Source organism: Euphorbia lathyris, chromosome 2, assembly GCF_963576675.1.
Source record: "Euphorbia lathyris chromosome 2, ddEupLath1.1, whole genome shotgun sequence".
NCBI classification, from domain to species: domain Eukaryota; kingdom Viridiplantae; phylum Streptophyta; class Magnoliopsida; order Malpighiales; family Euphorbiaceae; genus Euphorbia; species Euphorbia lathyris.
Window position 1 is genome coordinate 61,563,470 of NC_088911.1, and position 143,774 is coordinate 61,707,243.

General features: G+C 37.7%; 8 protein-coding genes, 1 non-coding gene and 1 pseudogene across 15 annotated transcripts; 4 read left to right on the forward strand and 6 right to left on the reverse strand.

The window, feature by feature from the left end:
- The first annotated feature begins 41,417 nt into the window (after positions 1-41,417).
- Positions 41,418-47,641, forward strand: LOC136218411 (E3 ubiquitin-protein ligase RFI2). Its single transcript, XM_066005265.1, has 6 exons — positions 41,418-41,763; positions 42,340-42,512; positions 45,056-45,114; positions 46,027-46,052; positions 46,142-46,517; positions 46,942-47,641. The coding sequence occupies exons 1-6, from the start codon at positions 41,553-41,555 to the stop codon at positions 47,390-47,392; spliced, it is 1,296 nt and encodes a 431-aa protein (XP_065861337.1). The 5' UTR covers positions 41,418-41,552; the 3' UTR covers positions 47,393-47,641.
- An 812-nt stretch (positions 47,642-48,453) lies between these two features.
- On the reverse strand, positions 48,454-51,045 carry LOC136218412 (beta-glucosidase 10-like). The gene is made up of 12 exons (XM_066005266.1): positions 50,830-51,045; positions 50,680-50,743; positions 50,574-50,611; positions 50,425-50,500; positions 50,276-50,347; positions 50,111-50,198; positions 49,651-50,022; positions 49,363-49,583; positions 49,234-49,271; positions 49,074-49,161; positions 48,899-48,989; positions 48,454-48,817 (listed from the first exon to the last, which is right to left on the reverse strand). The coding sequence occupies exons 1-12, from the start codon at positions 50,947-50,949 to the stop codon at positions 48,592-48,594; spliced, it is 1,494 nt and encodes a 497-aa protein (XP_065861338.1). The 5' UTR covers positions 50,950-51,045; the 3' UTR covers positions 48,454-48,591.
- A 9,063-nt stretch (positions 51,046-60,108) lies between these two features.
- Positions 60,109-63,462, reverse strand: LOC136218415 (beta-glucosidase 11-like). Of its 2 annotated transcripts, none has more exons than XM_066005269.1 (13): positions 62,598-63,462; positions 62,454-62,517; positions 62,317-62,372; positions 62,172-62,247; positions 62,014-62,085; positions 61,851-61,938; positions 61,494-61,749; positions 61,291-61,406; positions 60,981-61,201; positions 60,862-60,887; positions 60,668-60,755; positions 60,511-60,601; positions 60,109-60,417 (listed from the first exon to the last, which is right to left on the reverse strand). In XM_066005269.1, the coding sequence occupies exons 1-13, from the start codon at positions 62,727-62,729 to the stop codon at positions 60,222-60,224; spliced, it is 1,482 nt and encodes a 493-aa protein (XP_065861341.1). In that variant the 5' UTR covers positions 62,730-63,462; the 3' UTR covers positions 60,109-60,221. The 2 variants fall into 2 exon arrangements, with proteins under 2 accessions (XP_065861341.1, XP_065861342.1); XM_066005270.1 differs by having other exon boundaries at positions 62,454-62,513; positions 62,598-62,718.
- A 123-nt stretch (positions 63,463-63,585) lies between these two features.
- Positions 63,586-66,427, reverse strand: LOC136218413 (beta-glucosidase 11-like). Of its 2 annotated transcripts, none has more exons than XM_066005268.1 (12): positions 66,014-66,427; positions 65,867-65,922; positions 65,711-65,786; positions 65,566-65,637; positions 65,385-65,472; positions 65,054-65,309; positions 64,837-64,952; positions 64,534-64,754; positions 64,426-64,454; positions 64,249-64,336; positions 64,074-64,164; positions 63,586-63,985 (listed from the first exon to the last, which is right to left on the reverse strand). In XM_066005268.1, the coding sequence occupies exons 1-12, from the start codon at positions 66,171-66,173 to the stop codon at positions 63,730-63,732; spliced, it is 1,509 nt and encodes a 502-aa protein (XP_065861340.1). In that variant the 5' UTR covers positions 66,174-66,427; the 3' UTR covers positions 63,586-63,729. The 2 variants fall into 2 exon arrangements, with proteins under 2 accessions (XP_065861340.1, XP_065861339.1); XM_066005267.1 differs by having other exon boundaries at positions 65,987-66,426.
- A 17,711-nt stretch (positions 66,428-84,138) lies between these two features.
- On the forward strand, positions 84,139-88,461 carry LOC136218418 (uncharacterized; annotated as a pseudogene).
- Positions 88,423-95,916, forward strand: LOC136218416 (long chain acyl-CoA synthetase 8). Of its 2 annotated transcripts, none has more exons than XM_066005272.1 (12): positions 88,423-88,557; positions 90,716-91,227; positions 91,298-91,378; positions 91,465-91,734; positions 92,271-92,402; positions 92,477-92,650; positions 92,823-93,052; positions 94,118-94,235; positions 94,448-94,579; positions 94,715-94,849; positions 94,935-95,141; positions 95,491-95,916. In XM_066005272.1, exons 1-12 carry the CDS (start codon positions 88,551-88,553, stop codon positions 95,653-95,655), a joined length of 2,163 nt encoding a protein of 720 aa, XP_065861344.1. In that variant the 5' UTR covers positions 88,423-88,550; the 3' UTR covers positions 95,656-95,916. The 2 variants fall into 2 exon arrangements, with proteins under 2 accessions (XP_065861344.1, XP_065861343.1); XM_066005271.1 differs by lacking the exon at positions 88,423-88,557 and adding an exon at positions 88,569-90,613.
- A 3,047-nt stretch (positions 95,917-98,963) lies between these two features.
- LOC136218421 (uncharacterized) lies at positions 98,964-101,639 on the reverse strand. Its single transcript, XM_066005278.1, has 6 exons — positions 101,189-101,639; positions 100,926-101,071; positions 100,597-100,765; positions 99,803-99,901; positions 99,582-99,664; positions 98,964-99,489 (listed from the first exon to the last, which is right to left on the reverse strand). The coding sequence occupies exons 1-6, from the start codon at positions 101,564-101,566 to the stop codon at positions 99,372-99,374; spliced, it is 993 nt and encodes a 330-aa protein (XP_065861350.1). The 5' UTR covers positions 101,567-101,639; the 3' UTR covers positions 98,964-99,371.
- Positions 101,640-101,823: 184 nt separating this feature from the next.
- LOC136218420 (ribulose-1,5 bisphosphate carboxylase/oxygenase large subunit N-methyltransferase, chloroplastic) lies at positions 101,824-106,301 on the forward strand. The gene is made up of 12 exons (XM_066005277.1): positions 101,824-102,231; positions 102,612-102,775; positions 102,897-102,980; positions 103,136-103,193; positions 103,487-103,540; positions 103,953-104,024; positions 104,115-104,195; positions 104,659-104,831; positions 105,086-105,188; positions 105,268-105,399; positions 105,686-105,808; positions 105,986-106,301. The coding sequence occupies exons 1-12, from the start codon at positions 101,881-101,883 to the stop codon at positions 106,070-106,072; spliced, it is 1,482 nt and encodes a 493-aa protein (XP_065861349.1). The 5' UTR covers positions 101,824-101,880; the 3' UTR covers positions 106,073-106,301.
- A 222-nt stretch (positions 106,302-106,523) lies between these two features.
- LOC136218419 (beta-glucosidase 11-like) lies at positions 106,524-109,473 on the reverse strand. 4 transcript variants are annotated; one of them, XM_066005274.1, is made up of 13 exons: positions 109,212-109,461; positions 109,071-109,134; positions 108,925-108,980; positions 108,769-108,844; positions 108,603-108,674; positions 108,428-108,515; positions 108,087-108,342; positions 107,866-107,981; positions 107,566-107,783; positions 107,356-107,384; positions 107,146-107,233; positions 106,984-107,074; positions 106,524-106,902 (listed from the first exon to the last, which is right to left on the reverse strand). In XM_066005274.1, exons 1-13 carry the CDS (start codon positions 109,350-109,352, stop codon positions 106,680-106,682), a joined length of 1,518 nt encoding a protein of 505 aa, XP_065861346.1. In that variant the 5' UTR covers positions 109,353-109,461; the 3' UTR covers positions 106,524-106,679. The 4 variants fall into 4 exon arrangements, with proteins under 4 accessions (XP_065861346.1, XP_065861345.1, XP_065861348.1 ...); XM_066005273.1 differs by having other exon boundaries at positions 107,866-108,342; positions 109,212-109,464; XM_066005276.1 differs by lacking the exon at positions 107,356-107,384 and having other exon boundaries at positions 107,516-107,783; positions 109,212-109,463.
- Positions 109,474-123,752: 14,279 nt separating this feature from the next.
- Positions 123,753-123,859, reverse strand: LOC136221021 (small nucleolar RNA R71). The gene has a single exon (XR_010684814.1). It is a non-coding gene; the product is annotated as a small nucleolar RNA R71 (small nucleolar RNA).
- Positions 123,860-143,774: the final 19,915 nt, after the last annotated feature.

Below are 143,774 nucleotides of genomic sequence, written 5' to 3' on the forward strand. Positions count from 1 at the left end.
AAGAAACATGAGTAGGCACAATGTTACCAGCATTAACTTGATCTCGCACATAATGACAGTCAATTTCGATGTGCTTTGTGCGTTCATGAAGCACAGGATTGGCTGCAATAGCGATGGCAGCTTGATTGTCACATTTGAGAATGGTAGGAGGCAGATTTTTGAGTCCAAAATCTTTAAGGAGAGCAGACAGCCATGTCACTTCACATGTGGTAAGAGCCATGGCCCTGTATTCAGCTTCAGCTGATGATCTTGCCACAACTGACTGCTTTTTGGCTTTCCATGAGATTGGAGAAGCACCAAGAAATATGCAAAAACCTGTAGTGGATCTTCTAGAGATAGGACAGCTTGCCTAGTCACTATCACAGTATGCTGTTAACTGAGCTGCTGATGAAGAAGCAAGGAGAATGCCTTGAGATGAAGTCCCCAATAGGTACCTCAAGATCCGTTTTCCAGCTTGCATATGCACAGACGTAGGCTTTTGCAGGAATTGAGTCAAGAGCTGCACTGGAAAAGCAATGTCTGGTCTTGTTATGGTAAGATAGATTAATTTGCCAAGTAACCTTTGATAAGGAGTTGGATCAGGCAGCACAACTCCTTGATCAGGGGTAAACTTAACATGATTCTCCATAGGCAGCTTCAACGGTTTAGAATGCATCATTCCAAACTCTTTGAGAATGTCTAATGTATATTTTCTCTGAGATATGAAGAAACCTGAAACTGATCTGTCTATCTCAAGGCCTAGGAAGTACCTCAATGATCCCAGGTCTTTCATGTGGAATAATTGAGACAACAAATTCTTCAGAGTGTTTATGGATTTCATACAATTTCCTGCAATAAGAAGGTCATCAACATAGACCAGCACAGTTGTGATTGTGACTTCAATTTGACAGATGAACAAGCTATAGTCCGACTTAGACTGAATAAATCCCATGGAGAGAAGAGATGAAGATAGTTTTGAGAACCATTGTCTGGGGGCCTGCTTAAGCCCATATAGAGATTTCTTCAGTTTGCATACTAAAGAAGACTTAGTATGTGAAGAAGGCAGAGAACCAGTTTGAGTAGCAATTCTGCATCCGAGATGAGTGTATCCTTGAGGCATTTGCATATACACATCCTCATTCAGGTCACCATGCAGAAATGCATTAGTGACATCCATCTGCACTGCATGCCAGTCACACATGGCTGCCACTGCCAGTAAAGCTCTCACTGTTGTCATCCTTGCAACTGGAGCAAAAGTCTCTGAGTAATCCTCCCCATACTTTTGTCTGCAGCCTAAAATTACCAGCCTTGCCCTATATCTCTCAACAGATCCATCTGGATTATACTTAGTTTTGAACAACCATTTGCATCCAATGGCATGTTTTCCTAAGGGCAGATACATAACCTCCCAAGTATCATTAGATTCCAAGGCATTAAGCTCAAGATTCATGGCAGCAATCCAGTGTTCTTGAGAAACTGCATCTTTGAAATATACAGGATCACAGTTGCCAACAAGAGAAGTCATAAAGCAAAAGAAATTTGGTTCAGTGTCTGTAAAAGCAAGATTAGATATGCAAGTGGTATCAAAATCTTTCAACCATTGAGGAGGTACATGAGTTCTGGTTGACCTTCTTGGAGGCAAAAGCACGGGAGATGGTAACTGGTTGTTTGTTTGAGGTGCAAGGGATTTTGGTGACTGCAAAGAAGGTTGGGTGTCCTGAGCTTTATCAACATTAGGGTGAGATGGGTCATTTTGTTGTGTGGAAGATGAGCTGTGAGTCAGGTAAATCTCATCAAACATAGATGAGTTTGGAGAAGCAGATTCAAGGGAAGGAATAGGGTGCATATAAGAATCTGATGAATTTGGATGAAAAGGGAAAATTGTTTCATGAAATGCAACATCTCTTGATATGAATGTTTGAGACGTGGTGAGGTTCAACAATCTATACCCTTTTTGTGTAGAGGGATATCCCAGCAATACACATGGCACACCCCTAGGGCACAACTTATCTGAGGGGAATTCTGGATTGTAGGCAAAGGTCAAACACCCAAAAACTTTCAAGTGTGCATAAGTGGGTGATTTTTGATAGAGCATTTCATATGGTGTTTTGTTGTTAAGGATAGGTGTTGGCAATCTGTTTATTATATGCATTGCTGTGAGAACACAGTCTCCCCAATAGGCGATAGGCAGTCCTGCTTGAAATCTAAGAGCTCTGGCAATCTCAAGTATATGCCTGTGCTTTCTCTCAACTCTGGCATTTTGTTGAGGTCTTTTGACACAAGACGTTTGATGCACAATACCATGTTTTGAAAAAAGTGACCTACACTGAGTATCATCAAACTCTAGAGCATTATCCGACCGTAAATGTTTAATGCTCGCATTGAAATGATTTTTTATGTAGTGAATGAATTCCTCAAGAATGGACATGGTCTCAGATTTGAATTTAATAAGGTATACCCAGGTATTTCTGGAGTTGTCATCCACAATTGTGAGGAAATATCTGTATTTTCCTCTAGTTTGAACTTTGTAAGGACCCCATATGTCAATGTGAATCAGTTCAAAAAGAGCAGATGCATGTGATGAGCTTAAAGTGAATGGCTGTTTGGTGAATTTAGACAAAGGGCAAGTGATGCACAATTTTGTTTGGTCATGTATGAGAGGTTTCACACAAGGAATGTGTTTCAATTTGGTGACAGGTGCATGTCCCAGTCTATTATGCCATAACTCTAAGCTATTTGAATCACCTGCACTGGAATCAGCAGTCATACAAAGAGGTTTTTGAGGCACAGATAACCATTCATCGGGTACATGCATGTTTAGATGATTCAGCAAGTAGTACAAACCATTTCTAGCCTTACCCACACCAACAATTCTTTTAGACACACTATCAATGATCAAACAATGAGTAGGATAGAAGGACACCTCAGATTGAGAGTCTTGAATGATCCTTTGCACAGACAGGAGATTGTATTTGAAGTGAGGAATGCACAGAGCTTTCTGCAATTTCAAGCCAGTAGGAAGAACAATAGTGCCCGTATGAGATACAGTTGCAGTATTTCCATCTGGCAAGTTGATCTTAGGAGTATTGACAACAGGAAATGATTGAGCAAATTTGTTCAAATGTGGAGTCATGTGATTAGATGCACCTGAGTCTATTATCCATTCATCTGAATATTCTGCAACAGAGAAACATGATATCATCCCTGAAAAATGACTGTCCAGTTCTTCATCAGTTTCAGAGCCCTTATATTGCTGCTGTTGTAGTTGTGGTAGGAGTTTTGACAGCTGTTCCAGTTGTTGAGGAGAGAACAGCAGCCCTGTTTGATCTCCTCCATTAATGTGAGCTGCAGCTGCAATTTTTGGGGTGTACGTGCCAGTTTTGGAATTAGAGGAGCTAGCATTCCATTTAGATGGTGAGGTGAAGGTGGGATTTGTGGTGTAGGATGATGCAGCAGGGGATTTGGGTTTGTTTTTGTGCTTGGAATGCCATTTGGGGTACCCAACTATAGTCCAACACTTATCCATAGAGTGCCCTTTGTTTCCACAAGCACCACAAGCCTGAGATTTATCTATTTGGCCTTTGCTATACATGGCTGAAATATCTGCATCAATCTTTGAACAAGCCAGCACCTCTCTCTGAGCTTCTTCCTGTTGCAGAGCAGCAGCTGCTGCTTCCACAGTTGGTAAAGGTGTCTGCAATAGCAGTTGACTTCTCTGTGCATTATATGACTCATTCAATCCATTCAGGAATTGAAACAATTTTGCCTCCTCTCGTTGGAGATTAATAGCTGCCAACAATGCTTTAACTTCATCAGTAGGATTAGCAACAGCAGGCAACAAATTTATTGATTCCAACTCTAGCCAAATCGTTTTCATAGCAGTATAATACTCATTTATGCTCTGATTATTTTGTTTTTCTTCAAACAACTCCCTATTCAATCTGTATTTTCTAGTTCCATTGACAAGTGAAAACCTTTTTTTGTAAATCATCCCAGATTTCACTTGCAGCAGACATATACATCACAGATCTTTTAATAGTAGGAGAAACATTATGAGTCAACCAACCTATCACCATGTCGTTGCAGGTATTCCACATGTCTGTCTTTGTAGGATCGCCTGTGGGTTTTTTTACTGTTCCATTGACAAAACCAAGCTTTCGCTTTGCTGAGAGATTTATTTCCATAGATCTGCGCCAAGATCTATAGTCTGAGTATCCTTGAAGTTTGTCAACAATAATGGAACTGGCACCTTCAGATGGATGCAGAAACAGTGGATTCAACATATCCATGGAGGTTATTTTATCATTCGACATGATGAAGAAAAACAGAGCAAAGTAGATAGTAGAAGGAAGGAGAATACAGAAAAGAAGAGAAATTTGTAGAGAATTTTTTTTTTATGATGACTGATTTACAGAGACACTCTTATTCCTTTTCGCGATGACCTGAGCTCTGATACCATAAACAGCAAATACCCAGAAAACAAAGCAAAGGAATTTCAGAAAAAGAGCTCTGTAATCATGTATTTCATTAATTCATCATGTCCCAAAGGAGCAACAAAACATGGCTATAAAAGACACAGCAAAAGCAACAAGACAAAATAGGATAACCACCTCACCATGACCATACACGTGTCTAGTGATGAAACAAAGCAACAACGGTACAAAAGGGAAAAGGTAAATACAGAAATTAACATCACTGTAAAATAACCAGGATGCTCCTTAACAATTATCTATATGAGTGAGGCTATAGAGAGGGATTCCCTCACTTTTTATTCTAAGGGAAGAATAGCCTTATTCCAATTATCAAACAATATCCTCCTAATTTAATTAACCAATTTTAATTTAATTAAAATCCTAACCACTCTCTTTCTCTCTCCTTCCCTGAAACCGATTCACACGGTTCTTTCTCTTTGATATTTCTGATTCACGACTCTCTCTCTCTCTCTCTGATTGAAGGTGCCTATAGATATATCACTAAGATAATATTTCTGTCAAGATCTCTGTCCAAATTGGGTGATTCGCCAATTAAAATAAATTATATAAAATTTACTTATCTCACCGCACCCATGTCTTATATTTTTTTTTTAAAATGCAGTTTGCGGCATCTGCATCCGCACCCGCACCATGTCTGCACCCGAGTTGGTGCTTTCATAGCACTGAGAGTATCCAAATCCATCTCTTGGTGCAATTGTATAACTTTAATGAGGTGGAAAAATATTTTAATGCATGAAAATAAGAGTAATATGCATTTTGTAATTTTAATTATTGAACATCTGTGGTGAAATAAAAAGGAAAAAGAAGAACAAAGAAAGAGGCCTTTTCTCAGTTGCAGTCTGTTACTGAAACTTTTTGAGCAAAGGCAATCAATATGGTAATTAAGCAATCATACAAGCCAAGACATAGGCCGTAGAAAATCGCATATATACATTACAAAAGGAAGGTGTAGAAAATCAAGAAGAAATGGAAGCCGTGGAAAAAGCAGCACTTGTGAATCAGTTTCAGGGAAGGAGAGAGAAAGAGAGTGGTTAGGATTTTAATTAAATTAAAATTGGTTAATTAAATTAGGAGGATATTGTTTGGTAATTAGAATAAGGCTATTCTTCCCTTAGAATAAAAAGTGAGGGAATCCCTCTCTATAACCTCACTCTTATTTATATATATATATATATATATATATATATATATATATATATATATATATATATATATATATATATTCTGAATTAAATGCACTTATGATCATTAAATGAAAAGTTTTTTATAAAATATTCGGTTCGACTCTTATCAGACACTTTTTAGATAGATTCCCTTCTAATTAATTTTTTTTTGTATACACTAGGACTCGAACTCGAGATTAAAAAGTTAATTATTTATACATCAGCGGTTACTAAAGCTAGTTTTGTGTCAATTAAGGAAGCATTTGTTTTGAGGTTTCAGGTAAGGGTAAGGGAAAATGGAGATTTCATTCAGTTTGTTGGTGTTTGTTTTCTTGATTCAATCATTCCTTTACCCTTTTTTAGTTTTGGGTTTACCTCTAACTCCTCTAATCCCATTCACAAACCCCTAAGATTTTCTATTCATTTTCTCTTTTTTTACTAACTTGAACTTCTATCTTCCTTATAAAATTCTATTTTGCTCTTCATCTTACTTTTTAATTTTTATTTTGGTCCATATATTTATTTATTTATTTTTTTATTCTTGGATTAATTTCACGTTTGATTCTTGTATTTATATATTTTTAATTTTTTTCCTCAAAATATATTTTTAACTAAAATTTACTTTTTGATATTTGTATTTATTTATTTATACTTTTTTTTATCCCTAGAATACTTTTGATCCCTATACTTAATATTTTTACTTTTTTATCCTGAAAAATAATTTTGACCAAATTTTTTTCATTTGTCATATTAGTCAGTTTTAATATTTATTTTTAATTATATTAAAATAATTATTTTCTTTTTAAAGTAGAATGTGAATTTTCTTTGATTAATTTTATTTTAGTTTCCTCAATTTTATCATATTTTGATTTTAATGGTTAAATTAATATGAACCAAATAGATAAGGGAATCCAGGGTCATTCCATTCATTTCTCATTGTTTCTATTTCTTGATTCCATTCTATTACACTTGCACGAACCAAACACCCCCTAAGTATAAATTGTTAAGAATAAAGTTATAAATTTAGTATTGTGTTTATTAGGATAAAGTTGATTTAGTCTCTAGGTAGAAAACAATGTAATTTTAAGCATAATATAATTTTAAACGTAAGATTTACGTTTATGCAATTTTATACTTAATCGATTTTTTTTCAATAAAAAAAAAGGTTTGAAATTACACATTAAAGTTTGCGAAACTTTCACTAGTCAAAGAACTAAATAACAATTAATTATAAAGTGTTTTTCCTAATGGAGTGTTTTTTTGTTTTCTCCATTAAGTTAATTTATAAACTAAAACTCTCTATTCATCATCAATGTTAATTCCCCTATTTTTTAAATTTCTTTTCATTGTTTGAGACAATTTCCTACTTTTGTTCCATTCCTTTTCTAAAAAAATTCGTCCATTTTCTTCTTGAAACATTCTATCAACTAATATCATAATTCTTCTTTTTCCCTTTCCTTTTTTTGAAAAATTTCGTTCCCTTTCACCTTCAATTGACAAAAAACCATAATTCATGAAATTGCTCGGTTATGATGGATAAAGGCAAATGTGTTTTGGAAATTTATGTCAGACTTTGTTTAAAAGACAACAACGACCATGGATTGATCCTAGGTGAAGAGCATATACAGACCCCATAGAGCCTTCTTCATTGTCGGTCAATTCTAGGCATCAAACACAATACACTTTGATAGTATGAAGATGACTCTCGCAGCTATATGGCGACCGGTTAAAGGGCTAACATTTACATAATCTGAAGTGGAAGGTCGATATTTGTTTCAATTTTATTATTAGTTAGATGCATGTAGAGTGCTCAATGATGGTTCATGGACGTTCAATCAAAATCTCATCATTGTTAAAAAAAAAACTCGGCATCACAGAGTAGATATTCCAAATAGAATTACATGATTTGATTATCTAGGTTCATATATCAGACCTTCTAATAAGATTTCAAACTGAATCAACTTGTAGAGCATTGAGAAATCAAATTGGAAAGTACATTGAATCAGACTCGAAAAACTTTGAAGGTTCTAGACGCAGCTATTTGCGTATTAAAGTCACTATTTAGGTATGCTAAGCCAAAACCACTACTATCGAAACTGTACTTAAGAACAATCTGCACGAACAGGAAGGTAGGAGTAGCATTTCAATAGGAATCAATCTAAGCCGAGATGTCAAACTTGTTATGGATCCTAAATGGCCACATCGTGAAGAAAACATCATGGATATTGACAAAGATATCCTCTAAAAAATGGACATAAGACGCGACCTACCAATCTGGCCCGCCTAGGATTATGCGTCTCCTAAGTTGGAACTGTCGTGGACTCGGCAATCCATGAATAGTTAATGTTCTACTAGACTTGGTCAAATTCCACAAGCCTTTGGTCATCTTCCATATGGAAAAAAGTTTTGTTCAAAAAAAGTTCGTATCGTAAACTTTTTTTGGCTTCGACAACGTTTTTATAGTTGACTGTGTGGGTCAAGTGGGTGGTCTGGCACTGATGTGGAAGGAATCAATCACAGTTAATTTTCACTTCTTCTTAGAATTACATCAAAGTTATTGCTCAGGCCTTCTTACCCCATCGCCAATCACTCTGGACCGGGTCGTTACAGGCCCACCAACTTCCACCTGGTTCGTCCCCTAACCACACATCGTACGTGGAGAGTCGGCTCTAATACCAATTGTAACATCCTGTCCTAATACACTGTAGATATTGTCCGCTTTGGCCCAAATCCAACACTTTGGGTCTCACGGCTTTAAAATGCGTCTGCATGTATTGGATTCACACCTTACTAATAAGCCCCAATCACTCCCTCTCCATTTTTGATGTGGGATTCAGTTCATTCCTGCCCCATCGCTATCCCTTAGGGCCGCTCCTTGCTCAGGCCTTCTTACCCCGGTGCCACCCACTTCGGACCGGGTCGTTACATTCAAGGTCACCAATATATCTGGGAAGTTAGTCAAGGCTTTTATCGATGGATACAAGAAAGACTTGATAGAGCTCTAGTGAATTGTCATTGGCAAGTGTTTTCTTCAGGGATGACCGAATGACAGGAGTTCAAAACTTTTCAAGCTGGTTTGTCACGATTCTCTTTACAATCTTAAATGGGCAAAATTTCAGATATTATGGTGATCATTTGGGATAGAAATCGTTCACCAACGGCTATTATTCTCGCTTCATCTCTCCAGGAACAATGCTAGTGGAGTATGGCTCAGTCTCAACGTTTGAAGTATATAAATCAGCAAGTTCGTCCAACACTATCGAAATGGAGGAAACCTTCTCTTGGACTTCTTATTTGCAATATAGATTTAGGTGTATTTGCCGACGGTGGATACATCTCTTTTGGCTTTCTCATTCGTGACGAATTCGGATATTGTAGGTATGCCAGTTATGGTATCCTTTTTCGTCATTCATGACCAATTCTAGGGCATTTGGGATCCTTTTCATCATCATCCTCTATATCAGAGTCTTCCAAGAAATTGGTCTCAATGTTTGAATCGCCACTATTACCTAGTAGAGTAGCTTAAAAGGATGATTTATTAAGAGAGGATGTATGAAAATTCTATTGAGAATATTAGGGATGGCGTCTGGATATGGTTCAGGCCGTTCGCTTTCTTTGTGCACTGCATCTCATCAAATTGGAATCTTCACTAGGAAGGGCTAGTATTTTTTCCATAGCACTTTTTATCTTAGTATTCTGCTTGCATCTTCACTTCTAATCTATCTGTATGACCCTTACGACTAAAAAAGGGAAGTGTATTATGTATGGCTATTTAACGTGCATGTTAAAATAATTCTCACTTTCTTCAACTGCAATACAATGCCCAATTTGTCAAAGGAATAAATTAAATGAGAAAATAAAATACAATTAAAGTATAAAATTGTAGTTCATAAAATGATGGATATGGAATTCTTTGTTATCTACAACAAATCCAACAATTTGAACATAAAATTTTAGATCATTTGTGTCAATCTCATTAGTTAATGCAGTAATTCTCCAATTCAGTCATGGTTCTTTTCTTTTCTTATTCAAAGCATATAATCTCAGAAGCATAAGGCCTTGAAAATTCATTAGATCACATACTCCATCTTCTTTCTTTTCCAATCTCCTTGTGACCCAGGAATTATTGGAACCAAATGTTGAATCTTATCTTACTCTTAAAACGCAAAACCCAGATCCATAAACCCTTTCACCTATTCAAATTCTGACTTGACAAACCAGACATGAAGCTCTTATTTTTCTTATCCTCCTTGAATTTGGGGATATAGGATCAAACCAAAACCCGATGATCTTGAGAAAAAAATGGAGCTGACATAGAAGGACGATGAGATGGTGAAAGAGAAGGAAATAATCAGTGGTTTTGGTCAGTGAGGAATGAACAGATGATCAAATGAGATTCGGTGGTGGTGGTTGTGAGAGACGAAATTTTAGGGGTGGTTTTGGAAGGTGGAAACAATGTAATAATTTTAAAAAAATTAGCTTACTAACTAGTGGACAAATTTTCTAATCTTATTTGGCATACCAGATTCTAATGTTAAACATACCGTATAATTTCCCCTTTATCAGAAGAAGAGCAATGGTGAGTTAATAACCTATACAGATAGTGACTATGCACATGAAAAGAACATCATGTTATGTGTTTCTACTCAGTAAAAAAGTTATCTCATGGGTCTCTAAAAAACATGTGGTAATTCTATCTACTATTGAGCTAGAATTTGTAGCAACTATTTCTTCTGCATGTAAAGGTGTATGTTGTCATTCACAAAATAAGTGCATTATAGTACTATGCGATGATAGTTCTACAATTAAATTGTCCAAGGGTCCAGTCTTGCATGGACGCATCAAGCACATTGATTTTAGATTCCATTTCTTGTGCGACCCCAATCAAAGATGGGGTAGTTGAACTTAAGCATTGTGGCACTCAAGATCAAATATATGGAAAAACTACTTAATCTTGATGCATTCTTAAATATGTGTGATTTATTGGGTTTATGTGTGGTACTATAAATAAATTGAATGGAGTGCTGTGCTGTGCTGTGCTGCAATCAATTGAAGGGAGGAATTGTTAGGATTTGCTGTTAGGATTTCATTTAACTAATAATCCATGTTTTTTTGGGACATGTAGGTAGTGTCTATTATTTTCTAACTACTTCCTATGTTCTTAGAATGTGCAAAACGTGAGCTGCTATTTATCCTTTTTATTGTAAGACTTATTTAAGCCATGAGTTGCTTTTGAATTCCATAACACAAGATAAATTTTTTTTGAGTGATTCTATCTTGTGAGTAGATAATTTTACGGATACAGTATATAAATATCACCAAACTATTGAGTCTACCATCTATTTTTATTTTTATATATATGACTCTAACCTTGTTAAAAGGGCGGCCCGGTCGCATTACGCGTCCCCGCTGAGCGAGGGTCCGGGGAGGGGTCCCACCACAAGGGTGTATTGGGGGCAAGCCTTCCCTTGCCAATTTAATTGGCAAGAGGCCGCTCCTAAGACTCGAACCCGTGACCTCTGGTCACACGGCAACAACGTTTTACCGTTGCGCCAAGGCTCGCCCTCTCAATGTTTGCCATCGTTATGGATGAACTAACAAGTTCACTTCAAGATGGTATACCATGGTGCATTCTGTTTGCAGATGATATTGTGTTGGTTGATGAGACGAAAGAAGGAGTGGAGATGAAGTTGGAACTATGGAGGCAAACTCTAGAATCTAGAGGCTTTAAGTTGAGTCGAAGTAAGACAGAATATTTGGAGTGTAAGTTTAGCGGCCGTAGGAGTAGGGAGGTAGGGGCAATCACCCTAGATGGGAGAGTTGTTCAGGCCTCGGATTGCTTCCGGTATTTAGGATCTATTATCCAAACGGATGGAGAAGTAGATGGAGATGTTGCTCATAGGATTAAAGCTGGTTGGTCGAAGTGGAAGAGTGCTACGGGTTTCCTTTGTGATCCCGGCATGCCTAATAGATTGAAGGGAAAATTCTACCGGACGGCAATTAGACCAGCATTGTTATATGGTACGGAGCATTGTTATATGGTACGGAGTGTTGGGCAGTGAAACACTGCCACATCCATAAGATGTCGGTGGCGGAGATGCGTATGTTGAGATGGATGTGTGGTCACACGAGAAAGGACCGGGTGCGTAATGAAATAATTAGGACAAAAGTAGGGGTCACATCTATTGAGAATAAAATGAGAGAAAACCGACTAAGGTGGTTTGGCCATGTGAGACGTAGAGCTCTTGATGCGTCGGTTAGGAGAACCGAAGAGTGGCAAAGGGATGTAGTGGTGAGGGGTAGGGGAAGACCTAAGCAAACTTGGAGGAGGGTGATCGAGAGTGATATGAGTTTATTGGGAATTGAGGAAAATATGGTAGTGGATAGGACGGAGTGGAGGGAGCGAATCTGTGTCGCTGACACGACTTGATTTTCACGGTTTTATATGATGGTTCATATTAGCCGACCCCGAATCATTTCGGGACTAAGGCTTTGTTGTTGTTGTTGTTGACTCTAACCTTGTTAGGCCAAAAATAGGAGTGTGTTATATATGGCTATTTTTTTAGTAAAAGCTAGAATCACCATACATAACATAACATGCATGTTGAAATAATTCTCATGTTCTTCACTTACAATACAATATCCAATTAGTTAAAGGAATTCATTCCTTTTCACTTTACTAAATTTAATTTCTTTTTTCTGTTTCTTATTTCTGAAATAATAATATTAATATGACTACAGTAATAAAATAAGAAATTTGAGTTTTCTTAACCCTTATACGAGAGAAAGTTAATGGAAATAAATGACAGTAATGAAATGTAAAACATCATATTAACTTTGTTTGAAAATTGTTTTTAGAGAGTAAATGAAGGTTAATCAAAGTTAAATTTTTAATTTATTTAAACTCCAAATTCTAACCTCCAAATTGAGGGTTAATGGAAGTAACGGAAAATTCATTAAAAAATTTGTCTTCGGAGAGTAAATTTTAACTTTCATTCCCATTCATATTTAAACTTATAAATGAAGTTAAACTTTTAATTCTCGTTTATATTCTATAAACTCCCAAATAATTTTACTTTTTAATTTTTTTATTTCCATCAATTTCCTTCTCTTTCCATTATCTAGAGGTGTTCAACGGTCGGTTCGGTTTTCAGACCGAATAACCACTAAAAACAAGAGTGAACCTAACTGAATAAAAATTAAGAATTTGGTCGATTGGGTTAAGTTGTTCGGTTTCAACACTTTTTTTAATAAATTAAAATAAACTATAAATACAAGTTTTCAGCGAGTATTTATCCATGTGTTAAGGCTCAAATTGTTAGGAGGAATTTGCAATAGTAGTTTGGAATTGTGACATTAAATGTGAGAATGTTTCTTTTCTTCTTTTTTTTTTTTGGTAGGAAAGGAAAAGAAAAACAAAGAAACAAAAAACCGCTCAACCCGGGATCAGCCTAGGAAAACTGACCTCCACCACATCCTCCAAGATCAAAGAAGAGATGAGGACCGACGGAGAAGAAAAGGTAGAAAGACCCAACAAACTAGAGTGCCCTTCCATCGCAAGACGATCCGCAACGCGGTTCTGCTCCCTATAAATATGAGCAAACTTAATAGACTCAAAGGAGGAACCAATCCTTTTAATGCCTTTAATAATGTTCAGGCTATTCCGACAAACAGTATTGCCCTCAGAAATCATTTTAACCGCTTCTTGGTTATCTGACTCAACAAGAAGCTTCTTCACCCCTAGATCCTTAGAAAGCTTCAGGCCAGAGAAAATCCCCCAAAGCTCTGCAGAAAATGAAGAACCAATACCCAAATTCTGAGAGAAGCCAGAAACCCACCTGCCACCATCGTCTCTAAGGACCCCTCCTGCGGAAATTCTCCCGTCTCTTAGACAAGAACCATCAGTGTTGAGCTTAACCACACCTTCACTCGGCCTACACCAGCCTAAAAGATTGACCTCATTCCTCTGAACATCCCTAGCTAAGGTGTCTTCAACAAAACTCTCAACCAAAGTACTAATCTTCTTAGAAAAGAAATCAAAGACATTTGGCTGAGAAACCACTCCTCCTCCAAAGATCTCCTCGTTCCGCCATCTCCAAATCTGATGGAAAACCACCATAAAAAGAAGAACACCTTGATTCCCAGGCAAAAGAATCTCATTAATTCCATCTACAAACCAATCATTTTCAGAATGGGCTAAAAAGGAAGGAAGCACATCCTTAGGGAGAATTCTCTTCCAAACCTCTATACTTTTCTCACAATCCCTGAGAGCATGGCACAAAGTCTCCTCAAACCCTCTGCATCTGCCACAGGCTCTAGAATCCACCAGGTGCCTCCTTTTTCTATCCGAATTAGTAAGCAACCTATTCCTAGCCCCAAGCCACAAGAAGCTCCTAATACGGTACGACACTTTTAAGGCCCAAATCGTCTTCCACACCCCAGGGGAAGAAGAATCCAAACCCTGATAGAACGCCTGAAAAGCAGATTTACACGAATATGCCCCATTGTTTCTCAGCGCCCAACAGTAACTATCCTTATCATCAATTTGATTACTAATGTGAACACCTCTAATAGTAAGGAGCGATTCCAGACTGAGGTAGGAATCAAATTTATCCCAAATCCACTCACCCTCAGAATCCACCACATCAGCAATCCTCCAGTCCTGAACGTCCAACGGAGGCAAGGAAGTACAAACCTCCAATAAAGGCTTCTTACCTATCCAAATATCCTTCCAGAAACTGATGGACCTGCCATTACCCACATTCCACCCAATCCCAGAACAAAATTCAGCAAAAACTGCACTAATGCCTTTCTAAAGAAAGGAACAATTAACCACTCTATCCTTTAGCCCCCCAAACACCTTATCCTTCCGGTACTTCCCGCATAAGAGCTGGACCCACAGACCTGAAGGAAACTGCCACATCCGCCACAGGAGTTTCATTAATAAGACTTTATTATTATCTTTGGCTTTCCTAATGCTCAGACCTCCTAAATCTTTAGGCTGACAAACCTCACTCCAAGGAACAAGATGGATCTTTCTCCCATCCTCAGCTTCCCCCCACAGGAACCTACGGTTAATTTTATCAAGATCTTTAAGCACAGGTTCAGGAAGATGACAAGCCTGCATAATGTGATTGGGAGTCGCACAATTAACAGATTGAATTAACGTAAGACGACCAGCGAGAGAGAGAGTCTTAGCTTTCCACGTGGCACACTTTATATTAGCTTTATCCAAAGTATCTTTAAAAGACGCTTTAGACACTCTCTCACTGTGGAGGGGAATACCCAGATACTTCCCGAGAGAGCTAGTCAGAGGAATACCCGACAGATCATTTAACCTTTTACAGACTCTCTGGTTCATATTTTTAGAGCACATCATCCTAGACTTTTAGACATTAAGCTTCTGACCAGAGGCCGAACAGAAACAATCAAGAATATCCATAATAATACTCAACTACTCCTCATTACCTTCCAGAAAGATCAGAACATCATCTGTAAAGAATAAGTGAGTAACCTGAGGACAGAAACTATTGATAGCCACTGGGTGGAAATTCCCATTATCAATAGCATATTGGATCAGATGAGACAGCCTCTCCATTGCAATAACGAAAAGGAAGGGTCTCATTGGGTCACCTTGATGGATACCCCGGCCCGGAGAGAATTCCTCCGACATATCCCTATTAATCATAACTTGAAAAACAGGAGAAGAGATAGAAACCTTAATTAACCTTCTCCAACTGTCAGGGATCCTCGCTCTTTCCAGACTCTCCATCAGGAAACTCCAGTTGATGCGATTATACGCTTTCTCCAAATCTAACTTAAGAGCCACAATGCCTTTCTTCCCCTTCCTGATCTTCATAGTGTGGACCATCTCTTGGGCAATCACCACATTATCCATCATTTGTCTACCAGGCACAAAACTTCCCTGATTCTAACAGATGATCTCAGGAAGAATGCAGCGGATTCTATTAGCCACAATCTTTGTAACAGTCTTATAAAGAACATTACAAAGACTGATAGGCCTCATATGCAAAAAGGAAGAAGGCTTCTCAATTTTAGGAATCAGAACCATTAAAAACACCTATGATAAAGTTATAGATACCTTCCTTCATAACCTCCCAGTGCTTATGGTAAAAACCAGCAGGCAGACCATCAATCCCAGGAGCTTTAGTAGCCCCAATACTAAAAATGACTTGGTCAATTTCCTTCAGGGAAATACGATGGAAGGCATCCAGAATGCTATCCTCTCCAACCATAGGAAAGGTAGCAACAGAGTGAGCCCTCTCCAGATGAACAGGCTCCTCTTTAAACAGATCCTTATAGAACTCCAGGGCCAATCTCCGAATATCCTCATCCTCATACACCCAATCACCATTAGAGTTCTTAATAGCATCAATTTTATTCCGCTGCCTTCTAATAATGGTAGAGAGATGAAAATACCTGGTATTACGATCCCCATCTCTGATCCAGGACTTCCTAGATTTTTGAAACCAAAGAAGCTCCTCCTGCCTGAGCACAGCTTCCAGCTCCTTCTGAAGGGTTCTGAGAAGGTCATCCAAACCGTGATCAAACCTAACCTCCAACCTACGCTGAATGCCCTCCATCCTATTCAATAATTTATTCTTCCTCCTAATAATATGCCCAAAGACATTTTTATTCCACCCTAGCACATTATTCCTGAATCCTTCAGCAGCTTGAAGGACATTCGAGTGAGGTTTCCAATTATCATGAACGAATTCCTTAAACTTAGGATGAGACTCCCAAGCCAACTGATAACGGAACGGTCTCTCACCCCTAGGACGATTGCCTCTCATCAGCCTAAATAAAATAGGACAGTGATCCGAATGACGGAACGGGAGATTTAACACAGAACTTTCAGGGAAAGTAGTCTGAGAAAAACAATAGCGTAAACTTTATCCAAACGAACAAAGGTACTGTTGCGCTTCCAAGTGAACTTATGACCAGAGGCCCCAAGATAAGAAAGCCCACATAAATCCATACTATTCTTGTGGTGAAGGCAACGATTAACATAATGATGCGAACCCCTCTCTGATCACTCATAAAAGCAATATCATTAAAGTCACCAGCCACAAACCAAGGCTCAGATATGCTGACACTCATAGAGTAAAGAACCTCCCAAAGCCGTTTCCGATTGGCTAAAATAGGGTCAGCATACACCAAGGTAATTAAAAAAGGTTTATTACCAGAGACACTCACTTTACAATGAATAAACTGCTTATCCATGCCAATAATATCGAGATGAACCTGATCTGGCTTCCAGAAAAGCCAAATCCCACCAGCTCGGCCAGTAGCCTCCGATCTAACACAGTTCCAGTTCCTAAACTTTTTAACCACCTCATCTGCTTTATCTCCACTAATCTTAGTTTCCATTAAAGCAAAACAAGATGGGTTAAATTGTTTAATTAGATCATTAACATGGATACGGGTAGCCTTGCTAGCCGCACCCCTAACATTCCAACACAACAAATCCATAGAAAGGAGGATAACTGACCGCACCAACACACCTAAGCCAGGTATTTATTAGGGGCTCCTAAGAGCCTCGCCGAGGTACCCGTAGGCCCCCTCTTCTCTGGTAAAGCCATAGTGTTCTGGACACTTTTTTGCTTTCCCTTTAGCTTTTTCATACTAGTTTTACTAACTCCCATAGACTTCCCAATCCCAGGATCACCACAAAGAATAGGAATACTAACCTCATTTATCTTCTTCATCCTTCGTGCAGCCAGGGCCAGGGTCCCCCCCTGGGCTTCATCTTTGGACACAAAAAGGGGGTTAACAGATTCAACCACCTTCTCGGATGGTTCAACAGACTCCAAACCTGGCATGCTTTGATCAATATGCTCATCGCCCTGGTCAGAATCTTGAACTTCCTCAATCGTCAGGGCCCCAAATCTCGATCCTGACGTGAAAGCTGAAGCGGCTCCAGACTCCTCCCTTGCTTTGGGGATAGGCTTCTCCTTGACACTTGGAAAAGCAATACGCTTAGATAGGGAAGACTTCAAATTAATGTTAATATCAGGAGGACGATTTTGAACAACTGAAGGTTGTGTTCTACGTCTAGCAGACCTTTTTGCCACCATCCAGGGTCCAAAATTCCCTCCATTCCCCTGGCTCCCTTCAGTTCTCCCCACACCACCCTCAATAATCTCTTTTACAACCTTCTCCCTTTTAGGGCACCCCTCCTGAGAATGACCATACATGCCACAATCATAACAAATGTTATGTAAACCTTCATACTCAATAAAAAACACCTTGTTACGAACACAGAATTTTGACAACAAAGGTTTTGCAAGATCAACATCAATACAAACCCTTGCAAACTTGCCCCTAATGGCACCAATTGTAGTTTTGTCCACGTGGTGGACCTTCCCAACCAGACCTCCTATTTTACTGAGAAAATTTTCACTATAATACTCAATGTCAAAGAGAAGTGGAATGTGTCTTTAATAGTTACAGTGCTTGGGAAGAGAATTAGCTTTAACTATTTTGCCCAAAGGATCCAAGCTCAGTGGGCTAGGAAAGGGAAAGTCAGTATTACTGACCTGGAAAATGACTACTATATCATTAAATTTACCCGGGTTGAGGATTATAATACTGTGATCAATGGGGGCCCGTATATTATTTCCAACCATGTTTTGGCCTTACGGCCTTGGGTTCCTAATTTTAATCCTCATGATTGTTCGGTTAACAGGATTTTGACTTGGGTTAGGTTCCCGGGTCTTCCCATTAAATATGAGAATGTTTCTAATAATGTTGATACAGCATGTTTATGAGCTGTTTGTTTTTTTTTATACAAAGGTTAATATTAAGTGCTTCTTGCTTATTTTGATGATTAATAAAATTTATATTAGTAAAACGTTAACGAACATATGCTGAGTTGAGTAATCTGAGAGCTGAGTTCAGGAATAGACTTAAGTGTTATCTCCTGACTCACGGTAGAAACAGTTTTAGTTAGCAGTTGACTAAATCCGCCTCTAACCTTACCCAACATTGCTGTGCTAAAAGACTTAGTAAAAGTCTTAGTTCTAAATATAAGTCAGCCTCACGTGATTTTTTTTTAAATAGTTCCTAACCCCCCCTTGGAACTAATCTTGTCACGTTACACGGGACCAACACTCACTTTCGACGGCAGCTCCGTTCCGGTGCTTGGCGAGCCAGTATCCGCCCATGTCCGGTTTCACCAGCTAAAAGTAGAAGTATTAAGTTAAAAGCAGTAAAAAAAAAGGAAAAATAGAAGTTGTCTAACCTCTCCAAAAGAAGGCAGAAAGTAGTTCACCTTGGGTTTCACAGCTTTGGCGGCAACCGCCATCAACTTTACCCCCCCATTAGGAGCTGTTTTTGTCTTCTTATCAATGGGAAGAGCAGTTTCCTCATGAGGGCGTTTCCCATCCTTTTTCTCCACCGCCATCTCGACCTTTTTCTTAGCCTCCAGTTTGTTCATCTTCCTCCGCCTCTCTGCAATTGCAATATCGACATCAGACATCTCCCTGCCAAGGGAACAAGAAAAAGTCAAGCTCACGAGGTAAGATTAATACCTTTTACAAGCTGAGGATATGTATTGTAGCTGATTAATGCCCCCTCACGGTGGACTAGCGGAATCCCATGGGCTACAAATTCAAGAGCTTGTGCATACGACCAAAAATTCATCTTAATAGCTCTCAAGATGGCAGCCACATTCTCTTCGACGGGAGTCAGAGTAATGGTATCCCCAGCCATATGGCGGGGGTTATGATTCCAGTATGAAGGGAAACTAAGTGATTAGTCCTCTGTCGATTTAACAAAGAAAAACTTGTCACTCTAGTTATGGATGTTGGACATTTTGTCCCTAAAAGGCGAATAACCCCTCGACTTGGCGAATGTTATATGATCTTCTATTTTTCGTTTGGTGGGCGTATGAAGGGACGAAAAGACTCATAGGTTCAAGACCACTCTTAAATTCACCGTCAGATAAACATCCAGCACTAAATCCAGCCAATCGTTTGGATGTAACTGGCAGACAGTGACCCCAAAATAATCCAAGATTTCCCCAATCACTTTGGGGACCGAAAAAGTAAAACCCCTCTCAACATGACTCTTATAAACTGAAAAATATCCCTTAGGTGGCGCATCAGGACGATGAGTCTCATCCGCCAACAACAAATCCACACTCTTCATCCAGGGGTAAAGACCCGCCAGAGCATTAAGGTCCCCGAAGCTCATGCAGGATGGAGTAATTTCTACTCGAGGACCTTTCATCTTCTTCTTATAAGGAGTTGAAGAGGTAGCCTCCATTCCAGAAGCAATCCTAGAAATCGCCGCCGTCACAATCGGAGCAACAACAATGAAAGAATCCTAGGTTTCTAAAAACCCAAGTTGACAGACTTTGCGATTATCTAAAGCACTGCTGTTAGACGAGGTGCCGCGGCCTAATCTCCCGAGCGAACCGGGGGGTGGACAACCTCATGGCGACGTAAGCGGTGATTGGCGCCGAAAGCAACCAATCGTGGAATCAAGCTGCTCGGCAGGACCGGAGCTCGGAGATATGGACCCACGAATGGGAAAATAAACACCGATCCCTTGCGGGAGACCGGTGTGGGTTCGGGAAACTTAGGTACGAGACGAGAAGGCTAGCTCCTTTCCGGAGAAAGGCTACTAGGCACCCCGACATCGCCCGGTTATAAACCACCGGCCTCCTACTCAGCATGTTAGGCGATAACGGACTAATCGTATACTTCTTTAAGTTTAAAATTCATTTGAAACCCTTTTCTTTCTCTTTTTAGAAACCGTTTTGAGCATATATTATTGAAAAGCCACATCAGTAAAGAATCACCCATTTATGTTTATACATACACATAGAGGGGGAAGAAAGAAGTGATTTATTTACACCCGTATTAAATGTGATGTTGTGTGTTCATTCTACATTAACTTATTTTCCCCAAAACGAGTTCATTTACATGGTTCGCACCTTAATCGCCGTTGGAACGATTTAGGTGCGTTTTAAAACCCCGTTTGATGAAATTTACCCGAATCGCCGTTGGAACGACTCGAGTATTTGAAAACGTTTGAGATAAAAACCTTTTAATGAGAAAACATGGTTTAAACATACAAGTCAATTTTATTTTGTACAAATTCTTTGAGAAAATGATTCAAAACTCTATTATTCACAAAGGAAACGATTTTAATTACAATGATCATTTAATCCACCTTTGGAACGGATTAAGGTTTTAAAACGTGGTGTTTTGAGAAACGATTTGGAATATTAACAAGAATGACTCTATTTATTTACATTAGAAATCTAAAAACTCATTAGTTTAAATAATTCAATTGAAAACTCTCTTTTTGTGATTTATTTTCCGCACTTATTTAATGGACTCTTTACTAATTATAATTACCATAATAAACCCATTTAAACCACCATCCATACTCAAACAAAGTCCACTTGAAACATGGACCCATGATTAAGCCCAAAAGAATAAAGAAAGCAATTCTAACATATATATATATATATTTAAATCAAAAATAGAATATGAAAATAAAAGTTAATGCAAAAGGAACTATATGTATATAAAAATAATAGGTGCAATATATCTATACTTTGAAAATGTGAAAATAGTAAATAAATCCTATAACTAAGAAAATACATTTACCCAAAAATAATTTCATTCAATAATCAAGATAACCCAAATATCCCAAAACTATATATATGTATACATAACTAGTATAGTTTTAAATATAAAAAATGACACATACTAATATTTATCCATTATTTCTCAAATATCAAGTAACTAATATTCAAAACATAGCCTAAATCAATAAAAAGGAAATACATATATATATACTTATACTCATATTGTAAAATAGAATAAAAATGATATACAAATATTCTAAAATAAATATATATGCTAAAGTTCTAAAATAATTTAAAAAAACATATATTACGTAATTATACATATATATACTAAGGATCAAAAGCTTAAAAGTTAAGAAAAAGGGACTGAAATGGCATTTTTTACATTTTGGCAGATTTACCGACGGAAAATCGTTGGTAAACAGCATTTAGTGACAGAATTGGTAAATTACATCAGCACTCCTAAATGTTTCCAGATTTATTCAACAGCTTTAAATTAAATCTAATTCAATCGTTTTGGATTTCCGAACTACCAAAAATGGATCATAGTCGAAAACGGAAGTTCCTAAAACGACGTTTTTATTTTAAAACATTATCTGGAAATTTCTTTTAAATTAAAATGTTATAATTACAACGTTTTTGATACCCGAACTACCTTTTTATCGGATCACGGTTCGTATTGGGATATCAAAACGAGGTTTTTTATTTTAAAACAAAACCGAATTTTATTCAACACGAAACGAAAATTAAATAAATACGCTAATTAAATAAAATGTGACAAAATAAATAAATGACTAAATGAATAAAAACTATAGTATATAAAAAAAACTAAATAGGAGAAGAGAATAAATTAAATAAAATAAAGAGTCTAGTCCTCGGATAATACCTTGAATTCGGTATCTGACAGTCGAAGCCGATTGATTCCACGAACCGCGAGCTTCCGTTTTTTTATGAAAAATTTAGTAAAAATTGAACTTAGGGAATTTGGAGATTTTCAATTTTTAGGAAAAAAAATGTTTTCTCCTAAAAAAATCAACTTCTTCTCTCTAGAAAAAATATTCTAGTGTGAGAAGCTCTCCCTTCCTCCCCCTTTTTTCTTTTTTTCTTTTTTTTCATGGGGATCCGTGCCTTTTATAGGCAAACGGGTCCCCAGACCAATGGGCGACGCCCAAAAGAAATTGGGCGTCGCCCATTGGGGTTGGGCGGCCGCCCAACCTTGTTGGGCGATCGCCCAACAATCGTTGGGCGAGCGCCCAACGCTAGGTTGGGCGTTCGCCTGACGCGGTTGGGCGTTCGCCTGACGCGGTTGGGCGCCCGCCCGACGACCCTCGGGGTGTGCCTCGAGCCATCGGGCGTGCGCACCCCGCGGCCGCCGAGCTAGCGTCCCGCGCCGCCGGACGCTCACACGTCGCGGCCGCCGAACGCGCGCTTCGCGCTACCGGGCACGTGCGCTCAGCGGCCCACGAGAGCGCGCCCTGTGCCACCGGACCCGGGCATTGCTCGGACGTCGAGAGCGTGCCACTTGCGGTGCGTTCGACGGACGCCGAGCGCACGTCCCACACCGCCGAGAGGGCGTTCGACCATTGTCGTCCGCGTGCCGGATGCCGCTAAGCACCCGCGCCGTGCCGCTAATTTTCCTTCGCTTATTATTCTTTATATATTTTTCAAAACTTCCGGAATCAATCGCTTCAACCGTCTTGTTTTCAGGTTTTCGTCACAGGTCCTCCGACTCAGTGTCTACAGTTGCCCCTACTTTTCTATTTTGACAGTGATGTGTGTGTTTCGAAAACGTTTTTTTGCTAACGTAACACATGCAATGTAAAACATATAAAAGTAAAAGACACGTAAAGAGTAGGAGGGAGCATACCTGACCTTCGCGCTGCGCGCTCTGGTGTCGTTCTCTGATTCCTTCCATCCTCGCCTCTGAATCGTCCGTCGGTGGATGTTTTTCTCTCGAAATCTAGCGTACGTTGACTATGGGTAAGAATGGCTCGAAAGCAACCTCGGTCGTGGACCGTAGGTAAGATGGCTAAAAAGCTACCTCGGTCGTGAACCGTAGGTAAGATGGCTAAAAAACTACCTCGGTCGTGAACCGTAGGTAAGATGGCTAAAAAGCTACCTCGGCCGTGAACCGTAGGTAAGATGGCTAAAAAGCTACCTCGGCCGTGAACCGTAGGTAAGATGGCTAAAAAGCTACCTCGGTCGTGAACCGTAGGTAAGATGGCTAAAAAGCTACCTCGGTCGTGAACCGTAGGTAAGATGGCTAAAAAGCTACCTCGGTCGTGAACCGTAGGTAAGATGGCTAAAAAGCTACCTCGGTCGTGAACCGTAGGTAAGATGGCTAAAAAGCTACCTCGGTCGTGAACCGTAGGTAAGATGGCTAAAAAGCTACATCGGTCGTGAACCGCATGTAAGATGGCTAAAAAGCTACCTCGGTCGTGAACCGCAGGTAACATGGCTAAAGAGCTACCTCGGTCGTGAACCGTAGGTAAGATGGCTAAAAAGCTACCTCGGTCGTGAACCGCAGGTAAGATGGCTAAAGAGCTACCTCGGTCGTGAACCGTAGGTAAGATGGTAAAAAAGCTACCTCGGTCGTGAACCGTAGGTAAGATGGCTAAGAAGCTACCTCGGTCGTGAACCGTAGATAAGATGGCTCAAGGGCAGCAAAGTTCTTTCTAACGATTCTGAATTCTTTTAAAACACCATTGTCTGGAGCTAGTGTCTCGGAGGTTTAATGGGAACGTGTTTTGGTTTGGAATGATATAGACTAACGATTGTTTTTCTGTTGACTGTCGTCTGTAGTTTGACTGGTGTCACTGTTCTGTAAAAATTGGCTGTTGTCTGGAGTTCATATCTTGACAGTATTGGTTGCTGTCTGAGAGAAATGCAGGCGGAAACGGACTGCAAATCGGAGGTCTGTGCACCTAGTAATTAATTATTTACTTTTTACCTTTATGTCAAATCGTACTTTTTTCACTATTTACGGGAATGCCATTCCCTTTTCCTATATAAGGTGGTGGGGTTTCATTTCAACCCCACACCTTCTCTCTCCTCTTTCTCTCACTAGACTTCAATTTGGATTATTCTCGGGATGGATTTAGATGAATGGGATGGCACTAGAGGCATGGACGAGGTTTATGTAAACCTGGATAGAGTGGATACCTTTCACAACCCTACGACGCATTTGAGCAGGACACGCTGCAACGAGGTAAGTAATTTCTCACTTTTATTCGATTCGAACTCTAGGCTTTAGCATTCCTATACGAACATGATTTGCATGCTAACCCTTAGACTGCCTTAGAGGACTTTAGCTAGAAAACGTGAATTCCTTTATTTACAAGTAACACCTGTTTATTTTTGTAAGAATGCGCGCTATATGCATGTGAATAGTGACACTACGAATTTATGCATGCTAACAGTAAAAACGACGTGAATAGTGAAGACGTGAATAGGGAAAACGCGAATAGTGCAAATGAATAGTAAAAACGTGAATAGTAAAGACTTAGCTAATGCACGTGAATAGTAAGAAACGTGAATAGTGCACGTGAATAGTGAAAACGCGAATAGTAAAAACGTGAATAGTAAAAACTTAGCTAATGCACGTGAATAGTAAAAACGTGAATAGTGCACGTGAATAGTAAACGTAAATAGTAAAAACGTGAATAGTGCACGTGAACAATGAAAACGTGAATAGTAAAAACTTAGCTAATGCACGTGAATAGTAAAAACATGAATAGTACATATGAATAGTAAGCACGTGAATAGTAAACCTTAGCTAATGCACGTGAATAGTAAAAATGTAAATAGTGCACGTGAATAGTAAAACGTGAACAGTGAAAACGTGAATAGTAAAAACTTAACTAATGCACGTGAATAGTAAAGCCTAATCTATGCTCCTCGTCACCGCAGACGAGGGTGGATCAAAGAATTGACTAAACCTTACGTGAATAACCCTACAGGAGAGATTTTTACAGAAAATTGGTCCTAACTGACCGGATGTCTCTAGGTTAGAAAATGAAAGAATACCTAGTCTTAACGCGTTCTTATCAATTGCATGCTTTAGGAGCTGTATTTAAATTTCCTTATCTTGTTCCTTTTTAGTTCATTGAGATTTTGGGGACCACCGCCGAGGTTCATTCGTGGTATGATAGGCTAGGCGCCGCGGTGAGAGCCCGCGTGCGTGAGTTGGGCTTCGAGCCTTTTATTGCAGCGCTGCCCCGCACCAACGGGGTATGCGATCCTTTTGGCCTACGGGCCTTGTGTGAGCGGTGGGTTGATTCGACCCACACCTTCCACCTTTCCTTTGGGGAGATGACTATCTCGCCTCGAGATTTTTCGCTATTGACCGGATTGCGAGGGAGCAACACTCCCGTCCCTTTCCATTTTGGTATGATGCGACCGCGGGTCGACCCTGCTAGGCTTGCTGCCTTGATTGGACCGGGAGTTCGTCTATGCGCCAAGTCTACTCCGACGAAGTTTGTTTCCACCGCGAGCCTCTTGAGTAGACGAGATTTTTGCGAGACTGACGATACCGACTTGGCGGTTCATAGCTTCTTGGTATATGCTCTGAGTGAGACGATTTTCTGCACGAAGGGCGGGAAGGTACATGCGGGCCTCATTCAGGCACTCAGCGATTTGGATACAGCGGCTTCCTACGATTGGGCGGGGGCAGGCTTAGCCTTTCTTTACAAGTTTTTAGATCTGACTTGCCGGAAGCGCAAGGACTTCGGTGGTTATACCTTTGCTCTGCTGGTACGTGATGCCTTCTTGACTTATCCGTCTTATCTTCTTCGCATTTTTCACACCCCTAGTCCTTATTTTTACCGCAGGTGTGGGCGTATGAGAGACGCATCCTTCCCAGCCGGTCTCGATCTCGACCGAGAGTACTGAGGCCGCCTTTCATGACTCAGTGGAGGGATTTTGACTTGAGCGCCGAGAGGAGTCGGACAGTGTCGCGGCTTCTGGATCGGATCGACTCGCTGACCCTCACACAGGTAGATTTTGCCTAATCATGCTTGGTTTTTTGTTTGAGTCTTTCTGACTTTCTCTTTGTGCATTTTTTAGATTAAGTTTCGATGGGACGACCTCGACTTCGGCCCTGGTTATACATATGTATCGATGATCCAGGAGCAGCAGTGTGTGCTCACCGGCCCCTGCATGCGGGCGTGGTATTTAGGGGATCGAGGCATCACCGGAGTTAGGGACGCTCACTGGACGCCGGGCGAGATCCCCGTCTCTATGTTCGCGGTGTGGACCCTGCCACTATCGGTCATTCGTCGGGACCTGACCCATCGGTATGTTGGTAGAGCGGTGTGGATTCACGCCGGGGGCCGTGAGCCTTACTTGTCTACTTTGCTGAGCGCGAGGGATGCCCCGGCGGCGGCGATGGAGGTGGATCCAGTGGCGGATGTATTTTCGAGGGAGGCTGTCACGGCAGTCTTTGGTAAGGAGGAGGTCCCGGTAAGTGATTCCATTCCCTTTTTAATTTACCCCTTTTATTCATGAGATGTTCAGAGGTTTTATGGTGTGTTTTGTTTGCAGGAGGGATCCTGGAGGAGCGCCCACTTATCTGATTTCTTCGACGGCACTCGGGCTCAGACGCCAGTGTGCGAGCAGCCCTACTACGTTGGCGAGTCCTCCAGCGCTGCCCGACCGGAGAGGTCTTCCCTAGGCGTGCCTATACCAGACTATGGGAGAGATTATGCTACGATCTGCTATGACGAGTCCGGGGCACCTTACGCGGGATTTGAGGCAGCCCCTCCTATCTTCTCCTCGAGGGTCCCGTTTGATCCCTCGGACGCTTCTCTGACCATGAGAGAGACTTGTACGGATTACGTGGGGCTGTCTGGTTATCTCCGAGACCGCCTCAGCTTGCGCTGCACCGATCACCTGGTATGTATCATTACTGTACTTTAGTGTAGTGAAATGTATGCATGTATGTATGATTTATGTTTTTGCCTATGCTGCCTTTTATCTGTTTTTTTTTCTTTTTCTGTAAAGTGATCTGCATGCCCACGAGCGGAGACAGAGCGAGCTAGTGCGGGAAGCTGATGCCCGAGTTGGTCATGTGTATCAAGAGAGGAACGACCACTGGCCGGGGATGATGCGACGGGAGACTGAGGGTCGCCTTGCCGTCGAGGAGAGGGCGCGCGATGAGTCGATCGGACGCCTTGCTGCAGAGGAGAGAGCACGAGCTGCTGATGAGAGAGCATGGGTTTCTAATGAGAGAGCGCGAGTTTCTGATGAGAGAGCGTGTGCTGCCGAGGAGGCACTATCTGCGGAGCGGGCATCACACCTGAGAGATTTTGAGAACTATTGGGACTTCCCTCCGTATTAGGCTCGTTATGTATTGCTTTGTAGCTTTTATTAGAGTTTCCCCGATGTATAGCTGATGTATAGGGAGTGGGGTGGATAGTAGGTAGGCTTTTTGTGAAAAGTAGGATAGGAAATGTATAACCCGTGATTCATATTACCATGCATTCGGTAGATTATAATGATTCCAATCATTCTCGTCAAGTATATTCATGCCTTTATTTATTGACAACCAACAGAAATACTTAGTCTCTTATACATTGTTTTTGTAATTGCTCAAGTTATAACTATTGTTACCAGGACCCGCCTTTCGGTTTTCGGATCCTGGCGATTTTTCTCCTCCCCTTTTACTATCCCGGAATTTTTAAATGAGTGCCCTTTCGGGTTTTCACCCATTGGGATTTCCCTTATTGTTGCATAGGTCGCCCTTTGCGGGTTTTCAACCCATCGGGAATTTTTTTTTTTTTTTTTTTTACGAAAAGTATTTCTTAAGCCTATCCAGGTTGGTAGGTTCGGAGAATTCCATGCCGTCCATTGTGGTTAACTTCACCGCTCCTTTGCTTAGTATCTTCTTTACGACGAATGGTCCTTCCCAGTTAGGCCTGAACTTCCCCCTCGGGTCGGTGTGCGTCACACGGATCTGTTTCAGCACCAAATTTCCTTCTTTGATAGGGCGGGTCTTGACTTTTTTATTGAAAGCCCGAGCCATCCTTCTTTGATATAACTGTACATGGTAAAGCGCTTCCATCCTTTTTTCGTCAACTAGAGCCAACTGCTCACATCGCTTCTTCGCCCATTCCGCCTCGGGAATTTCTGCCTCCACTGCGATTCTCAACGATCGCTTTTCGATCTCAATCGGCAGGACTGCTTCTGTTCCGTATACCAAGGAGAATGGCGTTGCCCCAGTCGAGGTTCTGATTGTCGTGCGATAAGCCCACAACGCGAGTGGGAGGTGCTCATGCCAGTTCCGATGTGATTCCACCGTCTTTACGAGAATCCTTTTAAGGTTCTTATTAGCTGCTTCTACTGCCCCATTAGCCTGTGGACGGTATGGAGAAGACCTGTGATGTTCAATGCCATATTCTCAGAAAAGATTCCTTACTTCCCCCTGAAACTGGACTCCGTTATCCGTGATCATGTGATGAGGCACTCCGAACCTGGTGATCAAGTGTTTTTCAAGGAACTTTCTCATCTGCTTGGATCCCAGTTTGCTAAACGACTCTGCTTCTACCCATTTGGTGAAATAATCGATGGCGACTGCAATAAACTTATGTCCATTTGAAGCATTAGGCCTTACTTCGCCGATGATGTCAATGCCCCAGGCAGCGAATGGCCAAATAAGTGCTAGCACATGTAGTTCCATGGCCGGAAGATGACTGCAATCGCCGTGGATTTGACAATCGTGACATTTCTTTGCATACTCGTTACAATCTCTTTCCATGGTGAGCCAATAGAAGCCTTGTCTGATAATTTTCTTAGCTAGTACTGCTCCTCCCATATGGGCTCCACAAATTCCCGAATGTACTGATTCCATTGCCTCGCGGGCTTCTCCCGCATCCAAGCATCTGAGTTGTAATCCATCAACGTGCCTTTTGTAAAGCAAGTCGTTGTGGATGACGAACTGACGAGCTAGCCTTCTAATCACAGCTTGATCCCTAGGTTCTGACTCTGCCGGATATGTCCCATCTTTCATGAAGTTCACGATATCAAAATACCATGGTTTTTCATCTGTCCCTAACAGCATTACGTCCTCGTAACATGGTTTGTGAGATCTTCTCAATACCAACGGCTTCGAAGCAAGGTTTCGGGGGTTGTCCCAAACTGACACCAAAGTAGCCAAGGCATCCGCCGCCTGGTTCTGTGCTCGAGGAATATGATAGAAACGACATTCCTTGAATCTTTGTGCCAACCCTTCTAGCTGATCTAGATATGGACGTAGTCTTTCTTCTCTGACCTCCCAGTTTCCTTGTGCCTGTTCAATGATCAACTTTGAGTCCCCCCAGATTTTGACATATGACGCTCCCAGTGCCGCTAATGACTCTAAGCCATAAATGCACGCTTCATACTCAGCCATATTATTGGTGAGAGGGAAGGATAACTTCTTGGCCATCGGGATCTTTTCTCCTTCCGACGAGGTAAGTAGTACTCCTACTCCGGCTCCATTCGAATTAACTGCTCCGTCGAAGAACATTTTCCACGGTATAACTTCGATTGCGTTCAAGTGCTCATCGGGGAAATCATAACTTATCTCTTCTTCCTCTGCATTCAGGGGTTGGTTGGCCAGAAATTCTGCCACGACCCTCCCTTTGATAACCTTCTTCGTCACATATTCAATGTCAAACTCGGACAGAAGCAACAACCATCGGCCTAACTTCCCCGTCAAGGATGGAGTTCAGTACAAATACTTCACGGGGTCCATCCGAGAAATAATGATCACTTTATATGATTGAAAATAGTGTCGCAGTTTCTTTGTCAACCATACTACTGCCACACATGTCTTTCGATCATGTTGTACTTGAGCTCATACTCCAGGAACTTCTTACTCAAATAATACACCGCGTGCTCCACACCAGTGTCTCCCTCTTGAGCCAACATTGCCCCAATAGATCGCTCCTCAATCGCTACATAGAGGAGAAGCGACTTTCCTAGATTAGGCGGTCTCAGCACTGGCGGATTAGACAAATAGCTCCAGACGCTCTCCAAAGCTTGCTGACACTTATCATTCCAAACAGCGGGTTGGTCTTTCCTTAGCAACTTAAAGATTGGCTCGCAGATTGCGGTGAGTCTTGCTATGAACCGACTGATATACTGAACCTGCCCCAGAAACCCTCTCACTTCCTTCTCATTTCTCGGCGCCGGCATCTCCTGTATGGCCTTCACTTTATCAGGATCCACCTTGATTCCCTTATTTCCGATTACATAGCCTAAGATTTTCCCCGACGAAACGCCGAAAAAGCACTTTTTCGAGTTTAGCCTTAGCTTGAATTCTGCGATTCGGGCCAAAAACTTCTCGAGCGCGGCAAAATGCCCTTCTCTTGTCTCTGATTTGACCATCATATCACCCACGTAGACTTCTACCTCCTTGTGTATCATATCATGGAACAGTGCTGTGGCCATTCTCTGGTAAGTTGCCCCGGCGTTTTTCAAACCAAACGGCATTACCCTGTAACAGTATGTCCCCCACTCAGTTGTGAACGAGGTTTTCGCTTTGTGCTTTTCGGCCATCTGAACTTGCATGTAGCCCATGAAACCGTCCACATTCGTGTGTAATACACTTGACGCTGCGCTGTCGATCAATACGTCGATATGAGGTAATGCGAACTCATCCTTGGGGCATGCCTTGTTAAGATCTCTGTAATCAACGCACATTCTCACTTTGCCGTCCTTCTTTGCGATGGGCACCACATTCGCGACCCAAGGGGGATAGTCAATTACTTCGATGAATCTTGCTTCTAACTGTTTCTTCACCTCCTCTCTGATCTTATCTGCCCATTCTGGTCTCATACGTCGGAGCTTCTGCTTTACGGGCTTCGCTTCGGGGTAAGTTGGAATGTGGTGGGTTACGATTGATTGATCAATTCCAGGCATGTCTTCGTATGTCCAAGCGAATACAATTTCGTATTTTTTAATTATTCTCTCAAATTCTTTTCTCTCTTCAATAGTTAATGCTTGAGCAATTTGTATAAGTTTAGGATTTTCATCCGTACCAAGATTGAAAGTTGACATTTCTATTGCATTGATTTCAAATGTAGGCATGTTATATGAATGAGAATGCATGGAATGATCATGATCAACATCAAGCAAGTAAGCAAAATCAGAATTCATTTCATTGATAGCATGGGTGATTACACCATCTGATTCAAACAAAGCAGTAATACAATTTTCATCATCGAGGTCCTCGGGTACTAGGCTCATCTCCCGCTCCCGCAGTCGCTTCGATGGTGATGACCTGCTCCTCGGCATTTAAATCCAGCATCATGATCTCCTCGACAAAGCAGCTCGCCTTTCCTTTGCCCCAGTTGGCAACATCATTGAAGATTTCGAACCCTGGCAGAATCTTCCCTTCCGTGCTAGTCCATGTCTCGGGGGTTCCTGAATATGCCTTCCCATGCCCCTCGCTCACAAAATACTTCCTCAAGCCTACTTTTCCTTCAGCACTCGCATTGGACGAACTCCCCTGCTCATATCCCAAACCTCTCCGGGTTTTCTGACTCTTAAAGTCCGGAAACTCTGGCAGCCCCTGATGGTATGCTCCTAAACCCATTCCCGGGATGAAACCTCCCTTCATCATTTTCACCACATCGGTGGTCATGCTCGACTCGTAAATCCCGGAGACTTGGAATCTAGAGAAAAGTTGAGGCTCAATTCCCAGTGCTGCCACCGAGCTCAATTTCTCAGCTCTAATTGTTACTATCTCCTCCCCGAAGGGGAACTTAATCATTTGGTGGAGCGTGGAGGGCACACCTCCTAACTTATGGAACCAAAGGCATCCCAACAGCACAGCAAAAGTTACCGGGATATCCAACACCGTGAACTCAGTTTCTTCCTCGTACGGCCCCACTTTCAACTTGGCCTAGAAGACTCCCTCAATGTGCCTACGGCTGTCGTCATATGCTCTAATCACAGTTTCAGAGACTGTCAGGTCTCCTCTCTCCACTCCCAACTTCGACAAGAGTTTCAACGGACAAACATTAATGGCCGATCCATCATCGACCATCACACAGCTAGTCTTCTTCCCGTTAATTTCCGCTCGGATATACAATGGCTTATTATGAGCCTTCCCCTCTTCTGGGAGATCCTCGTCAGTAAATGTGATCTCAGTCTTCTTTCGGGCCATAATTGCCCCTACTAGCGCTGCCGGCTCAGTATCGGTGGAAATAACCAAATTCTGCAACTCCTTCATCAGGTTCTCACGATGGTACTTAGAATGGCATAAAACTTCCCAGACCGTAGACTTAGCTTGCGTCTTCTTCAACTACTCAAGAACTTGGTCATCGGGCTTAGGAGCCGACCCTTCTCCAATCTCAGTCTCTACCATTGGTGCCTTTCCCTCGGCCACACGACCTGATCTCGTCATTACCGCAATTTCCGGCTCATCATCCGATTCGTCCCAAATGTTAATAGGAACCCTTCGATTGGCATCCTCCTCGTCCGAGGAACTCTCCCAAATGTCCACGACCATTAAATCCATGACGTGAGGAACACTCGGATTCAGGAAAAAGGGATTCGCCGATCCGTACAAAGCCCAACCTATCAACTCATCATAGTCACGGAGGGACACCCGACTCATCCTCCTTGCGGCCAACGGAATAGCACCTCGTTGTATGCACATAAGCTGCACCTTATCGCTCATTGTCTCATTACACTGCTCATAACGGTGCCTCCACCTTCTAGCATAATCCACAAAATGTTCCTCGGGGAATTGCCTAATCCTGTCCAGATCATCCAGGGATCCCGTCCATGGAATGTACATTTCATATCTCGCCACAAAGGCATTTCGGAGCGGTATCCAATGACCCATCTCCTCCTCTAATAGACCCTGATGCCACAATAAGGCTTCACCCATCAAGGTTTCCGGAAAATGTTCATGCAACTCACACTGCGGAAATCCGGCGTCATACATATGATTGCGAAATATCCTCGTATGCTCCACAGGATCCTGGTATCCACCATACCTAGGCATTGCTAACACCGCATCAGGTGTTTGGTAAGACGGGGAGTCAGGGGTTTGCTCTGCCAGCATCCATACTGTATACTCCTTGATAAATCTTTTCGTCATTGCTGCCCAATCGGTCTTAACATACATCGGCAGCGACATGTACCACATTAACGGTTCACCCATCAACGAATTACAAAACAAGCTAGTGATCTCTTCTTCTTTAAAACCCAAGGGTGCCATAGCTGACAAGTAAAAATGAAGGTGTTCCATAGGATCCTTATTGCCATTATACTTGCTAACCCTAGGCAACAGACGCTTGATAGGTCCAATCTGCATTGCGAAGCGCTCCGCAGTCCTGTCCTCAACTCTCTGGTACTTTTCTAGAAACAAATCCGACAACCGATCCCAATCATGCTTGCAAGAGCCTGGTAATGAATGGAACCATTCCAGACGCTCGCCTACCAGCGAATGGTGGAACCACTGGGCAATTTCATCTACTCCGAAGGATTCAATGAACATGTCATGCATATATTCACGCAAGTGCACCTCGGGATTTCCCCCTCCACTAAACAGACCCAATTTCGGCACAATAATTCGAGACGACCCTTCTCTTGTCTCTTCGGCGCTATCCAAGTCATATGGTGCTCCACCATCCGATCCTTCTCCCATTGGTTCATCCTCTTGTTCTTCACCAAGGAAGGACACATACAGACCATTTCCCACATTGTTCTTTTCGACGGAGTCCAACAACTCCTCTACATCTTCCTTAAAGGATTCCATCACTACAGTTTCTGTCAAACCAGCTCCGATCACGCTCACCCTATGATTAGGCAATGGATTGCGCCTAACGGAAGGGTTTGCTGACGAAGGATCAGCTATCTTCTTCTCCTCAATCAAATCTTGGATTTCGTGTTTCGGCCTCTCGCAATTCTCGATCGTATGTCCATAACTGCTGTGGAACTCACAGTACCCTCTAGCCTGAATTTGCGGAGTAGGTTGAGCTTTGTTATACGGGGTAAGGGCTTTCAACAATCCCTTTTTCTGCAGACGCTCGAAAACTTTAGCATAGGTCTGATCGAACTTGGCGAACCGCCTCTTTTCAATAGCATTAAGATCAACCACTTTCACTGCTGCGGATTCCGTACTCGCGCTAGGCCCTCCGGCACTATATCCAGACTTCGTCCACTTGGTATAAGCTTTCTTCGGCTCCCCATCACCTTCGACAGTCAAGGCACAACTATACATCTGATTGAAATCCGTAAACGGCATATACCGCAACTCATTCTTGATATACGGCAACGTGTTGCCAACCACCATTCGGATCTGATCCTGCTCGAGCGGCTTTTGTTTCATCACTGCGGCCTTAGCCCTCCATCTTTTCACAAAATCGGAAAAGGATTCCCCAGCCTGCTGCTTAGTGCTCTCTAACTCCTTCAAAGTGACCTCCAGCATGGTGTTAAAGCTATACTGAGCGATGAATGACTTCGCTAATTCTTTCCAATCCCTCTTTGTCACCATTGGTAACGCATGAAACCATGTGAGGGCAGCCCCCTCTAGGTAAGTGTTAAACAGCCCCAAGACTTGATCCTCAGTCAGGATCGTGTGCTTCATCACAGCAACATACTGATTCATGTGAGCGGTGGGATCTCCGGTTCCATCGAACTTTTTCATATCGGGGAGACGAAATTTCAGAGGCAAAGCTGTTGCCGACAAACAATTCTTCAAGTTATAGAAGTCATGATTCCCGGAACTTCCCCCGCGCAAGTCCTGCACTTCCTGTGTGATGTGTTGCTTCCACTCCTCTTCCTTAGCTTTCTCTTTCTCTAACTGTTTTCGGACATAATCCTGATAATCCTCCTCGTTCCCAAAGCGAGGGCCATCGTTCACCTCATTCTCAGCACGCTTACTACCACTCTTGTTGTCCTTCAGTGCTAACTCAGCTAACTGGGCCAAGATCGCGGCCAGCTGATCATTGATATTGTTCACAGAATTCTCCAATTCAGCCACTTTCTCGTCGGTCGCAGACATACTGACGGAAGACTGAGTATACCCAGACGAAGATGATTCAGAAGCCACAACTACTGATTCCGAACTGTCTACTCGTAGCTGATCAAACTGTCTGACAAGCCGATTACTCTCGCGAAACCACAACCGTTTAATGATGACGTCTGCGCGAACGGTATCCATTAGTATGTATGCATGATTTTTATATGCATGATTCGTGGTGTGTGCGTTTATTTATTTATGATTATAAGATAAGAAGAACAAACGTTAGTTCTATTTACATGTATCACAACATCTCTCTTCCACCCTTATTCCTCCACACACTCGTCGGTCCAGGTCTCTTTTCTAGGATTTTGGTTTTTTGGCTCACATTACGGTCCAGGGGACGCGTGATGTCGTCGATTATTGCAGGAAATTAAATCATTCATCAGACAACACAGTGCGTTTTGACGTATCCACGTTTGGTGACTAAGAAATTGACCAAGTTGGATTGTCCTTTCGGGTTTTGACTCCCTTTGAGCGCATCTCAGTTTTTAGACGTGGTTCGAGTTATTCTTCTAGTTCAATCGTTCGTTATTGTCGATGACTCGTTCCCTTTTGTTCGCGTGGGTTCATGTCTCGATTTTGGATTACAACGGGATCTTTTGGATCTATCGAGAGACGTAACCACATGTTTATTTAGTGATGGAATCACTTTTGGATTTTATTTTAGGGAACGGACTCATCGCGTAACGCGTTTGTTCTTAGCGTCGAGGATCCGTTTGCTCATTTTAGCTACGTGAAAAAGGCGGCGAGTCTTATTTTGAGCGCACGGTAACCTTTCGACTAGCAACAGTTCGTTGTTCTTCCCAATCCACGGGATATATCATCTTAGTGTGGTTATAGAAAATCAACGTTTCGTTGAATCGCATGCTTATTCAAAGCGAGGACATCACCGTTCTCTTTCCTTTAGGCACGATTTAAGCAAACACGTACATCGGGCCATATTTCTTGCAGTTTTGGTAACGGTCGAAATGATCGAGTCGTTAGTCAAAACCCGCAGTCTCGTCCATATGGCGCAATTATATGGTTTGGCTTAATTCGGCTTCGAGATTTTAAACGGGGTATACACTCGTCCGAGGCACATATTCAACGACATTGGTTTATTTTCTTTAACAACTCTCGGTATTGATATATATCGTAGATTCGGAATGATTTTGGTCGTTTAGTTCATTTTTCTCTTCTTTATTTTCTTAGTCATCTGTACGGACACATCCATTTCTCTTAAGAACGACACGAGGCATAACGTAAAAGCTCGTCTTTCATTCGGAAGGGACGGGCTACTTGTGCGAAACTTTTCGCGTTATGACAGGGTCGTTCAGGACAGAAATGTTCTTCGTTTTCGTTTCGTCTTGATCTGGTTTTATCCCAATTTATTTAAAGAATTTGAATAACGACTATTGTTAATATAGTCTTTTGTATCGAAATGTAATTATCCTTAACACCGAACCGATTCATACTAATACGTGCTTACGTCATAACGCATTTCCTGAACACGTGCCTTCATCGGGACACCGAAAGGGACAAGGCGGGTCGCACATGTTCATTCATATGAGATGACTAAGTCGTCTTTAGTTCAAATCGTTTCGATGTTTTAGGGTAATTAGTATGTCGATTCATGAGTATATATTAACGCATCGTCTCATTTTCTTTATATAATTTAGGATTAGACACGTATCATGGCGGTTTGAAAACACGAACTGATTCATTTATCACATCAAAAATAGTAACGGGTAATCCTATGGAAACTTCTAAGGCTACTATATGCTGACACGGCTGACCGCGGGACCTCACAGGACCGCACAGATTCGCCCCTAATGAATGGATGGGGACCCTCTGGCGCCTTACTGTAAGGGGGAACTTACGCTAGCCTCTTTCGAGCGACGAATGGACTCTCGCTAGAGGTTTCGCGGAAATTACCCAAAGGGTTTGCAATAATGCACATGAATGCATACGAAAAGAAGTAAAACGATCTGTCCCCGTTAAGGGCTTAATACACGCCTTCCGGAATCAAATTTCTCGCTTCCCCAGTAGAGTCGCCACTTGTTAGACGAGGTGCCGCGGCCTAATCTCCCGGGCGGACCGGGGGGTGGACAACCTCATGGCGACGTAAGCGGTGATTGGCGCCGAAAGCAACCAATCGTGGAATCAAGCTGCTCGGCAGGACCAGAGCTCGGAGATATGGAAGAGTCGCCACCCACGAATGGGAAAATGAACACCGATCCCTTGCGGGAGACCGGTGTAGGTTCGGGAAACTTAGGTACGAGACGAGAAGGCTAGCTCCTTTCCGGAGAAAGGCTACTAGGCACCCCGACATCGCCCGGTTATGAACCACCGGCCTCCTACTCAGCATGTTAGGCGATAACAGACTAATCGTATACTTCTTTAAGTTTAAAATTCATTTGAAACCCTTTTCTTTCTTTTTTTAGAAACCGTTTTGAGCATATGTTATTGAAAAGCCACATCAGTAAAGAATCACCCATTTATGTTTATACATACACAGAGAGGGGGAAGAAAGAAGTGATTTATTTACACCCGTATTAAATGTGATGTTGTGTGTTCATTCTACATTAACTTATTTTCCCCAAAATGAGTTCATTTACATGGTTCGCACCTTAATCGCCGTTGGAACGATTTAGGTGCGTTTTAAAACCCCGTTTGATGAAATTTACCCGAATCGCCGTTGGAACGACTCGAGTATTTGAAAACGTTTGAGATAAAAACCTTTTAATGAGAAAACATGGTTTAAACATACAAGTCAATTTTATTTTGTACAAATTCTTTGAGAAAATGATTCAAAACTCTATTATTCACAAAGGAAACGATTTTAATTACAATGATCATTTAATCCACCTTTGGAACGGATTAAGGTTTTAAAACGTGGTGTTTTGAGAAACGATTTGGAATATTAACAAGAATGACTCTATTTATTTACATTAGAAATCTAAAAACTCATTAGTTTAAATAATTCAATTGAAAACTCTCTTTTTGTGATTTATTTTCCCCACTTATTTAATGGACTCTTTACTAATTATAATTACCATAATAAACCCATTTAAACCACCATCCATACTCAAACAAAGTCCACTTGAAACATGGACCCATTATTAAGCCCAAAAGGATAAAGAAAGCAATTCTAACATATATATATATTTAAATCAAAAATAGAATATGAAAATAAAAGTTAATACAAAATGAACTATATGTATATAAAAATAATAGGTACAATATATCTATACTTTGAAAATGTGAAAATAGTAAGTAAATCCTATGACTAAGAAAATAACATTTACCCAAAAATAATTTCATTCAATAATCAAGATAACCCAAATATCCCAAAACTATATATATGTATACATAACTAGTATAGTTTTAAATATCAAAAATGACACATACTAATATTTACCCATTATTTCTCAAAATATCAAGTAACTAATATTCAAAACATAGCCTAAATCAATAAAAAGGAAATACATATATATATACTTATACTCATATTGTAAAATAGAATAAAAATGATATACAAATATTCTAAAATAAATATATATGCTAAAGTTCTAAAATAATTTAAAAAAACATATATTACGTAATTATACATATATATACTAAGGATCAAAAGCTTAAAAGTTAAGAAAAAGAGACTGAAATGGCATTTTTTACATTATGGCAGATTTACCGACGGAAAATCCGTTGGTAAACAGCATTTAGTGACAGAATTGGTAAATTACAGCAGCACTCCTAAATGTTTCCAGATTTATTCAACAGCTTTAAATTAAATCTAATTCAATCGTTTTGGATTTCCGAACTACCAAAAATGGATCATAGTCGAAAACGGAAGTTCCTAAAACGACGTTTTTATTTTAAAACATTATCTGGAAATTTCTTTTAAATTAAAATGTTATAATTACAACGTTTTTGATACCCGAACTACCTTTTTATCGGATCACGGTTCGTATTGGGATATCAAAACGAGGTTTTTTATTTTAAAACAAAACCGAATTTTATTCAACACGAAACGAAAATTAAATAAATACGCTAATTAAATAAAATGTGACAAAATAAATAAATGACTAAATGAATAAAAACTATAGTATATAAAAAAAACTAAATAGGAGAAGAAAATAAATTAAATAAAATAAAGAGTCTAGTCCTCGGATAATACCTTGAATTCGGTATCTGACAGTCGAAGCCGATTGATTCCACGAACCGCGAGCTTCCGTTTTTTTATGAAAAATTTAGTAAAAATTGAACTTAGGGAATTTGGAGATTTTCAATTTTTAGGAAAAAAAATGTTTTCTCCTAAAAAAATCAACTTCTTCTCTCTAGAAAAAATATTCTAGTGTGAGAAGCTCTCCCTTCCTCCCCCTTTTTTTCTTTTTTTTGCATGGGGATCCGTGCCTTTTATAGGCAAACGGGTCCCCGGACCAATGGGCGACGCCCAAAAGAAATTGGGCGTCGCCCATTGGGGTTGGGCGGCCGCCCAACCTAGTGTTGGGCGATCGCCCAACCTTCGTCGGGCGTTCGCCCGACGCGGTTGGACGCCCGCCCGACGACCCTCGGGGCGTGCCTCGAGCCATCGGGCGTGCGCACCCCGCGGCCGCCGAGCGCGCGTCCCGCGCCGCCGGACGCTCACACGTCGCGGCCGCCGAACGCGCGCTTCGCGCTACCGGGCACGTGCGCTCAGCGGCCCACGAGAGCGCGCCCCGTGCCACCGGACCCGGGCATTGATCGGACGTCGAGAGCGTGCCACTTGCGGTGCGTCCGACGGACGCCGAGCGCACGTCCCGCGCCGCCGAGAGGGCGTTTGACCATTGTCGTCTGCGTGCCGGATGCCGCTAAGCACCCGCGCCGTGCCGCTAATTTTTCTTCGCTTATTATTCTTTATATATTTTTCAAAACTTCCGGAATCAATCGCTTCAACCTTCTTGTTTTCAGGTTTTCATCACAGGTCCTCCGACTCAGTGTCTACAACTGCGCAAATTCGAAAAATCGCAGCTCTGAGTACTCGCAGAAGACCCCTCACTTGAAGAACTTAAGCCAAAAAGCTCAAAAATCGAACTCATAAAAACGAAAAGATAGAGAAAGAAAAAGGGGGGTCAGACGAACTTACACAAAAAATGAGGTCGAAGATGAAAACAATGAGGGCATTCGATGACCGATTCTGGACAAAAGGAACGATTCCGAGAAAGCTTGGAGAAGACGAGAGCTTGAGAAGAGGAAAACTATGAACAACAAAGTAAAAATTCAAAAAGGAGAGAGAAAAGCTTAAAAAGGAAGGGACTCTGACATCATCTTCTCGGTACCCACGTTTTATGGCATGAGACAGAGTGCCCATCAATAGGCTGCCTATTGATAGCACACGAAGAAGTACAAAAGCCCTAAATGACTTTATCGTCACTTTTAGGAGGGCTTCTGATAACATCCAGATATTATCCAAGGACCAAAAGGGGAATTAACCAAATGACAGTGACCAGGAGATACGCCACAATGATGGCGTACGAAGCAAGCTGTAGATATGACAGATCGATAGAGTCCTTGATACGCCTCAGATAGTCAAATGCCATAAAGAGGCTTGTAATCACCGCCTCTTGGGAGATTCGCCATCAGATATCGATACGCCCGTAGAATGTTAGCGTCGTCTTTCTATAAGAAAACCGCCATCATTAAAGGGAAGTAATAACCCATTAATGAGCTAACGACAATACTTGAATGAACTCAGTAACCGCCATTAATGATGCATTAATGGAGACTTTCTGGTTACCAAATCGAGGGTTACAGCTAAACCTAGTATAAATAGACTTGCATCCCAAGCTATTGAGGTACACATTCCAATACCATTCTTCGTGCTTTTGTTCTATTATTTTCTATACGTGACTGATTTTAGCATTGGCGTCCCTCCGACCGAACCCAACAGCGCTCCCCACAGGTGGAGCTCCAACGGGGAATCAACCCGAAAAAAAAAAAACGAAAATATTGTTGTAGAATAAAATGAAATAAATAAGTAAATAGTAAAAAGAAGGAAGAATAATTTCGTAGATTCCGTGTCAGGACAAGAGAGTCAAGAACCACGTATATGACAGGTCGGAGAGAGATAAATAGATAGATACATACATACAGATAGATAGAGTTGTATATCTATTCTATTCTATACCCACCCAATTTACCAGAATAATTACAACCAAAAAAAAAAAGCAAGGGTTTCAGATTTGTCGCCTTCCTGCCATTTCCAACTTCTCGCTTTCTATTTTATCTTTTCCTTTTTCTCATGGGAGGAGCTAATGGTGGGCTCAACGAACATTGCCTCTGATTCTCTCCATCATCAATTTCATAATCAACTCATGGACGCTGATCATTGCCACCACCCTCATCTTCTCGATGACGATGATCCTTCTTCTTCTGGGGTTTCCTGCTCGATTTGCCTCGATACTGTCACCGATAATGGCACCAGATCCAGAGCTAAGCTCCAATGCGGCCATGAATTCCATTTAGGTAATTTCTCCTCCGTCTTTCTCTGTTTTTTTTTTTTTTTTTTTTTTTTTTGATCTATTTCTTAATTTTATCCAATAGTTTGAACCTGCGGCGATTTTATGGTAACTCAGCAACATAATTATGGATGTTCTGGTTTTGATATGCCAATCAAGTTTAGCTGGCTTTTATCCCTTTGCTTTCCGAGGCTATGCATGTACAATGCACATACATATTTGGGCGAGTAACATAATGAAGTTATACATATACTTTGTAAAACTTTTCTGAGCACTTAACCTATAATCTGCACCGTTACTTTTTTTTGGGCTGGAATTCTTCTGACTATAAAAATGAATCACAACTGTTGACTTTGAATCTCGTTGGAGTTTAGCTGGATTATTGAATGTACCTATACTAGTCAGCAGAATCTCCAAGATTCTTTCTCTAGTTCTAGGAGTGGAAATTGTATTGCTTCACTTATTTTTGTTGTCTTGCATATCCTCATGCATTTTATGTATTTAAGAGTGCACAAGATCTCGAGTATATATTACATAGCAACATCTTTAGTCATTCTTATGATTTTCTTTTTGTGCCATGCAGATTGCATTGGTTCGGCCTTTAATATGAAAGGAGCAATGCAATGCCCAAATTGCAGAAAAGTTGAAAAAGGCCAATGGCTCTATGCAAACGGCTCTACTCGTACTGTACCAGAGATAAGCATGGATGACTGGATACCTGATGAAGATTTTTATGATCTAGGTTATTCTGAAATGGTAAAAGGCAGTTGCTTCCCGTACTCTAGACTATTTTCCTGTTAGTTATATAGCAAGTGAATTTTGGTAAATGCATGAAGTATGCTATAGTATCAACTTTATGATCCCACTGAATTAAATTGATTTTTGTTCTTTGAATGAGGCAGAATGCAACTCTGTCTCGTATTCTTATCCATTATTTCTCAATGGAAGTTATGTGTTCTTTTGCATTTTATCATCTCACAAATTCCTGCTTCTCTAGGCTCTATATGGTTAAAAAATTTGAGAATTGAACAGTTCACCAGGACATCAATATAGCACCTCATAATTTTTTGTTAATATCTTAATGCTAACCTAGAGCTAGAGGGCGAGCCTTGGCGCAACGGTAAAACGTTGTTGTCCTGTGACCGAAGGTCACGGGTTCGAGTCTTAGGAGCGGCCTCTTGCCAAAAAAATTGGCAAGGGAAGGGTTGCCCCCAGTACACCCTTGTGGTGGGACCCCTCCCCGGACCCTCGCTTAGCGGGGACGCATAATGCACCGGGCCGCCCCTTTATCTTAATGCTAACCTAAGAATGCTGCAAATGCATAAGCCATAGGAAAGAAAGAGGGAGAGGAGTTCTTGGGGTTCTCTTTGCTTTTAATTATCCTCGATTGATTGTTCTTTTTCTGTAACATATACCCTTAAGTGTCTTTTTCTGTGCTCTATATTTTGTTTACGAGTCATCGTGAATCATGGGAAGAAATCTAATTTGGTTTTGTTTGATATGGCTGTGATATCATATAGTTTGTTGAGTTCTATTGAAATGCAAATTACCTAGCGCGATGAGTTTTAGCTTTGCTGTCTGTCATCGGATTCGCCACACTTCATTAAGCATTAGGTTGATCTAGTTACGTGGGGGATATCCATTGAATTGCTCAGTGCTCTTAAAAGTGACAGAGGTGCTCGTCTAGCTGCGTAGGCAAGGGGTAGCGCCTCCCAACACCTTGGGTGAGCACCTTACTTTCAATAAAGCTGCCTAGGCAAGCACCTTCATGGAAAAGCATCTTAGCCCAGGTGTTAGGCTATAAAAGGCTTGTCTTCAGTATATTTTGTCCTTTTCTTTTATGAAAGCGTAAATGCTATTTTAAAAAGGAAACATCATTAATGAAAAGGAGCATTGGAAATGGAAGATTCATTTTAAGGTAACTACATCTTAGATAATGTTTTGGTATTCAAAATAATGTTCGGTTTCCAAATAAATTAAGCCTGTTTCAGATGATACAGATTGTAAAAATTTGTTTGAAGTACAGTACAGTTGCTAAGGGAAAGTTTACGTGTTTGACCCATTAAAAAATAGGCATCTTTCTCTTTGAAAGAAAAGAGACTGCACTCCTGATATGTTGCAAGCTTTGATGCTGGCCCTTGTGCTATAGAGAGAATTGGAAAACACAAGAAATAGAAAAAGTAACATCCAGCTTTTATAAGAAAAAGAAAATGACTAAAACTTGAAGAAGATAAAATGAAGAAGAATTCTACTTGCAGAAGAAGAGTTCCACTTGATAATCATAATTTAAAAGATCCTATGTTTCATTATGAATCAAATGTTGTATTTTTGTGTTCATCTTTTTCTTAAGGAGAGGTTCACTTTGCTCTGATGAGCGCCTAGAACCTTGGCAATTTGAGGTCTTATCGTCTTAAATGGTCTTAGAAGAATTCGTATAAGGTAAAGCAGGTAGTGCGTTCTACTTAGAATTAACATCTTCTTAATCTAGCAACTTTTTGTCAGACGTGGTTCTTTCCGGGTTGGAGTCAAAATCATATTCAGCCTAGGGCTGATGGTTCGGACATAGTGTGATTTGTTGCTTAGCTAGAAGGTTCTATGACAAGTATTGAATTTTGCATAATTTCTCAGTGTTTGGACTGACCTTCTAGATGTAATGACCTTGCTTGCTCTCAAGATGTTATTTCACAATTTTGCAATAACTTACCGATCTTTGGATTATATTTTGGCATCTTGAAAAGCTGTGAATAATATGAGTGAATTGAAATCGAGCTAGGTTGGATTGCATCTTGCTTCCTTGATCCTTCGTGGAATAGAAATTGAAATAAATTGTTTTTGGCTGATTCTCATTTAGCTCAATGGTGACCTCAGTCTGATTTGAGCTGGCTGGGGGCAAAAGTTTATCATTACTTTATATATACTGGAATTGGTGACAGCATTTTGAGGAACAAAGTTAGCTGGTATAGACTTTTAACACTTGATTTATAGCCCACTTTAGATTCAGAGTCCACTGTGTTGTTTCAGCTATATTTTAGGTGGATATTTATTATTATTTGATGCAATTCATTTCCTCAATTATCAGATCAAATGATATAGCAACGAGTTGTATGCGGAAAATATTAGGTATTTTAACTTATCATGGAAAGTCTAAAAGTGCAATAACCTGCACATGGTGTGTATATGACTTTTACGTTTCCGGCTTTCCTTTTAGCATGAGGAAGTTGTTAGTTACCAAAACTTCTTGACGTTCATGTCACATGCAATATACATTCTGATGGTGATTTTCTTGTTCTCTCTTTCAGCCTTACAGATTTCATTGGTGTCCATATGGGGAACTGGCACGTGTTGGTTCATCTTTTGAGTATGATCTCTTTCCAATGGTTTTGAACTTGCCTTATTTTATAATGGATTCCCTGGTGATATGATCTTTTTTTGAGCTCATTTTAACATCACGTGTATTAAAGGATAAATTCTTTTATTATATAGTATTTTTCCTTTTGTGCTGGACCTTTCGTACTATTTAAAGTTCTAGGACTTTGCGTTTATTCATCTCTTTTAGTTTAATTGTATTAAGTTCAGTAATTTATTGAAAAAAAAAAGATTTCTAGTTAGTTAGAATAAGTACTTTTTGTTTTTGTTTTCAGTAGTATCTTTATTTGACCATTTTTTCTTGTCCTTGGAAAACAATTGCATTTCTGGAATGTGTGTGCAATCTAGTTTTATGAAGGAAGTTTTTCCTTGAGTTTGTTGTTTATTGGAATTACTTGTATTGCTTCGAATTTTCATATTTGGGGCTGTTGCTTTTGCTTTTTGGTGTGTTAAGTATCCAGCATTCGCTGTGTATAAAGACAACATGTCATTTATGAGAGTAAATTAGCGCCATCTAGTCTAACCTTCGGCCATCCATTTGTTGGATCACACGCTAATGTTAAGTCATGCAAACTTCATGCTCCAGATGTTCAGCCCTGAGTGTGAGAGGTGTGTGTTAAGTATCTGATATTGGCTAGCTATAAAGACAATATGTCATTTATAAGCGTGTGCCAATCCTTCCCCTTCAAGATGTCTTTTGGGGTGAAGTTAGGTCCAAGTTCAACATGCTGGACTTGTCTTTGTCTCTATTAAAATTGTTAAGACAATTATAAAAAAGGAAGCAGCTGGGAAGGCATTTACATGTCTTATTCTCTAGTATTTTTGTTTCCGTGATAATGTTGGGTAGTTTCTGGTGGAAGCATTCTTATGCTGTACTGATGAATTGATTCTTTATGTAATCCAGGGAAGTGGAATCTCCATCAACCACCTGTAAGTGTTCTAATTAATAGATGTCTCACGAAAATTTATGTTGGCTAAATGGCAGTATAGGATAAGAAAGAATTTCCTTCATGTGTTAGATCATGACTTAAGGGGGCACCATTCTGCATATGCTGAACACACTGCTGCATCATCGGTTGCTCATTCCTATGTAGCACTAGTTGGACCTATTCCTCCGAACTCGTCAAGATCTAATGATAGCGTTGATGATCCTAACTTCAATCAGCATTGGAATGGCCTATCTGGACGCCAAGAAATCTTTAGTACACATGCTTTTCCTGCCATTAATATTCCATACAACGGTTGGGGCCGCCGTTCCCCTCCTTACTCTCTTTCTAGTGGTCACATAAATGGTGTTGACCCAGCTGTTCCTCTGACATTCAGATCTTCTAATGGTGAAACAGATGCAAGAACGAGGTCCACACCTTTTCCACATCCAGTTCTTTTTGGTCATGGGTAAGCATTGCACAATATTTACTGCTAGCTTTCAATTAATTAATTCTCTTGCATCTGGAGTTGATAAAAAATGGAAATTGGCTTTTCATCCTTAGGTATGCTATTTGATGGCAATTGCCATTTGTGATTCATGAGTCGGTAAAAAACCATGCTTTGTGATGCTAACCTGTAAGAAATACTGGTCCCTTCATCAACATTCCAAATGATCATCTCATCCCATATATTGAATTGCATGAAATTTTCCGTATTTTCTGTGCTAAAATCTACAAATGACATTATGTTGAAATTGGCTCATTATGAAACAGAAAAGACCTGTTTTCTTCAGCTTATTTTCTGTCAATTATGGGATCCGTTTTTATGGTGCCCTTAATCTTGTGAGCTACAAAGGGCATAATATTGAACAAATCGACCTCTCTTTCTATAGGTCTGGTCCTATAGCTGGGAGCTCGTTTGTCTCTTCGATTGTTCCTCGCCATCCTGGCAGCGGTGCTCGGATCCATGACAGGATCCAGATTTCCCATGCTTTCCATCATCGTCAACAAGCTAGCAATTCACCTGGTGTTCCATCACCAATCATCCACGGTGTGAGGAGATATGATGGACCCAGGGGTTTACCTGCACTAGTGCCAGCACCTCCTCAACATGATCGTAGTGGTGGCTTCTTAATCATTCCTCCAAATTCATCAGGTCAAACTCCACAAGAAGCAGAAAATCCTTTGCCAAATCATTTTCATGCATGGGAAAGAGAGCCTTTGCCTCATCTGCAACATGTTTCGTTCGAAAGGGATTCAAATTGGGGATCATTTCATCATAATGGCGGTGGCCCAAACCCTGGCAACCGAACCACCAGCTTTTGGCATAGGCACTCTTCTTAAGGAACCTATCTGTGCACTGTGTTTATTCCAAAAGCTTATGGATGAAACTTGCCTTGTTTATTGGAAACATTTATTTATATGGCAGTCAAATGGCTCGAACCAAATGTAATATATCATAATTCACGCTGCTGTCAATTTTTTTTTCTTTTTGTAAATTTTGTCTAACTTAGAATCTTGTGGCTTCTGAAACTGTAAATTTATTCTGTTGAAAGTGTGGTAAAAGGATGGAATGCGCTGCATTTTTTTTTTTTCTGGGAAGATCAATTTTGGATGTTTTGTTAGTATAGTGAAGCACACAACATTTGTGGTGGATGTAGAAAGTAATTTGATATTGCATAGAAGTAAGTTAAGATGCAAAAGAAAAGAAAGAGATGTGAAGCATGAATTTATCAACTTTATACGTAGTAAACTAGATGAGGCTATACTCAACAGACAGACATCTCTAGTTAAAGTTGAAGTGTTGAATTTTGTGGAGGATGAAGCTTAAAGTATTTAATTCATTTACTTTCAAAACACAAAACACATATACTTAATTCAATCTATTCACTATTACACCCCTTGGTTTTCTTTTTCATAAAATAAAACATAAACTAAAAATTGAGATATGAGTATTCTAAAGCACACATATACTATTACATAAAATTTAAATATAAATAATTCAAAATGTAATCCTTATATTCTCCTAAAGAACTTTTTTAAAGAAAGGTTTTACATAATTTTTTAAACAAATCTCCAACAAGACCTGAATCAGATATGATGCAGATAATAATTGCATCCACAACTTCCAAAGCAAATTCATCACAAGGTAATATATTAGTATTTTATTATGTTTTTCTTTTTCGGTTGCATTCATTATTTGTTTCTAAATAGTCAAACACAAAATGATTGAAATTTACGTAGAATGGCTTTGTTTTTCGTGACAGAAAGCAATACCTCCTATCCTATCCTATCCTATCATTGTCTGTCGCATATATAGTGTTTACAACTAAAAATAGAAAACAATATTAGAGATGAAAACAGTACAAATTGGACAATGTTTTCTCTAGAAGAAGAAGAAGGTATTATGGCCAGACAGACATTTGTCTTCAATTAAGTGGTTACTGATGACAACAAAATTACAAAAAAATACAAGCCAAATTGAAAGTGAAGCGGCACAACTTGTTATTAGTGAAAGTGAGAATAGAAATACATAATCATAATCAATAGACTGAAACAAGTGTTGGTGGTGAGCAAGAGTTGAGAGTTTGTTTGTTTCCTCCTTTTAACAAGTGAGAGTACCATTTTGCAGATTGCTTTGGTTTTCTTGTCAACTCTGGATCATCATAATCTACGTAATACATCCCAAAGCTTGATTTGTAGCTGAACAGTAACTCGTATAGATCTATAAACGACCATACGAAATACCCTCTTGTATTTGATCCATCCCTTCACCATTCATTTTCAAATTCAATTATTAACTATACCAACAACAACTTAATCTTTATATATACAATACAATTCAGATACCTTATTGCATCAACCAAACTTCCAATGTATGCCTCCAGATACTCCACCCTCAAAGTGTCTTCAACCGAAGAGTTATGTCCCATCACTTGACCTGCCAAACGAACCTATTTCCTTCATTTTCCTTAATTTCATACAAAAACACATGTAATGTAATCTAATGTAAACAAAGACACACCATTTTCATGGATGTAGACAGGAGGATTTCCATAACTTTGCTTTATATACTCCAATAGTCCTTTCAGACCCCATGGCCATAAAGGATACTGATTCAGACAGACATAACTCGTTAATAATTACTAACTAGTTAAACAACAAACTAGCAAAATGCTTCTTACATGATCTGGCGTTATTGTAAAAGGTTTTTCTGGATCCACTGTCACAAGTTAACATGAAATTAATTAATTAATTCCTTCACTTATAGTGTTATACTAGTACAACTGATTTAGTAGTAGTTAACAACATACTAAACATATATACTTCCATATCTGAATTGTAATCTCGAGTTTCCGATTTCAGATTCTTGGAATTGTCCGTCACATAATTTACGCTATAGTGTATGAGACCTATGAAGTCAAATGCTCCTTTGATCAACTGGGATTCTTGACTAGTCAGAAGTGGAAGCCTGGATTGTGCATTCTTCTTCATTATCTCAGGATAATCACCGTAAACCAATGGATTTAGAAACCTGTATAACAATTAGTGAAGTTGCAGATTTAAAAAAGAAAGATGGAATTTGAGTGTTTTTAACTTACCAACCATAGGTGAAATCTCTTGCTCTTTGAGTAGCAAGTATATCCTGAGTAGAGTTAGTTAGAGGGACAAGCCAAATGGCAAAGAGGGTGAGTCCGATAGTTCCATGTTGCTTCTCCTGGTATTTTGTCCTGTAGAGTCTGACAGTTGATGCGTGCGCCAACAACATATGATGAGCAGCTAAATATGGTTCGTAGGAAGAATTTCCTTTGAAGCAGTTGAAACCAAATGGGTAAGAGCATCGTCCAGGCGGTGTCATCCCATAGTCATAACCTCCTGGTGCTGCAATGTTGGGTTCATTTATAGTAGTCCAAGATGTAACTCTGTCCCCAAATTCTCTGAAGCACACTTGTGCATATGCTGTGAAGTCTTCCCTACAATTAACATTTGGTCATTCATTTTTGTCCTGATGATGCACAATTTTAAAGAGAAGAAGAATCTACTAGTATATTATATATATACACAATCTTTCTGCTAATCCATCCTGCATATTCATCTTCAAGTGCCTGTGGATAATCATAATTGTACAAGGAAACGTGTGCTTCGATGCCTGATTATTCAACAAAGGAAAGCAACATCAATCATATAAATAGAAAAAGAAAAAGATAGTCTTGAAATGAAGCTGACCATGGCTAACAAGTTCATTGATGAGGTTGTTGTAATACTGTAAGCCCTTTGGATTCACTGCCCCTCTTCCTTCTATCAAACACAACACAGCATAATTAATGAAATTGAATAGAGTAGAAAATGCTCATATATGACATTGAGAGACATACTAGGGATGAGTCTTGACCAGGAGATGGAAAATCGATAGGCATCTAATCCAGTTTCTGCCATAAGTTGAACATCCTCCTGCAACAAAAATATGAGAGAAGAAGCCAAGAAAACTTGTTTGACATTCATTAATAAAAATGCTTGTTCATACTTTGTATTTGTGATAGCCGTCAACTGCCACTTCTCCAGCTGCAATTAATGTTAATCAGAAAACTTAATCATCTGGTCATTAATTAGAACAAGAGACAGATACATACCCCCATTAGTAAAGGTATCCCAGACGCTAGGAGTCCTCCCATCCTGATTGGCTGCTCCTTCCACCTTTCAATTCAAGGAAGGATAACCCATAAGATTAGACCTATATATAATATATAGAGAGAGAGAGTATATGTTTGATAAAAACAGACCTGATAAGCAGAGGTAGCAGAACCAAAAATAAAGTGAGCAGGGAAATCATGCCTGCTATATTCAACAGCTGCTGAATTTACAATCAAAATTAACAAACAACAACAAAGGGGAATCCACATTTTGTTTCAGCCAACCTCAAAGCTAATAACCATGTTTTTATACTAGTCTACTCTACTGTAGAAAGCGATATGCACCAATCATTTTCTACCCACGAAAAGGCTGACGCTTGTTTATTTAGAATCTACACAACATTTCATTGCCGTCTACCCTTTGATTTATATTCATAAATTGCCAATTTTCCTAAATATCAACATCTCTATGCTCTTTCTCATAACTCATTTTTTATTACTTAATAATTTCATGCTTTCTTTCTTTTTGTATTCAGTGCCTGGTTGCCTTAGTTACTTCTGGTTCTTAATGAAGTTATTGTTTTCCTAAAAAAAATTGTAATTTCATGCATAATTGATTTTAATTATACTCATTTTATTCCTTTTCAATTCTTTTCTTTATGATTCCATTACAATATTTTTTCTCATTTTAGGTATTAATTAGTAGAATTTTTAAAGTTTGGGAATTTATTTATGACTTAAAGAATACAACAGCCAACTTCAACCAGTCTAAAGCCTAATAGTTTTACTAGAAATATGAATCCTGCAAATTCTAAAAGAATTTTAAATTAGCTATTCGGAATGTATTAAATATTTCTTATTGAATTTGAAGATTTAATTCAAGAATGATTTCTATCTTATTAAAGAAGAGTTAAATAAGAAGTACAATTAAAATATCTCAAAAAAAAAAAAAAGATCAACAATATTGTTAAGTAACGTGTCTTCTTGTTTGAAGTAGTCTTTGCTGTTAACAATAAGTTCCTAGAAACTAGGAATAAGTTAGAGTTTGATTTGGTCTTTGCTGTAATCACGTTTCCTGTATATGTGGGATACGTTAGTTTCTGTTTTTGGATTTCTGTTCACTGTAAAGCTATTTAAAGCTTCCTCAGTTTACATTCTAAATAACAAATACTCTTTGCATTGTGTTGCAATTTGTCTATTGTGTTCAATATTTATCATTTGGTATCAGAGCCAGAACAGGCCTGATTGAGAGAGAAGAGTGTGAGAGAAACACGAGAGAAGAGTGTGAAGAGATGGCAGAAAGCAACAATAATGGTTTTGTGCAACCAGCTATCCCAAAATTTGATGGCTTCTATGAACATTGGGCAAAATTGATGGAGAATTTCCTTCGAGCAAAGGAATTCTGGAGCCTAGTAGAAGACGGAATAACAGAGATTCCAGCAGGAAGAGAGCCATCAGAAGCAGAGTCTAAAGTTATTGCAGAACAGCAATTGAAAGACAAGAAGGTGAAGAATTATCTCTATCAAGCCATTGACAGAGAAATTATGGAAACCATTCTGAACGATGATACATCCAAGCAGATTTGGGACTCGATGAAGCAGAAATTTAAAGGGTCAACAAGGGTTAAAAGAGCACAACTTCGAACCCTAAAAACTGAATTCGAAATTCTGAAGATGAAAGAAGGGGAAAGTGTCAATGCCTATTTTGGAAGAACACTCTCAATTGCCAAAAGGATGAAATCATGTGGTGAAAGTGTCAAAGAAGCTGATATCACAGGAAAGATTCTTCGATCCTTAGTTCCAAAATTCAACTACGTGGTATGTTCAATTGAAGAATCAAATAATGTTGATGTTTTAACTGTGGATGAACTACAAAGCAGCCTTTTAATTCACGAACAAAGGATGAAAGGATCTGTAGAAGAAGATCAAGTATTGAAAGTTACACATGAAGACCGAAGTGGACGAGGCAAAGGCACTTTTAGAGGTCGAGGAAGAGGCAGAGGCAGATCGTTCTTTGACAAATCTGCTATTAAATGCTATAAATGTCACAATTTGGGACATTTTCAGCATGAATGTCAAAATTCAGAGAAACGGGCTCACTATGCCGAGATTGATGATGAAGATGAGATGTTGTTAATGGCGCAAGTTGATCCCAAGCAAGATAAAAGGAAAGGGATCTGGTTTCTTGATTCTAGATGTTCGAACCACATGTCAGGAAACAAAGAGTGGTTCACACGACTTGATGAAGTTTTTAAGCATTCTGTTAAACTTGGGAATGATTCCAAGCTGACGGTGATTGGGAAAGGGAGTATCAAGCTCGAAGTTGGAGGCCAAATCCAAATTGTGAGTGATGTTTTTTATGTACCTGAATTGCGTAATAACTTGCTGAGTATAGGTCAATTACAAGAACGAGGAATCACCATTCTTATCAAACATGGAGTGTGTAAGTTATATCATCTGACCCGTGGTGTTATAATGAAAAGCGAAATGACAGCAAACAAAATGTTTGTAGTTATTGCAAACATTCTCATAAAATCACCTTCTTGCTTCAACGCACAAATTGAAGAATCGAGTGAAATTTGGCATCAAAGATTTGGGCATCTGAGCTATAAAAATCTAACATTGCTGCACAACAAAGAGATGGTTCGAGGGCTGCCAAACATCAAAACCCCAACGAAAAAATGTACAAGTTGCATAATGGGAAAACAACACAGAGTAGCCATTTCAAAGAAGAGTAATTGGAGAGCCACAAAGAAATTACAGCTCATACACTCAGAAATTTGCGGTCCTATTTCGCCTGCCTCCTACAGTCAAAAGAGGTACATATTAACATTCATAGATGACTTTAGTCGAAAGCTCTGGGTTTATTTTCTGAACGAAAAGAGTGAAGCTTTTGTGACTTTCAAAAATTTCAAAATAATGGTGGAGAAAGAGTGTGGTCTATCAATGTGCATCTTAAGAACAGATAGAGGAGGAGAATTCAACTCCAAAGAATTTTCAGAATTTTGCAAAACACAAGGCATAAGAAGACAGCTTACTACAGCGTATACGCCTCAGCAAAACGGAGTTGCGGAGCGTAAAAACCGTACAATCCTCAATATGGTGAGATGCTTGCTTGAAGAAAAACAAATGCCCAAAATGCTTTGGCCAGATGCTGCGAAGTGGACATGTCACATTCTCAATCGGAGTCCCACTGCCTCTGTGAAAAATAAAACTCCAGAAGAATGTTGGAGCGATTTGAAACCTAACATTGAATATTTCAGGGTCTTTGGCTGCATTGGAAATGTTCATGTACCTGATGCTAAGAGATTGAAGTTAGATGCAAAAAGTCAGAAATTAGTCCTAATCGGCTACAGTGTGGAGTCCAAAGGATATAAGCTGATTAATCCTTTCACAAAGAAAGTAACCATCAGCAGAGATGTCATCTTTGAAGAAGATGAAAGATGAGATTGGGCAAAAACAAAAGAGGAGACTACTGATGTACTTGATTTGAAGAAGATGAAAGATGGGATTGGGCAAAAACAAAAGAGGAGACTACTGATGTACTTGATTGGGGAGAAGAATATGAAGAAGCCCACAATCAAGGAGATGAAAGTGAAGAAGAAGCAAATTTAGATAAAGAAAATACAGCAGATGTAGATGAAGACATCACCTCCAATGACGCAGAAAATTCAAGCTCCAACAGTGATGTTCCAAATTCAGCAAGTTCCAGCTCTAACTCACTGAATTCCAGCCCCAACAATACCTCAAACTCATCTTTCTCAATCAGAGAACGAAGAGCTCCTGCCTACTTAGAAGATTACATAAGTGGAGAAGGATTCTCTGAAGATGAGGTACAAAACTTTGCTCTATGTATATCTGCTGATCCCATTTTTTATGAACAAGCAGCAAAATTGAAGAAATGGAGGGATGCAATGGATCTTAAAATCGAAGCAATAAAGAAAAATCAAACTTGGGAACTTGTAAAGGATCCTTTGGAAGTGAAGGTGATAGGTGTCAAGTGGGTGTATCGAACCAAGCTGAACGAAAATGGAGAGATTGACAAATGTGAAGCACGCCTCGTGGCAAAAGGGTATGCTCAAGAAAAGGGAATTGACTATAATGAGGTCTTTGCACCAGTAGCACGATGGGAGACTATTCGCATGGTAATTGCAGTAGCAGCGAAAAATGGTTGGAAGCTGTTTCAACTAGACGTTAAAAGCGCATTTCTGCACGGAGAACTCAAAGAAGATGTCTACGTCGCTCAGCCACAAGGCTATGAAGTTAAGGGAGAGGAGAACAAAGTATACAAACTAAACAAAGCTCTTTATAGCTTAAAGAAAGCTCCAAGGGCGTGGTTTAGTAGAATTGAAGGATACTTCGTCAAAGAAGGGTTCGAAAGAAGCTGCTGTGATCCTACCTTGTTTGTAAAACAGGAGAGCAACAAGATTCTAATTATAAGTCTCTATGTTGATGATCTTGTTTTTACATGCAATGATTTGATTATGATACAAAATTTCAAAAACTCTATGAAGAATGAGTTCGAGATGACTGATCTAGGAGAAATGAAGTATTTCTTGGGAGTGGAAGTTCATCAAGGAGTAAATGGCATTTTCATCCGCCAGAAGAAATATGCCAGTGAAATGCTTGAAAAATTTGGGATGAAAGGGTGCAATGGAGTCAGAAATCCAATTGTTCCAGGAAACAAACTATCAAAGGAGGAGGAAGGCACTCAAGTAAATGGAACCTTGTTCAAGCAGATTGTTGGAAGCTTGCTATATATGACTGTCACAAGACCAGATTTGATGTACAGTGTATGTCTCATAAACAGATTTATGTCAAAACCAATGGAGATACATATGTTAGCAGCTAAGAGAATCTTGAGATATATTCAAAGTACTGCTAACGAGGCTGCACAACTGAGTTAATGGCATATACGGACAGTGATTATGCTGGTGATATAGATGATCGAAAGAGTACATCAGGATATGCTTTCGTATTAAGTGGAGGAGCTGTAGCTTGGGCGTCCAAGAAGCAACCTGTAGTGAGTCTGTCAACTACAGAGGCAGAATATATAGCTGCTGCCTCATGTGCGTGTCAATGTGTCTGGATGCAGAGAATTCTGAAACAGATTGAAGGTGCAAAAATTGACTATGTGAAGGTTCTCTGTGACAATTCTTCTACTATTAAACTTGCAAAGAATCCGATACTTCATGGGAGAAGCAAACATATTGATGTACGATTTCATTTTTTAAGAAATCTTGTAAATGATGGGTCAATTAAAATGGAATATTGTGGCACGAATGATCAAGTTGCAGATATCATGACAAAACCGTTAAAGCTTGATCAATTTGAGAAGCTTAGAGAAGCACTTGGTGGTCGAAGCAGCTTGGGTATAAACTAACTTGCTGTAAGCAAGTTTAGTTTAAGGGAGAGTTTTGTTAAGTAACGTGTCTTCTTGTTTGAAGTAGTCTTTGCTGTTAACAATAAGTTCCTAGAAACTAGGAATAAGTTAGAGTTTGATTTGGTCTTTGCTGTAATCACGTTTCCTGTATATGTGGGATACGTTAGTTTCTGTTTTTGGATTTCGGTTCACTGTAAAGCTATTTAAAGCTTCCTCAGTTTACATTCTAAATAACAAATACTCTTTGCATTGTGTTGCAATTTGTCTATTGTGTTCAATATTTATCAAATATTTCTAATTATATCAGGATTGCACTAGCTATTCATAGCTTTTATTAGGCAACTAGGGGCTAGGCCCCACAAACAAAAAGCAAATCCCAAAAAAACAATCCTATTAAAGTAATAGTAATCATTCAAACAAAATATCTTAGATGCATCATCACATGAGCATTTTTAACAATGGTTGCTTTAAAGAGTATTAAAACTTAACACATCCTATTAAAATAACACTTTATTAATTTATTGATCCACATCATTTTTTATAACTGTTGTTATAAAATGGTCTAATAGTAAATAACTTTAAAAATTATTCCAATGGTCCCACAAATCATTACTTTATATATAATTTATTTTAATTATAAATATTGTCAGTCGACAGTGAAAAAAGAGAGAGACTCGTCAAAATGTGCACCAATACTAATCAAGTAAATCATTTTTTTATATTAAAAAAAGTTTAGCAATCTTAAAGTAATGTTGCCAAAAATTAGCAATATTCTTTAGCATCCACCATCACTCCAATAATATGTATCCTTTAAAAGTTGTCAAATCCAATATCACATCATTTGACATTCTTTTAAGCACCTTCTATTGAAGATGCTCTAAGAAGAGAGAATCTGCGTAAGTCGATAGTCAAAACAGATATTCTAATCTTTATCACGAACTCTCTATAATTATTGACCAACCAAGCAAAAGAGTGAGTAGATGGAGAATTAGCCTTCATGAAGCCCAAATGGAACCTCTAAATATATCTCAACAATTACCCTCATGAAGCCTTCTGCCAAGCGAGAACCAAACCAAAATATAACTCCCAGAGCTTGACCAAAAGAGCAGAGCAAATACCAATGTTAACAACGAAATCTCCATGCCAAGCACCGAGACTATCCTTCAGAAGACCCCATATGGAAGCATAACCCGTAAGAGTTTTACACGAATGTGAGCATCACGATTTTATTCAAAATCTTATCAATATTATTCATGAGAAGATTCACGACCATGAATTCAGGCTCGAGTGAATGACTTATAAATGGTAGGTGAGGGTCGAAGCCTTAACTATAGGCTCGAGCGTCAAGACGTGGATGTAGACCACAAATTGAGGTGGGGTATGTGCTCTTGAGAGAAGAGAGAAATGGAGGAGATCTTTATTCTAGATTCCTATAGAGGTGACCCAATTTGAGACATATGTAGAGATCTAGATTTGATTTTGAGCCACGAGTTCATCTCGGGTGAATGAGACCTTAAAGGTTCAAGGGAGTATTTTGGCTACAATTTCTTGAGACCGATGAGGTTGAGATCTTGAGTTTCAAAGGTTTGGGTAGACTAGAACTGGACTGCCTTTAGCTTGTGTGAGTCTGATCACTAACTCTGAGACCAGACAGGTGCTAAACCGTAACTCTAGATTCAAGAAAGTACTTACTTAGTGATTTAGACTTAGATGTATTTTCGTTTCTTGACCGGCGTTTTTCTAAACAAAATCTTTTTCCCTTCGATAAAAAAATGTAATGACTTATTTCTATTGCCCCTTAATTAGAGGGAATATCCAGCATTTCTGAGCTTTTGATAAATTAGTTTACCTAGAAATTACTTGGATGGATAATTTTTTCAAGAAATGAGTTTTTTTTTTAAAATAAAACGTTACAGGTGATTTTTTTCCAATAAAATGTCATGGATTATTTTTCCAATGATTTAATTTTTGTGAATGAAATGTCATGGATGATTTTTTTCTGTAAGCATGATGAAGTGAGTTAGGCATGCTCGCTCAAAAAGAAACGAGATTGACGTGCTTAACATCCCAATCCTCCAAAGGGCGAATGGAAGGATCCCAACCCCAAGTCTTTAGTTGTGGATATGTTTGCGCATAGCTTTATCAGGTAGGCCCAACTCACGAGCGTTCGTAGGAGGATCCTTATTTTGGTTTGGGGTTCGGGGAGGAGATCCCACTTCGCTTCCAACTCGAATCTCACTCCATTTCCAAACTCATAAGTGCTTATCCTTCGATTTGTATGCTTTCAAATTTGTTCGAAATGCATGAATATGGATGAAATTAGATTTTAAATTTCGTTTCTTTAGCAAGAATAAGCGCAGGAAATATGTTCAAGCCATCCGAAACAGGGTCGAGACGGCTTAAAAATCACCAATCGGAGTCATTGCGGCCCGTCCCATGTCTAAGGAGGGATTTTTGTGGAATTTTTAGGGGTTTAAAGGACTCCAAATTGACCCGTAAGAGTGAAATCTCCCGATTTTGAGCTGATTTTTTGACTAAAAAGATGACGTGATTAAATTTTGGATAGACAAAGGGGTAGATTCGGCTAAATGAAGGATGAGTATGGGTGAAATGAAAAAGGTTAGTAATTTAAATGAATGTGTAAAGCGAATAATTTAGATCTATTTACCATTCTACCATTTAACCACTTCGCCACACCTTACCTCTAGTACTTTCTTTATGAAATATAACCCTAGTTAGGATATTATAGTCTTTTGTATTTAAACTAGAGGAGGTATTTAAATCCCAACTTTTGTAAGGTTGTTTATCTTTTTCAATTATAATAAAAAACTTCTTAGAAAGAACAAGGTTCAAAGCTCTCTATATGAGATTTACTCATTCTAGTTAAGTTAGAGAAGAAAATCTTTGTTAGTTTACAATCAAAGGTAATTGTTCGTTATTAATTCGTATGAGTATGTAAGTTGCTTTAAGTATATAGATAGATTTGAGTCAAAATCCTAGACACTTCGGAGATAGGGATGAGATATCTTGTGAAATTTGAAGATTCACTTGAGATGGTGACGGTTACGGTGTAGGTGTGGAATGAGAAACAATTATGTAGGAAGAGAGAGTGAGGTAGAGAAAGAAACGAAGTCGTGCAGTAGGTGAGAGGATGCCAAACGTGTGAGAATGTAAATTGAGAGATGGCTGAAAAAATGTAACAATTCTCATAAAATGAACAAATTGAATGGATACCACATCAACAGCATGTAAGCTGCTTTTTAATATATAGATACATTTCAATTCTGCAACTTCCACTCCAATTATGTAGTTTTGTTACGCAAATTACGTGATTTTCATCATAATTATTATTCCCACTTTCACATTATAAGAAATCAATAAAAACTAAACAAAAGAAAAAGAGAATTAAACAATTTCTCTGTATTGATTTTTTTTATGAATGATTGTGATTAGGAAAGTTTCTATAACAGCACTAAGGACCTAAAGCAGATTTTTTTTCTCAATCCTTGAGTCCGTTGTCAATCGTTCTATTAGAAAGCCACATCTTTAGGTGCAATTTATTTCATTACATCCGTTTAATCATTGAGAATCAACTTTTCTTCCCACACGTGTCAAGGTTAACAATTTTGCCACGCCTAATGACACCAAGATATTCAATTATCTTGTTTTTTTTCGTGTCTTGTTTCGTGTCATCGAGTAGGTCCTTAGACTTCACAATACCATTTTTGTTTTATCATCCCACTTCACTACCACCAAAATTTATTTGGCTAACGCTAACAATTTTGGCATAAACAGTAGGACTTAAGAATTCAGTCATTCTGTTTTTGTTTCGTATCTCATTTTTTACAAATAATTTATAGAAACTTCTGTTGTTTCACGCAAATAGTTTTTGCGATTTTTACCGTCGAAAACACCGTGACAGATTCGTCCCAAATCCTGTGTAGTCACTACTTACCTTCCATTTAATGTTTCCATCACAGATGTTATCTCTTTATATGAAATTCCAAATTCCATAAGCACCCAATTTTAGTGTATATGAAAAAGTTTAATGGAGAAGAAAAAAGAAATGTTTGTTAAGAAGTAGTAGTAGTAGGAAGGCAATTATAGCAATAAGACATGATAGTAAACATGAAATTACATAAGTGAAAGTGAACATGGGATTATTTGGAAGGTGAAGTAACAATTCCTCCTTTGAGAAAGTGAGAGTACCAATTTGCAGAAAGTTTAGGAATCCTTTTCAATTGAGGGTCCTTCATATCTACATGATAAAGACCAAAGCATTTCTTGTATCCACTCAATAATTCAAATACATCCAAGAAAGACCACGTAAAATACCCTCTTGTGTTTGATCCATTCCTTCAATTTTCCAACAAATTAATTTATTAATTAATAGAATACCTAATAGCAAAGTTTATTTATTTGTTCATATTAAAGCAAAGGAAAGCAAACCTAATAGCATCAAGCACACTTCCAATGTATGCCTGCATATATTCCACCCTTGAACTGTCATTCAATGACCAACTATGTTCACTTACCTGCCCTGCAATGCAACCAAATCAACAGCAAATAAATGAATTAATGAACAAAAACCACCAGAGATACCAACCATTTTCATGAATATAAATAACAGGGTTTCCGTATTCTTCCTTCAAGTACTCCAGTGCTGCTTGCATACCCCATGGATTTCTAGGATACTGACTTTCAAACATCACATCACATATATCATTTTAAGCTGTTACTCAATTACTCAGATGCATTTCAAGTACTCCAGTGCTTCAATTACTCAATTTGAAGTCTCACCTCAGATGCATTTGTCATATCAGGAGCTGCATCACCAAGATATTATAAAAAAAACCCATAATTATCAGGCTGGCTCAACAGATGCAGATGCTAAGAAACATAATATTGTATGAGCTTACCAATCATTTCTATTGCCATGTCTGCTACAAGATCTCGATGCTCCCAATTCAGGCTATCAGAATTGTCTTTGATCTGTACTGACACATAATGGTTTACTCCCACGAAGTCAAATGAGCCTTTAACTCCATAGGATTCCTCATTAGTGAAGGCCGGTAGTCTTAAGCCTGCATTTCTCTTTACACTTTCAGGATACTCCCCCATTACCAGAGGCTGCATAAACCTGGAATTTCCAAAATCATAATATGGCAGTCAGAGTAAGCTTCAATAAGCATTGGTAATTTTACGCTAATCACTAGTCTTCTAACTCACAAGCCAACCCAAAAGTCATTTGCTCTTCGAGTTGCAAGCACATCCTCGGTTGAGTTTGTCAGTGGAGAAGTCCCAAACAAAAATAAATTAATTCCAATAAATCCGAGCTGCTTGGCCTGTAAGTGTCACATTAAAGGAAACAAACACTGAAACTCACACCTATTCAAACAATTTGATAAAATTTCAAATGTATTGGGTAAGACCTGATAGTGATTCCTGTACAATCCCACAGCTGAAGCATGTGCCAGAAGGATATGATGAGCAACCAAGTATGGCTCAAACGAGGAGTTGCCTTTGGTGCAATTGATTCCGAAAGGGGGAGAGCATCGACCAGGGGGCAATAATCCCTCATCATAACCCATAATTGGAATGATATTGGGCTCGTTCAGAGTGGTCCAGTATAAAATTCTATCACCGAACTCTCTGAAACACACCTCTGCATATGCTGTGAAGTCCTTCCTGCATCCACAGATAGATATTAGATACACATTCAATTATATTCTTTTAGTAATAGTAGGTAGGGGGAAACTGATTCTAAAAAAGGAAGTCGAGCACTATACACAATTCTTCGGCTAAGCCATCCTCCATACCGATCTTCAAGCACCTGTGGGTGATCAAAATGGTATAGTGTGATATGTGGCTGGATGCCTGTTTTATCAACAAATATGTAAAACAATCAGAACGTATATAGAATTACTTTGGATGTTTTGGTAGTAACCTAACCATGGCTGATAAGCTCATTGATGAGGTTGTTGTAATACTGCAAGCCCTTTGGATTCACAGGTCCTCTTCCATCTGGTGGTACAAACAAATTAATACAAGTACGAGACATAATTTTACTTTGGTCATCCTTCAACAGTTAACACAAAGTCTTATCTTACTCGGAATAAGTCTCGACCATGAGATAGAAAATCTATAGGCATCTAACCCAGTTTCAACCATGAGTTTGACATCTTCCTGAAGGAAATGGATGATCAGAATAAAAGTGCAACTACTACTTTGAATTTCATGGCATAAAATATTCACCTTGTATTTGTGATACTGATCAACTGACACATCTCCAGTTTCCCCGCCCATCTTCCCTGGAAAATCATTGGAAAGCTATTTAACAAAAAGAAGAAAATATAATCACACATATAAAAGAAAAGAAGAAGAATTCTGACCAGCATGTGCATAGATATCCCAAATGCCAGGACTCCTCCCATCCTCATTTGCTGCCCCTTCTACCTTTTAAACATACAAGTAACATCTCTTTCTAATTATACATATGGAAGTAGAAAAAAAAACTAAAAACTTTATAAACATACCTGATAAGCAGAAGTGCCAGAACCGAATATGAATCCAGGAGGAAAATCATCTCTGCTGTATTCAGAAGCAGAGAAGATTGGCACTGCTAAATTTACCAAAAGAATTAGCAGGTAAAAAAACCTTGACATCATGATTCCAAACTCCTAGTCCTTACTAGGAGGAGCTAATTAAGTAGAGAGGGTAGGTAGTTGAGGTTTTCTCTGATTAGTGCTGTGCTGTGCTGTCCACTTATCTTCATGTCTCACTTGCCAATAAGACACAGACAAAATAGAAATACACTGCACTTGTTGAATTGATTAATTTGTGTAATTGTGAATCAACAGTTCAAAAACAAAGCAGACAATGTCGTAATCAAGCAAGAAAAGGCCGGCTTATAATTGTTATTAAAATTGCAGGGACAATAATCAAAAAGGAAATGGAAGATGAGCTTTTTGTCCAAACCATTTGTTTTTGTCACCAGTCAACAACACACGGAACAAAACAATTAAAATCTTTGTTGAAATCACCTCTTTCCTTTTATTTTTATGTGTGTGTTTTTCTCTGGTTTGTTATGGAATGAATGAGAGGCCAATTTTTATTTTTATTTTTCTTTTTAAAATGCTTTGGTTTGGCATCATAAGAATGATACCAAGAATATATGATTGCCATTAGTCAAAATATAGATTCTCAAGAGGAAAAGTTTGACACGTTGTGGTTAGAAATTCCTCTTAAGCAAAGTTTAGATTCGAGTCTTACAAACAATTGTTGAGAGAGTTTAACCTTGTGATGGTCCTTCCTGGCTTGAACCAGATTGTTAAAACGAAAAGAAGTAACCCAAGCTTGAATCAGAGTGTCCTCACATGGCTATCATATAGTCTTTATTATTGATGATTGTAAAGCTTTAGGCTAGCTACTACTTTTGTGGTTAGAAAATTTATTTTTGTTAGACGAAAAGCAATGCCCATATTTTAGCTCAGGCTTGTAAATCTGATACTGAGATTGGAGAAAGAAGGAACAAAATGCTTTGTTTTTATTAAACATTATATGGAAACGGCTAACTACACAAAGATAAGATATTATAAAAATGAAGAAGAAATACAAATGAAAACAGGAGATGTTACAGATAAATATGTATCTCATTCAGTAGGCTACTCACTTAATCAAGTGAGTGAGAGACAAGGGTGATAAGTTATTTGGAAGCTGGATTAGTCCATCTGAACTTGAACCAGTAACAATTCCTCCTTTCAAAAAGTGAGAGTACCAATGGGCAGAAAGCTTAGGAACTCTTTTCAGTTCTGGGTCCTCCAAATCTACATAATAAAGACCATAGCACATATCGTATCCACCGAAGAATTCGAATACGTCTAACAAGGCCCATGTAAAATAACCTCTGGTGTTTGATCCATTCCTTCCAATTTCAAGAACAACAAAAAATATATTATACTATAAACAAGTTTTTATTATATCTATTAAACTTAGAAAGAGAAAAAGCAAACCTAATAGAATCAAGCACACTTCCAATGTAGGCCTCCAGATATTCCACCCTTGACGTGTCATCCAGTGATGAAGTGCGTTTAGTCATCTGCCCTGCAAAACAAGTAACATCAAAACAATGTTGCTGTTAATATTCTAGCATCAGACAAGTAGTATATTAATTAAAGAGAGACATACCATTTTCATGAATGTAAATAGGAGGGTTCCCATATTCTTTCTTGAAGTACTCCAGTACTGCTTGCATACCCCATGGAGTAATTGGAAACTGAGATTGATATTATATACAATTCCATTACATTACAGTTAGTGAAATACACTAGGTTGTTACATAATAATTATAATTTCAAATCTTACCTCAAAACTTGTATTGGTGATGCCAGGAGCTGCATAAATCCCCAATTACAAAAAAGATGAGCTCAGAAATGTTAAGAAATCGGCAATTGAAGCAAAGTAAAGGATTACCGATCATATCGACTGCCATGTCTACGAAGATATCTCTGAACTTTAAGTTGAGGATGCTGGGGTTGTCTTTGATGAGTACCGAGGAATAATGGTTTACTCCCACAAAGTCAAATGAACCCTTAAGCAGTTTGGATTCATGATTGGTAAAGACGGGTAGTCTTAAGCCTGTATTTTTCTTTACAGTTGCAGGATAATCACCAAATACCACAGGATGCATTATCCTGGGAGAATATATCAAATTAAGCAGCCAATGCACTAGTAATTTAATTTCAACAAAATAAGCATTCTTTTGTTTGGACTTACAAGCCAACCCAATAGTCATTTGCTCTTTGAGTTGCAAGCACATCCTCAACTGAATTTGTCAATGGAGCAGTCCCTAATGCTAACACGTTTATTCCAATAAGTCCCCCTTGCTTGCCCTGCATCCATTAGAAAAACTTATTTCTGATTCTAGACAACAATAAAAAAAAAAAAAAAGGAATACATATGTTTTTAATAAACTAGATAAAGTGGGTAAGACCTGATACTTTTCCCTATACAGTTTGACAGCTGATGCATGTGCCAACAGAATATGATGAGCAACCAAGTATGGCTCATATGATGAGTTGCCTTTGGTGCAGTTGACTCCTAATGGAAGAGAGCATCGATTAGGGGGGAATGTCCCCGCATCATAACCCAAAAGGGTTATGGCATTGGGCTCATTCAGAGTAGTCCAGTGTGAAACCCTGTCCCCGAATTCTCTGAAACAGACTTGTGCATATTCTGTGAAATCTTTTCTGCATCCAGAACAAAACATTCAGAAAATGTCCCTATTAATTAAGCCAAGAAAAAAACAAGAGTAGTTAGTATACACAATCTTTCGGCTAAGCCATCCTCCATATTCATCTTCTAGCACCTGTGGGTGATCAAAATGGTATATTGTGACATGTGGCTGGATACCTATTTCATCCAGAAACAGATTTTAGCTTTTAAAAATAAAACAAACATAGATAAAAGCTGAGTTGGGTTGATTGTGAAAGTTTAGGCAGTAACCATGGGTGATAAGCTCATTGATTAGGTTGTTGTAATACTGTAAGCCCATTGGATTGACGGCTCCTCTTCCATCTGGCAGAAATTAGAACCAAGTATGTGATTGATCTTGGTTTTATATGATGTAAAAGTGAAGCGAGAAACTTACTCGGAATAAGTCTAGACCATGAAATGGAAAATCTGTAGGCATCTAAGGAAGATTGAGCCATGAGTTTGACATCTTCCTATTAGGAAAAAAAGACATAATCCAGTTAATAGAATTTGGAAGGAAAAAGAGAAAAAAGTAAAAGTAAATAAAAGAGACCTTGTATTTGTGATACTGATCAACAGAGACATCAGCAGTTACCCCTCCCATATTACCTGGAAAATGAATAAGATGTAATTAAAGGAAAAAGAATGGTAAGAAGGAAGAAAGAGAACTGACCGGCATGTGTATAGTTATCCCAAATACCAACACCCTTTCCATCGAGGTATGCTGCCCCTTCAACCTGATAAGAAGAAGTGCCAGAACCGAATATAAAGGCAGCAGGAAAATCATGTCTTGTATATTCAGAAGCACACAAGATTAAGACTGGGAAAAGAATCAGAAAGTAACATATCCTCAACATCATCACTCACTCCTCCAACTAGTATTTAGTAATATGGCAATGGAGCTCAATTACTTATATCTAGAGAGTTTTCCATCAAATCTCCCTCCCACCCATAATTCGTCAAAGACAAACCAGTCACTATCATAATCACTCTACCTATGGGTTTGTTTATATTGCCTAAATCGATGATACAATTTTATGATAGGCACGAGTGAGTGGTTGGAGGAACTTGGGTTCAAGGGGCGCACCAAATTAAAGAGAATGAGTTTAATTTAAATATTCATTTTGTTGATCCCATTTTATTTTAAACTTTAGATATTCTTTTATTTTTAAATTTAGAAATAATATAACTTTTTGTTTAAATTCATCTGTTTAATAATAATAAAAAAATTCAATTTAACGACTTTTTGAAGTTTAAAATATCAAAATGAAGTTGTGTAACCCTCATAATTGATCCTGTTATTCTTTTCTTGTTTGGGCATTCCTTTTTCAATGGAAAATAATTAAGGTTTGTGAAGAGGATAAATAAGACACGTTTCCTCTCTACTTTTCTTTTATGACAAAAATAGAAATAGAAAAGATCTAGAGTCCAGGACAAAAATACCGACTTCCATTTCAACTCAAACAAATTTATTTATATGCTGCCAAAAACAAACCTACAATACAACTTTTAATTAGGATATTAAATATATCTTATTATTCAATTTGTTTGCTTACTTCAAGTTAACACTTACAAAACACCTCATTTTCAGGTTCAATATCGTACTAAACAACAACTCAACAATCTACAATTGGGTTTTTTTTTTTTTTTTTTTTTAAATGAGGAAAGAAAAAAAAAATATAGCAACAACAGAAAAGCAAGCTAAATAACAATGTCTCTAGAAAGAGAGACACCCATGAAATCATCTCCGAGAACATCCTTTAGCACAGCAGACGCAGAAGGAAAATTCAGAATCCCGGAGGGTAATGAGTGTGCCAGGCCAGCCAGGAGTTCAGCACATCTGTTCCGTTCCCTATGAATATGAGATATGTAAATCTTATCAAAACTAGGGATGAGAGATTGAATTCCCCGAATAAGGGCCCGTGAAGGGTGGTGTAACTGGCAAGCTTGATTCACAATTCTAACAGCTTCAAAGCAATCTGACTCCACCACCAGCGCGAGGCAGCGCCAACTAAGAGCCAGAGTGATACCAGTATGCAACCCCCAAAGCTCAGCTTCAAAAGAGGAACCGACCCCAATACATTGGCTGAAACCTGCAATCCACAAACCATTACAATCCCGTAGAATCCCCTCTGAAGTAATGCTGCCAGTTGCTTTATTATGGGAGCCATCAACATTTAACTTTACGAAATTCTCCAGCGGCTTGGCCCAACACAAAAACCGTTCTTCCAAACGAAGGTAATTCCGAACAAGCTCATAACTATCCCAACACAGATGATTTGAAACAATTATAAACTTTATAAACCTCACTCTATCACATGGGATGTCATATCCCTCACTAAACAATTCAATATTCCTCCATTTCCAAAGATTAAAAACCGTAATAGAAAATGTGGATAACCAATTCTGACACCCAAACTTGGCGTCATCGCCTGCAAGACAGAAGCTCATCCAATCAGAACTAGGGATTCCAAAGAAAAGAGACCAGCAACTCGATGGACTCAAACATTTCCAAACTAGAGAACTATTTGGACAATCCCGCAAGACATGACAAATTGATTCCTCGGGGTTTCTACAACGCGAACAAGTCGGATTAGAAGTTAGCTACCGTTTATGTCGTTCCATATTTGTGAGAATACGATTACGAACACAAAGCCATAGGAAAGAGCGAATCCTTTGCGGAACTTTCAGCTTCCAGATTCTCGGGAAAATAAGTTCAGGCGAAGCAAGACCTTTTCCAGTGAGAATCGTTTCGTAAGCCATCCAGCATGAAAAATTACCATTAGGCGCATTTCCCCAACGGGGCATGTCACAAATATCTGAATCCATATCAGTCCAAATGCTGCGCAAATGCAGGAGAATGGGCTCATCGAGGTACTGCTTGATAATATCCCATTTCCACCCTCCCTTACCATCAAACATATCTGACACGCTTTCCAGGTAAGACAATCAGGTGGAATAGTCTTAATAGAAACATCAAGAAGTTTAAAACTACCAAGCCAGCGGTCATGCCAGAAGTCCACCGATTTTCCATTTCCGATGCTCCATACCAATCCCTCAAGAAAACTCTCAAAAACCGTATGAAGACTTCGCCACAAATGAGAACAATTTTTCTTTAAAATTTTGATACCACCAAATTTTTTGTCCAAACGGTATTTACTTTCAAGAACCCGAACCCAAAGGGCCCTCGGCTCTCGCCAAATTCTCCATAATAATTTCATTAACAAAACTTTATTGGAGTCTTCAGCACTGCGTAGTCCCGCTCCGCCATACTTTTTAAGACAAACCATAGTCTCCCAATTCACCAAGTGAATTTTCTGATTACTTGTTGGTCCCGTGTGATTAGTTCCAAGGGGGGTTGGGAACTAATATAATTTTTTCGCTAATTTAATTATACTAACTAGATAATTTTGATGAGTTTGTTTACTTAGCTTTTGGTCAGCACGGCCAATCTTACTGTAAGACAGCTTTGGTCAGATGTTGACTAAGGTTGTTTTACTCGTGAGTTGGGGAATTGACACTTTCTGTGGTCAGCTTCCAACTCAGCACTCTGGTTCACTCAGTATCAGTTTAAATGATTTATATGTTGAGTAAATTCAACAGACAACACATGCACATATATATATTGAGAGAGATAGAGATTACTCAGTACGACTTATCCTGGTTCGGCCTCTCTGCCTACGTCCAGTCCCCAGAGTCCTCCGGGCTTTTGGAATCTAATACTGAGCTCTTTAAAGGTAGAGCACAAACCGTTTACAAGGCAGTTGAATATGCAAGAGTACCGTCCTCTATTCTTCTACTCAACTCCTACTAAGCACCACAACCTAGTACTTAGATTTCTCTACCACTGAATGTTTACAATCCAAACACTCAGCACAACACTCTCAATATCACGATTGATACAAGTTGTTCTTTTTCAAATGAAGAACACTTTAGATGATTACAAACAATCGATCTAGCATTTACACAGGAATAGAAAATGGGTGTAAGATCTTTTTCTTGTTTTTGAGTGCTTTGAACGTGTATTTTCTCTCTTGTATTTTTCTTTCTGTGAATCGGCAAGTGATCCAAGGAGTTTGATTGTCCTTTTATAGATGAAGACCTTGATGAGGATCATTTCAAATGTTTTAGCCGTTAAGTCCAAAACGGCTCTTTTAGGAGACATCGTCTGGTCAGCTTCAGATTTTGCAGCCAATCCTATCCTCTAATTTCTTCAGGCGTCAGTCTTGTCTTCTTCCTGCGGACGTTGTCTTTTTGTGGCAGTTGTCTTTTAGCTATAATCTGTTGCCCCATGCATCTCGAAATGTGTCTTCTGCGTAATTCCGAGGATTCAATTATTGGTGCAGAAGGTTTGCAAAACTTGTCTTCTAGTGAACGGATCTCTCATGCTGTCCTGAAGATTTACTCAGTTTCTACTTTATTCGTTGTCTTTGTTTATTGTCAACTTCTATGCTGAGTTCTATTTTGCAAGACAACTTTTGAGAGGGCTTTTAATGCTGAGTTCCATTCTTCTTTACTTTGTTGAACTTCAGACTTCTATTCTTTGATACTGAGCTTGATTCTACTCAGCTTGTTCTTTGATCTCATGCTGACTTCGTCCTGTCTTACTTTTTATATCTTTTTGTATTTAAGTTTATACTCAACATTGAACAAACAGATTAGTACAATTAAATCAAAGCACTTAAATTTAATTGTCTTTTAATCATGGATGATTTTGTCAAATCAAAATCTTGTGGAAAGGTGTTTCAACAAACTCCCCCATTTTGATGTTGGCAAAATACATAATTATGGAACTCAGTTTTGAAATTCCCCATGATTGATTTATTTCACATTTCTGAAATTACTCCCCCGTAAGGGTTGCATCTAATGTCCTAACTTAATTCTAAACCTTCCAAGATTTAATCGAATAAATTCAAGACATTGCTTACACTGACTTAGTTCAATTCTAGACCTTCCAAGATCTAATTTAGATGAGTCTAGGTCAGTTTTCAGAAATGGTTAAATACTCAGTTTGATACATATATTGTTTTGGTGTTTAACGTATACTGAGTATGTTTACTTTTACTTGTTTGTTCAATTTTGATCGATCAGCTTTTAGCACATAACATTTGGCATTGTATTTAGATAATTCAACGAGAATAGTTCTTAACATAGAATAACATATTAAACACACAAAATATTAAACACAAAAACAAATCAACCACAAAGTTCAACAAAAAATCAAGCACAAAGTTCATGCTAAGTTCTGAGGCTACTTTTTCTTCTTTAAGGTAGCATGAGCTTGATGCTCAGCTTGACACTTGTCTTTTCCTTTATCTTTGCTGCCTGATGCACCACATGTGTGCTGAGTTCCATCTTGTCTTTTCTCCCCCGTTTTGCCATCATCCGGTGGAGGAGGAATGAAAGTATCATTCCTGGCAGCAGCAGACAAGGCGTTGGAATAACGCTTCAACCTCTTGGTACTCTCTCTTAGGCCATCTATAACGGGAACACCATCATCTTGAATGGATCTAGGAACCCGTAGGCAGCTACTCAATATACTGATGAGAAACTCATGAGATTTGCTAATCCAGGAGACGGACTCAGTGAGCTGGGCATAGGATTGGTGGTACATTTTGAGTACAGCTGAGTCATAGAATTTGCGTTGATCATGGATGGCTTGTGAAAAGCTCAGAAGGGCATCAGCATTGACGGGGTCAATATCCATCGTGTCCTTATTGACATTGAGTAGACGCACAGCTTCACTCAGTTGATCAATAGTACACTGAGAAGTGGAGGAAATTATTCTCGTGTGCAGTTCAGATCAGAGGTCAACTTTGAGAAATGTTGGTTCAACTCAGTAGAAGTGGCATACTCAGGATGACCCGTAGATCCAATGTTGGCCAGGTACGTGGTCAGCTTAGTAAAGTAGTCTTTGAGCTCAGTAGAAGTAGCATACCCTGGATTTATGACAGATGGACTTTGGATTTTGCCTTCAAGTGCATTCATGTGGTTGACCATCATGAGCAACAGTTCAGTTATCTTGGCAATCTGGTCTTGCTTGGGTTGCTGTGTCTGGACCGTGGTCATAACACTGATGAGATCTTTGAGGCTCCGAATTTCGTTCAGAAGTGGAGTGATGGATGTAATTTGGGAGGACTCAAGATTTGCAGCCCCAGCAGCATTTGTATGAATAGGATTCAAATCCTGGAGAAGAGACTGAGCAGAGGCAATGATTCTGCGCCCAGACTCAATAGCACTTAGATAGGCCAATGTGCCAGCAGGATTGGACTCAGAGGCAGGAATTGAAGTTGAACTTGATGGTGGTGGAGTTGGCTGCTTATCAGATTGGTTTGATTGGTCAATGGTTGGACCTTGTGGTAGCTCAGTTCGAGGAGCTGAGTGCTCAACATCTTCTGTATTTTGAGTTTGCGGTGAAGGACTTACAGAGATATTGACCTGCTCAATATGGTGTGGAAGTTGAGCAGGTTGTTCCATAGTTTGCTCCCCATCTTGAGCATCTTGTACTTCGAGCTCTTGCTCGGCAGAATTTGGATTTTCCAGAGTCTTGGCTTGTTCCTCAGTACGAGTAACAGAGGCTTGATTTTCCCCAAATTCCTTAGGAGGAGACTCAGTATTGTTGGAAAAGTATCTGAACTGGATATCAGACAGATCAGAGATTGGGTCCCGAAGCGGAGAATCACCTAACAGATCAATAAAAGGTGCTTTGTAGGCTTTCTTCTTTAGCCTTTTGAATGTCTTAGCTTGAGGGGGTGGAGAGTCAGCTTGAATATCCTCACTTGAGTCAGAAGAGGAGTTGTCTCTAAGCTCAGCATTGATCTCACTTTCTGCAATGTTATGTTCGGTGAGCTCAACATCCACTGTTTGAAGTGTCATACTTGGATTCTCCCCTTGCTCAGCATTATCTTCAGTCTGTGTTTGCTCAGCATACTCTTCTTCCTCAATATCAGGCTGAGCATCGTCATTTATCTGTTCTTCCTCTTCTTGCTCAATAGGAGTTTGCTCAAGATCAATCCCGAGACTTTTGACAAAGTGTGACTTTGGAGGGACAGCCCAGTCAAGGGGATCAGCTTCAACAATTTTTAATGCAGAGCTTCTTCGTTTCTTCTGCAGAGGTTGTTCTGGAGTTTCTTCACTCTCCTCTTCGGGCTCATCTTGCCCTTTTCGTTTCTTTGCTAACCTAGGTGTTTGGTCAGTATCAACTTTCTTCCCCTTAGATACAGCTTGTATCTTCCTTGGGACAGAATCAACATCTTTTGAACACGTTTCAAGTGCTTGTCTCTTCTTCTTTGTCTTTGCTGGCTCAGCAGACTCAGCAACAACTTTCTTTCCTTTGGTTCCACTTCCTGTTCAGCATCATTTTCTTCTTCATCTTCCTCAACATCTTCAGTCCCCTTCAAGGGCTGGTTGAATCTTAGCCCAAACAGCAGAGCCGCAGTAATTTCATTTCCCAAACTCTGAGTTTCATTGATTGTTTTTATTTTTTGATCTTCGAGGATTTTAGTGATTAGGGAGCTCAGTCTAAGTTTCTTACCTCCTCGTTGAAATGCACCGACTAGAAATACCGGCATATTGAGTGGGTTGTAGGTTAGCATGTGCCATATGAAGCACTGCTCGAAGTTGGAGGCCGACGATGCTGAGTTGAGTTTTGGGAAGATGAAGTTGGTCAATATGTAATGAGCCATCTTCTGATTTTGCCCCATACAGGTGTTGGGTATCTCTCCTTTGTGATTTTCTGGTTTGCAGAATCCTTTGACATGGTCAAGCGTTTCTTTGGTTGTCCTAAACTCTTTCCCTTCTTCTGGCAGGTTGAGTAAGGTTGCTAGGTAAGATGGGGTGATTGTGATCTTGTGGCCCTTGACGGAAGTTTCCAAGTAGTCAGCATCTTCTTTGTCAATATGAAGATTGGAATAAAATTCCCTAACTAACCTAAGATAGGTTTTCCCAGGGAGAGAGAAGAGTCCCACCCATTCATTCTTCTCAATCCACTCACAGAAGGGTTTTTCAGCGGTGATGAAGCTGGAAGAGAACCATTTGCATTTCAGAACTTCCAGATTGTTGACTTTCTTGTGGACCTTGACCATGTTCCTTTCCTTGGGCTTCTTTGAAGAGCTTGCTGGGTCAGCTTGAGGGTTTTTGTTTGGAGTTTGGTTAAGCTGTGGAGGAGATTTTGGATTTTCATCGGTGTGATGTTTGCCGGAATCACCACCGGAGACATTCTGAGGTTTTGACATTTTCTTCTCAGAGTTTTTCAAGGGATTTTGAAATTCAGAGAGAGAGAGAGAGATTGGAATGCCAAAGGATTCAAGCGTAAAGATGATTAAGTGGGAAATCTTCCACCTTTTATAGAGATTTTAAATCGATCCTATTCGTTGGACTAGCCGTTTTTCCCTTGGGACATTCAATCGACAGAGATTTTGTCACTTATGACACGTTCGGCGCATGGGCTTTGCCTTTATTGCTTACGTTATCTCAGATGCCCTTTTTATTACACGTGTTTGCATTAAATGATGCAGGTGGGTTTTACTAAGTTTTACTAGAATATGGAATGTTTGTGATGCTAAGTACCTAGTTCTACGTAGATGAGTTTCTTATCTCTTAGTAACTTAGCATAGGATAATCACTCAACATGTATATCTATTAAGCATAGAGTGATCTTCTACATTTTAAGCCCAGTAAGTAGCAGTTACTAATTTTGAATTCACTCAGCATGGTAATCACTCAACATTCAATTTTACACATAGAGTTATTGAAGAGGATTAGACATACCGATAGCTTCCCTTAGTATGTTGAATTGTTCACGAGCCAATGGCTTGGTGAAGATATCTGCAAGTGTTATCTTGCATTTTTATATAGTTTTTAATATATTTTAATTGTAGTAATCATACATTTTAAGATAGTTTTTAATATTTTATAATTGTTTTATGTTTAGTTTTGTGTTTTAAGAAATAATGCTTGTTCCATACGTTTTTAGGTATTATTTGAGGCAAAAATGCAATTATGGAATCATTACTGAAGTAAATAAAGTTGCCCAGTCAAAACTCCCTCCAGTCACGACCTCGTAGCAGTTCAAGAATGAAGAATCCATGATTCTTTAAATAAGTCTTTATTGTCATAAATTCCTCAATAACCATCCAAGGAATGTTATGACTATTTGAAGAGTCTTTTGAATGCTCAAGAAGGAGTTACACTAATTAATGCTCTCTTTAATTCTATGAAAGTTAAAAAGTTACAAAGAAGAATTCAACTCTCCATTAATCTTCTTTTTAACTACATCAAAGTTAGGAAGTTAGAGCAAAGAATTCAATCCTCCATTAATCTTCTCTTTAATAGCATTAAAGTTGGAGGTTACAATGAATGCATGAAGGCATGTGCAACTATAAATACCTACATTTGGAAGCATGAAGTCAGACCTGGAACAATGGAACATGCCTCACCACACTCTCTTAGCTCTCTCTTTTAGACTTTTTGTAGTTTTCTTTTTGTTCATTTCCTTTCTACCTTTGTAACTGATTCTAGTTTTATTTTAAAGTTTATTCTCTGTTCATTTTTTCTTCTCTTTAATTTAATTATGTTTTCTACTTTGTTTTCTATTAAATTTCTTGTTTTCTTTCCATCTATCATGAACTAACTCCTCCTTAGCTAGAGCTATGGCGGATCCTAATCGAAGTAGATGATTTACTTGCAATCCAATTTCAAGTTCATAATTTATTAAATAGAGAATTAAACTATGGAGCTTAATTTCCTAGTTAGATACCTGATCAATATTTAGCTAAATTACAATTAATTATTTTGGTTGACCGACACTAAGATAATTAATGGAAATACATAGTTTAGACCTGTGTCTATGCGGTGCGGTTTTTCAAGGTTTAGTTTCACGACTTAACTTTGGAGTTATTTCAGAGAACTTAATGCTTTCATTATATCTTTATTCTTGACTGGACCAAAGCTAAGGTAATTGTATGTGAAATAGGATTAATCTTGACTGGCCCAAAGCTAGGTTAATTACTTTAGGAAATAATCACCGTCTCTAGATTAATACTTAAGAACTTGGATAGGATTGTTATGTGGATTATATACATTAGGTTAGGTGAAGCCTTGCTCTAGTGACTTACATCATATTCAAATTCATTTTATTTCCCTTCTTTATTTGCTTTATTTAATTGTTTTAAATTCATTAGTTTAGTATCTCAAACAATTCAAGTTTTGATTGTTTAGATAATAGAAATTCACAAAAATCAATAGCTATAAACACAATCCTCGTGGGAACGATACTCTACTTACTATTTATTACTTGATAACGATAGGGTGCACTTGCCCTTAGTTTTGTACGATACACATTTCGTCCATCAGCAAGCTGTTCATCTATTGGTACGTAGGTCAGCTTGATCTCTCCCTTTAGTACGTGATCTCTGATGAAGTGATGCCTTATGCTGACATGCTTCATCCTGCTGTGTTGGATTAGATTCTTAGATAGATCAATGGCACTCTTGTTGTCATATTTGATCTCTATTGTTTCTGTTTTTACTCCATAATCCTCAAGCTGTTGCTTAATCCATAGAACTTGGGCAACACAGCTTCCAGCAGCTACGTACTCAGCTTCAGTTATAGACAGGGCAACTGATGACTGCTTCTTGCTGAACCATGATACTAGACAGCTTCCAAGGAAATGACATCCTCCTGAAGTACTTTTACGTTCTAGTTTATCTCGTCCATAGTCAGCATCAGTATATCCAATGAGTGTGAAGTCATTTAAGGTTGGATACCATAAACCTGCATCAACTGAGCTCTACAAATATCTAAAGATTATTTTTACAGCAATTAAGTGAGATTCCCTGGGGTCAGCTTGATATCTTGCATAATAACATACTGAGTACTGTATATCAGGTCTACTAGCCGTGAGATAAAGTAAGGAGCCTATCATACCTCGATAAAGTTTACTATCTATTGACTTACTTTTCCCATCTTTGCATAGGACAGTATCAGTACCCATAGGAGTTGATATGGGTTTGCAATCTTCCATATCGAACTTCTTTAACATCTTTTTGGTGTACTTGGACTGACTTATGTAGATTCCATTCTTACCTTGCTTAATTTGAAGTCCAAAGAAGAAGTTGAGTTCACCCATCATGGACATCTCGAACTCAGTTTACATCTGTTTGCTAAATTCTTTACACAAGGATTCATCAGTAGCACCAAATATTATATCATCTACATAGATTTGTGCAAGTAGGGTATGTTTACCCTTTTTCTTAATGAACAGGGTGTGTCAGCTTTTCCTCTGACATAATTCCTGGTCAGTAGGAAGTTGGTCAACCTCTCATACCAAGCTCTTGGAGCTTGCTTCAGGCCATACAGGGCCTTCTTGAGTTTATAAACGTGGTTTGGAAATTTTGGATCTTCAAACCCAGGAGGTTGGTTAACATATACCTCTTCGTTTATAAAGCCATTAAGAAATGCACTTTTAACATCCATTTGATATAATTTAAAGTTCATAAAACTGGCATAGGCACATAATATACGTATAGCTTCTAGCCTGGCAACTGGTGCAAAAGTTTCGCCATAGTCAATACCCTCTTGCTGACTATATCCTTGAGCTACAAGTCGAGCCTTGTTTCTGACTACATTTCCATGCTCATCTAGTTTGTTTCTAAAGACCCACTTAGTTCCTATGGACTTTGATTTCTGGGCTTAGGTACTAAATCCCATACCTCATTTCTTGTGAATTGGTCGAGCTCTTCTTGCATAGCATTGATCCAATATTCATCGTGCTCAGCATCAGCAAAGTTCTTTGGTTCATGTACTGATACAAAGGCCACATTGCTTAGATACTTCCGAAGCTGATCTCTTGTCATTACCTTGTTTTCAGCAGCATCAAGAATGGATTTTTCTGAATGTCCTCTTGGAATTCTTATTTCTTTGGGTAATGCTGAGTTATTTGGAACATGTGTTTCTACAATTTCTGCAGGAGTAGATTGGTCAGCAAAGGTAATTTCAACTTCTTATTTACCTTTGGTCAGCCCTTGTATTGATAACTCAGGAGCACCATTTTGGTCAGCGGAAGCTGAGCTCAGTTCTTCTTCTTCAAGCTGGGTTGACTTCCCTACAGGGTCAGCTTCATCGAACTCAATATGGACAGACTCTTCTACTATTTGAGTTAGTTTATTATATACTCTATATGCTTTGCTGTTTGTTGAGTACCCTAAAAAGATCGCTTCGTCAGCTTTAGCATCAAATTTTGCAAGTTTATCCTTTGTATTGAGTATGAAACACTTACACCCAAAGGCACGAAAGTAGCCAATGTTGGGCTTTCGTCCTTTCCAAAGTTCATATGGAGTTTTCTTAAGAATAGGTCTAACTAAAGCCCTATTGAGAATATAGCATGCTGTGTGGACAGCTTCACCCCAGAAATACTTTGGAAGCCTATTTTCACTCAGCATGGTTCTAGCAAGTTTGACAATTGTTCTGTTCTTTCTTTCAACAATCCCATTCTGTTGAGGTGTTCTAGGAGCAGAGAAATTGTGGTCAATACCAATAGTTTCACAGAATTCATCAAACTGTTGGTTTTTGAATTCTCCACCATTGTCGCTTCTAATATGAGATACTTTTAGGTCTTTGTCAATTTCAAGCTTTTTAATTAATGTGGTAAACATCTCAAATGTTTCATCCTTGCTACTCAGCAAGATGATCCAAGTGTACCGAGAGAAATCGTCTACAATGACCAAGGAAAATTTCTTACCTCCCAAGCTGAGTGGCTGGATAGGTCTGAAAAGATCCAAGTGTAGTAATTCCAATGGTCTCTTGGTTGAGACGATGTTTTTACTTTGAAATGACTTCTTAGTTTGTTTGCCTTGCTGACAAGCTTTACACAATTGATCTTTCTCAAATTTAAGTTTGGGCAATCCCTCAACTAGTTGCTTTCTAGCTAATTTGGCAAGAAGGTCCATGCTTACATGACCAAGTCTTCTATGCCATAGCCAGGAGTTATCCTCTTTAGACACTAAGTATATATTTTTAGAAAACTGTTTTTCTAAACTCAGCATGTATACATTGTCTACACGAGGGGCAGTTAAAATCAATTCATTTGTATTTCCCTTGAGTATTTGACACTTGGTATCATCAAATACAATCTTTCTGCCACTTGTGCAAAGCTGAGCTACACTCAGCAGATTGTATTTGAGACCTTTAACTAAGGAGACTGACTCAATAGTTGGGTTACCTCCGATAGTACCTGAGACGACTATCTTACCCTTCTTATTGTCCCCAAAGCTTACACTACCACCTCGTTTAAGCTCTAGTGTGATGAATTGTGTTTCATCACCTATCATGTGCCTTGAGCATGTGCTGTCTATATACCAAAGTTTTGACTTCTCCACGTATGTCAAGCTGGCCTCATTGTTGTGTTCCTCCTGGTCAGTTTCATCGGAGAGGTCAGCTTACTCAGATTGAGAATGGTCAGCATCATCAGCCATGAAACATATATTGGCTGTTTCAGTTGCATCAGCTTCAGATGAGGTTGACTCATCACTGTCGCTCCATGTTGCTACCATAGCCTTTTTGCTTCCCTTCTTCTCTTTCTTGAGGTTGGGACAGCTTGACTTGATGTGCCCAGTTTGATGACATTCAAAGCATGTGACAGACTTGGAACTGTCCTTCTTGTACTTGTCACTGGACTCAGCTTTGTACCTGTCACTTTTTCTGAATGGTCTTTTGCTGTTTCTGTCACTTCTTCTGAATAGCTTCTTCATCTTTCTAGTGAACATGGCCATTTCCTCATCATCAGTTGACTCAGCTTCTGTGGAGTCAGCTTTCATCACTAGTGATTTTTGTTTCTTGTCTTCTGACTTTTCTTTCTCTTTGGCTTCAAAATTTTGCATTGAAATCTCATGAGTCAGCAGAGATCCGATTAGCTCGTCATACTTGTATGTAGTCAGGTCCTGAGCTTCTTCTACTGCAGTTTTATTAGCTTGCTAGCTCTTAGGTAAGCTTCTCAAGATTTTCTTCACTTGTTCTTTTTCGGTGAAGTTCTTGCCGAGTCTTTTTAGTTCATTTATGATATTAGTGAATCTAGCATTCATGCTGGAGATGTCCTCGTTGTCATTCATCTCGAACAGCTCATATAATCTCATGTGTTGATTCACCTTTGACTCTTTGACCTTGCTTGTACCTTTATAGGTCACCTCGAGCTTTTTCCATATCTCCTGTGCTGACTCACAGCCTGATATTTTATTGTATTCTGCAACATCTAAAGCACAGCGAAGCATATTGATAGCCGAAGCATTATTTTGAAGTTTTCTAAGGTCATCTTCTGACCACTCAGTTTCACTCTTAATGACTTTCTCATTGTTGATAGTTTTATATGGCACGTATGGGCCTTGAACTATTGCAAGCCATGCACTCATGTTTGTGGCTTGACTAAAGTTTTTCATCCTATTCTTCCAGAAAGTATAATTAGATCCAAAGAATAGAGGAGGCCGACTAATAGATAATCCCGCAGGGAGTATCTGTGTTGTTTGGTTTCCTGGAAGGAAACGAGTGCTGTTTTCAGCCATTTATGGGGATCCGCTCAAGATAGTTATATCTTAGAGTAGTGAGCTTAGGCTTTGATACCACTTGTTGGTCCCGTGTGATTAGTTCCAAGGGGGGGTTGGGAACTAATATAATTTTTTCGCTAATTTAATTATACTGACTAGATAATTTTGATGAGTTTGTTTACTTAGCTTTTGGTCAGCACGGCCGATCTTACTGTAAGAGAGCTTTGGTCAGATGTTGACTAAGGCTGTTTTACTCGTGAGTTGGGGAATTGACACTTTCTGTGGTCATCTTCCAACTCAGCACTCTGATTCACTCAGTATCAGTTTAAATGATTTATATGTTGAGTAAATTCAACAGACAACACATGCACATATATATATATATATATATATATATATATTGAGAGAGATAGAGATTACTCAGTACGACTTATCCTGGTTCGGCCTCTCTGCCTACGTCCAGTCCCCAGAGTCCTCCGGGCTTTTGGAATCCAATACTGAGCTCTTTAAAGGTAGAGCACAAACCGTTTACAAGGCAGTTGAATATGCAAGAGTACCGTCCTCTATTCTTCTATTCAACTCCTACTAAGCACCACAACCTAGTACTTAGATTTCTCTACCACTTAATGTTTACAATCCAAACACTCAGCACAACACTCTCAATATCACGATTAATACAAGTTGTTCTTTTTCAAATGAAGAACACTTTAGATGATTACAAACAATCGATCTAGCATTTACACAGGAATAGAAAATGGGTGTAAGATCTCTTTCTTGTTTTTGAGTGCTTTGAACTTGTATTTTCTCTCTTGTATTTTTCTTTCTGTGAATCAGCAAGTGATCCAAAGATTTTGATTGTCCTTTTATAGATGAAGACCTGGATGAGGATCATTTCAAATGTTTTAGCCGTTAAGTCCAAAACGGCTCTTTTAGGAGACAGCGTCTGGTCAGCTTCAGATTTTGCAGCCAATCCTATCCTCTGATTTCTTCAGGCGTCAGTCTTGTCTTCTTCCTGCAGACGTTGTCTTTTTGTGGCAGTTGTCTTTTAGCTATAATCTGTTGCCCCATGCATCTCGGAATGTTCTTCTGAGTAATTCTGAGGATTCAATTATTGGTGCAGAAGGTTTGCAAAACTTGTCTTCTAGTGAACAGATCTCTCATGTTGTCCTGAAGATTTACTCAGTTTCTACTTTATTCGTTGTCTTTGTTTGTTGTCAACTTCTATGCTGAGTTCTGTTTTGCAAGACAACTTTTGAGAGGGCTTTTAATGCTGAGTTCCATTCTTCTTTACTTTGTTGAACTTCAGACTTCTATTCTTTGATACTGAGCTTGATTCTACTCAGCTTGTTCTTTGATCTCATGCTGACTTCGTCCTGTCTTACTTTTTATATCTTTTTGTATTTAAGTTTATACTCAACATTGAACAAACAGATTAGTACAATTAAATCAAAGCACTTAAATTTAATTGTCTTTTAATCATGGATGATTTTGTCAAATCAAAATCTTGTGGAAAGGTGTTTCAACACTATCGGTACTACCCCAAATGAATTTCCTGTTAATCTTATCTAACTTCTCAAGGTCGGATTTGGGCAAAAGATTAGTTTGCATAGTATGGTTAGCAATTGTAGAGGTAATAGATTGTACCAGAGTGATTCTTCCAGCCAAAGAGAGCGCACTAGCCTTCCAAGCCCCCAAACGAGCGTTAACATTGTCGATGACTTCCAAAAAATGTGGATTTGGAAAGTCGAGCATAAAGAAGCGGGACCGTCAGGCAAGGGTGGGTCACCGACGGGGACGGGGAATCCCCACCCCACTTGCATGCCTAAGTCTCAACTATTCACTACTATCATGTTTTCTCTCCAATTTTTTGCTCCACTAGACTAGTAACTCAAACAACTCTTTTTTCAGCTTTAAATAGCTTTGGTTTTCGCATTCTTTAGGCACTAGAATTTTTTTGCTTCCTCTTTCAAATTCCTTTCTTTTACAACGAAACTGAGCAAATTTCTTGAGTGTATTTTTGACAATTTGTACTATGCAATACGAACTCGTATTTTCCTTGAGTGCGTTATTTTATCCTGTTAGTGTTGGCAATCAGATTATTTGACTGCTTGCACTATTTGAAGGTAGTTGCGCGGACGTCTTAAAAAGAGAGATCTCGTTCGTGACTCATCCCATTACCGTGTTCGATAAATTTACACTTTTTCTATTCGGGCAACAACAAATCATGTTGACACTAGTAGTCATGGTTGCAATGTAACATGGAGTAAGAATATAAATGAGGTGGTTAGAACTCATGGTTATGGTGTAGAAATATCCATCATTGACTAAGGTATTAGATTATACTGTGAAATCTAATCTGCAAAATTTCTTTTCTGCAATTCCAATAAAATTCTTTCATATATGTTGCATTGTTTATAGAAGGTAATCAAATCTGATTTTTCTTTGCATTAATGTCTATCAAGTAGCAAATTTAACTAGGCATATTTTGCGTGTGCTATATCTTACCATGTCGCCAGATGGACAGAGCAGGGACGATACTCAACGGTTTTGGAATGTCTTCCCATCAACGAAAGCACTGGTAAGTATGGAACTGTTTTATAGATTACATCATCAAATTATTGTATCTTCAACTGTTATAGTTTAGCTTTTTGTTTCCTATTTTTTTTATGTTCCCAAGAACCAGTCAAAGATACAAGTCTTTGGTCATTGGGAGGAAACCACATCCCTTGACAATGATTTGGAGACAGAAGTGAAGTTTTTTTCGTGCCAATTTTGTAGAGAGAAGAGAGAGAGGGAGAAAGAAAATCGATCGAGGGAGGGAGAAAGAAAATTGAAGAGAGAATGAGAGAGAGAGAAAATTTGGTCAAACTCGTGTTGATAGATTACTGATTAAATTTATTAATTGTTTGCTATGTACTGGATAGAATTCCCAACTCAAAAAGTAAAGTTTCTCGTTAGAACACCAAACTTGTTCTACTTTAGAACTTGGGCCTATTTAGCTTATGTTAGAATTATTGGTCCTAAGAGAGTCAAACTTGCTAGGGTTTATGGATGTGTATTTATTGGGTATGTTCTGAATAGTAAAGCATACGAGTTCTATGATTTAAATGCACATGTTATTTTGGAATGAAATGATACTGATTTTTATGGAGATATATTTCCTTTTAAATTGAGAAATAATAAATGTGCATCATCTAGTAGCACACGTATTGTTAGACCTATAGTGCATAATGAGAGTGATGAATCTAAAACTGGAAGAAATAAGAGACCTAGAGTCTCTAAAGACTTTGGTCCCAACTCTTGTGTATTCATATTAGAGGATGATCCACCTACCCTCAAAGAAGTCATCATTTTTTTAAATGCTGATTTATGATAAAAAAACCATCAATGATGACACTCTCTACGGTCAAATGGAAATTGGCACTTAGTAGACTTACCACTAGGTTGCAAACGGGTACTCAACAACAGGTGTCCAACTTAAGGAAGAAAATCTGCGGTTTAACTCAATTCTGTAAACGTGTCCAATTGGTTGTTTTAGTAAAGTATAGGGATTGGTTTTCTGATTTTAGGAGAATGAGGGCTAAATTGATTTTGGGTGTATAATTTAAGGGTTTATGCCTTTAAAAAAAAAAAATAGTTTGTAGATAATTTAAGGTTTATTTTTGTAAGAAAGTTTTAGTATTACATTTCTCTAGTGTCCAGGCCAAGAGTAGGCCCTCAATTACCTTCCATTCCTCTCCTCCAGTCCACCAGCCAGGTGAAGCATTGTGCAGCCGTCCTCCTCCTTGTCGTCTGTACATAGTTTTTCCCCTTGCTGCCATGTGCAGCAGTCTTCCTCCTCCATAAAGGTATGATTGTGCTTTTGAATTGGTCATTTATAATATCCGTTTTGCTGGGGTTTTCTCATTTAAGATGAATTTAATAAGTGTTCGTAATGGTTCTTTTGGAACAAAGTGTCGCCCTCTTTTTCCCATTTCTACTTCTGTTAATTGGGGCGATTCTATTGGTAATTGCTTTATATAAGTTGTTGAGCTGTTTGTTAAAATGCTAAACAGAAGTTCTCACTTTGAAAACATGCAACCAGAGGACTTTGATGCATTGATATTATATGGTAATTTTCGAGTTGATACATTCATATTAATCCTTGTCCCCTTTTTCTCACAGGCACGAGTTGCTTACGGAAAGATGAGCAATTGTGAATTTTGAGTCAACTTTAGGTTTTAGTTGTCGTCTCAAAGAGGCATACGAGAATAATAGTCTGCAATTGTTTTTTTTTTTTCAATAACTCATCATGTATGGAATTAGAGAAATGTCATACCGTTGTCAAAGGGCGTTGCATACAGTTTCCTGCTGTAGTCCCTCGGATACCTTGAAGAGAAAGATCACTGAGATACAGAAGAGGAAAAAACGTAAGAATTCCAAGAGGACGAGTTGTTTGTGGAGGTTCCTGAATCAAAAGCATTCCTTGATACAGCGACTATGCCAATGATCCTCACTGTTGTTGGGACTGCTCTCGTTGCCAAGCTTCTCATGATGGTATACTCCTCAAATTTCAATTTTGATAACCCTTATGAGCGTTTAATGATGCATGCTTGTTCGGCCTTCAGTCATCTTCTTAACTTTAGGAGGAAGAAATTGCGTTTCTCTCCGTTATCTGTCATTTCGCAAAAGTTGTGTTCTGCACAACAGATAAATGATATGCCATGCTTATATTGGATATGCTTCTGTATTTATGTTTAATGCATTGGAAGTTACATTAGATTTTGTGCTTTCACTTTGGGGTTTATCTTCTATCTCTTTTTTACTCAATAATCTGCCATATCATATATAGGGTGAAGATTTATTAGTTCTATCCTGACATCGTCTTTCATTTGCTGATTGAATTTAACTTTTTGAGGTTTGCACTGCATCTAGTAATCTGTATAATTACTGTTGTGTGATCATAGTATGATGATAAACACTCTCAAGAAACAATTGAGCGTAAAATCAAGAATGCTCCTCCTGGTCAAGGCACAATCAGGATGCTTGAACGTGAAGAGTGGGAGGAAATTCGAGAGGTGAGGCCAAGGACTCCTTTTGAATCCAAGCTTGCTCGTCCAAATGCAAGGATAAGAACTGGAGAACCATTGCAGATGGTGAGTTATTCTATTACTTCATTTTCTTTCTTGAATATTTGATTTGTTTCTTTTCATCCTTGGGACCTTAGCCTTCCTGATATATTTAGAGGCATAAATTTCATAGCTCAGCCATTTCTATGGCGATAAAGTTTTTGGTAGCGTTGATCAATATAAAGCATGATAATGTGGGTTCCAATTGAGGAATAATGGAAAAATTTCAGGTCAACATTCATACTTCATTAGTTTCTTCTTCTTGGTTTACTGTTTCTGATGTGATCCAAGATATGGATAGTCTTTGATCAAATGGCTATTTTTGTAGTGCTTGTTCTAATTATCTGTTTTGTTTACTCGTATGTGAATTTGACCTTGATCGATAGATTTCGGAAAATTTTGCAAGTTGATTTTTTATTTCCCTATCCAAGATCACATCGGCTTCTTAGTAGAAAATCTAAATTATGGTATATTTTAATTAATTAATTTATTTATTTTTAAAATTTAAAATTATTATCATTATTTTGATCCAAGCCTCCAACATCCATATTGGTTAATTTCCATAAAATACCATGTTCCCCTAGAGAATTATGCAGCCTCTAATACCAGGTAGTTGTCCATGCCATCTATATACATCTATTAGTTGTGGTATTTGGTGGATAATACATATGTTATTATTGTTAGCTGTGCGGGATGCTACATGACTTAATAGTTGCTAATTGTTTGGTAAGATCCACATTCAGAGCTGGCTAGTTGGACATGTTAAATCAGATAGTGGTTCAATCATTTTTTCTGCTTGCCTAATGCTGAATTTTCTCTAGGCAGTGCAGCATTCTTTGGTTTGCAATAATTAAGCTTTCCTAATAATACCTATTACTGGTAATTGTTAAATTTCGGTTCAGTTTGTTTGCAATAGTTATATCAACTCACTATGAATTAGATTGACATTTAGATGCAATACTCAAGAGAGACTATGGTTTCTACATTGTCCACCCCAATGTGATCTATACCTTGTACAAATTATTCTGATAAGGTTTTTATGTTCAAACTTGAAAGTAATGCAAGATATAAAATGTCTTCCCTCTAGTATTTCATATAGTTAGTTTTTTAAACAAAATTTCATTATAACATAACATAGATACACTCTATACAGGACACAATTATTTGAACTACATACTCTAGTCATAGTGTTGGTTCCTATTCATTAGATTGTTCTTTATGCTGAATGAAATGTTGCTAATTACATTTTCTTTATCTTGAATACTGTTTAAAAAAGTACAATTGGTTCTTTCTATCCATAGCCAGTAGACTGATGCAGCCATCACATTACATCTTAAACTATGGCAGTCATATCTGCAGCTGTTAATAACACATCTCATCAACATTTCTTTTCAAACTTCACACAGAAAACTGCACTCAGGAATATATGCTGTACAGTTTAAGTAAGGTTATTGCAAAACAAACAAATCGGTACAACCGAGGGATCATGGTTACCACGTAACCCTTTAGTTCTCTCTTCTTTAGGCATTCCAAATATTGGAAATTTATCATCCTTTGCTGGTTGCCAGAAATATCATCAGCAATGTTTTCTTTAACTACAGCAATTTCACCACATCCTATGCTGATTGAATTATGTTATCTGGAGGATGCAGGAGTCTCCATCCAGACCTTTTCCTATGTTAGTTAATCTTAAATTTCCTGTATTCTCAATGGTGATGCCAGGGAATCTATCAATTAGGATTTTCCCTTGAACCCACATACCATACCGGAATGACATAGAATTACCCCTACCCTACATGATTTTTGAATCCTCTTTATGCTTAACCAAGTTCCTCCAAGACCAAATAAGACACCCTTAGTTCCCCTAGTTTTAAGTGCACTTGCAGGAGTATATCATTTTGTACCTCTACAACCCATTAAAAGATATGGCACTTCTATTCTCATTTTCTCACCCCAAAAACTAGTTCAAAGTCTTGTAGAACTGTATGCAGAGATTCTGTCTAGCTCATGTCTCCTTTACAGAAGAGGAAAGATCATCTACAAAGCATAAACAATTCGACTCGACTTTTTCACGATCAGGATAAAATTTGAAGTTCTTGAGCAACTTGCACATTAAGGCATCTAGAGAGATATTCCACCACATCAAGGACAAACAATATGGGTGACATCGTGTCACCTTGTCTCAAACCCTAATCTGCCATTTACCAGTGTAGATAAACTTGGATTATGGATACAAGTTGTTACCCACTTGATGAAATTTTCTCGAAAATGAAAACCTATTAAAACTCCTTCCATCAAATCCAACGGACTGAAACATACACTTTCCTCAGCTCAATGTTTCTATGTTTGTATCCTTGCGGTAATTCCTCGGAAGTTCACGGTGCTAGCAACCTGTTATAAAAAATACTCTTTCTCAGGACAGAAGTCAAAAGCAGGTTAATCCTTGCTCATTAATTTCCCTAGCATTCGTTCAAGCTATGGAGTAAGCACCTTTCAAATAGTTGTATGAACTACTGAGAAGCATGCTATTGGTTTGTAATCACCCAATCCCTCAGGCCTATTGCATTAAAAATTCATGGTAAGAGTTGTCACATTCACTTATTCCAGTAATGTGCTGTGCAGCATGGAGCTTTAAATGTTTTTTTAATTTCTGCATCTGTTACTTATGTCCACATCTTATCTGCTGCTTTCCTAGAAATCAAAGGACTGCTATTGTTAACTTCCTGATTAATGTTCTGCCAGTTACCTGCTCATGAAAATCCTTCATTGAAGAAACACTTTCTTTATGGTCTGTAGTCTCTCTCCCATCTTCCAATTCATATAGTTTGTTGATCAGATGGCAAGTTTTTATTAGAATTATTAGTTAAATATTGCAATATTGCTACTCCTACCTGCGATGTAAATGTCTTGTCACGATTCATGACAATTAGGTTATGTTTGACCTCCATTTTGACGTGGTTTTGTCTAGTTCCATCTCTTGGTTTCTTTTGCGTTTCCCTTATTGGCTAACAAAAATATCTGTGTCTCAGTGCTGTAACTGAGGCATTTTTGTCTGGCATGGCAAACTTCAGAAATTTAAGTGGTTATCTGAACAAAAAAATGCATCAATTTTTTTTTCCTGGATTGTAGGAGTCTTGGTATGCACTCTGTGATCCAGTAAATTCACATAATGAATTGTATTGCAAGGAATAAATGCAGTAAACTGTGTTTTATCTTCTTGATATAACAACCTACCAATCCTTGTGTGAAGGACTAGTATTAAAGCATCTGTGTGTATGTATGGTAAAGCTTTCAGTTTAGTCATTCAGGTAGAGAACAGAATGAAATGCCATTCCTGTATTAAGATGTTATAATGTAGACATTTTATATGATTTTTGAGATTGTGTGCAGCAAGATCTGAAGGATTGGACAATAGATGTGCTTACAGATGCAGTGACGCGTGTTGAAGAAAGTGTTAAAAGGAATTCTTCATGACTTTTGAAAAGAAAAATCCCTGGCTGTTTGAGGTATAATACTTTACCTGCCATGTGGAGATATTTTTCCATCCCAAAGTCTCAAAACAAAATATGGATTGGTTATTATCTGAGAAGAAGAAATGGCAGGTCAGGTTGTTAATAAGTAGCATATTCCTTGTGCACATGGAAGTGAACATAGACTTTTGTTTTTCCTTTTCATTCATATTATTACACTTTACAACCAAATTTCTTCCTTCATTTAGGTATTGTTTTTAAAACTTAAATATTCCTTACTGCAATGTGCTCTTCAATTTTTCATTTTGTATGTTTTTCCCTGGCTGGCTGAGATAGTTCCATATATCATTGGCTGCCCATGCAAAGTGATACTTTTCTTTTATTTTGCAGGGCTTTATATTTTTACGACATTTCACTATACTATTGTTTGCTCATAGTAGCGTTCGACCAAATGAATTTTGTCATTCACCGTTAGATCTAGGCTCATTAGACCTACACCTTAAGATGCTTTGGATATCCACCGTAAGATTATAATGAACCTAGATCTAACGGTGAATGCCCAAATTCATTTGGTCATCCAGGGTCCAGGTGAACGCTACTGTGTTTGCTCAAGCCTTGCGAATGGGCCCACAAAAAAAAAAGTGATGTTAGACCAAACTCTGCCTTCAGTTAATAAAATCCAACCGTTCAATTATTTATGCAGATTAATTTTATGATTACACACCTAAATTTCTAACTTTTGCTGTTTGACATTGGGAGCTTATCTGATTTGCCAAACTTCAAATAAAATTCATGTTGCATGCTTTGATATAATTCGAAATCAACAAATAATGGTTAGGGTGACAAAATGCAAATGTTACAAGTTTTGTATGTGATAGGTCAAGTACATAGTTAATAAGTTTAGGTGTGTAATATATTAAATCATTAATTATGTTAGTATAATTTAGCTTAGCTGTTCAATTCATGCTAAAAAATTACTTGATTTGAAATGATTTCTTTTTCTCAAAAGTACATGATTTTCTTTGAAGAAATCATTCTATATGTCTCTTAAAATGATGATAGGTTTATAAATTAAATTAATCATGTTATGGTATACCAAACTTAGAAAGGAGAGAGACAAGTGATACAAATTAAATATTACTATATAATAATAGAAATAATGAATATTAATACAGTTGTATAAATTGAAAGTAATTGTAAGGATAAAAAGATCTGCAATCTGGCATATGTGAGGGAGGGCTGCCATTTCTATCTTGATACAAATTATAAATACTTAAACTAAACCCTAGTAATAACCATCTAATCTAGTGCTGTAATAAATACTTCAAAGAAACGAAATTCAGAACCGTCTACGGTAAAACGATGCCGTTGGATCTTGGTTCCTTCTTCTTTCTCAATGCAAGAGGTTAGTTATAGAGGTGTGTGCCACTTGTTACTTCCAGAAAAGCGGAAGGTCACCAATGACGCACGTGACTTTAATGCTTTACTTACCAAAACGCCACTCTCACGCTTTCTCCTTTCCCACGTGGCACTCAAATGCACTGCCTTGCCCTTGTCTGTTGTCATTTTTGTTCAAATTACTTTTTTTTTCACGGGATCTTTGTATTTTTAATAATAATAATAATAATGTGGTAAATTATAATTCTATTTCGAAAACAAATTATTAAATTTTTGTTCTGTTTGTCACCGCTAATCTTTTAATCAAGTATTTTTAGATTTTTAATGGTTAGACATGATTTCTAAAAAAAAAGTAAGATATATTTGGATTAAAATCCCAAAATATTAAATCTTATAATATGTTTATGAAAATAGGAAACTGGGTAGATTAATAAGTTATTTGAATAAAAGGTAAAAATAATAATATAATATTAATAATAAAAGTGAACGATTAGTGTTTGATTTTCTCATTCTGAAATCAGACTACAAATTTTGGAGAGGGATGTACTAGTACGAAAAGGACAAAATACAATGGCATGGCATTTGTTTGAGATAAGCATTGTTTAGGATAGTTACGGTCCTTTTCCTTTTATTTTAAGAACAAGAATATTGTGCTTTTTGGAGAAACACATACATAGATAGATACATATACTGCTTTTGTTTTTGCTAGTTTTCTTTGGCTTTCAAAAGGTACTAACTACATAATTCATGCTTCTTTTATTCTCTTGCTGCTGTGATTTCATTCCTTCAGGTTTTGGTCTTCTGCTTTAATATTTAATACCTGTGTTTATACTTGTTTTCCTTCCTCATTTTTCTGAATTCTTATTTTCTACTATACAATTGTTTGGTTCAGATAATAAAATGGTTGATTCTACTGATACTTTGCCATTACAAAAAGGCTATGGAGTATATGGGATTTTGGGTGCTGCTATAATTTCAATTCTTCTACCTTTGTTGGTTTTTACGAGGAGGAAGAAAAAGTTGAAGCAGAGAGGGGTTCCTGTACAAGTTGGTCCTGATCCTGAGGCTGGTTATACAATTCGAAATGGTCGAACACATCGCTTAGTTGAAGTTCCTTGGGAAGGGGCAACTACCATCGCTGCTTTGTTTGAGCAATCTTCTAAAAAGCATTCACAATATCGCTTTCTTGGAACCAGAAAGCTACTTAGTAAGGAATATGTGACTGCCACTGATGGCAGAAAGTTTGAGAAACTTCACTTGGCTGATTACCAATGGCAGACTTATGGACAAGTTTTTGATCGTGCTTGCAATTTCGCTTCTGGCCTTATTAGATTTGGTCATACCCAGGATACTCGTGCTGCAATTTTCGCTGAAACTCGACCTGAATGGTTCATTGCCTTCCAGGTATTTCAGATTTTCATTCTTTTCTTCTCATTTTCTCCTAAATATATATTTTGGTTACTGTGGGATTCAGGGTTGCATGAGGCAGAATGTTACTGTTGTTACTATTTATGCTTCTCTTGGTGATGATGCTTTGATCCATTCATTGAACGAGGTAGGAATTATGAGATTAAATTTTGAAGAAAGTATCAACTATGATTTGCTTTGTGGTCCTCACTCAGATTTTCAAAATTTGGACAGACGCAAGTATCGACTGTCATTTGTGATTCCAAGCAATTTAAAAAGTTGGTTTCTGTAAGCTCAAGATTAACAACTATACAGAACGTCATTTACTTGGAAGATGAAACTGCAAATGATTATAGTATCCCAGGAAGTACGAGCAACTGGATGGTTTCATCTTTCTCTGGAGTTGAGAAATTAGGAAAAGAAAGTCCTGTTTCTCCATGCCTACCTTCCAAGAATGCGGTTGCTGTTATCATGTATACAAGTGGTAGTACAGGCCTGCCAAAGGTATACTGTAGTTTCTCCTACTGCTGCATATCATATGCTATGGCATTTCTGTGCAAAGTCTATTTTGCTAATTGGCTTCATTCAAATGGAGATCCATTGATTTTTCTCTCTCTGAATATGCTAACTTATCATCAAAGTTTATTACTCCCTTGATTCTTTTTCGCAAGTCACTGAAGGTTTTTCATCAAGACCAAGAAAGTATTAATTATGTTTAAAAAAACTAATTTACCCTTAATACTTCTCTTATGAATCTCTACTTCCCATGCCAAAATTTTCTTCCTTCTTTGTTATCGTGGCTTAATCAAAGGATTGTCTCCATTAAATTTCACATAAAAATGAACAAATTGATAAAGCTAAAACAACATATTGAAAAAGGGAGGCTTGATTGATATGTCAACATTTTGATTGTTGGACAAACAATGTGCAAGAAATTAGGCATTTGTTTTCTTTACAGTTAGAACTCACAACTAGTTTCTTCATTGAAAAACTTGCATGCTTTACTTCACTCTAAGATAATGTCTTGTTAAATGTGATAGGGAGTCATGATTACTCACGGTAACATTATAGCAACGGCTGCAGCTGTAATGACGGTGATTCCAAAACTCGGTAGCAACGATGTTTATTTGGCGTACTTGCCCCTAGCACATGTTCTTGAGCTGGCTGCTGAGGTACCTTGGCACTTGTATTCTTATTTTGCATCCCACTTGGAAAGGATAATAACTGCATTTGAGTGGTTGTCCAGTCTATAATGGTGACTGCAGGTTCAGCGATTGGTTACGGTACAGCGTTGACTTTAACTGACACATCCAATAAAATTAAAAAAGGAACCAAAGGTGATGCTTCCATGTTGAAGCCAACTCTCATGGCAGCTGTTCCAACTATACTTGATCGTGTCCGGGAAGGAGTTCTAAGAAAGGTATGAACTGAATCAACACTGTCATGTACTTCTATGAAATTTCATAGGTAGGGTCATTACATATTCATGCAGGTTGAGGATACCTGTTAGTTTGATATTTTCTGCACCAATTATTAGCTGTATAGGTAAATACTGAATTTCTTTCTTCCCAAATTGTTATGGTGCAATTCAGGTTGAGGAAAAAGGAGGGTTGTCAAAGAGCCTTTTCAACATAGGATATAAGCGACGATTAGCAGCTATAGAAGGAAGCTGGTTTGGTGCTTGGGGACTGGAGGCATCGTTGTGGGATGCCATTGTGTTCAAGTCGATATGTGCTGTACTTGGAGGAAAAATTCGATTCATATTATGTGGTGGAGCTCCTTTATCTGGAGATTCCCAGCGCTTCATCAACATTTGCATGGGGTAATTTCTTTCTCATATTGAGAAGCCAAGCAATTAAATGATGAGTTTGTTAGTTTTAACCATAGTTGTATCAATGCTGATGCAAATAGTTAGCCTCTATAGTTGATAACGATAATTACCCTATACAGAATTGCACACATGCTTGTAAGATAACATTCTTATAAATGACATGTTAGAGTTCATTGTTACTTTTAGATAGTACGTCGCATACTTCTCAAACTTTGGTCAAAACTGTTCTTTATTGTTATGAGCACCCTTTTACTGTGACCGGATGTTGTTGATCGAGTCTTAAGTAATAACAATATGTTTAAGTTGTCAGGAACTCTGTAAATGGTCAAATAATTAAGTGGATAAAATAGGCAATGCAAATAATTGGACTATCCTAAATTTCTTAGGTCATTTGTATTGGTCAAAATTGGACTAATGTAAATTTCTAGATCATTTTGTGATGCTGACATTTAAATTTGCAAAGAGGAATGTAGTTTCAAGATGTGATGATAAATATATATTCGAACAGAATATATGATAGTGTTGGTGATATCTTCAATTGCAACTTGTTGTCATGTTTGCTTCCTTGGGCATTTCTTTACCATCCTTGTTGCAAGATATGCCCATTATTCAAGTCTATCATGAGTGAAGATTTTAGCGTTCACTTATTTATTTTAACATGCGTGGATGAAAGTTGTGAGTTTGGATTTGTTATTTCTTGAAAAGGAAACTGTAAAGAACTTTCATTTTAACAGCTGAAAAACAGATAAAACAAATTTAGATACCAAGTAATGTGAACTGAATGGTTTTTAAAGACATCGATCTTTAACTCAATGTTAAAGCAATTGAACCAAGATGACAGTTTATTACTGGCCTTGAGATTTTTGAATTACTGATATATAGAAGGAAGAGATATGCATATCATTTAATTGTGACTGCTTCTCGTCTAAGACGATTAACTGGTCATTTACTGTTTACAGTGTTGTGCATTTGTGAAGTGCCTTCATATTATACAATAATTTTGCCTTCGAGAATAGCAACTAAGGTTGACTTTCTTTACACATTTTACATCTTCAGGACTCCGATAGGTCAGGGTTATGGCTTAACTGAAACTTGTGCTGGAGCTGCTTTTTCTGAGTGGGATGACATATCTGTGGGCCGAGTTGGACCTCCTCTTCCATGTTGCTATATTAAGGTCGCTACTCTACATCTAGACTGTCTATATCTATAATGGTTTGTCAAACTTCATTCAACTTGTACCGTTATTTATGGAGCAAGTAATTCACAATTGCAAGCTAGACGTTAAGCAAATTCTGATGTTTTGCTAGTTCACCCGTACTTTGCATTTTTTTGAAATTCAGTTCATGAAAGTTGGTTTGAAGGAACTATTTCATTTTGTTATCACAGCTGGTTGGTTGGGAAGAAGGTGGTTATAGGATATCTGACAAGCCATTGCCCCGAGGAGAGATTGTAGTCGGCGGAAATAGTGTAACCACTGGCTACTTTAACAATGAAGAAAAGACTAATGAGGTCTACAAGGTATACATTTATGCGTGTATGCATGCATTCCCCATCTATAATCTTGATTATGCTGAAAAATCAGTATCAGGAGCTTGATCTATTATACAGCCTTGGAAAAAAATATATATCACTTGTTGTTGTTGCATCATACAGGTTGATGAAATGGGCATCCGTTGGTTTTATACGGGTGATATTGGACGTATTCACCCTGATGGATGCCTTGAAATTATTGACAGGAAGAAGGATATTGTCAAACTTCAGCATGGGGAGTACATCTCCCTTGGAAAGGTGTATAATTTCTCTGTTTTTCGCTGATGGGTCATAATCATCTAATATTAGTATGCTCACTGCATTGATACTGCTGTAATTGCAGGTTGAGGCGGCACTAATGTCAAGTAGCTATGTAGATAATATCATGGTATATGCTGATCCCTTCAAGAACTATTGTGTAGCTCTAGTTGTTCCATCACGTCAAGCGCTTGAGAAATGGGCCCGCGAAGCTAACATCGAGTATCAGAACTTTTCAGAGCTCTGCAATAAAGCTGAAACTATTACTCAAGTTCAACAATCACTGTTAAAGGTTGGTTCATTTTAGGTTGCCTACCGAAAGATTATTTCAGAACATTTTCTTTTTTGTTTAAAGTTAGAATTGTTGAAATCATGGTTAGGAGCTCTGATTGATATACTTTCGTGCACAAAAATCCTCATAGTTTGTTGTGTTAGTTAGTTTCCTATGTAGATTTTGTGGCATTTCTGTGTTTTATGTATTTGGAATTATGCTCTCATTGTGATTCATTCCAATGTCAATATCCCTAACAGGAGAATCCCTCCCTTGTGTTGGGCTATTTAATCTTATATATCCCTAACAATGTAAAGAAGTCCTATGTGTGTTTTCAGCTGTATCTGAGAGTTTTTGTTTCAATTTGTAGGCAGGAAAAGGTGCAAGATTGGAAAAAGTTGAAATTCCTGCAAAGATCAAGGTGTTGCCAGATTCATGGTCACCTGAATCAGGGTTAGTTACGGCTGCTCTTAAGATAAAGAGGGAACAACTGAAGACCAAATATAAAGATGAGCTTCACAATCTCTACCGGTGAAATGTACTTTTTCTTCTTTTACCTCAGTTATCTGCTATATTCTCTAGCCATGAGATTTTTCCCAGAAAGTTTACTACTGGAAGCTTGAGGTTTACAACAGTGCCACTACTCTAGTTGGATCCTTATAATTTGTCATGCTTTGGACAATAAATGCTTATCCTATTATAAGAGAAATGTATTTTGTATTTCGTTGATCTACTGCTAGTTGCACTCACTAATAATAACCTTCATCAAGGATTTTGAGAGATGATTTCTTTTTAATTGTTTTGTATTTGCAACGAACCATATAGTCTAGTTGAAGATGAAACCGATTACTTTCACCTTAAAAAACGGAAATGAAGCAAAACTTGAACAAAAAAGTCACTCAAGCTGAGATTGGAGTGCTATAATTTCATTTAAATAAAGTAGATGGAACCTTGAGACAACTTGTCTGTGCATTATGCATACCTCATTGGTCCCAATTGGAATGTATTGCTGACATGTTCTTTAAAATTGTAATCATGAGTGCTTATACGTTGCGTAGCATCAAATGCATCCACGGTCATTAAAAAATGGGTTATGTACACCATTAGTTACTGAAATCGTCGTGGTTGAATGAGACTGGGACGGACATCGATCTTCGCTTCTACAAGGCCTGGTCAACTCCTTTTTGAGAATCCCTTTATGGGGTGAAATCGGTATAGACGTCTGCTTTGGACTGGTTTATGTAATTTCCACCTAACTCCATATTTACGTGGGACCGGATGTGAATGCCTTCTCATAGCCGCTTCTTCCCGTCAGATCATGAAGTTGATTTGAGTGAGTTGGTGGAAGTCTGAGAAAACCCGATGAAAGCGTTGAGAAGTTCTTACATAGATAGAGAAAGAAGTCTTTGAAGTGCACTCATCCACTTACCGAGAAGGAGTCTATCAACATCTGTGCAAGGTTATTGAGCGGATGCCATAGCTAACCACGATTTTAGATTCTGACGAAAAAGAAATATAGGATTAAAATCCTATCTACCTACTCTACTCTATAGCTCTTGCCTCCCTTTCCTTCCTTCTATTTTAATACTTAATTTTCCCACTACTATGCTCCTTTATTGTTCAACTACTTTACTTTCTTAGCAAGACACAGTCAAAGATCAAGTCGAACAATAAATATTCCAATATTGAACTCACCATAATAAAAAAACTTAATAGATAGTATATAGCAAGAAAAAGAAGTCAACTAGAAGGGTTAAACTAAACCCGACCCATTCTGCCTAGCTGGATGCTGGTAAGAAAGGGATAGATTCTCAAGCTCTAACTATCAGTTCTCACTCAATCCAAGAGCAAAAACGAAGCATTCATTTCATCTTCTTCCTGTGGGTAAGTTCAAAAGAACTCCTTACAGTATGAACTGTAAGCTATGAAGCACGGACTCTTCCCCGGGGTCGCCGTGGCCGAGTCGGACTCGCCGGACACGGGGACACGGCGGCGACACGGCCAGAAAGTTGGACACGGCGGGGGACACGGTGGGACACGGATGGGGACTCGGCTGGGGTAAAAAAGTTAAAGATTAGGGTTTTTTTCTAAATTAGGTATTCTGTCTCTCATTCCTTGCGCAAAAATCACGATTCCATCTCCTTCAATATCACGATTCCATCTTCTTCCTGCGCAAATCAATATCACGATTCCATCTCCTTCCTGCGCAAATCAACATCAGAAACAATTCCTTATCTCCTGGGTTCTTCTTCTCATGCGCGATTCTCCAGGGATTCTGATTTTTGGGGTTCTTCATCTCCCTTCCCTTCTAATTTTATACCTTCCCTTCTAATTTTATACTTCTAATGACTTATCTTGTTATGTATGTTTTTTTTATGGATTAGAGAATGATTTATTTGTGATTTAGCAAGTTTTTTATATATTTTTATATTTGATATATATATATATATATATATATATATATATATATATATATAGTGAGGCTATAGAGAGGGATTCCCTCACTTTTTATTCTAAGGGAAGAATAGCCTTATTCCAATTACCAAACAATATCCTCCTAATTTAATTAACCAATTTTAATTTAATTAAAATCCTAACCACTCTCTTTCTCTCTCCTTCCCTGAAACCGATTCACACGGTTCTTTCTCTTTGATATTTCTGATTCACGACTCTCTCTCTCTCTCTGATTGAAGGTGCCTATAGATATATCACTAAGATAATATTTCTGTCAAGATCTCTGTCCAAATTGGGTGATTCGCCAATTAAAATAAATTATATAAAATTTACTTATCTCACCGCACCCATGTCTTATATTTTTTTTTTAAAATGCAGTTTGCGGCATCTGCATCCGCACCCGCACCATGTCTGCACCCGAGTCGGTGCTTTCATAGCACTGAGAGTATCCAAATCCATCTCTTGGTGCAATTGTATAACTTTAATGAGGTGGAAAAATATTTTAATGCATGAAAATAAGAGTAATATGCATTTTGTAATTTTAAAATTAATTATATAAAATTTGCCGTGTCCCCGCCGCACCCGTGTCTCATATTTTCTAAAATTGCCGTTTGCCGCACCCGTGTCCGTGCTTCATAGACTGTAAGCCAATCCTTCAAAGGACCTTGAGCTCCCCGTGTACCAGGTAGATCCACAGCCCTGGATCCTAAAGTTCGACGTGTCCAGCACCGAGAGCTCAGCTGGAGCTTAAAGTCTTATATAACGCATGCCGATCTTGCCCTAATGTTGTAAGGCAAACGTTTGACTTTACACTAGCTGCTACCGGAGGCGAAAGAGAAGAGACAATTGGATTCAATCCATGCCCGGTGGCAACATAAGTTTCCATTGTTACAGGAGCATGTGTATGCAGATTTGGCTAGAGACGTTGATGAAATTGAAGTCAAAAGAGCTATGTTTAACGACAAAGTCACCACAACATTTGTGTTAATAAAGTCATTGTCACCACAACATTTGTGTTAATAAAGTCATTAAGACCAGATTCGACAGTGCAAAGCAGGCATGACATCCATGTAAGTGACATGTGGTTGCCATATGGTATATAAAAGAAATTAAAATGATTATTACAAATTAAAATTAAACGATTCGCAAAAATAATCATTTTAATTTTTTATATGACACGTATCACGTGGCATATGTTAAAAGTGGATTGTAACGTGACGTTTACATGGAATGCCATGTTAGTATTTTGGTGTAGGATCCAGACTTAATAACTTTATTGACACAAATGTGTTACTTTAGTAACTTTATTGTCTTATAAACTACTTTAGTGACTGTTGGTGTTTTTAACCCATGTAGCATATCATATGATCCCACTAGCATTTCTGTAATACAAGTCGAATTGCAGTATCAAAATGTTATTAATCAAGAACAGAACATTGATATTTACTATGTTTGAAGCTCTGAACTTCCTTGTCATTCACCTTATACCTAATTATACACATTCATCAAAAGAATATACCGGGTGCTGAATTCAACTCCAAAAATAACTTAACATGTAGTAAGAAGGGAGTAGAAATCATATATTTTTCGAAAATTTCTAGTATCAATTTAAGATGAGGGTTGTTGAGACCTTTGCGTGAAGATATTTGCATCATGTACTGTAATTGGCTGGATGGTAAGATCTTCCCGCTGCATATTGGAGATTTATTCATCATGTTGAGTGTTGTTGATGTGAGCAAAATTTGTCCCCCCTTTCTGGCAACATGAGTATAATAGTGTGAAGATGTCAAATATATATCAGTTGTCTTGGGATGAAACAGGCATTTCTGATAGTGATGGGCGTAGGAGCAGGTAGAGACTAGGACCCAAGAATGGAACTACTGATATGGGAAGAAGCCAAGATCCCTTGTCAAACCTGTGAGAACCATGCCACAGTTGAACTCCTCTTGATATTTCAAATCTAAACAATCAAAGGAAGAATGGAGTAGTTGTTTCTGAATTTTTTACCATTTCCTGGCACTCATATCATTGTAGACCCAGAAAGGAGCAAATGCAGATAGCAGAATGAAATCAAGGCTCATTACGTGAATCTGCAAGTGCATTAGATTAACAAGAGGATCATCTATCTTTTTCCTATATATATATATATATATATATATATATATATATATATATCTTTCATCCTTGGCTGATCAGAAAGTGAGCAATAACAGTCGTGAACAACTTACAAATTTGCTTCCCCCAAAGTACTGGTAGAATTCTTTCCAGACATCACCATCTGCTAAACCTGCATAAAGGAATAACCCAAGTCCTGCAGCAAGAGAAACCTGATCCGTAACAGGGTTAGCATGTGCTTTTCCATGCAAACTAATTCAGATCACAACTATGAATTGCTGACTGACATTATGAAAAGCAGCAATCAATGGAGTAGAAAGGAAAAATAAACTGATCATCCTTTACTGAGAAAACATTAAAGGATAAGCTCCAGGTTCTCTTTTTAAAACTTTTGACCACCCAGGAGAACTTTCACCATTTTCCAGCCAAACATTGCACCTCTTGAAACAACATCAACAACAGGATCTGATTGGATAAAATACTGACTCGGAATTGTTATCTTTGCAATGACTTTCCTCATTTCTTTAAATCCAAATTACTAACTTCTATATGCTTCCATAATGTATGTATGTTTCTCAGGTCATATCTCTAATGAAGAAGATGGTTTGACGTGACGTGACCAATGCCATGAAAGTCGTTTGCCGAATTTTACAGACCAAGAATGGAACAATCTTCAGGCTTGATATACCACCAGATGCATGGTTATGTCTTAATCAGATAGTCAGCATGAAGTAATAGGTGTGTTATGCATAGAAAGTAGACATGGCGAACTTGATAAATGATTGACATATAAGGAACTTTTGTCACGCCTTGAAAGTACTTAAAAGGCCCTAGGCAACAGGCTACTGACCATTTTGGTATTTTAATTAATAAAAATCAATTGGAGAGGAAGGCAAAGAGATTTTACCCCAGCAGTGAACTTTGATTCCAGAAAATTAAGAGGCCATCTACCAAGCTCACTTTCCTCAACAGGTGGTGGTGGTGGTCTCCACAAAACAAAATAGGGAAGAAGCGCATATGCACCACCAAAGCATGAAAGTATAGCAAACGGCCAGACTGGGATTTTGCTATTTGAGCTGCAAAAACAAAAACAAAAAGGAATGATTTCCATGCTTCCAATAACAACAATGAAGTGCAGATAAAAGAAAAGAATCATATCCATTGTAGCCAGTAATAGTTGCAATGCAAACAACATGATATTCATTAAGCTGGCTGGGGTAAGGAACTCCAACTTACCTTCTACCTGTTGGAAGTAGAAGCATGCTGTACACTAAAGGCCACAGACCCATGATGTACCACAAACCCACAATTACTTGATTCATTTCAAAGCCATCATCTCCGCTCAAGTTGAGGAGTTTTTTCAAGAAATACAAGTCGGTTGTCTGCACCAATAACAACACATAAAAGAATCAATCAATCAATCCCATTACTTCCTTGAATTGGCTTCCATAAACATTCATTCATTAGAAATGCAAATTCTACATAACAAGTACATATACCGGGGTCTGGTCAGGACTGAGATTGAAAACATAGTACAAGAGAGCAGCATATAACACAAAAAGCAGAATTGAGGTAGTCCAGTCACGCCCATCTTTCCCATTATTAGTATCGCTCTCCAAAACTTGATCTTTCTCCGAATCCTTGGAGTCCAAGACACTATGACAAATTTGAACAACACCCTTTTTGTGAAATGGGAGAACTGAGGTTTTCAATTGGGTTTTAAGAAAATTAGGAGAGTTTAATGTTCTTTTGGCCTCTACTTTTAAGAAGTTTCCGTTAAGATTAAGAGTATGGCTATGGAGGGAGGCTGTGATTGTTGGATTTTTAAGAGGAAGAGGAGAAAAGTTGCAGGAGATGAGGTTGGAGTGAGCTATCATCTTCAAATCAAAACAAAAAAAGACCTTTCTGATATTTTGTGGGTACAGTACAGTACTACAGGTACTGTTTGTTTCAGCTTTTTAAAATAAAACCCAATTAAACTACGACATCGTTTGATATGCGGCTTTTTTCTCTGACAATAGGCCCCTTTGCACAACGACGCCGTTCAAAGGAATGCCATTGCTCGCCGTTTTCTTATTGCCAGGTCATCCAACTTACGCCGTTTTAAATAACGGTAAAAACGACCGAAATATGAGCCTGCTCCTTTGAAAGGAGGATAAGGTCTCCCAATCTTTCTGTGCTCGGCCCGGCCATGGCTGAAAGTTCTAGAATCTTTCAGACCACACTCGTTCCTACATTCTCCACACTCCACAAACCGCGCTGTGTCTCTCAGCCGCCAATCTTTGTACAAAAGAAATACCCAACAATTCACTGCTCATCGTCAGTTTCAAACGCTGAGAAGGTCCCGTGGGGATGCGACATAGATACTTTGGAGAACGCGGCGGGACTCCAGAGATGGCTATCCGATAACGGCCTACCTCCTCAGAAAATGGGCATACAAAACGTACAAGTGGGAGAAAGAGGTTTAGTTGCTTTGAAAAATATTAGGAAGGGTGAAAAGCTACTCTTTGTGCCCCCCTCGCTTTTCATCACTGCTGACTCTGTAAGATTCCTTCATTATTCACTTCTGCGTTATAGGGAATTTCACATTTCACTTCAACAGCCAATGTTAGGTTGTTATTATTTCCATACCTTTTTAACTATTTTGTTTTGAAGTGTTCTATTGGGTGCGAGATTACAAATGAAGTTATATAAATATGCAGTATCTAATTTTTTTTATAGGTATGATTAAAAAATTTCTCTTTTTGGGTTCATATGATAGCATGTTTGTCATCTCAATTACAAGAATGGGCTTTTAAGTTTTTAGTTTGCATTATCAAAGCCTCCCCGATCTAAAGTTTCATTGCCGGTCAGCCAATTTTTCATCTTCACTATGTGCTTCATTTTTTAGTCAAACGTAATAGCTATGTTTCGAATTTCCAGGAGTGGAGCTGTCCAGAGGCTGGTGAAGTGTTAAAACAGTATTCTGTACCAGATTGGCCTTTACTTGCTATTTACCTAATCAGTGAAGCAAATCTTCAGCAATCTTCAAGATGGAGTAACTACATCTTGGCCCTTCCTCGACAGCCCTATTCACTATTGTACTGGTACGTTGTTCTTCTTTTTATACTTGTTCTTTAACTTGATGAGCTATTTAAGGGTTTTCCTTTGTTACCGAAAGGGTCTAGTCTCAGTTTCTTCCCCTACAGCCTCTCTGTATCATTTCAGGACACGTGAAGAACTAGACAGGTACTTGGAAGCTTCACGAATCAGGGAGCGTGCCATTGAAAGGATTACAAATGTTATTGGAACGTATGCTTTTTCCTTTCTTTCTGTTTTTATTTCTTTCAAATGGAAAAGAAATGCCCCTGATTTGATATGTATTCTCGTTCAATGATAAACCTTGTTGAATCTATGTTTTCTTGATTTGCTTTTGAAATGCATGTTATTTTATATGCGTACTGCAGATACAATGATTTAAAGCTTAGGATATTTTCCAAGCATCCTGACCTATTTCCTGATGAGGTACTTGAATTGCTTTTTGCGGCAAGCATAGTGGAATTTCTTTTTGTTCTATTGCAGAAATATTTTTCTTTTTGTCTTCATAATAGTTGTTTTATGAAACTGAAAGTTTAAAACGTTGTCTGCATGCATCTCATCACTAGTCTGGCTACCATTAATCTTCTTCCAAAACACCTTATGGTATCGTATCATAAATCATAATTATGCAACTGCCTTTTTATGTGCATCATAAAATCATAATTATGCAATTTCCCTAAGATCATTCTTTTCTTACTTTGGATATGAATGAGTTGCAGGTCTTCAATATCGAGACTTTCAAATGGTCATTTGGAATCCTCTTCTCTCGATTGGTAAGTAAAGTTTTTCAAAGTTTTCTTTTTGTGAACTCGTCACCAAAAGTTAACAATCAAATTATAGAATTTATCACTTTTTTTTTTTAATGTCATATAAATTCTAATTAAGTTCATGCACAGAAGGAAAATGTCAAATGCAGAAATGTGCTTTTGTTTCTCAGTTGCACACTCTTATCAGATTGCAAGAGATGGATGTAGAAGTTATATTTATGTTAATGTTAATGGAAATATATAGCCTGTAGGTATACCTCATATGCTGCATAGCAGAATGAAATGATAGCCATTTCCCTGACTAACCCCATTTTACAACTGAGATTGTTGTCTAGCAATTAAAACAAGCTAAAACTTTTCAAACATGTACAACTCAAAATAGTTTTTCTATCATATTTGATTTCTCTCTCTAATATAGGTCCGTTTACCATCCATGGATGGAAAAGTTGCCTTGGTTCCCTGGGCTGATATGCTGAATCATAGTTGTGAGGTTTGTTGTTTAATCTTTCCAGTATAATAGTTTTGTTGCTTGGGTGCAGTTTTCGATTTTAATAGGAAAGGCTTCATTTGGATTTTCCAGGTTGAGACCTTTTTAGACTATGATAAATCATCACAGGGAGTTGTCTTCACAACTGATCGACAATACCAGCCAGGTGAGCAGGTAAATAAGAATTTTCTATTGAAAAATTTAAGCAATTTATAGCAACGTTTAGTGATGGAAAAACTGGTTACTGGAGTCCACTATTATTTGTTCAAAACTGCTTGAAAACTTAAAAGTGGATGTATTGTTATAAATTGTTTTACATTTTTATAATGCTATCAAAAAGAATTTCTTATTGGAAAGAAAATATTTCTGAAAATTGATTTTGGATTTGAAATATCATATATTATTTATAGGAGATAATAGAATTCAAGAAGAGAAAAATGACGTATCTTGTCTTTTAAACCTATCTATCTAAACTTAAACTAAAATGCCCCTTAAATGAGCAAATTCATGTAGATTATATAGCTTGAGTGTTTAATGATTCTGAGGAAATTCGTAAAATATGAACAAGAACAATAAAGAAATAGGAAGATGCAACAAACATTCCAGGCAATGATTCATAGGATGATGCTTACTGCAGGTTTTCATATCATATGGCAAGAAATCTAATGGAGAGCTGTTGCTATCATATGGATTTGTTCCAAGAGAGGGCACCAATCCTACTGATTCAGTAGAGTTGTCACTGTCTCTGAAGAAATCTGATAAATGTTACAAGGAGAAATTAGAGGCCCTTAAGAAGCATGGTCTATCAGCGTGAGTACAGATAAGAAAATAGAATCAGCTTCCATCTATTGTCATCACCTTTTAATTTATTCATGATAACTTCTTCCAGTTACGATGTTCTCCAAATTTCTTGCATACCAACATCAGTCTGAACTTGTTTGTCCAAAGTCTTCACAACCTCATTTCATATTGGAATTGAAATGTCAGACAAGAGTTCTTAAATTCTTTCTGTCTTCATATTTACTGCTCATTGCTGCACATTTATTTTTTTGCTCAATATGCAGAACTCAATGTTTTCCTTTGAGAATTACTGGTTGGCCTGTGGAGTTAGTGGCATATGCATATTTAGCAGTCAGCCCTCCTAGTATGAGAACACAGTTTGAAGAGGTTTGGTTTTACTTCTCAAATTGAAACTAAGTTTTCTAATCTAGCAATCTATCTTTAAGCTCCTTTTTTTCTGGTCCAGTTGGCTGCAGTAGCATCAAATAAGGCAACCCTCAAAAAGAATGTTAGATACGCGGAAATTGAGGAACAGGCATTGCAGTATATATTGGATTCTTGTGAGTCAAGCATATCAAAATACACGAAATTTTTGCAGGTGAGTAATTCTCCTATACAACAGTTATAACATTTTGCCGGCCGAGAATATTAAATATAACTATTTTAACTCATATCTGTGCTAACATCTTAAAGTAATGGGCATGACTTTAGGCATAAGAAGTTGCTGGTCTTTTTTTCTGTAAATTTTAACAATAAATTGGTGCTCATATTCAGTGCATATGATATCAAATGTTGCTTCATAACATATATTGACTTGTTAATCTGTATCTTTGACATTCATGCTGGATGATCTAATATGGGTCGTTACGATTCCATCCTCCTAGGCAAGTGGATCAATGGATTTGGATATAGCATCTCCAAAGCAACTTAACAGAAGATTGTTCCTGAAACAGCTAGCAGTAGACTTGTGTAATAGTGAGCGGAGAATATTATACCGTGCCCAAAATGTAAGAGTATGACACCTTACAGCTCTTATGCAGTGTATGATATTTTACCTCTTTGAGCAGTAGTCTAATTGATCGTTGATGTAACGTTTTCATGTACTTATGCACACAGATGATATCATATTACAGATGGTGCATCACTTATTCTTATTTTGTCGTGTTTGATGGTTTGTCCTACAGGTTCTGAGGAGAAGACTGAGGGATATAAGGAGTGGCGAATTGAAAGCTCTAAATCTATTTGATGGGTTGAGGAATCTTTTTAAATGAGATCTTCAGTGTATTGCTGCTCAGTGTTGTGTTCTGCATCTCTTACCTCCATTTTCCATTTTTTAGTTTAAGTCTGATTATAAGGAGGCTTCTCAACTGGAGAAAGAAAATATGGAGACAATGGAATTCCTTAATTATAGCTGAACTTGAGTGGGTAAATGTTTTTCTTTATAAGACATGCCTGTGACTGATATTTACTTGCAATAACAAAGTAGCTATTAATTGGAAATGCGTTTGTAAATTTACATAGTTAAGGTTTATTAGTCCCTGAATTTTAATTAATCTATCAACTCATTTGTTCAGCTAAAACAATTATCTTTATAGCGTAAATTGCTTGGAATTTTGAATTTATGGGCATTTAAACTCAACTTGTGCAGCTTTCGCATTAAGTTTATCAAATAATCACATCTAATATGGAGAAATTATTTTTTCATGCATTCACATGGGGAAAAAACAGAAAGAAAAGATTGTTGATTGAAAGACTCCCTCTTGTAAAGCATTTAGTCCAATAACTTTTTACAGAAGTGGTTTAAAAATTACGAAATAATTATGAATATCTTCAGCCACGTAGAAGCTGTTAAGCAGAAGGCAGATGGTTTGCTTTTAATTAATCCACTGATACTAGTGGTTGTTGGAAAACTTCATCTGAATCAACATTGCTTCCTTTCAACAAGTGAGAGTACCAATGTGCAGAGAGCTTAGGATATCTCTTCAACTCAGGGTCATCTACATCCACATAGTATAATCCAAAGCTCGAATTGTACCCATCCAATAGCTCAAATACATCCAACAATGACCATGTAAAATATCCTCTTGCATTTGATCCATTCCTTTCAATTCCAAATACAATGATGTCAACTTGAAAATGATGATCCAAAAAGAAGAAAAGATACAAAAAAGAATATGCATACCTCACAGCATCAAGAAGACTCCCAATGTATGATTCTAAGTAATCAACTCTGGAAATGTCTTCCAATGATGATTTTCGCTCTGTAAGCTGACCTGGAAACAAGTGCATTCCCATTTTCTGTTATGAAACCAGGCATAGGCAAACAACCAGAAAGAGACATTACCATTTTCATGAATGTATACAGGAGGGTTGTCATACACTTGCTTCAAGTACTCTAGAGCCAACTGTAAACCCTGAGGCCTTATCGGAAACTAGACCAGGCAAGACAAAACACGCTTAGTTAGAGACATAAAATAAATGCCCACTTCCTTATCATATAATAATAATATGATTAACTTCTTTTATCAAAAAAAAAAAAAGATTAACTTCTTACCCCAGGCACTGATGAATTCCACAAATACACTGCCAGAACGAAAACAAAGAACAACTTCACAAGTATAGTTAGAGAAGCAACCGGTAAAGCTACTTCACAAGTATATAATAGTCATATCCTACTGAATTTCATAAAGCTGCTACAAAGTAAAATTAGACACCAAATTTTGCAGGTCTAACATTATATGGCAATGGTTTCTCAATAACTTACCCATATCTACTGCCATATCTGCCATCATATCTCTATTTTCCAATTTCAAATAGTCCGGGTTATCTTTGACATGAACCATGAGGTAATGATTTATTCCCAGGAAATCAAATGAACCCTTCACCTGTTTGGATTCATAATTGGTGAAGGCTGGTAGTCTTAAGCCTGCATTTTTCTTTACGATGGAAGGATAGTCTCCAAATACCAAAGGATTCACCATGCTTGAAAAAGATAAGAACACAAATGTAGCCAAAATTGTAGATAAAATCAAAATGTCAAAACATAGAATTCGTTTTAACTTACAGGCCAACCATAAAGTCATTGGTTCTTTGAACTGCTAGCAAATCCTCAGACGAATTTGTTAAAGGAAGAACCCCATACATAAAGACATTGAAACCAATAAATCCATGTTGCTTACCCTGCACGACCAATACCATATGACTCAAATTCACATCAAACATGGACGAGAGACTTGGAAACATTATATCAAACAAACTAAAATTAAATGAATAAAATGGGTAAACCTGATACTTTTTCCTGTACAATCTCACAGCTGATGCATGTGACAACAACATATGATAAGCTACCAAATATGGCTCGGATGAGGAGTTTCCCTTATTGCAGTTGATTCCATATGGTGCAGAGCAACGATTAGGGGGCAAATTACCTGCATCATAACCTGATATTAGAAAAACATTGGCCTCATTCAGGGTAGTCCAGTATGAAACCCTATCCCCGAACTCTCTGAAACACACTTGTGCATATGATGTGAAGTCCTTCCTGCACCCATATCAAACTCATCGTTAATAGTCCCTAAGAAAACACTGAACGGTGCAACCATGAGTAAGATATTTGAGAAGCATACACAATCTTTCGGCTGACCCATCCTCCATACTCGTCTTCAAGTGCTTGTGGATGATCATAATGAAAAAGTGTGACATGTGGCTGGATCCCTGTTTTATTCAGAAAAATAATAATAATAATTAAAAAAAAAAAAGTAGATGAAAACTTGGTTTATTTTTGAAATGTATGGAAAAGACCATGGCTGATAAGCTCATTGATGAGGTTGTTGTAATACTGTAAACCCTTGGGGTTGACAAGCCCTCTTCCATCTGAGACAAAAAGAAGGCACATAAAGTTTAAAATCAGAAGAGTGCAGCATAAGTTGGTTATTTAATCTGTTGTTCATTTGCGTTAAAGTCATACTAGGAATAAGTCTTGACCATGAGATAGAAAATCTGTATGCATCCAAGCCAGTTTCGACCATGAGTTGAACATCCTCCTGCCAGATGAATCCACAGATGAATAAAATATGGCTTCTTCCTGTCCTGTTATTCAAATTAGGGTTTGTAATTGACTGACCTTGTATTTGTGATACCCATCCGCTGCTACATCTCCACTCCCACCGTGCCAATGCTCTGCAATTTTATGTTTAGATGGATAGATATTAAGAAAAATAAAAGTTGGAAATCCCAAGTCTCTGAAAAAGAGGAAACAAAGGAAGTGACCATTGTGAACAAAGGTATCCCAAACACTAGGAGTTCTTCCATCCTGATTTGCTGCTCCTTCCACCTTCCAATTTTGAAGAATAATATAAGCCAAATACAAAGTGATAAAGTTAAAAATTGAGATAAAATGAGAGAGGTCACCTGATAAGCAGATGATCCAGAACCAAAAACAAAACCAGAAGGAAAGTCTTTCCTGCTATAAATGTGAGTGCAAAACACAAATGCTGATAAATTCACCAAACCAGCAATGATAGCCAAGCAGTAGTAATGCCGCAGCCTCATCAATTTACTGTAACTTTCTACTCTACAAAATTGCGCCTTTGGCTTTTGCTAAATAAATGATGCACAACGGAATTGTGCCTTATCACTTTTCTTCTGTTGTCGTTGGTAGCCACACAATTAATAGAGGATTGGAAAACTATATAATTAAACATCCAACTAAGAATACAAATTAAAATTTATGTATTGTAGTGTAGTAATATAAACATAATGAATTATAAGATGATTATTATTAATTATATGGATGTTATTACAATAGAGAATTTAGATGAAGAGAATTTGCAAGTGTATAATTACCTAAAATATGTTGTATGATTGCAAATGAGGGAGATAATGTATTTGCTCTAATTTAAGTTAAGTAGAATATAGAAGAGTCTAAATGTTATGAGAATTGTATAGTTGTAAATAAATATATCTAGAATTCTCTAATGTAATACAATTATAATAAAGTGTCTAGAACATTCTAAACATCACTATACATATATATATATATATATATATAGTGAGAAGTTTCATTCTATTAAGTCTTACTTTCTTGGTACAGTCAAGCTTCAACTTTTACATTACAATACTTGAAGATTTACATTAATCAACAGTAGTATAAGAGCAACATTTCTTAAGGGTTGTGGTTACTCTGTTTTCTTGAGTTTTTTTCCTGCAGTAACGGCTTCTGCTATAACAGCTCCTCAAACTTTCACAAGGGAGAATTACACTGTTTGTGCTATCAAAATGCAAACTTATCTTAAAGTTCAAGGTCTTTGGGAGGATGTGGAGAAAGGAGGGTATGATGTTCCACCACTTAGAGCAAATGCAACTTTAAATGAAATCAAGAGGTATGATGAGCTAATTACCCGGGATCCAAAGGCACTTTTCTGTATTCAATCTACAGTTTCAGAGGCAATTTTTACAAGAATCATGGCTTGTAAATTTGCTAAAGAGGCATGTGACAAGTTGAAAGATGAGTTTGAAGGCAACACCAAAGTAAATCTTGGTTAGTTTACCAGAAAAGTTTGAGTCTAAGATCTATGCTATAGAAGAATCTTGTGATCTTAGTACTTTATCAGTAGCTAAATTGATCTTAAAGCTTCATGCCACTGAACAAAGGAGTTTTGTCAGACAAAAGCAAGTTACAGAAAAAGCTTTCCAAGCTAAACAAAAGGGTAATTATCTTAGGGATGGCAAGAAGTAGTAAGGGAGAGGTAAGCAACCAGATTTCTCTAAGAAGACAAAATTTCTACCTTGTTCCACATGCGGGAAGACAACCCATTTAGAGAAAGACTGATGGAAAAAGCATGGCAGAGTTCCCATTCAATGTAATCATTGCAAAAAAGTTTGGGCATGTAGAGAAATATTGCAAGGCAAAGCAATACCAAAATTATCAACAAGCTTCCTCACAACCAAAAAGTCAGCAAGCTCACTTTATTCAAGATCATATTGAAGCTGAAGCTGAAGCAAAGCTCTTTATTGCCTCAAGCTCAAGGCAGAGGTACAGTTAAGATTCAGACTTCTACAGGTACAAATCTCATTACTGATGCTCTTTAAGTTCCTCATCTAGCACAAAATTTGCTAGGTGTTGGCCAAAATGATAAACAAAGGTTATAGCTTATTGTTCAAAGATAAAACTTGTAAAATTAAAGACTCCACATGTGCTCATATTATTACAGTTGAGATGAAAAATAATTGTTCTCCTATTAATTGGAATACAATTAATAATCATGCTTTATCTGCCATTGAGGATAACTCATTGTTGTGGCATAAGAGATTTGGCCATTATAATCTTGATTCTTTGAAATTTATGGAGAAGGAATGGCATGATACATGATTTAGATAAGATTAATATATGTAAGGAGACTTGTCAAGCTTGTCAATTTGGTAAGCTTCATAGGCAGCCATTCCCTCAAAGGAGTTCATAAAGAGCTAGTAAAAAGTTAGAGCCGGTCCATACTGATATTTGCGGCCCAATGCAAACTCCAGCTTTGAATGCCAGTAAGTATTTTCTGTTATTTATTGATGATTTAACATGGATGACATGGGTGTACTTCCTCGGCCATAAGTCACAAGCCTTTGGAGCCTTCAAATCCTTCAAAGCTTCGGTTGAAAAGGAGAGTGATTCACCAATTAAGGTACTCAGATCTGATAATAGTTTTGAGTATACATCAAGGGAGTTTGCAAAGTTATGTCAATATGAAGGAATACATCACGAGCTCACTGTGCCTTATTCGCCTCAACAGAAGGGAGTCTCATAAAGGAAAAATCGAACTATTATGGAGATGGCAAGATCCATGTTAGCAGAAAAAAAAGATGCCCAAATGTTTTTGGGCAAACTCGGTAAACACGTTAGTCTATTTGCTTAATAGACTTTTAACCAGGCCTGTTGAAGGGAAAACTCCATTTGAGGCTTGGTATGGATTCAAGCCTTCTTCCATGGAGCTGTAAGTGTTCTGCTCTATTGTTATTCTCTTATTCCATCAGCGAGGAGGAGAAAAACTTGATGACAAAGCTTAATTATGTATTTTGTTGGGTTATTTAGCTCATTCAAAAGGATATAAGTTGTACAACATTCAAGCAAAGAAGGTTCTCATCAGTAGAGATGTTCATTTTGATGAGAATGCTTATTGGGATTGGGAGAAGCATATGGTGGTAAAACAAGAAGCACGTTTCAATCCAGTTCCAACAATGGATATCTCTGAGAAGAATGATGAACATCTTGATCAACAACAATACATAAATTCAATAAAGAGCACTATCGATGATGATGTGATCAAGACAATATTATTATATATATATGAAAATTGTAATTTCACATCAGCTGAACCTTCAAGTTTTGCAGAAGCTATCAAGTTTCCTGAATGGAAACAAGCCATGAAAGAAGAATTAGCGGCTATTGAGAAGAATGGCACTTGGTCTTTGGTTGACAAGCCAAATGACAATCATGTAATAAGAGTAAATGGGTATTCAACACAAGTACAATCCAGATGGAAGCATTTTTAAGCATAAAGCAAGGCTGGTACTGAAGGGTATTCTCAACTCCATGGTGTCGACTTTGGAGATACCTTTGCTCCTGTTGCAAGACATGAGACAATGGGATTTTTAATTGCTCTTGCGGTTCAGTTTAGGTGGAGATTACACCACATGGATGTCAAATCAGGCTTCTTAAATGGTTGGATTGAAGAGGACATATATGTACACCAGCCTAAAGGATTCTCTATTGCAGGTGAAGAAGATAAAGTGTATAAGCTACACAAGGCATTATATAGGCTTAAACAAGCTCCACGTGCATGGTATTCGAGAATTGACTCATATTTGGAGTCTCTTGGGTTCAAAAGAAGCATGAATGAATCCACATTATATACAAAAAGAGGTAAAAATGGAAGTCTGGTTGTGATCTCACTTTATGTGGTTGATCTTTTCGTAATAGGAAATGATGAAGTTGTTATTGATGAATTCAAGTAAAAAAATAAAGCAAGAATTTGAGATGACTGGTTTAGGATTGATGAAGTTCTTCCTTGGGCTGGAAATCAATCAAAACACTTGCTGGAATTTTTCTATCTCAAGGTCAGTATGCTCAATTTATGTTGAAGAAATTTAATCTTTATGAGTGTAAGTCAGTTCCTACTCCTATGGTTGTTAATGAGAATTTTCAAGTTGAAGATGGTGGAAAGAAAGCTAATGCAAGCAATACATGAGTCATGTTGGCAGCTTGCTATATCTTAATGCATTTAGGCCTGATTTGATGTACTATATAAGCATTTTGTCAAGATTCATACATAATCCAAGCTATAAACATCTTGTTGCTGATAAAAAAATTCCAAGGTATATTAAGAGCACAATGGATCATGGTATTTGGTACAACCAAATCAAAAATGGAAAACTAATTGGCTACATTGATAGTGATTAGGTTGGATGCGTCGAAGATTGTAAAGGCACATCGAAGGGAGGACATGTATGGGCTGAAATGTATATATAGAATATTAAGTTAGATTAAGTGATTTATTTAGATAATTATAATTAGATTATATTCATGGTTAAATCAATTAAAGGATAACGTTAATTAGATAGTATAATGTGATTATATATCTAAATTATTATCCTAAATTAATTAAGTATTCTAATGGGATTAGAATTATGTTTATATTAGATGTAGATAATATTAATAAATCCTTTTATTATCTAATTAGAAAACCTAATGTGATTAGAAGTCTAATTAACTAAACCTAATGGGATTAGGGTTAGGAAAATCAAAGCAATATAAATAGCCCCCTATAGTGAATTTTTCGGCCAACCCATTCCAAAAGAAAAAATGCTTCATGTCCCCACTCGATAAATTACTATACTCGTTCCATTTGTTTCTTAGTTCGCGTGGATACCCTTAGAGACAATCTACACTTGGTTGTTTTAAATTGGTTGATTACTAACGTTTTAGTTTTGTTTTTATTTGTGCTCGTGATTGACGGTGATATCCTCGCAGGCACTTTATTTGCAACGATAGATAGTTCGTCAACCAAGGTACATATATTTAATCCCTCTTTATATGAAATAACGATTAATGGATCTTGGGAAAAAGAGAAATTAGATAAAATAGATAAAATTTTATAATTTTGTTATGCCTAGACTTGTTTATTTTCCTTCAAACTGGACCTAGCTTGCAATCATCGGAATAAATTATCCCAGAACCTGAACTCGTCTTGACCGAATTACTCTATAGGGGTGGCGGTTTTTCTCTTTCAAATTTAGTGTTATTATTTCTTCTACAATCTAGGTTTAGTCCAACTTAACATATTTATATTAGCTAGAAGAATAATTAAGCAATAAAGAAGCCACACACCCGATGGGATAATGGGGTAGGCGACATACACTAGGGTTTAAGGGAGGAAAATTAGTTTTTCCCTTAGCTAAAAACTCTCCCTAAAATCCTACTTTAATTAAACTCTAATTTAATTAAATGTGTGATTATATGTATATAAATTAAATATTGTTAATAATATCTATTTTTATTTTCTATATACATTATATATATCATTAACTTTGTCACATTAAAACTATATACATATGATATCCAATATTAAATACATATATATTATAATTATAACTTAATATATATAAGCTTTATATAATCATATATATTCCAAACATACATATATATTTATTTATCTGAATTTACATTTCCAATTTAATCTAATTAAAAGGAAATCATCCCTCAAATAATTTTTCCCCATTTGTTTGTTTAATTAGAGTTAGGCTAAACTCAATTTCAATCTAATTAAATTTCCCCATTCACTTGGACCTATATAACACTAATTGGATGCTCTTAAATTCATATAATCATTTATGTGTATCCTAAGATATCCTAAAAAACCTTTTATTCCATCTAGTCTCTTTCGTGAGTGATCCAGATAGGCTTATATAGAGATAGTGGTTGATAGGTCTGAAATTTACGTATTTTCATATGCATTTTCACGTTCATATTCATGCATCTAATTTACTTTATTTAATGTTTTGTAAAGATTTCATTTGTTTATTTATGATTTGAGCAGAAACAAGTTCAAAACGGATGAAAGTTCACATTTAAGGAATATCTGCATAAAACGAGCAAATAAGGAGCAAAAAAAAAAGAGAATTCAGGAAATTGTACGAGTCGCGATCGTGACAGACACTTTTCCTGCACAAAATTTATTTCTTCATGTCACAAACGTGACACTCCTGTCTCGTTCGTGACAGACATTTCTTCAACAAAAAAGATATGGTTTTTCATCTGGGAAGCACATTCTTTCACCGAAGCAACATTTCTCTTCACCATTAGCCTCATCCGTTTATCATATCTTTATGGAGGGATGTCTTCCAAGGGACGCCACTTTTCTACATCTATATAAAGGGAGTTCTACATCAATCATAAGATATATACAGACAGACATATAGAAATATATAGAAATACACAGAGATACAGATATATCTCAGAACTAGAGATTACAACTATGAGTTTGAGATATTGAAGTATCTTATCTAAAGATTCCATCCAATGCACTGAAAGAAACAAGGCCGAGAGATAAGCTTTCTCGAGATGCAAGAAAATGATACATAAGAGAAGACGTCCTGGAGGCTTGACAAACCTTACAAGGATAACTAAAAGGATTGACAACCCCTATACTGTTCTTTGTTACAGTCTTTTTTCTATATTCTTTATCTTCAATTCATGTTCAACATTGTTAATACATTTTCACCATATATTAATCAATCAAATGCAAATTATTCTATGTTCATTATAGTCTTTTTATTGTTTTATGTCTATTCTAGAGAAATTCATAAAAGCAAAACATAGGAATAATTATCAGTTCATAAATCTAGAAGAGATTCAGTTTATGAGATGATAATCATATTGTATACCTAAACTTGTTTTCTTAGTTTAAAAATCCTAATTCAATACGACAGATCAAGGAGTAGTATCATTAATCTAATTAAATTTAAGTTTCTTAATCCTAGATCGAGAGATTAGACTAAGAGTAATTCTCTAGTATGACTGCAGAAAATTGACAGTATTAATAATTATTCATTCTGTTTAATTGCTATCAACTTGTATCCGGGCTATGCATGGAAATAAATCATAGGAGTAGTTTAGATTAAAACAACTTAACCAAATTAATTATCTTCTATAAACCTCGAGTAAACGAATAAAGAAACAATATAAGTTAAGTATCAATTGCTTTCTCTCTGGGATCGATATCTTTTATTACTACAAGCGAAACCGTACACTTGCGAAATTCGCCTAACAAGTTTTTACCGCCATTGTCGGGGAACGCCAAGTTGATTTCTTAATTTTTATTATTTTATTTTATTCTGAATCTCGGTTTATAAACTTATATAGTTTATGTATTTATTTATTTTGTAGTTTATTTATTTACTGAGGATGGTCATTAGGACTAAATCTTTGTTGTTATTTAATGTTTGCATTTAGATTGTTTATAGCTAGACATGTCCACGGGTCCGGGCACCCGTCCGGCTTGCCCAGGCCCGTGTCCCTTGGGCCGGGCTTGGACAATGAAAATTGATCTTAGGCCCAGCCCCGTTAAAGCCCACCTATATTTTGGACGTTCTTGGGATTGATAAAAATAGTACGGGTCGGCCTAGCCCGGCCTGCCTATTAATATTAATCAATAAATTCATAGATTTATATATTAATTATTTATTTTTAGATATAAATTTTATTTTATTTAATTGAAAATTATATATATATATTTAGGTGGGTTTATATGGGCTGGCCTTGGGATTTGATGTTTAAGCTCGAGCTCAGTCCGCCTGGGTTGGGCTTGGACTGAGTTTTTATACCTAAAAGCCCGTTAGGCCCGACCCATGGACAGGTCTATTTACAGCTAAATAGGAAACGAACAAAGTTTTCTCAAAGTGGATGAAAATTGGATTTTCGACATGGATAAGGAAATTTAAGAATTTTTCATAGCTAAACATGATGGAAATAGAGATTTGATCATAAATACAATTTACAGCAGAAGCTTATAGAAAGAAATTAAGGATGCAAATGTAGAATTGGAAAAAGGGGATGTTTCAGAAAAAAAAATTCTGCCACGTCCGCAATTGCAGTATCACGGACGTGACAGAAGGTTTTCACAGATAAAATTTTTCTCTTCCCAACACACATTTTTACTCTTCTCTATAAACCTAACCCTTCATCAAACATCATAACTCTTTATTAAAAATAATTTAATTCCTGCATTAAATCCAAAATAATTTCTCTTTTTATCTATATACATAACATTCTTCTCCATAATTAACAACTACATCACTTCCAAAAAGAAATGTCTTCCATACTCAATATTCATCTCCTTCAAACTATTTATTCCTTCAAACACCATCTTTTGCCATATTTTTCTTCACAAAGAAAACACAATGCCAAGGGTTAAGAAAACAGCAGATCGTCAATATGGAAACTATTCTTAGACAGATATATCAGAATGGAAAAAATTGTTGATTCTACTGATATTCTTTTGATGCATTGTTCAAAGCATCAAGATCCTATAATTTGAAAGTCATAATGGAGAATACTGTTACTGGAATTATCTCGGCCGCTAGGAAGGAATTGGTTATTTGTAGAGTCAGTTAAAATGCTCATATATCTTTGCTTGACTTTGATTTTCTCAAGAGGGATGGTTTGGTTAAAGATCCTGGGGAATTTATCCCATATAACAAAAAATAAATAAACTGCAAAGTTACTGGTTGTGCATTTTTAATAAGGCTCAAACTTCTAGCCAGGGTAAACAAGTTGTTGAAAGTGATGAGGATAAAGATGATGATAATAAATAAGGTATTGATGATGACAACTTGAAGTTGTGGGTTGGTAATAAGTTTTGACACGGTTGGACCGTGTTGATGAAAATAATGCTCGTCTGCTCCAAAAGGTTGATAAAATCGATCAAGCTTTCAAGATTTTGAAAAATGTTCAATTCACGCCATCACCGCACGGTTCACCGGGGGGGGGGGGGGTTTCTTAGATATTATCTTTCCTTAACTTTAATTATTCATTTTTATTTTTGCATGTTTTATTATGTTTCTACCCTCAAGAATGTGGACATTGTCCAATTTAAGTGTAGGGGAGTACCATGTACTTTATTTTTCATGTCAGAAAAAAATAGAAAGAAAAAAATGCATGTCAGAAAAAAATGGAATAGATAATCAGAAAACAAATCAGAAACTTAAGAAAGCTTGTGTCCTTTTCACGTCTTATGTATCGGAAAAAGCGAACGAAAAAATAAAAAAAAGTCGATCTCGATACCCTTCCTCTTTATATAATCATAGTTTAAAATGATTGAAGAGGAGGAAAACGTCTTTGCTTGAGGACAAGCAAAAGATTAAGTGTATGGGATTTGATAGGTCTAAAATTTACGTATTTTCATATGCATTTTCACGTTCATATCCATGCATTTAGTTTACTTTATTTAATGTTTTGGAAAGATTTCACTTGTTTGTTTATGATTTGAGCAGAAACATGTTAAACGCTGATGAAAGTTCGCATTTAAGGAATATCAGCATAAAACGAGCAAATAAGGAGTAAAAGAAACGAATTCGGGAAATTGTACCTATCGTGATCGTGACCCCTATCACGATCGTGACAGACACTTTTCCTGCACAAAATGTGTTCTTCATGTCATGAACGTGACACTCCTGTCTCGTTCGTGACAGACATTTCTTCAACAAAAAGACATGGTTTTTCATCTGGGAAGCACATCCTTTCGCCGAATCAATATTTCTCTTCACCATTAGCCTCATCCGTTCATCATATCTTTATGGAGGGATGTCTAAAATGAATTTTCTATATCTATATAGAGGGAGTTCTACATCAATCATAAGATATGTACAGATATATAGAGATATATAAAAACACACAGATACAGATATATCTCAGAACCAGAGATTACAACTCTGAGTTTGAGATATTGAAGTATCTTATCTAGAGATTCCATCTAATGCACCGAAAGAAGTATGGTCGAGAGATAAGCTTTCTCGAGATGCAAGAAAAATATACATAAGAGAAGACATCTCCGAGGCTTGACAAACCTTACAAGGAAAAGTAAAAGGATTAACAACCCCTATACCATTCTTTGTTACAGTCTTTTTCCTGTATTCTTTATCTTCAATTCATGTTCAACATTGTTAATACATTGTCACCAGATATTAATCAATCAAATGCAAATTATTCTATGTTCATTATAATCTTCTTGTTGCTTTATGTCTATTCTAGGGAAATTCATATAAGCAAAACATAGGAATAATTATCAGTTCATAAATCTAGAATAGATTCAGTTTATGAGATGATAATCATACTATATACCTAAACTTGTTTTCTTAGTTTAAAAATCCTAATTCACTATGATAGGTCGAGGAGTTAGTATTATTAATCTAATTAAATTTAAGCTTCTTAATCCTAGATCGAGAGATTAGACTAAGAGTAATTCTCCAGTATGACAGCAGAAGATTGACAATATTAATAATTGTTCATTCTATTTAATTACTATCAACTTGTATCTGGGCTATGCATGGAAATAAATCATAGGAGTAGTTTAGATTAATTAACTAAGATAGATTAAAACAACTTAACCAAATTAATGATCTTATATAAACCTCGAGAAAACGAATAAAGAAATAATATAAGTTAAGTATCAATTGCGTTCTCTCTGGGACAGATATCTTTTATTATTACAAGCGAAATCGCGGACTTGCGAAATTTGCCTAACAGTGGTCAGACTGAACGTCTGGTTCATCTTACCATTCATATACGACTTTATCTAGCCTTTCTAATTACCTAAATCAGATAGTAATCTTGTGTGTAACTTTCAAAAACCTAATAGTAACCTCTTAAGTAAATCCTTGTTATACGATATCAAGTCCAGAACGAGGCATGGTTGGTTAAGTCACATGCATCTATTGCTTGGACATTTCCTTGATCTCAAGGGAGGCAAGCCAGCCCAAGCCAAAGGAAAGCAAGTCAAGAAGCCCAAAGGGGAATGCCACTTCTGTGGTAAATATGGGCATTGGAGGAGAAATTGCAAGGAGTACCTAGCTTCTCTCAAGAAGGGAAAGGACGGTGCTTCAACTTCTGGTATGTTCTATATTGAAATTAACTCAATCTCATATTTGTATGAATATGCAGGAACTAAAGCAGACTAGGGATTTGAAGAAAGGAGACGTGAATCTGCGAGTTGGAAATGGTGCAAGGGTTGCCGCACTCACAATTGGAGATTATGATATACATCTACCATCAGGACTTGTAATAGAATTAAGGAACTGTTTGTATGTTCCAGAGATGTCTCGTAACATTATTTCTATTAGCTGTCTAGTTGATGATGGTTTTCATGTTTCAATTAAGAACAATAGTTGAGAATTTTATAGAAATAACATTTTCTATTTTTCAGGAATATCATTGAATGGAATTTATATTTTAAATGATAAGATTTCTGCTTTCGCAATTGATACCAAAAGACTTAGATTAGATAATTCAACTTACTTGTGGCATTGTCGTTTAGGCCATATAAACCAGAGACGCATGCTTAAGCTACATCAAGATGGGCTTATAGATTCGATTGATTGTGAATCAATGGGAACATGTGAGTCATGTTTAAAAGGAAAAATGACAAAGACACCCTTTAGCAATAAAGGTCAGCGTATATCAGACACTCTAGGATTAATACATTCAGATGTATGTGGTCCTATGTCAGTCCAAGCAAGAGGAGGATTCAGATACTTCATTAGCTTCATAGATGATCATACTAGATATGGTTATATCTATTTGATGAAGCACAAGTCAGAAGCTTTTGAGAAATTCAAATGCTTTAAGAATGAAGTTGAAAATCAAACTGGAAAGACTATTAAAATACTTCGAGGTGAGGAATATCTTTCAGAAGAATTTATGAATTATCTAAATGAATGTGGAATATGCTCACAATGGACGCCTCCTTATACACCACAACACAATGGTGTGTCAGAAAGGAGAAATCGAACCTTATTGGATATGGTACGATCCATGATGAGTACCGCATCTCTTCCAAAATCATTCCGGGGCTATGCCTTAGAAACTGCCCTATTTACCTTAAACCGAGTTCCAACTAAATCCGCAAGTTCTACACCGCATGAACTGTTCATTGGTAGAAAACCCATCTTCTCCTTCATGAGAATATGGGGATGTTCAGCATACGTCAAACGTATTGTGTGAGATAAATTAGATCCCAAATCTGACAAATGTTTCTTCATTGGATACCCAAAGGAAACTATGGGATATTACTTTTATCATCCAGATGACCAGAAAGTAATAGTATCCAAACACGCAGTGTTTCTAGAGAAAGAGTTTCTGGAAGAGACACAAAATGGAAGCGTAATTGAACTTGAGGAAGTTCAAGAGGAATCACATGTTGAAAACGTGGAAGAAGTTGAACCCAAACCCGTTTCACTAGATGAAACACAAGTGTCATATCTCACTCGTAGGTCTCAAAGAATTCGTGAACTCCCAGTTAGATATGGTTTTCTAGTGGGAGATAACGAACTGGTTCCCATGTTAGACGATGAACCCGAAACCTACGAAGAAGCTCTTGCTAGTCCAGAATCTAAAGCATGGCTTGAAGCCATGAATTCTGAAATGGAATCCATGTATACTGTTAAGCCCAAAATATACCTAAAATATCATTAACATTTACATCATTTTTATTACGAATTTGTGTTATTTATATCTGTTTAGATTACTTTTACTTTCGAATATCTTTCTTTCTTGCAAGGTGCTTGAATATTTGGTAAAATCCAAATAGGAACGAAAAAGGATCTAAAACAGAAGAAAAACCCTACAAAAGGAGTCAAAGACGACGTAAATCGAAAGCGCCAAGTCGAGGACACGAACGAAAGCAAGAAGTAAGAAAACCTGCCGGGCCGCGACAGTGGATCCCAGACCCGCGGCCGCGACACGCGTGGTATAACCTTTTCTCCCCTTCGTCCGTCGCTCAGCTCAGTGCTACGTCATTCACGGCCGCGGATTACTATCCTCGGTAAGTGCAGAAATTCACCAAGAGCATTTAACACATGCTGAAAATCCAAGAAACGCGTTTGTTCAAGTGGATAAAGACGTCCTTTCACAATGGACACGACTCTTAACCAACGGATACATCACTTCAAACACAACCCTTCAACATCTATAAATAAAGAGTTGATGTTGAGAAAAAATGTAATGAAATGCTATAATATAGATATAGAAATCAGAGCGTAGAATTTATGTCGAAGTTCTAAGTAAAAACATTTCGAGAGTTAGAAATTAGATTCTGTACAAAACAAGATGAGGTACACATATTGTTTATAGTTTAATTACAACTCAGTAGCGTTTAGACATTGTTCCAGTTTTAGTTTGCATCATGGTAGTGGCCGACCGAATCCCTATTACGAAGTTACAGCGATAAGATTGAGTAAAGTGTTCGCCCCCGAGCCTGACAACCTCCTAGGAAACCCAAGGAAGCGGAACCGATCAAGCCATTCACTTGCACGCCCTCGAAGAACTCGATGCTCCTTATTCTCTGTAAACTTGTATCAATTTATATTTCATCTAATAAAGTCCGTTCTATTCGATAAATCGTTATGCAGCACTTATGGTAACCAATCCAATATAAGTGAGGCTGGTGTTTTCATTAATATGAACTTGAATTCAAAATCATTACAAGGAAACTTTGTTGAACACTTAGGCAAATTATCATCTCGAAAGAGTTTTAATTTGAGTAAGGGCAACTATCCCGAAAGGGTTTTGTCGCGTTCAAAGCCAATTAATTAGAGGTTCCGTCATTTATTTCATCATCATAATAATACAAAGTTTAAGTTGTTTTCTTTGCTTAATGCAAATGAACAAATTCATTCCTTTTTCTAATAAGTTCTAAATGTTCCTGTTTTGTAAAATTCATCCTTAAAATCAGAAGATCTTTCTAACAATCGATTTATTCTAAATACATAATCTTATTCCAGCATTTTCAAATACTCAAAGTTCACAAATTCAAGCAAATAAATTTCCTAAATTCAATTAATCCAATTTTCACTTTTCATTTACATTTAATAATAAATCCAACAAGTTCGAAACTAATAATTCAAAAATAAGTTTTTCGTTAAAAAACGTATCCTTGTGGGATCGATATTTTTATTACTACAAGCGAAACCGTGCACTTGCGGAAATCGCTCAACAAGTTTTTGGCGCCGTTGCCGGGGATACGCCAAAATTTTTGACAAATTTTTCTTTTTTTTTTTGTATTTTATTTTCGAATATAGGTTTATACATTATTTTTATACAATTTTTATATTTTATTTATTTATCAGTTTATATAACACATTTTGTTTTCAATTTTGTTTTGAAGGTAGTCTGGCTCGTGTAACAATTTCAAGTTCATGCGCAGTTCGCGAAATTCGGGCACGCCACCAGATCCTTTTGATCCAGAAATTGAAAGAACACTTAAGAAAAACAAAGACAAAACACCCTTAAAAACCAAAGTAGTCCAGCCAGAAATCATGGCCGATCCACCGACACTTATGGATTATGCTAGGCCAGGAATGACCGGTGTAACTAATAGTGTAGTTAGACCCCGTATAAACGCAAATCAATTTGAAATTAAGCCTGCTTTGCTTAATATGTTGCAAAACAACGTAACGTTTTACGGATTGCCTAACGAAAACCCTAATGCACATTTGACAAATTTCTTAGAAATTTGTGACACTTTTAAAATTACTGATGTAACAGCCGAAGCAATCAAACTTCGCCTCTTTCCTTTCAATTTGAAGGATAAGGCAAAAATTTGGTTAACTTCTATGCCTGCTGCAACATTTGAAACTTGGGACCAATTAGCCCAAGCATTTTTACAAAAATATTTTCCCTTAGCAAAAACCGGAAGAGTCATCAAAGAGTTGACATCTTTTACACAAAATGATAATGAAACTCTTTATGAAGCTTGGGAACGTTTTAAAGAACTTCAACGTTTATGCCCACACCACCAATTGCCAGATGCACTTTTAATGCAGACATTCTATAATGGATTAAATCCTACGACTAGAGGTTCATTAGATGCTATGTCTGGAGGGTTATTTATGAAGAAGACGTCCGCCCAAGCAAGAGAACTTTTGGAGGAAATGGCAATCAACAGCAGTATGTGGCCCGCAGAGCGTGGACATATACCAACGGAGAAACCATCATCCTCATGTACATCATCGGTTAAAGGTATAATGAATCTTGATCCTGTAGCAATGTTACAAGCCCAATTTTCTGCCTTATCGCACAAAATTGATAAATTTATGGCACCATGCGATCCTAATGATCCGATCCAGAGAGACATTGATTACGAAGGTATGAATGAGATAGAACAGGTAAATTTTGTCCAAGGACAAAACCAAACTACTAATCCTTATTCTAATACTTATAATCCTGGATGGAGAAATCATCCTAACTTTAACTGGAAAGATGGTAATAATAATAATAATGCAAATGCTAATCAATATCGTATAAATAATTATCAAAATCAAACAAGAGATACGATTAGCACTTTATCTTCAAAAATCGACAAATTTATAGATGCTATGAATGGAAAGGTAAGTAATCAAGACGATGGTTTTAAATGGATCGAAAATAAATTCGATCAGCTTATCAAAAACCAATCATCTAGCATCCATAATTTGGAGGTTCAAATTGGACAACTTGCTAAATCAATTTCATCCCGCAAAGAGGGAAGTCTTCCCAGCCAAACGGAAGAAAATCCGAAAGAGCATGTTAAGGCGATCACTCTTCGTTCGGGGAAAAACTACTTAGGTCCGGAAATGCCCGGAAATTCAACTTTACCTGGAAATGATTTACCAAAATCCAAAGAAGATACGTTAAAACAAAAAGATACGCCAATTGACTTTAATCCAAAACCTTTTGTACCAAAGCCACCTTTTCCACACAGGGTCCGAAATAAGGACCATGATAAACAACTTTTATCATTTTTAGACAAACTTAAAAATTTGCATATAAATTTAACATTCATGGATGCAATTACGCAAATCCTTAATTATGGAAAATTCTTGAAAGATTTAATTTCAAAAAAGATTAGTTGGGAAGGAATTTCATCCATTTCTCTTTCTGAAAAATGTAGTTCGATAGTATCAAGCAAATTACCTACTAAACTCAAAGATCCCGGATGCTTTACCATTCCGTGTACTTTGGGAAATATGGAATTCCCAAGCTGTCTTTGTGATTTAGGAGCTAGTATAAACTTGATGCCATTATCGATTTTTGAAAAATTAGGTTTAGAAGAAGACATCAAGCGTACCAATATGGTTTTACAATTAGCGGATCAATCCACTAAAAGACCATATGGTATAATTGAAGACGTTTTGGTAAAAGTTGAAAAATTTATTTTTCCTACTGATTTTGTTATTTTAGATTTTGCTTATGATGCTAATTGTCCGCTAATCTTTGGTAGACCATTCATGAACACGGGACGTGCTCTAGTTGATGTGTCGGAAGGAAAAGTAGTTTTACGAATAGGTGATGATAAGATCGAGTTCGATATGAATCAAGCGATGAAATATCCTATGGAGGATTTCGCTTGTATGAAGCTTGATTTAATTGAAGAATGTGTTAATGACATTGTTCAAAGAGAAGAAATAATAAAACCTATAATGGGTGAAGAATTAGAAGATAAGGACCCATAGCCTTTGATTCGAGAAGATGGACCAGTTCCGCCTTCAGTAATAGTTCCACCTAAATTAGAACTTAAAGAACTACCAAACCATCTGAGATACACTTTCCTAGGCGGAAGTGACACTCTACCTATAATCATCTCTAACAAATTAACAGAAAATCAAGAAGAAAAATTGAAAGAAGTTGTTAGAAATAGAATAGGAAGTATGGGATGGCAGATTTCAGATTTAAAAGGAATTAATCCTAGTATTGTAATGCATAGGATTCACTTAGAAGAAGATAAGCCACCTAAAGCGGATAGACAAAGACGTTTAAATCCGAACATGAAAGAAGTAGTCAAAAATGAGATTACTAAACTTTTAGACAATGGAATCAATTATCCTATTTCGGATAGTGAATGGGTTAGTCCAATCCATTGTGTACCCAAAAAGGGAGGTATAACTGTAGTAAGGAATGATGAAGGTGAATTAATACCTACGCGAACCACCACCGGTTGGAGGGTTTGTATAGATTATAGGAACCTAAATAAGGCAACTAGGAAAGATCATTTTCCTTTACCTTTCATCGATCAAATGATCGAAAGGATAGCCGATCATACATTTTATTGTTTTCTTGATGGTTATTCCGGATTCTTTCAAATATATATTTACCCGGACGACCAAGATAAAACAACCTTCACATGTCCTTATGGAACATTTGCATATAGAAGAATGCCTTTTGGTTTATGTAATGCACCAGTAACTTTTCAACGTTGCATGACTGCAATTTTTAATGATTTCATCGAAGATATCATGGAAGTATTTATGGATGATTTTTCAGTTTATGGAGATTCTTTTGATGCATGTTTAAAAAACTTAGATAGAGTTCTTTCTAGATGCGAAGAAACGAATTTGGTATTAAATTGGGAAAAATGTCATTTCATGGTCGACGAAGGAATTGTTTTAGGTCATAAAATATCTGAAAAGGGATTAGAAGTGGATAGAGCAAAAACTTCAGTAATAGAAAAATTACCCCCACCAACAACTGTCAAGGGAGTAAGATCTTTTCTAGGATATGCAGGTTTTTACAGAAGATTTATAAAAAACTTTTCTGTGATTTCCAAACCACTTACTAATTTACTTATGAAGGATTCAACCTTCGACTTTAATGAAGATTGTATTAAAGCTTTTGAAACATTGAAAACAGCCTTAGTCAGTGCGCCCATAATTGCTAAACCCGATTGGGATTTGCCTTTTGAAATCATGTGTGATGCAAGTGACCTAGCAGTAGGATGTGTTTTAGGTCAAAGAAAGGATAAAAAATTACATGTTATTTATTATGCAAGTCATACATTGTCCGGTGCACAATTAAATTACACAACAACAGAAAAAGAGATGTTAGCCGTAGTATTTGCATGTGATAAGTTTAGGTCATACTTGTTAGGATCTAAAGTTATTATTTATACAGATCACGCAGCTTTACGTTATCTGTTTGCTAAGAAAGATGCAAAACCGCGTCTGATTAGATGGGTTTTGTTGTTACAAGAATTTGATATAGAAATTAAAGACAAAAAGGGGGTAGAAAACCTTGTCGCCGATCATCTATCGAGACTAGAAGATGAAAACGGTCCTATAGGTGAAACTGTCGGTATACGAGATGATTTCCCCGATGAACATCTCTATCATGTAGAAAGTATCATGTCACCATGGTATGCAGATTTTGCTAATTATCTTGCAACCGATATCGTTCCGGAAGGATTATCTCCCCAACAGAGGAAGAAATTTTTCTTCGATATTAAACAATATTTTTGGGAAGATCCCTTTCTATTCAAATCATGTGGTGACGGGATAATTAGGAGATGTGTTGGAGAAAATGAATATGAATCTATAATAACAGAATGTCATTCCAGCTCGTATGGAGGACATAATGGAGTTAATAAAACGGTAGCTAAAATATTAGAATGTGGTTTCTTTTGGCCTACAATGTTTAAGGACGTTGGTTCATTTATTACTCGTTGTGATAAATGCCAAAGAACGGTAAATTTAGGAAGGAAAGATGAGATGCCCCTCACAAACGTGTTGGAAGTTGAAATCTTCGACATGTGGGGAATTGATTTCATGGGACCTTTTCCGCCTTCCAATGGTAAAACTTACATATTAGTAGCCGTTGATTATGTTTCGAAGTGGGTTGAAGCAATTGCAACCCCTACGAATGATTCTAAAGTAGTTATTACTTTTCTTGACGATATATTTTGTAGATTCGGTTGTCCTAGATACGTTGTTAGTGATGGCGGTACCCATTTCATAAATCGAAATTTTGATATGCTTATGAAAAAATATGGAGTACGCCATCGCGTGTCAACGCCATACCATCCTCAGTCAAATGGTCAGACGGAGATCTCAAATAGAGAACTCAAATGGATTCTAGAGAAAACTGTTTCGTCATCAAGAAAAGATTGGTCACAAAAACTCAATAATGCGCTATGGGCATACCGTACTGCATTTAAGTCACCAATAGGAATGACTCCATATCGTTTAGTATATGGAAAAGCATGTCATTTACCAGTTGAATTAGAACATAAAGCCTATTGGGCTATTAGAAAACTTAATTTTGATTTACAACAAGCAGGAAGAAACGTTTGCTCAATTTGAATGAGTTAGATGAGTTACGTCATTTATCATATGAGAATGCAAGGATTTATAAAGAGAAAGTGAAAAAATGGCACGATGCCAAAATCAAAGTCAAACACTTTAATGTTGGAGATAAGGTGCTGTTATTTAATTCACGGCTTCGTATATTTCCAGGAAAACTTAAGTCCAGATGGGCCGGACCGTATTTAGTCGTCAAAACATTCGACTATGGTTCTTTGGAACTTGAGGAAACCAACGGTAATCGTTTTAAAGTTAACGGTAATCGATGTAAAATCTATTACGAAAATATCTCCGAAATAGGAACTAATTTCGTAACAAGATTTCCTGACATATAAATCATTTTATTTTTCTAATAGTTAGTTTTTTATTTTTATTTTTATTTTTATTTATTTTTTATTTTGTTTTGTTTTAGATTATATCATTTTATTAGAATTTTAGATATATAAGAAATATATTCAAGTCATGATTTTAATTAATTTTTAGGAATTTCATGAGAATTAGAAGAAATTCAGTGATTCTCAGTTGAGAATTTGAAATTCTCAGTTGAGGATTCACATATATAGAATTCTTAAGGAGGTAAGAAATTTTTGAACTTATAGAGAATTTAAAATTCTCAGTTGAGAATTTGGGTATAACTAGCAGCCAGGAAAATTTCTGGACTTGTAGAGGATTTCAGATTCTCAGTTGAGAATTCTGATTAAAAATTGAAAGGAAAATTTCTGAACTTACCGAGGATGAGGATTCTCGGTAGAGGATCAGAAATTTGGAGTTTTGACAACTGATTTCCGCAGGGAAATCAGCGTGCCGCGACCGCGGGTCAGAATCCTCGGTCGCGACACGGGGAAATTATGCCCAAATTAACCCTTTTTTCCAGCAGATGCAACTCTTCGGAAACGAAAAATTGAGTTTTTTCATTTTTAAGAGGTTTGTTTCATGCCTTTTCATTTCAAAAACAACACCTCTTTTTATCCTAGGATTTTATAAATAGGTTCTAGAAGTTCAGTTTTCTGTCACTTTCTTTTCATCTCTATCAGAACAATTCTCTGATTTTCTTACCATTTCAACAATCCAGAAATTAAGTTCAGACCTTTTCTTCCTTACTCATTCCAAACATCATGGCTTCCTCAAGCACTTCATCTAAGAAAGTTATTGCTTCACGCAATAAACATGTTGATATATCAGAGCGTTATGGATGTAACTTTCCTATCTTCAATCATGAAGAGGGAAGGCGCTTCTTGAGGCTCCGATACACATTCTTTGTCGGAATGCTATACATGGATGACTTTCTTAACGATCAGTTGGGAATTAAAGATGATATGAGTCGCTACATGGAGCGATTAGGATGGACCAGATTTGTTGATATGAAGTTTCCTATAATTGGAGACTAGATATTAGAGTTCTTCTGTACAGTGCGTTTTGTTAACAAACGTCGGGTGCGTCTCAGTTTTCGTCGGGATGGCAAAACTTTCACTTTTGGATATCCTGAATTGCATGCTTGGTTTGGTTTTCCCTTGAAGGATACTACCAAACGTCATCATGGAAGAGATATGACGTCTACTGATATTTGGCGAATGCTCACCGGCATCTGGCCTTTCCACCCAAAACTTGCCTATAATAAGTCTTTCTATTCCAACTCTATGCTATATTTGCATAAATTTTTGAGTCACATTCTGTTCGGTCGCACGTTCAGTAGTGTCGTCTAAGAAACTGACCTTTATGTCCTTGGCGATATATTTCAAGGCAACGTGGTTGATTCTTCAAAGATTTTGATGGAGGGTCTTGTTGCCGCATCTAGATCCAAGGCTAAGAAGGTTGGGTTCGGGAATATTATATGTGGAATAATTCTAGGGACCAAGGGAAGTATTTCTGTTCCTTGGAGTGATGCTGAATCTTTCCCGATGCTAGACTATGAATTTTTAGAATTTGAAGGTCTAATGAAGCGAGTTTTTCGATCAGGACCAAATTTTCTTTCTGCACAAGAACGTCAAGCCTTCGTGCAGTTGAAAATAGAACGATATAGGGCTAAGGAAATCCCGATTGAAGGGGACGAATTTTTAGCATAGCTTGTGTTTTGTTTGTTTGTAAATATATGTTAATAAATAAAAATTTCTCTTTTGCATTATACTTTGTTTTTTATTATATGGTTACATTTTAATTTCATAAATCTAGACCAATGAATCAATTAAATGCAAACTTAATCATTTCATTAATTGATTAATAATTAAATTCAAGTTCCTAACATAAGATTCATTTAACGTAAATTAATAAATGCACATAAATGCTTCAATTAATTTTAGTTACAAACCTTTCATATTCATAATTTTAACATTTATTACTTAATACATTTTTCATTTTAATTTTCTATTAATAAGGATAAACCTTTGGTTTTCCTTATCATTTAATGATTTTCATTTATGTTTTAAGTACAGATTTCATTTTTCAAGAAGTTCAGGATATAATTTATCAAGAAATTACACAAAATGGAGTTCAAAAGCTGAATTTGGGTAGCCACGACGTGATCCGCGGCCGAGAATTATTGATTCTCGGTAACATCAGCAAAATTCCTCCACAATTCGAAGACAAATTCGGTGAAACACGCGATCCGCGACCGCGGCGGCGTTTCCTCGATAACTTCAGCAAAATTCTTCAAAAATTTCAGGCACAAAATTCGCTACGCAACGCGATTCGCGGCCGTGAATTCTGGATTCTCGGTAACTTCAGACATTTCTTCGACAAATTTCAGTGGAAATATTGGTTGAGCAACGCGATCCGCGACCGCGGATACATATCCTCGACCGCGACACGCGTGATTCAGACACTCCAGGTCCGATTTTTGACCTATTTTTCCAACTCTTCCCATTTAACATATACCTATTCTTCTTCCTATTCATCCTATACCTAATTACTCTTCCTATTTCAACTCTACCTATTCCAATTCCTATTCCTACTCTAATTATTTAACTTCCTACTCAAACCCTATATATACCTATTACTTACACAAACCTTACATCACCTCCAATTTTAACCAATCCCCTACTCTTACCTCTTCCCAATACCTTACTTTTACTCTTCCCAATTTCATCATTACCCTTTTTAATCACCTACACCTTTCAACTTCAAGTCTCCACAACACCTCTACTTCATCTTCAACCTCAAGCTTTTCTCTCTTTTCATCTTTTTCTCTAAACCCTAAACACCATAACCATGCCTAGAGCAAAGCGTGTTGGACACAAGCCGGCTGTCACTGAGGCTAATCGCCTTAGGGTTAGTTGCGGGGCTTATTTCGACATTCATTCTGAAGAAGAAGTTGGACGTTTCAAGCACTTTTCAAACGCCAATCGTAAGTTCGTGGATATGCAGTTTCTTGACTTTGATTCGGTAAGGAAGTTGAACTTCACTACACAAATTACTGCTTTTATTGAAACTTTGGGATGGGAACCTTTTGCTTCTATGCGTTTTCCACAAATTCAAGAGTATGTGGTTGAATTTTTGGTTACTTTGACGATGAATAAAAAGAGGACAGAAATTTCTTTTCGGAATAAGGGTATTACCTATACAGTTGATTATGAGGCTATGGGTCATATGTTTGGTTTCCCTACTAGTGACTTTTATGATAAGCCTCGGGATTTTGATAATAACTCTTTTTGGCAAACTCTGTCTGACCAAACTTCTTTTGGCTCCAAAAACACTTCGAGCAAGTTGATTAAGGACAATTGTGTGTTCTTCTTTCACAAGTATTTGAGTTTTTCACTTTTTGGTCGTGTTGAGAGTTCGAAGATTCAAGTCCGGGATTTGTTTGTTTGGGATTGTTTGTTCAAGGGTTTACGGGTTGATAGCATTGGAATGATTTTTGACAATTTGTATCGTGCTTCGAGGGCTCACACCACTCAAGTCCCTCTCGCTAATTTAATGACCGCTATTGTTTTGGGGGCACGGGATGAATTGGCTACTTTTGATATGTCCACCTACCATGGATATGTTCCGGTTTTGGACATTGCGGCACTTGAGCGGCCTCATTTATTGGTTTCTGCGGCTCCTCCTGTTTTTATTTTGTATGCTACCCGTATTGCACATCTTCGTGGCACTATGGGTGGAGGTGCTTCTAGTTCTCATAATGCAGGTAACGAAGCTGAAGAAGGAGCGGAGGAAGGTGGGGAAGCTGCCCCACAAGCCCAAGCAACACAAGATAATGATCCGGTGGATTTAAGGTGGATTTTGAACCAAATCAATGCAAATAATCGACAAATGAATTTGCGAATTGATGATTTGGTGGAGAACAATATGGTGATGAATGACAACCTCAATACTTTGAGGCGTGCGCATCGTTCAACTCGGCATCGGATGCTTTCATTTTTCCGACGCCGAAACGTGGAAACTTCACCAACACCTCCGGATTCCCCGCCACATGTTTAGGTTTTATCTTTTATTTTATCTTATTTTTCAGTTTCGTACATTTTTATATTTATTATGTTTCGTACAATTTCAGTTTTTATTAATTTTCTAATGAATGTTTTTGCTATATCTTTCGTTTATTTTCCGTTTGTTTTATCTTTAGTGTTTTATCTCCATTTTTGCACCCATGAGGACATGGTCCAATTTAAGTGTGGGAGGAGATATATACATATATCATTTTATGCAAACGAATGAATGAATGTATGCAAACGAATGAATGAATGTATGCAAATGAATGAATGAATGTATGCATCGCTTGTTTTTCAAAATACAAATGCAACGTATATTGCAACACTTTTAAATATATTGCAACAAATGAAAAAACTTAACATTTTTTTATGCCATCCCATACTTCCTATCATGAAATTCATGATATAATAAATCTTATTTTAAATTTTCAATTAGGTTTATAGGCATTAAATTGAACTAACAATTTTTAGCTCGGTTTTGATTTTGTCTTACATTAACACCAATTGAAGTTTTTAAGGAAACTATAGCCATAATACATGTTGAATTTTAAGTCAATATAGGATGAATGTGCTAACTTTCTTTTTCCCAATTCATATTAATTAAACAATAAATCGTATTCTTAACTTTTGGCCACGATTGAGACCAACCTTATCACAATCGAGGTATGAAAGGGAAGAAATAAAATAAGTAAAGCGTACTTTTGGCCACGGTTGCGACCACCCTTATCACAATCGAGGTATGGAAGGAACGTTTAAATAAGAAAAATTAAGCGTGTTTAAAGTTTAAAGTAACGATTGCGTCCACCCATGGCATGGTCGGTACCTCTTAAGCGAACACAAAACAATTACATATAAAGTTACGATCGAGACCACCCTTATCACGGACGTAACTAAGCAAATAAATTAAACTAAATACTCATATATAATAATTCAAGTTTGGGAAAGGAAATTTGGTGCTTTGAAATGCCTTGAGATGGAAAACTCAATAACATGCGTGCTTACATCGTCCCGAATACTTCAATTTAAAAATTGAAATACAAGACGAATGATATATCGTATTTATACTAAGTTAGTTTGATATTTTGCGTATAAATTTGCCATGTGAAGTTAGTCTTTTCGGCCTAACTAATTTAAAAGGTAAACACAAAGATATATGTTTTATTTTTTATAAAGAGATTAGTTAAGGAATAAATTCAGTGAAATTTTGCTCGGGACTAGCAAAAGATTAAGTGTGGAGATTTGTTAAGCCCAAAATATACCTAAAATATCATTAACATTTACATCATTTTTATTACGAATTTGTGTTATTTATATCTGTTTAGATTACTTTTACTTTCGAATATCTTTCTTTCTTGCAAGGTACTTGAATATTTGGTAAAATCCAAATAGGAACGAAAAAGGATCTAAAACAGAAGAAAAACCCTACAAAAGGAGTCAAAGACGACGTAAATCGAAAGCGCCAAGTCGAGGACACGAACGAAAGCAAGAAGTAAGAAAACCTGCCGGGCTGCGACAGTGGATCCCAGACCCGCGGCCGCGACACGCGTGGTATAACATTTTCTCCCCTTCGTCCGTCGCTTAGCTCAGTGCTACGTCATTCACGGCCGCGGATTACTATCCTCGGTAAGTGCAAAAATTCACCAAGAGCATTTAACACATGCTGAAAATCCAAGAAACGCGTTCGTTCAAGTGGATAAAGACGTCCTTTCACAACGGACACGACTCTTAACCAACAGATACATCACTTCAAACACAACCCTTCAACATCTATAAATAAAGAGTTGATGTTGAGAAAAAATGTAATGAAATGCTATAATATAGATATAGAAATCAGAGCGTAGAACTTATGTCGAAGTTCTAAGTAAAAACATTTCGAGAGTTAGAAATTAGATTCTGTACAAAACAAGATGAGGTACACATATTGTTTATAGTTTAATTACAACTCAGTAGCGTTTAGACATTGTTCCAATTTTAGTTTGCATCATGATAGTGGCCGACCGAATCCCTATTACGAAGTTACAGCGAGAAGATTGAGTAAAGTGTTCGCCTCCGAGCCTGACAACCTCCTAGGAAACCCAAGGAAGCGGAACCGATCAAGCCCTTCACTTGCACGCCCTCGAAGAACTCGATGCTCCTTATTCTTTGTAAACTTGTATCAATTTATATTTCATCTAATAAAGTCTGTTCTATTCGACAAATCGTTATGCAGCACTTATGGTAACCAATCCAATATAAGTGAGGCTGGTGTTTTCATTAATATGCACTTGAATTCAAAATCATTACAAGGAAACTTTGTTGAACACTTAGGCAAATTATCATCTCGAAAGAGTTTTAATTTGAGTAAGGGCAACTATCCCGAAAGGGTTTTGTCGCGTTCAAAGCCAATTAATTAGAGGTTCCGTCATTTATTTCATCATCATAATAATACAAAGTTTAAGTTGTTTTCTTTGCTTAATGCAAATGAACAAATTCATTCCTTTTTCTAATAAGTTCTAAATGTTCCTGTTTTGTAAAATTCATCCTTAAAATCAGAAGATCTTTCTAACAATCGATTTATTCTAAATACATAATCTTATTCCAGCATTTTCAAATACTCAAAGTTCACAAATTCAATCAAATAAATTTCCTAAATTCAATTAATCCAATTTTCACTTTTCATTTACATTTAATAATAAATCCAACAAGTTCGAAACTAATAATTCAAAAATAAGTTTTTCGTTAAAAAACGTATCCCTGTGGGATCGATATTTTTATTACTACAAGCGAAACCGTGCACTTGCGGAAATCGCTCAACATATACTAACCAAGTGTGGACTTTGGTTGATCCACCCGAAGGGATAAAACCCATTGGGTGCAGGTGGATCTTCAAGAAGAATACGGACATGGATGGAACGGTTAGTACCTACAAAGCTAGGTTAGTAGCGAAAGGATATCGTCAAAAGCAAGGAGTTGACTATGATGAGACTTTCTCTCTAGTAGCCATGTTCAAATCCATCAGAATATTGCTTGCAATTGCCGCTCATTTTGACTATGAGATTTGGCAAATGGATGTGAAAACAGCTTTCCTAAATGGAAACCTGCTTGAGGAGGTATACATGATGCAACCTGAAGGTTTCACGTCGAAGGATGCAACCAAGGTTTGCAAACTTCAAAGGTCCATTTATGGACTCAAGCAAGCATCTAGAAGTTGGAACAAGCGTTTTGATGAAACCATAAAACAATTTGGTTTCGAGCAAAACTCTGAAGAGGCTTGTGTTTACAAGAAGACAAATGGGAGCTCAGTCGTTTTCTTAGTACTATATGTTGATGATATACTACTTATGGGAAACGATGTTGCAATGTTACAAACAGTAAAAGTTTGGTTATCGGGTAATTTCTCCATGAAAGACTTGGGAGAAGCAGCCTATATCTTAGGGATTAAGATCTATCGGGATAGATCGAAGAGACTGCTCAGACTATCCCAGCCTACATATATTGACAAAGTCCTAAAGCGTTTTGACATGCATGAATCGAAAAGAGGTAACTTACCAATGGTCCATGGTGTCAAGTTATCAAATGATCACTGTCCTAAAACGGACAGTGATAAGAATTGCATGGCTGTAATTCCTTACTCCAGTGCGGTTAGTTCGATCATGTATGCCATGCTTTGCACTAGACCTGATGTGGCGTTCGCATTGAGTATGACGAGCCGATATTAAGGGAATCCAGGATTTGATCACTGGATTGTTGTCAAGAACATTCTTAAGTATCTTAGAAGAACTAAAGACATGTTCCTCATATATGGACACGGAGAATTGAAAATTGAAGGATATTCAGATGCTAGTCATCTAACTGATGAAAATGATTATAGATCCCAATCAGGATACCAGTTTATCCTGAATGGAGGTTCAGTCAGTTGGAAGAGTTCCAAGCAAGGAAGTGTTGCTTTCTCATCGACTGAATCAGAGTACATCGCAGATGCAGAAGAGGCAAAGGAGGCTGTTTGGATTAGGAAGTTCATAACGGAACTAGGAGTGGTGCATGACATTATGAATCCCATTACTCTGTACTGTGATAATAATGGAGCCATTGCACAAGCAAAGGAACCACAGTCTCATAATGCATCCAAACATTATCTTAAGCGATATCATCTCATCAGGGAGATTATAGCCAGGGGAGATGTGAGAATCGAAAAAGTGCCTACTGAGGACAACGTTGCAGATCCGTTGACCAAGCCATTACCACAAAGAGCTCACGATAAACATCTTAGTTCTTCTGGTATTAGTTTCAGAAATAATTGGCTTTAGTCCAAATGGGAGAATGTTGGAGTTTATGTCCTAAAGATAATTGTTTTAGGATATTAATATTAATGAATAAATTGTTTATTTGATCATTTGTTTAATCAGATATATAGCATTAAAATGTAACTATATATAAAGGCACAAATCTTTCATAAAGAAAGTAACCCTAAGTTTATTTAAGTAGTTATAAAGTGTCCATACAAGCATGAAGTGAGACTGTACTTTATAATAGACCAATAGACTTAAAGTTAACTCAAGTCAAGTAATATGTTATAGGGGTTGGCATATTACTGTTGAGACTTGCATGTAACAGTGTTTTCTATCGAGACAGAAAGCTGATCTCACAAGCTTTAGATATTCAGATATCTAGACAATTACATGGATCCGGTGAAGGAGTTCATTAGGATTGGGACCCGAGTTGAGATAACAGAATGGATTGATTTATCTAATGTGTCAACTGTTCATCTCATTGGTATTAGTAGGTATAACTAATCCTCAGACTCAAACATTCGTTAATTAGTGATTCTGGATTATGGAGTCTGATACTTTGATTCTGTGCGAGCACGATCCAACAGGTGAGAGCCTGGGGTGTGTGAGAGCAGGGTTGGGTATCACACAAAGTAATTGCAGAATAGCTAATGTCAGATTGAGCATTCGTCACTCCCGATAAGTGGGAGATATATCCAAATGGCCACTTGTGGTGAATTAACTGAAATCCTTGCAAGGTGATAGAGTTAAGAGTAAAAATGAATATTTCACTTAACTTATCTTTCAGAGTGAATTCAACCTGTACAAGTAAAACAGACTCTTCGTTATATGTAACCTTGACACGTTCCATGGTTATAAGGAATTGACCAACAAGATATAGTTGATTAAGGATCGTATTATACTGTACCTAATGCAAAAAGGTTAACGTCAGTTATCAACCTGACTTCTTAATTGCTCTGGGGGAATATCATAGGTTCTGCTAGTAACAGCTCGCGATGGTATTCCGTTATATATATGTTGGAATTAATCGTGATGAATAATTTCAAAGGATATATACGGCTAGTGGCAATAAAGAACCTAATGGGTCGCATATGGGACTTGGAATCGGAGGACAAAAGTGTAAATTGGTGAGACATAGTGCATGGGCCGAAATTTATATATTAAATAGGGATATTAGTTTGATTTAATAATTATAATTAGATTATGGTTATAAATTAAATTAAAGGATTATCTGATAATATTAATTAGAAGTTTTTATGTGATTGAAACTCTAATTAATTATCCCTAACAATAATTGAATTATTAATTTGATTAATAATAATTATCTAAATATAATTAGTTATTATTTAGATAATAATAAAGTGTTTATTTAATTATCTAATTAGTAATCCTATTCCGAATAAGATTCTAATTAATTAATTACCTAATACAACTAGGATTAGGGTTTTGAGAAGTCTATAAATAGACTCCCTAGCCTACATATTTCGAAACACACACATAAGAAGGAGAAGAGGAACCGTTTCGTCTTTCGTCTCGGCTAATTTACTTTATTTCTTACTCCCTCTTTGATCTCGTATCAATTTCTGTTAGAGGCAATCATTACGATTGCTATACTTTAAAGGTTGATTACTGATTAGTGTTGAAACACCTTTCCACATGATTTTGATTTGACAAAATTATTTAAGTAAAAATTAAATATATTCTAAACACACTAAGTTTAAATGCTTTGATTTATTATACTAATGTGTTTGTTCAATGTTGAGTTAAAATTATTTATAAGACATAAAGAGTAAAAGGCCAAAGCCCAAGCCAAACAGATCAAAACAACTCGGCCCGCGTGTGCAAAACGCTGTCGTTATGTACAAAACGCAGCTCAGCGGAAGAAGGATCTAGAAGACCTTCGTTGAACAACTTCGGAGTGAAGCTGCTGAGTTGAATCGACAAAGAGTACAAGACAGCAGCTGAGCAAGAACAACTTCCAGACAAAGTATTTCCACTTTGGGTAAAGTTCAGAAGACACAGAACGCTGTCTAGTTGACCTTACCATTAATGGAGAGACATTCTACCGAGCTGACTAAAAGCTGCTTAACACTGACCGAAGACAGAAGATACTCAAATCTGATTGGCCGAGAGCTCTGAGCAAAACTGAGTGACAACGACAGGAAGCCGTTTCCCTCCAACGGTTATTTCGAAATTCGAAATGACCGATGTCTCGGACGTCTCTATAAATAGAGCCCTTCAGTTGCTTCATTCGACACAGAACTTTTATCAAGCCATTACGCTGACCAAAATTCTACGCAAAGTTCTGCAAGAAAAAGCAAAGCAAATTCTTACACCAAATTCTATATCTTTTGTATAAAAGTCTAGAGTGATTATTCAATCATCTAAAGTGTCTTAGCAATTGTTGTTTAGGACAAATCGTTATCATTTCTAGAGATTAGAAAGGAGAGGCTGAGTACTCGGTTATAGTACTCAGCGAGAGTTTAGGAGTGAGTAGATGTATAGAGGAAGGTACTCTTGTTATACTCAGCTTCTAAGTTGTAAAAGGTTTGATGCTCTACCGTTAAAGAGCTCAGTAGAGAATTCGAAATCTCGGAACGTGTTCCGGGGATAGGACGTAGGCTCGGAGGCCGAACCTGGATAAATCTGTTGAGTAATATCTTTCTAACCTTAAACTCCTTAATATATATATTGCTTGCTTAAACAAAACTGACCAAGTAAAGAGGTCACGCTGAGTTGTGTGCATTGAGTATCTGAGTTCAGGAATAGACTCAAAGTGCTATCTCCTGACTCAACGAAAGAAGCTGACTTAGTCATCAGTTGACTAAGCTAGTGTCTTATTCACTCAGCGCGCTGTGTAATCCTTTTTTAAACAAAAAGAAGTCAGTCTTAACGTACTTAAATTTTAAATAGTTCGTATCCCCCCCCCCTTGGAACTAACTTGTTACGTTATAAGGGACCAACAAGTGGTATCAGAGCTTAAAAGCTCGCTGTAAAAGGTTTAACTACCTTGAGCTGATCCCCACTATGGCTGAAAACAGCACTCGGTTTCTCCCAGGAAACCAAACAACTCAGATCTTACCTGAGGGGATGTCCATTACTCGGCATCCCCTATTCTTCGGGTCTAACTATACCTTCTAGAAGAATAGGATGAAAAACTTTATTCAGGCAACAAACATGAGTGCATGGCTTTCAATAGTTCAAGGCCCGTTTGTTCCTGTTGAAGTTGTGGCTGGCCAAACAGTTGTCAAAGCTAAGGCCAAATGGACAGAGGATGATCTCAAGAAGCTACAAAATCACGCTTCGGCTATAAATATGCTTCACTGTGTGCTTGATGCTGCAGAATATAATAAGATATCAGGTTGTGAGTCGGCGCAAGAGATCTGGAAGAAGCTGGAAGTCACCTATGAAGGAACCAACAAAGTGAAGGAGTCCAAGGTGAACCAGCAGATGAGACTATACGAGATGTTCGAAATGAACGATGATGAAGGAATATCTGACATGAATGCAAGGTTTACAAACATCATCAACGAGCTCAAGAGACTTGGGAAGATCTTCACCGAGGAAGAACAAGTCAAGAAGATTCTTAGGAGTCTTCCTAAAAACTGGCAAGCAAAGAAAACTGTTGTTGAGGAAGCTCAAGACTTAACCACCTATAAATATGATGAACTCATCGGCTCACTGCTAACCCATGAGATCTCGACGAAGAATTTCGAGGTGAAGGAAAAGTCTGAAGATAGCAAAAGTCTCTTGTCATGAAAGCTGACTCCACTGATGGGAGCTCAACAGATGATGAGGAGATGGCTATGTTCACCAGGACGATGAAAAGGTTGTTCAAAAAGAATGACAAATATTCTAAGAAGCCCTACAGAAAGTTTGATAAGTATAAAGCTGAGTCCAGCGACAGCAAATACAAGAAGGACAACTCAAAGCCCATTACATGCTTTGAATGTCATCAAACTGGCCATATCAAGTCAAGCTGCCCCACGCTGAGGAAAGAAAGGAAGAACGGCAAAAAGGCAATGGTGGCAATATGGAGCGACAGTGATGAGTCTTCATCATCAGAAGCTGATGCCACTGAGTCAGCAAAGATCTGTTTTATGGCTGACGAACTTGCTGAGCCGTGCGTCTCTGAGCATGCTGACCCCTCCATTGCATCTGACGATGAGGAGCAATCAAATGAGGTAATATCACTTCTCCAGCTCAGAAATGAAATGGTTAATGCCCTGAGTGACCTCTACACACTTGTCAGAAAGTGTAATAAGAAAATTAGAGCACTCAACAGGCGATGTGATGAGGTTGAGGAGGTCAAACTGAGTGACCTTCGATATATTCTTCAGGACAACTCAGATTTGCATAGTAACATTGGAATTATGCAAAAGTTTGTCTCTAAGGTCCAATCAGATTCCAAGAAACTGAGAAAGGACGTCACATCCATTCAGAACCAACTAAAGGTTCCAAACAAAAGAAATATTCCTCTGAATGCTCAGTATCGGAGTACTGGTCAGCAGAAATGGAATCCCTAGCGGAATGTCCAGTGTGACTTCTATGGGAAGAAAGGACACACCACAAAGGTGTGCTGGCACGCTCAGCACTGGGGTGCTGACTAGTCAGTGAGAAATCCTAAACGGAAGGTCAGCTGTGACTTCTGTGGAAAGAATGGCCATACTGTCCAAGTATGCCGCCATAAAATAAAATATGATGCTTTACCTGTTGAACCTAACAAGCAAGGACCCAAAAAGAATTGGGTACCTAAAAGTAACTAGTTACATTGCAGGTAAGCCTGAGATGTGCCGAGAAGTCAAAAATGTGGTATATTGACAGCGCATGCTCAAGGCATATGACTGGTGATGAAACTCAGTTCATCACATTCGAGCGTAAACGAGGAGGAAGTGTAAGTTTTGGAGACAACAAAAAGGGTAAGATAGTAGGGTCAGGAACCATTGGAGGTAATCCTACTATTGAGTCAGTCTCCCTAGTCAACGGACTCAAATATAACTTACTCAGCGTAACTCAGCTATGTGACAATGGGAGAAAAGTTATATTTGATGACACTGGATGTAAAATATTCGAGGGTAAAAATAATGAGTTAATTTTAACTGCCCCTCGCATTGATAATGTCTTCATGCTGAGCTTGGAGAAAAAGTTTTCAAAAACTGTATGCTTAGTTTCAAAGGAAGAAAATTCCTGGCTATGGCACAGGAGACTTGGTCATGTAAGCATAGACCTCCTGGCCAAATTAGCAAGAAAGCAATTGGTTGAGGGACTGCCAGAACTTAAATTTGAAAAAGATCAACTATGCCACGCTTGCCAAGCTGGAAAACAAACCAAACAATCTTTTCATAGTAAAAATGTTGTCTCAACTAAGCGTCCGTTAGAGTTACTACACTTGGATCTCTTCGGTCCAGTCCAGCCACTGAGTCTGGGTGGAAGAAGATTTTCCTTTGTCATTGTAGATGACTTTTCTCGGTACACTTGGGTCATCTTGCTGAGTAGCAAGGATGAGACCTTTGAGACATTTTCAAATTTGATTAGAAAACTTGAAAATGATAAAGACCTAAAATTGGCTCACATCCGAAGTGATAATGGTGGAGAATTCAAAAACCAACAGTTTGTTGAATTCTGTGAAGCCAGCGGCATTGACCATAATTTCTCTGCTCCTAGGACGCCTCAACAAAATGGGGTTGTTGAAAGGAAGAACAGAACCTTGGTTGAAATAGCCAGGACAATGCTGAGTGAGCATAGGCTTCCAAAGTACTTTTGGGGAGAAGCTGTTAACACAGCGTGCTATATTCTTAATAGGGCTCTTGTTAGACCTATACTAAAGAAAACCCCCTACGAACTTTGGAAAGGACGAAAGCCTAACATTGGATACTTTCGTGCCTTTGGCTGTAAATGTTTTATTTTAAACACCAAAGATAGCCTAGCTAAGTTTGACTCAAAAGCTGATGAAGCTATCTTTTTAGGCTACTCAACAAACAACAAAGCATACAGAGTTTTCAATAAACGAACTCAAGTTTTAGAAGAGTCAGTACATGTTGAGTTCGACGAAACTAACCCTGTAGGAAGATATCTGCCGCTGACCGAGGATGGTCCACACTCAGTACCCGCTGATCAAGATACAGCCGCTGAGTCATTCCCTCAAGGGCTGACCAAAGGTAAAAGTGAACCAAATATTGTTTTCACTGACCAGTCTTCACCTGCAGAGATTGTTGAAACACAGACAGCACAAGACATAAATCTACCAAAGGAGATAACGATACCAAGAGGAAACTCAGAGAGTGCTATTCTTGATGCCGCTGAGAATACCCTGATGACAAGAAACCAACTCAGGAGATACCTCAGCAACGTAGCCTTCGTCTCAGTTCAGGAACCTAAGAACTTCGCTGACGCTGAGGAAGATGAATTCTGGATAAGCGCAATGCAAGAGGAACTTGACCAATTCAGAAGAAACGATGTATGGGAGTTAGTGCCACATCCAAGGAGTCAGAAGACCATTGGAACAAGATGGGTCTTCCGCAACAAGTTGGATAAGCAAGGAAACATAGTCAGGAACAAAGCAAGGCTTGTAGCTCAGGGCTACAGTCAGTAAGAAGATATTGACTACGGTGAGACCTTTGCCCCAGTGGCAAGGCTAGAGGCTATTAGAATTTTATGCGCTTATGCAAGCTATATGAACTTTAAACTATTTCAAATGGATGTTAAGAGTGCATTCCTTAATGGAGTTATAAACGAGGAAGTTTATGTTAATCAACCTCCAGGGTTTGAGGATCCTAAATTCCCAAACCACGTTTATAAACTCAAAAAGGCTCTATACGACCTCAAGTAAGCACCACGTGCTTGGTATGAGAGGCTGACCAGTTTCCTGATGACTAGAAACTATGTCAGGGGCAAAGCTGATACAACCTTATTCATTA

Excerpts from the sequence above, each read along its gene's own strand:
- LOC136218411 (XM_066005265.1), top strand. The coding sequence starts at position 41,553 with ATGGTGGGCTCAACGAACATTGCCTCTGATTCTCTCCATCATCAATTT. Across the intron at positions 41,764-42,339 it reads CGGCCATGAATTCCATTTAG|ATTGCATTGGTTCGGCCTTT; the intron begins GTAATTTCTCCT and ends TGTGCCATGCAG. Across the intron at positions 46,053-46,141 it reads GGAATCTCCATCAACCACCT|ATCATGACTTAAGGGGGCAC; the intron begins GTAAGTGTTCTA and ends TTCATGTGTTAG.
- LOC136218416 (XM_066005271.1), top strand. The coding sequence starts at position 90,571 with ATGCTTCTTTTATTCTCTTGCTGCTGTGATTTCATTCCTTCAG. Across the intron at positions 91,228-91,297 it reads AATGGTTCATTGCCTTCCAG|GGTTGCATGAGGCAGAATGT; the intron begins GTATTTCAGATT and ends TGTGGGATTCAG. Across the intron at positions 92,651-92,822 it reads GGGAAGGAGTTCTAAGAAAG|GTTGAGGAAAAAGGAGGGTT; the intron begins GTATGAACTGAA and ends GGTGCAATTCAG.
- LOC136218412 (XM_066005266.1), bottom strand. The coding sequence starts at position 50,949 with ATGTGGATTCCCCTTTGTTGTTGTTTGTTAATTTTGATTGTAAATTCA. Across the intron at positions 50,348-50,424 it reads CTGGTCAAGACTCATCCCTA|AAGGAAGAGGGGCAGTGAAT; the intron begins GTATGTCTCTCA and ends TGTGTTTGATAG. Across the intron at positions 49,162-49,233 it reads TTACAATAACGCCAGATCAT|TATCCTTTATGGCCATGGGG; the intron begins GTAAGAAGCATT and ends TGTCTGAATCAG.
- LOC136218419 (XM_066005273.1), bottom strand. The coding sequence starts at position 109,352 with ATGAGGCTGCGGCATTACTACTGCTTGGCTATCATTGCTGGTTTGGTG. Across the intron at positions 108,516-108,602 it reads CAATGAGCTTATCAGCCATG|GGATCCAGCCACATGTCACA; the intron begins GTCTTTTCCATA and ends TGAATAAAACAG. Across the intron at positions 107,385-107,565 it reads AGATATGGCAGTAGATATGG|TGTATTTGTGGAATTCATCA; the intron begins GTAAGTTATTGA and ends TCGTTCTGGCAG.
- LOC136218415 (XM_066005269.1), bottom strand. The coding sequence starts at position 62,729 with ATGATGTCAAGGTTTTTTTACCTGCTAATTCTTTTGGTAAATTTAGCA. Across the intron at positions 62,373-62,453 it reads GGATATCTATGCACATGCTG|GGAAGATGGGCGGGGAAACT; the intron begins GTCAGAATTCTT and ends ATGATTTTCCAG. Across the intron at positions 61,407-61,493 it reads TGTACAGGAATCACTATCAG|GCCAAGCAGCTCGGATTTAT; the intron begins GTCTTACCCAAT and ends TGACACTTACAG.
- LOC136218420 (XM_066005277.1), top strand. The coding sequence starts at position 101,881 with ATGGCTGAAAGTTCTAGAATCTTTCAGACCACACTCGTTCCTACATTC. Across the intron at positions 103,541-103,952 it reads GAATCCTCTTCTCTCGATTG|GTCCGTTTACCATCCATGGA; the intron begins GTAAGTAAAGTT and ends TCTCTAATATAG. Across the intron at positions 105,400-105,685 it reads AATACACGAAATTTTTGCAG|GCAAGTGGATCAATGGATTT; the intron begins GTGAGTAATTCT and ends CCATCCTCCTAG.
- LOC136218413 (XM_066005267.1), bottom strand. The coding sequence starts at position 66,173 with ATGATGTTGAGGATATGTTACTTTCTGATTCTTTTCCCAGTCTTAATC. Across the intron at positions 65,473-65,565 it reads CAATGAGCTTATCACCCATG|GTATCCAGCCACATGTCACA; the intron begins GTTACTGCCTAA and ends TGGATGAAATAG. Across the intron at positions 64,755-64,836 it reads AATGACTATTGGGTTGGCTT|GATAATGCATCCTGTGGTAT; the intron begins GTAAGTCCAAAC and ends ATATTCTCCCAG.
- LOC136218421 (XM_066005278.1), bottom strand. The coding sequence starts at position 101,566 with ATGATAGCTCACTCCAACCTCATCTCCTGCAACTTTTCTCCTCTTCCT. Across the intron at positions 101,072-101,188 it reads TCAGTCCTGACCAGACCCCG|ACAACCGACTTGTATTTCTT; the intron begins GTATATGTACTT and ends TTATTGGTGCAG. Across the intron at positions 99,902-100,596 it reads AATCAAAGTTCACTGCTGGG|GTTTCTCTTGCTGCAGGACT; the intron begins GTAAAATCTCTT and ends GTTACGGATCAG.